The sequence below is a fragment of the Ochotona curzoniae genome, unplaced genomic scaffold (genome assembly GCF_017591425.1).
Source record: "Ochotona curzoniae isolate NIBS_2020 unplaced genomic scaffold, NIBS_Ocur_1.0 scaffold_4701, whole genome shotgun sequence".
NCBI lineage: Eukaryota > Metazoa > Chordata > Mammalia > Lagomorpha > Ochotonidae > Ochotona > Ochotona curzoniae.
The window spans coordinates 31,512,620-31,656,798 of NW_024467122.1; the positions used below are offsets into that span (position 1 = coordinate 31,512,620).

Genomic DNA, 144,179 nt, shown 5'->3' on the forward strand with positions numbered 1-144,179 from the left:
CATGTGGGTACAAGGGCCCCCAAACTTGGGACATCTTCTGTAGTTTTCCCAGCTACATTAGCAGGAAGCTGGACTGGAAGAGGATCAGCCAAGGATCAAACTGGCATACATATGGGATGCCAACACCATAAATGGAGGCTTAATCTACTGTATCATGGTGCTGGCCCAAGGTTTAGATGAAATGGTGACTGACCCCATGCAGGTGGACATGCTGTAGCATGAGGACTTATTGTAAAGCAGAAGCAGGATTGACCATTCAGCTACCTTGCTCTTGTGCTAACCCAGTCAGTGGTAGTCGCATCAGGCACTTGCCTTGGAGGATACCATGCATTGTCTGAATCTAGTGTCAAGTACTTAGAGTTGATGAAAGATAGTTACGTGAAAGCCACTTCCAACTAGCATTTCAGAAACTTGTGAAACCAAACCAGCACTTTGTAAAACTTTCCTCACCTCCCTGCCCTCGGAGAGACCAGACTGTGGGTTTAGGTTCTTAGCAGCTCCTGGGTGCCAGTCCTGAAATATCCCTGAGTAGCCTGAAATAATATGTATCCCACTGTAATTCTTCCAAAATTTATTATGTGAATTGAATGGCTTATAAGACGCTGGCAAAGGTTAAAGGTGGTGAGGTTGCTTCATGATATAGGGGCGGATGTGGATCAGAAGAAGAATAAGGGAAGGCTCCCAGGAAAGCTGGGTTTGGACTGACATAGAGCCCTTCCCTTCTCTGGGTGATAATAAGGGTGGAGTCCTAGAATGCCCAGGATTTACCCTGGACAAGCATATCAGTTTTCTTAGAGCCACCATCTACAAAACAAGTTAAGTAATAACTCTGCCCGTGTGTGTGTGTGTAGGTGTGTGAAGTGGTAAAACTACCTAGTCCCAGAAGTGGTTGGCGACATGAGCTCTCTGCGTAATTTCAGTGAGTGCAAGGGATTCCCTTTCAGAGAATGACTTACCCTAGTAGACACAGTGTTTAGGCAAGAAGGCTGCTGGATCAGGCAGAGCTATGAATAAAGCATAAATCAGCAGCTGCTTTTCCTAACTGCTCCCAGTTCCCCAAACGGGTCTCAGTTACAAGCATCTCTCAATGCAGAAATTCCATGGCCTGCCTTGTACCAAGAGGCATGCTTTGTCCAAGTTCTCACTTGGCCAAGAAGACCAGAGTTCTTAGTCATTGTGTTTTTCAGCAGCTCAGCTCCCCTGCCTAGCTTCTCCTAACTTGTAAACATGCCCGGATTGTCCTCTACACAAATTAGGGAGCTACAGAATCCCAGCCCTGAATTAGAGTGCTGTCCATTCTTTAAAAGCAACTCTAGGATTAGGATGCTTGAAAAAAAACTTTTTTTTTTTTTTTTTAGCCAGTAAGAACTTGTTCATGAATCAACAGGGACTGTGGTATAATGGTTAAAAGCACACACTGTGACTCCAGGCTTGGTTCCCAGCTCTTCTACTTTATAAGCTATAAGATTTTGAGTAAAATGTATTCTCTGTGTGCCTTAAATATATTATAAAAATTTATTATTTATTTATTTTTATTGGAAAGGCAGATTTTATGCAGAGAAGGAGAGACAGAAAGGAAGATCTTTTATCTGTTAGCTCACTCCCCAAATGGTTACAATGATTAGAGTTAAGGTAATCTGAAGTCAGCAGCCTGGAGCCTTACCCAGGTGTCCCATGCTGGATGCAACGTCCTGAGGCTTTGGGCTATCCTCCTCTGTTTTCCCAGGCCACAGGCAGAGAGCTGCTTGAGAAGTGGAGCAGCTGGGGTACAAATTGGCACCTGTTTGGGATGCCTGCTGTTGGAGGTGGAGGATTAGCCAACTGAGCCATTGTGCTACACAAGTTTGTTCAGTTTTTATTTGGGAAACTAATCATACCTATCTCCTAGGGTTGCTGTAATGAGTACATGAGTTAAGATATATGTAATGTACTTGAGGCGATAAGTGGCATGCATAAATGAATGTGTTTGCCATGATGAATGCCATTATGCCTTTGGGGGAGAACGGGCCCCTCAAGAAGAAAGTATCAGGACAGCCAGGACTAGCAAGCCTGGCAGCAGAGGCACAGGAAAAAAATATTCTTAGGAAGCTAGGAGCTCAAGTGCCAAATCCTTAATGAGATGCCTGGGTTGGCCCATTGACAGGAATCTGCCATCAGAGAGTCCCTTTAGCATTTGACAGCCTCCATTCTCGTCTCTGGGATTCCTAGATACAGTCTCTGTGCCAGCTGGCCCAAGATTTATTTCGGTGAGAATAACATGCTCCCAAGGGTTGAGTTAGAAGCAAGCCCTTTGTTCTGTGGCATGGACCTCTGTGTGCCACTGTATGGACATGTCCAGCTTTGCAAAGCAGCTGGCATGTGGAGGATTCAGGCTGTTATCAGATGGACACTCACCCACCAGAGTCCCTCCCAGCCTGGTGCTGCGTGCAGCCGTGCACGTAGGCCTGCATACCTCAGATCTCTGCCCAGGCAATTATATCCCAAGCTCCCTGCCCCATTCCAATGCAGCTGGGGCCAGCTGGAGCACAGTGCTTGGGGCAGAAGCCAGACAGTTTTCTTTCTTTCATCCTTTTTGATCCCAAAGGTATTTTCTTCTAAGCTTGGGCTCCAACTGCAGTGTCCAACAACAGGCAAACAAACCATGAAAAGTCAGAACTAGGTTGTGTCTGGTCATGACATTGGCCTTTGCCATTCAGAAAGGCAACCTCAAGGTGTGTGTGGTCTCTGCCTTTTAGGACCCAGGAGCTAGAAGCAGCATGTCTCCCCCCACCCCCACCCCCGGCAGCTGCCTGTCCTCTGAGTGTGTCGCAAATACCCATGCATTCGCTGTGCGTTGTCTGGGCTGATGCTCAGATCTATAAATACTGCTGTGGGATTCAGAGCCTGAGTGCGTCAAGTGCACGTCTGGGCATGCTCTCTTGGCCAGACTCCAGAGTTCACAGCCCACCCAGCTGGCTTCTTGCATCAGAAGTGATCCCACGTGGTTTCAATGGCAGACAGTTGGTGACGACTCACCTGGATTTGGGAAATCTCTCTGTGTGCATGCTCTTATCTTGGAAGAGAGAGTCATATAAACATATTCACAACAGGCATCCTTTCGTGGGCATTTTCCATATGCCATTTGGTGTTCTAGGTAGGGGTGCTTTTGGTAGAGATTTCCATTAGATTCCCTGCTATTTCCCAATAACACTTCAATGAAAGCAGGATGATCAATTTTGCTTTACGGGTGAGGACCATGAGACGTGCTGGCACGACCTGTGTGGAAAGTCACCCAGGAAATAAGTGGTGATGCCAATGTCTGAACGATGCGCTCTGGTTTAGCCAATGTCCTAAACTCCCATAGATGTTCTCATCACTGACATTTCTCTGCTTATTTGTCTCTACGTATTAGGCCAGGACTGAGAAAGCATCTCCATCCATCAATCTTTTCTGCCAACAAAGACCAGGAACTTCTAAAAGGTTGACATTTTGGGCTCATTTGCTATATCCTTTGTATTTGGGGAGAATGATGCAAATAAGCTGTTTCCTCATTGGTTTCTATTCCTTTGATGTAATAACTACTTAGTTGCTAGGTTATACTAGTGCTGGCAAAGAAGACCACAACCAAGCCACTGTTTTCAAAGAACTTTCTCTTCAAAAGAGAAATAACCTTTCTAAACTCCCAAGATGATCCCTACGGGCCTCTCAGATGGGCCCTTGTGTCTCAAGTATCCTTCTAGTTGTTTTGTTTGCTGAGTTCCCATTCACCTCTTGGCCTCTGCACCTTCCCTTGGTTAGTCGGAGATATTTCACATCTTTGCATGGTTAATACTTTCTCCTCTTCTTCCTTCTCCTTCAGGTGTCATTTTAAAAAAATTTATTCATTTTTATTGGAAAGGAAGATCTACAGAAGGAAGGAGAGATAGAAAGATCTCCCCAAATGACTGCAGTGACCGGAGCTGAGTTGATTCAAAGTCCGAGGCCAGGAGCTTCTCCTGAGTCTCCCATGTAGATTCGGGTCCCAAGGATTTAGGCCATCCTCCTCTGCTTTCCCTGGGAATCCACAAGCAGGGAACTGGATGGGAAGTGGAACATCTAGGGCATGAACCAACTGCCATATGGAATGCCTGCGTTTGGAGGCAGAGGGTTAGACAATTGAACCATCATCCCAGCTCCTCCAGCTCACGTCTTAATCTTTTCTTTAGAGGAGTCACTCTTACCCTCAGATTACGCCAGGCCCCTCTGCTTCTGCTGTAGCTTCTATTGACACACACCATCAGAAGCAGTAGGCAATGGCTCACATGCTTGGGTTCCTACCATCCACATAGGAGACCCAATCTGAGTTCCCAGCTCTTGGCTTTCACCTAGCTCAGCCCTGCTGTTTTTGAACATTTGGGGAGAGTACAGATCGGAGATCTCTATTTGTATCTCTGTCATTCAAATAAAAAATAATTAAAAGTTTAAAAAGAGATCATTTTAAGGGAGGATGTTTGGTATAAAAGTTAAGACATCACTTGGAACACCTGCATACCATACAGGAGTGCCTGGTTCAAGTGCTGACTTGTCTGATTCCAAACCATGTATTCCCATGGGAGACAGCAGATGATGGGTTCAGAGTCAGGTCCCTGCCACCCATTTGGGGGAACTAGCTTGAGCTCTTGGTTGCCCACTTGAGCTTGACCCAACCCTGGCTAATGCAGGGTTTGGGGATGTGAACAAGCTGATGGAAGATTCTCTTTCCCTTTTCTTCTCCATCTTCCTCTCCATCATTCTCTCCCTCCTCACCTCCATGTTTTCCTGTCTTTAAAAAAATAAAATAAGTTAAAATGTAAAGATTTGTCCCCTTCTCCCCACCTTCTGAGCTTTTATGATTACTCCAATAGGGCTGTGATCTACTACTTAAAAAAAAAATCTTCTGACTTAGGGAGTCTGCTTTCCTTATAATTATGCTCATCAACAATTCCCTGGGACTCTTCCTTAAAGATTATTTAAAGTAGAAGAGCCACCGTTTAAACAAGAGATTAGCACCAAGGGAAGGTTCTTTATTGAGTTACCATATTAGAGGGACTCTTAGGAAGAAAGGACTCAGTGGTGTGGGCTGACACAGTGAGCTCATTTGAGGGTTGGTTTCTCAACTTTTAGCCCAGAGATGTAATGTTCACTCCCAGGGTATGGCTTGGTCCCTGTTCTTTCTGTGGATGATGCCAATCCCTGAGGGAACTTGAATTCAGTGTAGGGGACCTCACCCCCTTTCCTCAATGCCAATGGAAGGAGGTGATCTGCCCTTGGCCTTCCCTTCTCTATATACTCATGTTACACAAGGGCACTTCAGAAAGTTCACAGGAAAGTAAGTTAAAGGTATGAATTTATTTTGGAAAAACTGTTTGCAAAATCCATGTATGTTTTTGTTGCATGGTATGCATTTTTGGTGTATTATGAAAAACTGTTTTGGACCAAAACAAATTCATACTTTTAATTCCATTTTCCATGGACTTTTTGAAATACTCTTATATTGTGGTTTCATTATATTTCTCCCTTCAATGCTGCTTTGGAAATTCATCTCACTCTGGTCCCATCTATTCAGCTGGCCTGTCTTTCTAAGATGGTACTATGATGTAGTCACTGTTTCCTGAGCAGCTACCTACTAGGAACAGATATTGTGCCTCAGTTTCTAACACACAGAATGAGGGGAATATATATTTCAACTGGAAATGAATATGTGAGATACATTGTATCTTGATTATAGTCATGTATGCTTGCATAAATGTATATATGAAAAGAAAATGGCTCTAGAGTCTATTGAAATATGAGTGTATTACAAAGCATCATGGGAATGAAGAAGAAAATATTTTCCAGGGAGAGCAGGCAGTGTTTGATTCAGGGCTGTGTTCATCATTGCAGAAAGAAGTGAGAGATTCCACAGTGAAGTGGCATGAGCAAGGGCAGAGTGTTTGCCATTCTCATGCTTTAAGTGAGTGATCTATAATGGCTAAAAGGTAGGGGAAGACACGAGAACAATTGAGAGGAGAAAGACAGCAGTGCAGGTTAAGTGGCATGGCATGGCAGGCCATGAGCAGCCTAAGAGCATAATAAGTCAGGGAGACCCACCTGATGCTTCATGAGCTAAGAGCAAAGTTGGAGTTACTTCAGAAGCAGAGTTTAAGTGAAGCACAGAAATGAAATGGGATGAGTAGTGTCACAATAGTGAGCAATTTAGGTGAGAGAGGGAGAAGCATTTTTGGGACAATGAAGATATAGATATAACAGTGGAAATGGATGTGAGAGTGGAGGAGAAAGCTTTGAAGGTGTCCCAAGATTTTAGTCCCTACATAAACAGGGAACAGAGTTCAAGAGGAGAGAGTGCTAGGCTAGAAGTGGGTATCTTTCCACAGGCTGGCAGGGTGTGTACTGGCAATGAGCAGCAGATCTGGGCCATGGAGGGAGACTTGGGAGTTGTCCTTTCATTGAAATGGAAAGTTTCCTCAATCACCTAAGAAAAGGCTTGGATTTGGGGATGCATAGTGACAACAGGTGGATGGCTGTTTTCTGGTGCCTGGATGACCAGTCATAAACTCCCCAACAGTCTTTGCATTCTTGAGATTCCAAGGAAGGAGTCCCTGAGTTCTGTGCACCCTTAGTACAGTTTTGCCTCTTCTCCCTCAGTTGTCCAGTTTCTAATTCTGCAAACAGCTAAAGGGAGTGAGGGCCAACTAACAGCTGTGTGTTGGGATGCGAACAAAGCATCCAGGATAAAGACACTGCCTGGTCCCAGCTGCCGCCAAAATGAGTGCATGCTCACATGCACGTGCATGGGTGTGACATGGCAGGAATAGGCAAAAAAATGTCTGCAAAATGTTTTAAAGCATGATAAATAAAACATTCTTTACAAATGATTTGCATTCTGTACAAGGGGTGTTTTCATTTTATATTCCATTCTAACTCCTGGTGTTTGGAAAATCAGAAATCTAGCCTACAGGATCCTGATGGCAAGTGACAGTGTGTAGACTAGCCTGACCCCACATTAATGTGGAGTGTGCACAGAAACTCTGTACTTGATTGGATGCTGTGTTTCAAGCAGGGACCCAGGACCCTAGAAATACATGAAATGATTACAAATTCAAGAAAAGACTATTGTCCCCAGCCCCAGTTAGAGATCAGCCTCTTCTTGGAAAGCAATTAAGGAGCTGGCCAAACATGAATCTCAAGCTAGGTAGTCTGTTTCTGAACATAATTGATATTATCATTCACATTAACCAAATGTTTGTTTCTTTGAGGAGGCCAATCCCCAGGGGCCAGGACAGAGGTGTGACAAACCTCCAGGGAAGGACCGGAAACTCCCCCGCTGGTAGATCCATTCCAAAATTAGCTGCCTCCAACTGCTGCCTCAGCATGCTGAGGAAGGGCAGGAAGTCATGGTACTGCATGGCACTTCACCTTCTTCCATCTGGAGTTGTCTCTTCTGGCCACTGTTGATGCTCATCCTTCTGCTGCCTTCCCCTTTTTGACATTAGGCCCAGTCTGGAAACTTTTGCTTGTTACTATTTGAGAGAAAGGGAGGAAAGCAGCCTGTATGAAGTGGGTAAAAAGAAACTAGAGCTACTGCTAAACATTCCATAATGTACCTGACAGCCCTCCGTAATAAAGAATTCATCTGGTCTCAAATGTCCATTGTACCCTGTAGGATAGCCAGCATGAATTAAAACTCTACCATCACAAATGTATGTTTGTTCCTAAACAACAGAGAGTAGACAAGACTTCTGATAGGTGGATGTTACTATCCCATCTCTCCAATAAGCATAAAGGTCTAGATTTTTAGCTGTTGCCTGTTTTTCTGATAAATATTCTCACCATATTTGACATCAAGCTACCAGGTGATGTGCTGAAGGTAGAATTTGGAATAGTCCATAGGATATTCTCTCATCAGCTCCACAAACCAGTGCCAACTATGCACCTGTGGCCCATTGGTTCCCAAATCACAGTAAAAACAAGGAGGATCAGCACACCCACTCTTGATCTACAGCTATCAGTGCTATGCTGAATCACAGTGGAAACAGAAGCCAAAGGAAAGCAGTATATTGACCCTCTCTTCATTTACGGTTTTGAAGTTGTATTTATCCTGAGTTTTTGCATTAATCCAAAACATTCCATTAAATGTTATTTATTTCCTTGTTTGCCTCCTTTTCCATCTCCTCATCCTTCTCTCCTCTTCCTTGTTTCCTTCCCTCCTTCTCTCTCTGCCATGGAACAGTTTAATGGGAGAACTAAGGTCTCCCATTCAGGCCAGTGCCCACAATTGAGTCAAAGCCAGAAAGTTCGGGAGTTCATGAGGGATTGTGCAGGTTTAGAAGGGTCTCTGAGAATAGTTGAAATCTGTGTCATTCTCCATTTCCAGAGGATGAGAGAGGGATGGTGATTAACACTCTAGAAAGCTCGCGGTTACTCCTTTATCCTTCCACTGAATGTGAACTCTGACTTAGGAAAATGGGAGATTTATCACTGACTGGCTAGGTGTGCAACTCCTGAAGCTCTGTGTGTAGGTTCCCAGGTGAATGGTGCCCGGAGTTTGTCACAGGTGACTCCACTTTTTGAGAATTCTCTAAGCTCTTCACAATGTACAGCAAACAACAATGCCAATCCAGGTTTCCCTCTGAGGCAAATCCTGAATGACAGCTGCTTTTCTCCTAAGGAATCTTCCCCAGACCTGGAAGGCAACTGTGAGAAGCACATTTGGGCTCTGGCACACACCCCTAGGGTCTACTGTTGAGGACAGATGGTCTGAAAAATGCTATTGCACAAGTGCCCTTCATTAGCTCTGCCTGTTAGGCTCCTTCCTGGCGTCCTGTGCTTACAGGGAGCATATATCATGACTCTGTAATGATGCACCTATTCGCCTGAGACCATTTGCCCTCCAGAGTATAACTCCAAGATGGCAGGCCCTTTGCTTGTTTTGTTCTTTGCTATATCACCAGCACAAAGCATGGTTCACTTGAGTAGCTCAGTAACTGTTAGCGGAGTGGATGAAAGTAATACAGTGAGACCTGACACATATTCAAATGGGAGGAGGGACATGCAAGGAACCTAAAGTCAAGGCTGAGCAAGGTCTCAAAAATCACATTCCCTGATCTTTTGAGGATGGAAATGGGCCTGATATGGGAACCATAGGGATCCCCTGGCTTCAGCTCCTAGTTTTGAGTATGAGAGTTGGGAGTGTGGGTAGGCCAGACTGGGCAAGGCTATAGCACCCATAGGCCATAGGTATGCAGGTGGGCTGGGTCTGGGGGTGGGCCAGGCTGGGCTAGGCCCCAGCATTTGCTTGTATTCACAAGAGCAGAATGGGTGTGGGACAGGCCAACCTAGACTGCACCAGCCTCTAGGCCAAATGGGAGCCAGATCTGGGGGCAGGACTAAGCTACAGCACCCATAAGTGTGCACAAGAGCCAGATGGAATGTGGGATGGTCTAGGCTAGGCCACAGCACATTGCTAGCACTTGGAAAAATCAGGGCTGTGGGCAGGCCTGATGGGGGTTGCTGGGAATCACCTCAAGTATGCTGCTATACCCACTGGCCTGTGACTGAGTTAGGCTAGACTGCAGCACCTGTCATTTTGCATGAATGATGGGTTGGGGGTGGAATAGACAAGGCAGTTGCATCTACTGGTATGTGCATTGGCTGGTGCAGGTGATGGACCGAACCTGACCCTGCACTGGCTGTTGCACACAACAGTCAAGTATGAGGTCACCCCAGGCAAGCTTTCTTGGGGAACTCCTGAGTTTGATTGCAGAATTCAAAACCCAGCCACAGGTAGCTAATCTAGGCCAGCAGAGGATGTTGAGTACCTCGTCATTGGATGGAAATCAGAGCAGGTTGGGCCACTCTCATGGTCAAGCTTTGCAGCATTTCCTAGGTCTGTGGATGTACTAAAACAGTCTTTGTCAGCTAATAGACTAAGGAAAGACTTTCTCAACCTGGATTTTACGAAGCTGACAATGTCTCAGAACTATCAGAACCCCTCAAGTAACACTCTCAGAACACTCTTACCCACATCAAAGTCTCTAAGGCATCATCAAATAAGTGTCCCCCATCCCCAGGCATTATTGTAGTTTGACAGCTAGGAGCAGTCCCCTTCCATTCCTACATAGGGGACATAGGGGAATAAAAATGGAAACATTTGGGACATTTCTCACCAGCTTGTCCCCGGTGGTTCTTACGGCTGAAGGACATTGTCTGCCTCAACCTCAGTAACCTCAGGGCTTGCTACAAACTAAACCCCGAGAACTGGTGCCATGAACAGGGACTTCAGGACTTTAGAACTTTAGGACTTCAAGACCTCAAGACTTTAGGGTGTCAAGACATCAAGTAAATTTGGGTGAGGCCCCAGCCTCACCTGGTTTGTGGGTTCAGATTCTACCTGGTGTAGGCCAGCCGCTGTCTGTGGGCTTGGACTTCCCCTGGAATCCTGTCCCCTCCCCCTTCTCTTTTTGTCCCTGTGTGGAAACTTTAAATGGGTCTCTGTGTTTATAAAAAAAAATGGATACATTTGTCCCACTCATTTTCCTCCGTAACTCAACCCTCCCCACCCTAATTGGAAGCCCATATGGGCATGCATTCCTCTTAACTATGTCAGCAATATGAAAAATGAAATTCAAAAAAAAATTAAAAATCTTGTTCCCCTCCCATAAAAAGTTTTAACATGATATCTCACGCAGGGTAAAAGTGCTGTTAAATCATGGCTTTCTGTGAAATACAAGTGAAACTTTTAATCTTACAGATCATAGCTGGAGAAGTCAAATCCATTTACATGAACTATTCTGCTCACTGTGCAAGGCAACAAAAGACATATGTCTTCTTGAGCTATGAAGCTCTGAATGAAGGGTGATAGGTGCTCATGACCTCAGGGGCATCAAATCATTACAATCTACCCTAGAACGGAGTACAGTTCATCTCTCGGGGACTATCTAGAAATGGCCTGGAAGTGCCTCTCAGACTGGGTTGAGCCATTGATCAGGATGTTAAGGTTAGGGCAGGGACTTCAGGAGAAAACTGCATGGGAATGGTAGCACCCATGTTTCCATAGTGTTGTTTAAACTCAACAGTACAGATAGGACAGAGGCCAAATGGAATTAGCACAAACAAAGCAAAAAGTAGCTTAAAACTTCACTCCAGAGAGCCTCTAGACTCGCTCCGAACATTTCCATGAGTTTGCTGTTGACCAATGCGCCATGCATATTTCATTGCTTTTGAAAGTATCTAATATTTTTTAAAAGAATGTTATTAGAAAAATACACATACAAAGAGAAATATCTCCCATCTGCCGTTATCTTTCTCAAATACCCATAACAGCCAAAGCTGCATGAGGCTAAAGCCAAGAATTCAGAGTTCAATCAAGATCTCCCATGTGAGTGGCAAGGGACTCACATATTTGAACCATTACTGGCTAATTCCCACAGTGCTCATTAACAGGAAGCTGGAATTGGAAGTGGAGCCAGGTTCTGATATAGGATATAAGAATCTCAAGCAAAATCCCACCTCTGAAAGAAGCCAACTTTTATAAACAAATTCATCCCTTGCAATACACTTTATGGAGAAAGTGTGGCGTGAGGAAAGAGTCGTTGGGCTAAGAAGGATGTGGATGGCTTAGAGAAGAGGGAGTATTGCAAAGAGGCTGGAGACTTCAGGACTGGAAACGGGTTCATTCTTGTTATGGTATGCAGGGAAGCTTCACAACGTCATGAACACTTAACTGACAGGGACCCCACTCCTGCTGTGAGCACATTATAGGACAGAAACAACTCTTCTGCCTCTCCCACATCAATATCACGGCTTGGTTTTTATAGCTACAATAATTGTTTGGGGGAATAAAGGTATGTAATTACGTTGCTACTCTGAGCTTTCAAGAAGAAAACTCTGAAGAAGAGGTGAGTAATCACTATTTGAAAGGTACTGTGAGGTCTTCTGGGGAAGGGTTGTTAGAAGTATGAGATATGATTGCTGCATGTGAACTTCATGTTTGTGCAGTACCAGATATGTGGGATTGCTGAGTGTGGGTTACACGTGAGAGTGGTACACACCCTCATCCATCTCCAACTGGAAGGTGCACACTGGTAGGGGTGGGCACAGGGTGAGAGGGTGAAAGAGAAGAGATGTTGGAGGAAGAGCTGCAGTATTTTCTGCTATTCCAGGAGAATGACAGCCTGGGAATCCAAGAGTCTGGGCTCAACTTGTACATTTGTGGGAATGCTAAGGGCCTAGCTTTGTTCCCCCAGAGCACTTTTCTCCCTCATGAGGTTTGATCTCTGACCCTCTAGTAATCTGAACTCTCTGGACTTTACGGTGGTCTATTTGTTCAAGCTTTACTCCAGGAGTTAATGGCTAATGTGCCATCACAGGGAATACTACCTTCCATTTATCAAGAGAATTGCAGAATTGTTTTTTGGTTATTTGCTGCTGCCGACATCTCCTAACCCTTACCATAGGGAGATTCTACCGTCTCACTTGCATGCTGGTCACAAGGATGCTTGACTTATCCGAGGATTGTTTGCTCAGCTACTTGCACAAACCTTCAGGAATTGAGAATGTATATCTTGGGCCGTCCCCCCCTAACCACAGCTTCCTGATAGTGTGTCTGGAGCTTCCTGATAGCGTGTCTGGGAAAAGCTGAGCAAAGCCATATGAAGAAATAGATAAGTCCCCAAGAGTGGGGGTAAACAAGGATAGAGCACTAGAAGATAGTATAAAAACAGCAGCATTTTCTTAATAAACCAGCATTGTCCTTACACAAATGACCCAGTGTGTGCTGTCTTCCTTCCAACCCTAGTCCCTCGGCTGGGCTCGGCTTGGTGTATATGGGATGCGGATATTGCTGGCATCTGGAGGTCCCACCGAGATGGAGCAATAGAGGACAAAGGGTCGTCCCGGGAGGCTGGCCAGCTGATTTTGAGGTAAGTGGGATGCATTGAACCTTTGAAGTTTTGAAAATGGGATCTACATTGTCTCAGGACAGGTTCATTTCAGAATTGAAAGAATTGTGCATCAACAAGGCACTACTGTAAAACTAAAAACAGAGACTTTGTAAAAGCGATTCAGTTAAGTAGTCCTTGGTTCATTGTTTCCGGTAGCCTTAATATTCCCGATTGGGATCAAGTTAAAAAGGATTTACAAGAAAGTTTAAAAAAGGACCCCAGTAATTTCCCCATATCCACCTTTTCCTTATGGCACCTAGTTCGAGAGACCTTGTTGACTACCAACGTTAAAGTGAAAGAACAGTTACGTGAGGCCCTTTGAAGAGGCACAAGAGAAAGAGGTCCAACGCTCCGCTGAGGCGTCTACTGCGCCTAGCATGCCTCTCCTGAAGAAAGCGATAGCGAAGAAGGAGATGAAGAAGTTTGGTTGACTAAAAAAATTGAGATTTTAGAAAAATAATTTTTTAAAAATTATCCAATTGTTTTTCCCAAAATAATTAGGCAACAACCTGTTCCAGGAGCTCGTGTAATATTTACTGATGGCTCAGCTAAAGGTAAGGCTGCTATAGTCTCCGGACATAAAGAATGAACCGTCTCCATTCCCCACAAATCAGCTCAAGTTGCCGCGGTAGCCGCTGTTCTTTCTGCCCTTCAAATTTATCATAATGAGCCTTTGAATTTATATACAGACAGCTGCTATGTAGTTCATGTCATTTTACCCTTAGAAACCGCAGCCTACATAGCTCCCACCTCCTCAGTTTATTTACTTCTTTTACAATGACAGCAACAGATTTGGCAGCACATTCACCCCCTATTTGTTGGGCATATAAGAGCACATTCCTCCTTGCCTGGCCCCCTGCGTGAGGGCAATGCATGGGCGGATGCACTGACTCAAGTGCTGCACGTATCCCTGACCACAAACCTTTATGTACAGGCAGTGCGCACCCATAAGAGGTTCCATCTCAATGCAGCCTCCTTAAGATTACATACTAAGATAACCAGAAATCAAGCCACCCAAATTGTCACCAGTTGTGAAGTTTGTGCCCAATATTCCATCCCTTGGAATCAATCCTAGAGAATTGTTACCTAACCATGCATGGCAAATAGATGTCACCCATATTTCCTCCTTTGGAAGGCTTCAGTTTGTTCATGTTTCCATTGATACCTGTTCTCATATGATACATGCTTCAGCCCATTCAGGGGAAAAGCTAAAAGATGTTAAAGCCCATTGCTTACAAGCCTTTGCATATATGGGAGTCCCCAAGCAAATTAAAACTAACAATGGGCCTATACCAGCCAAGGCTTCGAAAAATTTTGTCAAGATTATAATAGAACTCATAAAACAGGCATTCCTCATAACCCTCAAGGCCAAGCCATTGTTGAGCGTGCCAATCGCACCCTTAAAGTTTATTTAGAAAAAATAAAGAAAGGAGATGTGGCTGAACACTGCAGTGCTCGCCTCATTCTCTATTGGCATCCGCCATTTATGTGATAAAATTTTTAGCTGTCTCAAATGATAAAGCCCCCGCGGCACACCATGGTTACGCTCCACAAATGAGAATAGAGGACAGGTGAAATGGAAAGATGTAACCACTGGCATATGGCGAGGGCCAGACCCGATATTAACTTGGGGCTGAGGGTCTGTTTGTGTCTTCCGTCAAGATGAAGAAATGCTGAGATGGGTGCCCGGGAGACTCACATGACAGATATCCTTAACCCCAGTCCACCCTAATCTCCCCCCAGATGTCGAAAAAGAGGAAAGTGAACCCCATTAATAACAGGAATTCCCCTGTTACAGAAAGATTGTATTTGGTATTTCCATTAGGAAAATCAAGGACCCTTGGGTCCCAGGCCTTTATGTTTTACAGATCTTAGCCCTGCTGATGGAAGGAACTGCTTGCAGTGGGTGTCCAGCTCCCCAACGTCATTTTTACACACAGAAGATCATGAAGATCGCGGGACTGCTCACACTCCCCCTGGTGGTAATGTCTACCCCACATCTCCCCCATAACATGACCTGGTGATTATTAATGCTCCCACAAACAGTTTTGTCAATATCACCTCCAAATTAGCTCCTCTAGGCACCTGGTGGCCGGATCTTTATGTAGATCTGTGCGACCTTACAGACCATGTTAGCCCAGTGTGCAAGAGCCTTTTCCAGGTTATGGATGTTGCTATGCTGGCAAGAGGTTCGCTATGACAAAACTCCCCTTTTATGTCTGCCCAGGAGGAGCTAAAAATAGAAATAAATTTAGTCAATGTGGGGGAGCTGAACACTTCTATTGCAAAAATTGGGGGTGTGAAAATACTGGTTGGGGCTTGTCTTGGTTTCCTCCAATAAAAGAATCTCATTCAGGTCCAGCGAGCACCCACTGACTTTGGTCTAGGATGGTGTGGCTCCCCGGGCAGTTTGCAAACATGCGGGGCATGTGATCATTCTAATATTCCTAGCCAAACGGTTCCCAAGAGCACTCCTGGAGGCAGGTGTAATCTATTGAAGATCAGTTTCACACAACAGGGCAAAAAACATGATACCTGGCAGTTAGCAAGAACATGGGGGCTAAGATTGTACAGGTCAGGATAAGATGCGGGTGTCATTTTCTCCCTTCAGTTGCTTGTTTCACGTCTTTCGCTGCAAGTAGGTCCAAATAAAGTTTTGCTATCAGATTCCTTTGGGTCCAGGCCCCCTGCTCCTAAAATAGAATGTGGCCGAAATATTTCTTTAGAGTCCAGCTCAACTACCCCTGCTAATGTGACATTTATTTCCCCATCCACTCCCCAAAATTAACGGACAGAGATTTATACAGCTCAGACTCTCTTTGGGCCCTCATGCAGGCTACGTGGGGAGCCCTAAATATATCTGGGTTCAATTTTACTCATCCTTGTTGGCTATGTCTTAGTGCTCGGCCCTCCTTTTATGAGGGCCTTGCCGTTGTAGGTAACATGTCCAACTAGTCAATGCATAACCAATGCCGCTGGCAACAATTAGGCATGGCAAGACTCACTATCCCCTCGGTGGCTGGGCAAGGACTTTGTATTGGCACTGTCCCTGCTCGGTACCGGCCTCTATGCAATCAGACTATAACCAACACCTCAACCTATGAGTATTTGGTCCCCCCGAATGGCACCTGGTGGGCCTGGCAAATTGGGTTAACTGCTTGTGCCCATGGAAGAGTTTTATATAATAGCAGTGATTTTTGCGTTCTGATTATATTGCTCCCAAAAATTGTTTCTTGGGAAGAAATACACCCCTTAGGTTTTCCTGATCCATTGTTAAGAACCGGTAACTGCTGTCACTTTGGCTGCCCTAATGGGCTTAAGCCTCGCAGGAGCAGGTACGGGCATCTCCACCTTAGTTCAACAAAGTGAGACGTTACAAACCTTACAGACTGCTATTGATTTGGATATCCAAAGAATAGAACAGTCCATCAGTTATTTACAAGAATCCTTAACATCCTTATCGGAGGTCGTTCTCCAAAATAGGAGAGGCCTTGATCTTCTCTTCCTCCAGCAAGGCGGGCTCTGCGCTGCACTTGGAAAAGAGTGTTGCTTCTATACCGATAGCTCAGGAATAAAGATTCTATGGCTAAGGTTAGAGAAAGCCTAGCAAAAAGAAGTAGAGAACAGAATCAGAATCAAGGCTAGTTTGAGTCTTGGTTGAACTCCTCTCCATGGCTCACCACCTTGCCTTCTACCCTTACTGGCCCTCTAGTCATTCTATTATTTTTGCTTACCATTGATCCCTGTGGTTTTAATAAAATTGTTCAGCTTATTCAACAGCGATTCAGCGCCTTGACTATGTTGGTTGAAGTAGTTGAAGCTTTGGCTGCCGACCATCACCCACCCGATGCCTGGGTCCATGCTGCCCTTGAAGAGATCGCCAAAACAGGCTAACCCTTCTCTGAGATTGTTCAGCCCATTTTTTATTGCTGTTATTCTTATTTTTTATTTTTATTGTTAGCCCATTTTTTATTGTTGTTATCCGTATTTTGCTTGTTTTTATTATTTTTGCTTTGCTAGAGAGCCAAGTAGTAAATTGCCTGAGTGCTTTTCCGCCCCACAATTGACGTAGAGGTGAACCTAATCGACTCTCATTAAAATGCAGTTGCCAATCTAACCCTACACAGACTGCTGGTGGTGAGATGGCTGTAGTGTGTGAGTTTGAGTATATGTGCCCTTTTTGTGACCATGCTCCACCACATGCATGGGCAGCAGGCCCGGAAGCCTACTACCATTGGTTAAATATCTATAACCGTAGTGGTGGAAACTCCTGTCATCTAAATACAAGTGTTCGCCCCCTATAAGCATTTGACCAATGATGGGTAAGATCAGTGGCGAAGCCGACCAACCTAAGACAAAGATCCTATGAGCCCAGGATAGGATTCCTCATGATGGGTAAGGCGTGAGTCGACCACCAACAACCTAAGACAGGCAATTGTTTAAACCAAAAAGGGGGAGATGCTGCTGCCGACATATCCTAACCCTTACCATGGGGAAATTCCACCGTCTCACCTGCATGCTGGTCACAAGGATGCTTGACTTATCCGAGGACTGTGTTCTCAGCTACTTGCACAAACCTTCAGGAGTTGAGAGTGTATATCTTGGGCCGTCCCCCCTAACCACAGCTTCCTGATAGTGTGTCTGGGAAAAGCTGAGCAAAGCCATATGAAGAAATAGATAAGCCCCCAAGAGTGGGGGTAAACAAGGATAGAGCACTAGAAGATAGTATAAAAACAGCAGCATTTTCTTAATAAACCAGCATTGTCCTTACACGAATGACCCAGTGTGTGCTGTCTTCCTTCCAACCCTAGTTCCTCGGCTGGGCTCGGGGTATATGGCCACATGGGCGTTGCCGGCAGTTATTGATATTGTAGTGATAATATTCATCAGTGATACTAGTCTTTATTGTTCTTTGCACATATGTAACTCCTTTTCTTAGAAAACCCTGATCTCTCTTACAACAGAACCTTATTTTGAGAAAGATGTTTTCTCTAATATCGCGTGTCTAGAAGTGAAGCCACTCCTATGGCTTGCAGCTGTCTCCTAGTGCAGGGGCCAAGAGGCAGCTGTGTGTCCTAGCTGAACCTCAGACTCCATATCTAGCTCCCATTCCAGGTCCTGATAACTCCTACTCACATGACCTTAGGCAAGTTATTCAGACGTCAGAGTCAGAACTTCCTCCTCATCTGTGAGATAAAACAGGAAGCGCGTCTGCTCGTGTGTTACTGTGAGGATTGAGAAAGTAATTTTACATAACACTATAATCAGATGCAGTATTTTGGAAGCATCCAATGAATGTTTGAAACCACTTCTTTTGTTATTATCTCCTAAGGAATATTACTGTTGTATTTATGATTAAAAACTTCCCCCCTAAAAGCTCAGATTGATTGAAAGCAAATTGCTCAAGCACTTAAAATTATTTGTGGTGTTCTCCTATGTCTAATCTTAGTTTCATTCTTTTCCTTTTGACTCTTGTCAGTTTCTGGCTGAGGGTTTTGGTGATGCATTAAGCGCTTTTCTCATGAGTTTAAACTACTAAAGGTACAGACAACCACAGGGCTTAGTTCATGATTTTATAGGAGGCCAGAAGGCTGGCATTTTTCTGAAAAACAGAGAATAGAGCCAACAGCCTCCAAGAACTTTGAGTCTGAACTTGGGGAATCAGCTGGTTGAGCAGTCGGGTGGCTCATCTTTGGAGACAGGTACAGCTAGTGAGTCGCAGAGTAGACACAGGTGTTGGGTTAAGTTACACATCCAAGCTGTGAATGTATGAATCTGGTGTATTTATAAAACTGCTTCTAAAGAACTGCACTGGGATGAGAATAGAGATCTTCCATCCTCTGGTTCACTCCTCAAGTGACCACAATGGCTGGAGCTGGATCAGGCTAAATCCAGGAGCCAGGAGCTTCCACCACATCTCTCATGTGAGTGTCAGGAACCCAAGCACTTCTGGCTTCCACTGCTTTTCTCAGGCTAGTAGCAAAGGGCCGGATCAGAAGTGAAACAACTGGGAATTGAACCAGTGAACATATGGTGCCTGTTTGCCTCTCTAGTTTTATAAGAAATAAATTCTGGAAAATACAACAAGCCCTGTTTGTTGAATTCATGGCAGTGCAAAAGTTGGTGGACTTGATTGTTTTTACTTCCGTACAGCACAGAGAAAATCTGGGCTCCATACACTGGTGTGATAACGACTGTTGTAGCCGTAAAATTGATGATTCCCAATCTAAAAAATTAAGTGTTCAAGAATATATGTTCTTAAAATTAAGAATTTAAGTTTGCTGGGCCCAGCGCAATAGTATAGTGGTTAAAGCCATCACCTTGCATTGCATGCGCTTGGATCCCACAAGTGCGCTGGGTCTAATCCTGATGGCCCTGCTTCCTAACCAGCTCCCTGCTTGTAGCCTAGGAAACCAGTTGAGGATGGCCCAAAGCCTTGCGACCCTGTACCCATGTGGGAGACCTGGAAGAAGTTCCTGGCTCCTGGTTCCAGACCAGCACAGCACCAGCCATTGTGCTCACTTGGGGAGTGAATCATTAGACAGAGGATCTTCCTCTCTGTCTCTCCTCCTCTCTGTATATCTGACTTTCCAATAAAAATAAATAAATCTTTTTTTAAAAATTAAGTTTGCTACAATGAATACTAAAGTTAGAAGCTACTGTCTGTAAACAAAGGTTTATATGCAATTTTAGGTGCTATTTTATCCATGTCTAATCTAAAAGATTTCTTTAAAACATAAATCCTAAGAATATTAGATATAAATTTCCTTTGAAAGGCTTCAAGACAAAAGATGTAAAGTTTTCTTAAAATTCTTGTTTGGTGCAGAATGCCTCTCTCTCCTTGCTTTGCTACATGTTTGTATGATGAGGTGGTGGATCTTGGTGGTACATCTTCCGGAGTCATGTAACTGGATTTGTTTCCTTAAGCATGTGAGCTTTCAACAACTAGATTATTCGTTCACAGGCACCTTATAAGATCCTTTCCTTCCATTCCCCATTACACGTTGAAACAAACAGAAGGCAACAGCAAAGACCTCATGATGTATCCTATTATGTATTGGATCATAGGGCCATGCACTAGCCATAAGTGTGTTTCCTGGGAGTAAGCCTGGCACTTGCCCCAGATAACATACCAGTCTCTGGACTATAAACTCCTTGACCAGTGAGCCAAATTCAAGGGGCGATAGCAGAGCAAGATGCCTTGTCAAGCCAAGGATGTAGGGGATGAAGGACTGACTTTCTGGCTTGGGTCCTGGGGTGATAGTAGTGTGTCCTCCAAAACTGTGGCTTTCCTGGGGTCTCTCTCTTTGTGTCTTGGCATGTGTATTGGAGGAAAGAGTTGTGTGTTTTATTATTTCTATATGCTTTTTATGTGTTAGATATAATGCCACAAAAATGCATAAGCTCCCATTCAGCCTTGCAGACAGACTCATGATAGAGGAGAGCACATTCAATATGACAGATACTCTGAAAGATCCATGAAGACCAAGGAGGCAGGAATGAAGGGTCTATGGGATTTGGAAGACACTGATTTTACCATTAATAGAATTACTTCCCCTGTTTAATAACAACTAGCCTGCTAGAGGGAGAAGTAGAAGCCCTTAACTTGTTTTGGGGTTAATTTGGGAGACATTGACTGGTCCTATTAGCTAAAGACTAGTTTGTTGTTTTCAGCAATTTAGTGATTTGGCCTTAATCATTTCGGTTATTGAAAGACAATGTTCCTCTCGAAAGGGACACCCTGGAACCTACCCTCAAGTTTTCCAGATGTAGATATTCTAGAAATTATCTTTGACTTACACCTAATTTCCTAATTAAAAAAAAAAAAACATTTTTTAACCTAATCTTGTGGCAGACTGTCAGAAAACAGGCAACATATTTAAATTTTTGTAAAGATGAACATGTAAGCTCACTCCTTGCATCTGCAGCTCCTCTAAGAGTTGACATTAGAAACTGACTAATAATCATACAGAATTTGTTGGAGTATTTTCAAGTTGATTTCTTGAGACCGAATCATGGATGTCAATCATGTTGCGTAGCATGCATCAGTTCCTTGGCTATATAAATAGTTCCCTATTTTGATGTTAATGATAGATATTCCTTCTCCTTGGTATATACTCCTTTTCTTTAGATTTACTACTCCAGGTACTTGTCATTCCAATTCAAACTAATGATGATTTTTGGCTCTCTGTATCTGCAACAGCCAGACCCTGTCAGCCCTTTGATCTGCTGTCATGGAATTGAGACAGGACCCAGGTAGGTGGTTTTCTAGCCCCTGAGCAGATGAAGCATGGGTCCAGCACAGCAGTGTTTTGGCTTGAGAGTTTTCCTCCCTACAATCCATAATATACTCCCTTGTGGTATTTTAATATTTATCTGTCACTCCTAGTCGACTTCAAACTCCTTAAGAACAAGGGATGTGTCTCATGTACCTTCATGTTACATAAAGGAGTTACTTTAGGAAATATTTGCTTATAGGTTCTTCATAAATTAGATACTCCTATGCACTTTCCTCTGTGCTATCAGTGACAAAGAGCAGGTGCCATGAATGGAATTCTCAGAATCTGACTTAGAATATTTTTTTTCAGATGACAAAGATTCTGCTTATAAAAATACTATATGTGAATCTTTATTACCCTCATTCCTACCCTGTGTGATCCAAGCACCCTAATGTTGAAATAGGGCATGCTGCTGCAGGATCTGACAGTATTGATCCCACACTATTACAGGAAAGATGAAATCTGAGCCATGAAGAAAGAGATCTTGAGCCCACATGAAAGGCTAGTCAGCACAGAGTGGTATCTAACATTTCAGTAACATGCAGCTCCCATTTCCTGAGCATCTACTGTGTGCCAGGCATGCATGCATAGGATCTCATTTAATCTGCACAGGGATCCTGAGGCTTTGAGGGCTCATGAGGCTTCCCTAGGGTCACACAAGTAAACATGCCTGAAACTAAATCTATGAGCAAACCTCCCTCAAATCTGGCAATCTCCCAGAGCTCCCTGTCTCAGTGAGCAGAGGATTTAGTATCCAGTTCCTCGGCAGAGAAATCTTTCCTCTGTATCCAGCTTTGCTCAGTCTTGTCAGTGTAATGTCCTCCAATCTCTACACTGCTTCCATGACTTCCGCCTTTGTCCCAGTAACCATCTGCCCTCCTCAGTGTGCTCCTGTGTCTGTCAGTTCTCCATTTCCATGGCAAATGCCCGAGAGGATCTTCTTAGGAATGAAGATTTATTCTGCCTCACAGTTTTGGAGGTTCACAGTCTAAGATTGGGTGGCTTCATTAGTCTGGTATCTGATGAGGATGGAGGGTGATGGGATGCCTGCAGAAGGAGGATCACATGGAAAACCCAGAAGCAGAAAGAAATGCAAGGCCTGACTTAGCCTTTATAGCTAACCCTCTCACAAGTGGAAACTTCTGAGATACACCTTCCGTGACCTAAGGACTTTTCACTGGGCCCACCTCCTAGATATCCTAATTGTACCAGGTCTCTACCCTTAATCCATGAACATTGATATTAATCAATTAATCATTAACACCAGACTCTGTTGACCTTCAGTCCCTGGAAAATAGCAAAGGGCACACCCAAACTATTATCTAACCATAATATCACTTCAATAGTCCACTTTGCTCTTCTCAAACCTGTTCCCTATACTACCGCTTGCATAGTCTTCTCAATAGTCACATATAATCTTGAGATTTTCTTGTTTCTCTAGCAATTTTTCCATTTACTCTGGAAATAAAGACCAAACTCCCAATCTGGTCTGGCCTCTAGCTGAGCACTGTAGTCTCTTATTCTCTGGGCTTCAGTTATATCATCCATTTCCCCAACTGAAAAACTTCTTTTCTTTCCTCTTGTACTCTAGATTGATGCCACTTCAGCAGCAGGAACTTATCTTATTAGCATCTTCTTCAAGCTGCTTCTTTGTACTTGGATGATGCTGTGCCATCTTTCATGGTTCTAAGTTGCATGTTTAATTGTATAATTTACATCTGATTATTCTATTAGTCTGTAAGGTTACTGAAGGCAGTGAATAGTTTCGTTTGCTGGACCATAGCCTAAAACCTGATAAGTAGATGACCACTTGTTAAGTATTTATTGAATAAATTAGAGCCCCCAAAGCTAGTAAGAAGCATTTAGCATTTCAAAATCTATTTTTAAATCCCTCCCCGAAGATTGCTTTGTGATCAGGGTACAGACAGGCCTCCAAATGGTCACTGTTATCAAGTGGCTTCATCCATAAAGATGGAGGGAGATAAAGGCTGGGAATTTGGTCCATGCTTTCCCTTGGGTCTGGTATATTTTAAAAAATATGTACTTTCTCTCAGTTAACTGTTCATTCCCTGTATAAGAATATACCTGAGACAAGCTACTCAACCCATAAGGCTAAAGGTTCAAAGTCTAAGATTGGTCAGGGTCAAATCTTTGGCCTCTGGGAAGGGTAGCGGATGGAAACACATCACTGGGTGCACATGTAGGAGCAAATGGTCACATATGGATCAGGAAGCAGAGAGTGATGGGTGTGTTAGGCTTGCTCGTTTTGTCAACAACCCTTACATGAGAGCTGAAGGGTTTGAATTAGAGCCACTTTCCCAGAGCCCATCTTTCATTACCTAGGGACCTTCCACCAGGCTCTACCTCCTGAAGATTGTCCTAACTCCCAGCACTGCCACTCCAGGGACCAAGTTCCCAACACATGAAACTTTGGGAGGGCACAGTTCGCAGCACAGCTGGCAACTGAGTTTGTGGGCAGTCCTTGTACACTCGCTCTGCCCCAGCATCTTTTCAGTTACCTTACACAGATTCATAACATTCATCTCTCAGCAAGTCTTAGCTGTTTCTTCTTAAAAATATCTATATATCTATATATATATATAAAACATAGACAAGTTAGCTAGCTTTTCTAAAGCCACCTAGAAATTAAGGAATAAATATGGAATATAAAAAGTGTAAGAAAGAAATGGTCATCTTGAGATATGATTGTCATTTTTATTTAGCTCTTGTTTAAATTCCTGTGGAACTGTGGTCTTTTTTTTTTTTTACTTACTGAATATGTAGTTAGTGCTATATGAAGCCTGTGATTACAGGGTGGACTGAAATTATGATTTTTAAAAATTAAAGAAAACAAATGGAAAAGGATTGAAGGAGAGAAAAGGGAGAGCAAGAAAGTAGAATTAGAATTATACCTATGAAATACATGTGAAATTAAATGATGGAAGCTGGGTTTAAGTCCAAGTTCACTTGGCTGCAAACCTGTAATCATAATCCCTTTAGCTTTCTGTCAGTGTAACTTGTTTAATTATTTTTTTTTTTTGTCCTTTGAGGATTTTGACCTCTTTTTCTCTTACATCTGCATTTATCTCTTTTTAAAGTTATTACTTCTCTTCTCTCACCACTACCCTTTTCCTCTCCTCTCCCCCTCCTTTCTTTCATCTCCTAATTCCATTAATGATGAGAAGAGCGACATTATTTACCTGAAACTTATATTTCAGGAAGCTTTCTATCAGCAAACAAGAGTAACTTGGTAACTTTGTAAAACAAAATGCAGATGAGAATGATAAATCTCTAAGGCTTGCATGCCCCTGGTTATGAAGTGGTTTTAAAATCACCTCCAGTTTTGAACTTTGAATTTGCACTGGTGAAGACAGTCAAAGCAATAGAAAGAAAGAGAAAAACTTCAAAACCGCCCGTATTTTTTCTCTCCCTGTAAGAAAGCTACTGTAAATTGTGGCACTGCTTTTCAAATAAGATTAGATTCTGCCGCTGCCTGCTGCTTCCCCACACATTTCATCTCCTTTCTAGAAGTCGCAGAAACCTCTCTTGGGACCCTGGGTAATGTGAAGAAAGAATAGAGTGTTCAGGCACACAAGTTGTACAGAGAACTGAGGCACACTGATTTGCATTTCTGGGTCAGCATGACTTCCCTTTCATTTAACCCCAGTACTGACCCTTGTTTTCCAACACATTGGCTCTGTCAGCCAGCTGTGAGCATGCACTGGGCTCATCTTGGGGGCAGACACTGGGGTAGGCGTGGCCTCCCAGCTTCCCAAAGACTGCAAACCTCCCCGGACACTGCTGGGCCAGTTTCCCAGCATCATTAAGATCATTTCCACGAGGAACTAGTCATCATTTGAAGTGTCTCTGAGTGCAGATTTGATTCAGATTTAATTGGGTAGCTTTGAGGGTCACTGGAGAACAAAATGAATGTTAAAAATCACGTATTCATTTGTACCCATGGAAGCCAGAGAAAAGCAAGGGAGAGCAATACATACGTATTCTCTTCTTTCCCTTTGGGTAAAAGTCAGGCTGGGAATTCCATAAGGAGTATGTCAGAGAGAGGTACATTCTTCTAAGATGTTTAGAATCAAGTCCTTTCTGCTGTCTCAGTCACGGCATCATTTCCCTCAAGAAAGAGAAAAGACTCCAGAAAAATTTTGTAAACTGGAATGTAAGAGGGTTGGTCACCAGTTGTTCAACTGCAGGGAGCTCCACTTGGCAGTAGTCTATAAAAGTAGTGGTGGATCGCAAAGTACAAAGTGTTGGACCAATGCCAGACAGAAGCCTGGTGCTAAAATGAAGAAGATAAAGTGTTGATTCAATGCCTGCTTGAAAGAGGTATACCTCAATTAGTAAAAATATTTTTATTGATTTTTTATAATTACAAAACTAGTAACATATTTATATAGTACCTGAATAATATCTCAGTAAAACTTTTTATTTTTAAAAAGAAAAAAATTGCTTTTATTGGAAGGCTAATTTACAGAAAAAGAGAGGCAAAGAGATAAAGATCTTCCATCCACTTGATTCACTCTCCAAGTGGTTTCAATGGCAAGAGCTGAGTTGATATGAAGCCAGGAGCCAGGAGCTTCTTCCAAGTCTTCTATGTGGGTACAGGGTCCCAAGGCTTTGGACCATCCTCCTCTGTTTTTCCCAGGCTATAAGCATGGAGCTGGAAGGGAAATAGCGCAGCCAGGACATGAACCGTATGCTGGCGCTTGTAGGAGGATTAGCCTGTTGAGCCATCACACTGGCCCCAACAAAACTTTTTTTAATGGTAATGTCTCTCTGATCTGGGACAACTAATATGGAGAGCACAGAAATGTAATCTCTGTTGGTGAGACTAGCATATTGAGAATTAGCAGCTTTACACAGCAAGAGTCTGAATTCACAAGTAATAGTAGGATTTTCGTTTTAATTTACTTTTATATTATGTAATCTTTTTTTCTCCTTTTTCTACATGCTATGCCATGATAACTGTAAATACCAGAAAGTTCAGCTTATTACTGCGAGTTTAAGGAGTGAATAGACTATTGTAATAATTTTGGGAAAAGAGTGAAGGAAGAAGATAGGGACGGAGGAGTGGGAGTTTGGAATGCCTGTACAAAAACAAGTAAAGTGAGCACTATAGAAAAGATATATAAATAATGAGAATAAAAACAATAATCACTAATCATCCCAATTTCCACAAATAGCTATAATAGCATGGAATGTTTTCTATTATTTTCAAGTGTGTGAATGCAAACCTGAAGTAATGTAATAAATACTGCTGAAATCACCTTTTGCTTCATGAATCCTAAATATCAGCTAATCTTCTTCCTTTTCATGAAAGTTTTCGAAAGTATTTAGACCGTTGTCCATTGTTGAACATCAGATTGTCTCTAAGCTTTTATACTGCATAAGTTCTCTAATGAGTTCCTTGTAGTTTTATCTTTGTGCACATTTTGTTGATTTCCTAGATAAACTAGATATTTTATTTCAAAAGCAAAGATTATATTCTCCTTTGATATTTTAAAATTTTGTAAATAGCATAGGAAATGAGTGTTAGGAATCATGTGTTCAGTTGTGTCCATGGCTGTGTGCTGTGTGTCCTGTGTGGTTGCTCATCATTTAGGGTATCAGGATAGCCAATGGAGAACCGTGATTGATATGTTCTCTCTCTCTCCCCCCTCTTTCACTTTTGGGTGGGGGTCATGCTGAAAATTCTGTGAAGACTTGCTTATGTATTTTCCTGAAGGAATCTATATACAACTTGAATCAATTTATACTAGTTGAGTATATCATTGGTCTTATTTTTATACACATACTCCAGGATTAGTTACTGTAATTTAAACATTTCCCCCAATTTGACAAGTGAAAAAATGGTATCTTATAACTTGTTAGAATTTGCATAGCATCAAGTCTTAATGAAGTAAAGCTTTCTTCTAAATGATTATTGGCCATTTTCAAGTTACTTCTACCCTTTAGACTTTTCTTATGGGTAGTTTATTTTTTTTTTTTTGTTAGTTTCCAGGGTCTTTTATCTAAGAAGGCTATTAATCCTTTGTTATCTTTTTGTTGTGATTTTAAAAAAAGAATCTCTGCTGAAGTGAAAGTGATGCATGCAGATTTTTTCCTTAGAAAGAGAGCAATTGAGCTGCAACCAATTACAGAAACAAAGCTTACCCTTGACTGGGAACGCTGGGTAGGTCAGGTGCACCTTGTTGTTTTCTGAGACATGCTTCCAATCAAAAAGGCAGATAGCATCATCTTTAGAAATAATTGTGACTTTAATTTGAGATAAATAATTACTTTAAGCTAAATACAGCAAAATTAGCTTTTGAGCCTTAGTCAATCTTGTATTTATAAAGCTTGCATTGTCAAGGAACTTTTATTTGAAACATTTTTAAAGGTCAATTTATGTTTTTGTTTCTTTTTAAATTTAACTGCTCCATGAGTGAGGTAGTATCCCATATTTTAGTTATGATCCAATTTGGAAGAAACTAAATCAGAAGTTTGAATTCTAAGGCAAAGGAGCTCTGAGGGTTGGTTGATCTGCTAAATCAGATATTTAAAAAGAATTTGATTTTTTTTTTTAAAAGATGTATTAATTTATTTTAAAGGCTGAGTTACAGCGAGAAGGGAGCAACAGAGAGAATCTTCCATTCTCTGGATCCCTTGGCAGATCACCACAACAGCTGGTGATGGGCCAAGCCAGAGCCGAGTGCGTGCCTGTAATTCTATCCAGGTTGGCCATGTGCAGTATTTTGGCAGCGGCCCAAGTACTTGACCTTTCTATTACTGTTTTCCAGGTACATTAGCAAGGTGTTGAATTAGAAGTGGGTCATCTGGCACACAAACCAGCATTTATAAGGGATTCCAGTGTTGTGGGTGATGACTTGAGCGACTATTCTCCAACCATGGACATGCTTCGTGATCTTAAATGAACATCTTTGTCTCCCCCAAAGGGAGTAACAGCCCCTGTGTTCATGTGAGGGTAGGAGTGGTGTTTGAATTGCCAATGAGATCTTTTAAGCATGTGGTGTTTTCCAAAGAGAAATGAATAATCATTTCACAGTGTAGCTCTTTACTGCTACTTAAAAATGTAATTTTACTTAGGTGTGGGTGAATGCATGACTGTGGGTTCACGCATTTTGTTGCCTATTTGAAGTCACTCATCATTGGAAACTTTTTTTTTTTCAGTTTTCCTTCCATAATTCATGCATATGTATTTTTAAAATCCTAAAATGATTGCTATTTTAATCTTTTAAAGAGGTGAGATTAGAATGTTTTTAAAAATGTATTTGTGTTCGTTTTGTTTCATTTGAATGACAAAGAGATAGATGCAGAGAAATCTTTCACTTCCTGGTTCCTTCTTCAAGTGCCTGAGACAGCCAAAACTGGAATCCAGGTATTTCCTCTAGATTTCCCACATGGATGGGAGGGACTGGAGTACTTGAGAGACCATCTCTTGCCTTTTATGATGTGCGTTAGCAGAGAGTGAGACTGGGAGAAGAGGCTATAGGACCTGAACCAGCATTCCAATAGGGATTGGGGGGGGGGGGCGGTTCTTAACCAGTGACGTAACTGTCACATGACCACCTCAAGATTGCTGTTTTTAAAGGTTTATTTATTTATTTGAAAGTCAGAGTTATGAAGAGAAAGAGAGAAATAGGAAAAGATAAAGAGAAAGACAAAGAGAGAGAAAGAGAAGAAGTCTTCCATTGGCTGGTTTGCTCCCCAAATGATTGCCAACAACCAGAGCTTTCCAGGATGAAGCCAAGAGCCTGGAGTTTCTTTCAGGTCTCTCATGCAAGTACAGGGGTCCAAGCACTTTGTCCATCTTCTTCTGTTTTCCCAGGTATATTAGCAGGGACCTTGATTGAAAGTGGAGAATCTGGGAAGTCAGTTGGTGGCCATATAGGATGCCGAAGTTGCAGAGGGTTGCTCAACTCTGTGTAACAGTGCTTGCCTGGATTATTTTAAAAAAATGTTGACATTTTCGGGCCTGGCGCGGTGGCGCAGTGGTTAAGGTCCTCGCCTTGCATGCCTGGGATCCCATATGAGCGCTGGTTCTATCCCGGCAGCCCCGCTTCCCTTCCAGCTCCCTGCCGGTGGCCCGGGAAAGCAGTCAAGGATGGCCCAAAGCTTTGGGACCCTGCACCCGCATGGGAGACCCGGAAGAAGCTCCTGGCTTCGGATCGGCATAGTATTGGCCGTTGCGCTCACTTGGGGAGTGAATCATCAGATGGAAGATCTTCCTCTTGTCTCTCCTCTCTATATATCCGCCTTTCCAATAAAAATAATAATAATAATAAAAATGTTGACATTTTCAAGTGATAGATAATTATTTCTTATTTATTTATTTATCTACTTATTTAAAAGGCAGAGAAATAGAGCTCTCATCTGTGGGTGTACTCATCCAAGTATCTGCAGCATCTTGATGGGACAAAGCTGGAAACTACCAACTCAATCATATCTGCCTTGTTTAACCCAGCAGTGTGAGCTCTGCTTGCTGCCTCCCAGGGTAGCAGCAAACTGGAATTGAGAGTAAGTCCAGGACTGGAACCCACATATTCCAATATAAGATGAATGTATCTTTTTTTTTTCTGAGAAATATTTTATTTCTTTGAAAAGCAGAGTGATAGCTAGAGAGGGAGAGATGGAAAGATGTTTTCATCTTCTAATTTATTCCCCAAATGGTTGCAGGATTCAGGACTGAAGCAGAGTGGAGCCAGGCGTCAGGAACCCCATTCTGGTCTCCCACATCGATGCAGGAACCTGAGCACTTGGGACAGCTTCTGCTGCTTTGGGACATCTTCCACTGCTTTCCCAGGTACAATGGCAGGGAGCTGGATGGGAAGCATAGAAGCTGGACTTAAACTGGTGCTCAGATGGGATTCCAGTATCCTAGGCAACAGCTTCACGTGCTGTGCCACAGCAGTGGCCCCAATGGGGTATGTGCATCTTAACTTTTGGCCAAGGCCTACCTGAAGATGGCTGTTTTAAAATGATTGGCAGTAATTCTTTCACCAGTGAAAATAATGATGTCTTAACCCAAAGCATAAATAAAAGGCTCTGTCAAGTTCCCCTGCTGGAGAACAGAATTCTGCTCTTCAAGTACAACAGCCCTGTGGCTTGTCTCCAGATTGGCGAGTTGCAGTGAGGATAATGCTTTAAGTGATGAAGTTGGCATTTCCCATCTGTTGTACCTCAAATACAGGCTTCCTTCTCTCTACCAATCACAAATATAAAATCTCTGCCAATAGTTTGACCATCTGGATTTCCCATCATACCCTGTTTTCCCACCTGGAGATTCAGAGCAGGTCTTTGATTGATGTTTTTCAAAACTGCCTCATAAAATCAAAGGACAGATGAACAATATTTTTCTAAAATTGTAAATGGTAGAACCAACAGGCATAATTTCTGTTATTGCATTTAGAATTGTTAATAATCTTGGCCTCTGGGGTGTTGATTTTTATTTTTGTCTTTAAAACAGGCCACACATTCTCACTAGCTGCTTTTGCTAAACAAAGTCAGACCTGAGATTAAAGCAGCGAGCCAGGGAAGTCCCAAGTAGTTGTTCAATGTTAAACACAATGAGTTTTACATTTTAATTAAAATGAATAAAACTTTAATTAATATTAAGTTGGTTTGCCTTCTCTTAGGGAGCCAAGTACCACCTAGGTTATGTCATCTGGCAGGCTCTGCTGCTGGAAGCATCACTTCAGTGTATTTAAGGGAAAAAGCATTATTCAGAATTATTAGCTGCTTGGCTGTTTCCGTAGACCTATCAGCTTTCAGTCTGGTTGGTTCCAAATTTCCTTTTATTCTTAGCAAGCTGGAAATTTGTCTACTTTTGTTCTTACCTAATTTCTAACTGGAATGACAGAAAAAGTATTAAGCTATGGTTTCTTTCTAGATCCTATCAGTTTCCTTAAACACAGTAATCTCTTCTGCAAGCCACTGGTGTGCTGCTGAGGGTTACTGGGCCTCACAGACCAGCTGCTGTCTGTGCCCTGCAGAGCTGTTTGCTTCTGGGGAGCAGGCAACTACTTCCCCAAAGGGTCACACTCTTGGAGACTCTTGAACGTGAACAACAGTGCAGAAACAGGAGCTCTCGCTGCTTTCCTGGCATCAAACAAAAGGACCTGGCCACGTGAATATCACGTTTTTACTTCCTTTGTGGTTCAGATGAGAGAGCAGGTGCAATTGCACAGCAAAATGAAGCTGACCCCTACTAGGATGGTATTGTCTGCCAGCTCTGCCCCAGCTAGGCCAGGCCTTTTCAGCTAATAATTAATAATATTTGAAAGGTCCAGGGTGCAGAGAGACAATTCAACACAAGGTTGGGACTATCCACTCTGCGTCATGTAGCATTACTAATCAATGTGATTAAAGCAACTTTTATCTGGCTCAGAATGTGGTGTTTGAAACACATTTCTGCCTCAGTTGGTAGGCTTACTTCCTCCTTTCTTTGTAAAGCTTCACAACAAGTAGCTTGATGTGAAACTGGAACTCAGTGTGGGGCAAGAGGATGGGTGGAGGGATGGTCACATTATGAAGTTATTGCAAATGTACTGACTGGTGATTTCACACGTACACATTCCACATTACAGGAAGCTCTCACGGTTAAGCAAACCATGTCCTGTTGGCCCCTCACCACCAAATTTTCCATTGCTGATCTCTAAAATCCTAGCTTCCAAAATGCTTGCTTATTTTAGCACGTCCATTGCCTTTGTGGAGTAAAACAGGAGGAATATGATCACTTGAATTTCAAGAATAGGAATACAATCTACATGAATGAAGAAAATCTGGAGGACAAGGAGATTTTTTTAGCCTCTTGCACATTATATGTTCATCCTTCTTTCAACAGTGCTTCGTTTACACTGACTTTTTAAATACTAAAACAATATTGCCCATGGATCATAAAAATTTTTACCAGCTCTATTTGTTCACAGTAGTCATTCCTTCTCATTTCTTTTCCTTCTTCACATATGTATCTTTTTAAAAAACTTATTTATTCATTATAAAAACTAATAAAAAATCAAATACTATAAAGACATTTAAATTAAAGTCATCCACACCCTGCCAAGCCCTGTTTTATTTTCCTAAGCATTCTCTATTAACCTTTTGGTGGGAGTTCTCCTGGTCTCATTTACTTTTACATGCTTGCACAACCAGAGTCTGTGTAGGTTTCTATAAATCCTGGGCAAGTGAAGTAACACAGGCAAAGACGGAACTGACTTGCTCCAGGCATAGATCCAAAAAAAAAAAAAAGCACTGAGTGAAGGGGGAGGGAGGCAGGAAAGGGAGGATGAAATGAGACCCAAGAGAGATGAGAAGAAAGATACAACTCCTTTCTCCTCTCCTAAAGGTCAGCTCCTTGGGGATATGGTTTCAATCTTAATCATTTTTATAAATTTTTCAAATTAGAAGACTTCCGAGGAGGTAGATGATATTGAGTGAATGCGTAAGAATAACGAGCAGAAACTCTGAAGCTCAGGTTTGGTAAAGTTCCTAGAATAATTTTATTAGTTTCTTTCTTTCTTTCTTTCTTTCTTTCTTTCTTTCTTTCTTTCTTTCTTTCTTTCTTTCTTTCTTTCTTTCTTTCTTTCTTTCTTTCTTTCTTTCTTTCTTTCTTTTCTTTTCTTTTCTTCCTTCCTTCCTTCCTTCCTTCCTTCCTTCCTTCCTTCCTTTCTTTCTTTCTATCTTTCTTTCTTTTTTTAATAATCTAAAGGCTTTCTTTGCCTGTATTTGTGATCTGTAACTTAGTTTTATAATCTGCATGCAATCAGCACATGGCATTTTAAGTACCATTTAAAGTGCCATGGATAGTTTTTGCTAAATTAATATTAGGTATTAAAAACCCTCTAGAAGGAAACCAATCTCGGAAAGGAAGTTGTGAACCATATCTTCTAGTTGCTTGATGGAAGATTTTACTAGAAATGTCAATGAGACTAAAAATAGCTCACAGGCCCTCTGCCTCGCCTTGGGAAAAGGAATCTGTTGGCTAATGACTCCCCCAAAACAGTCAAAGCCTTTCTCTTGGGCAGTTTGAATGACGAGACCCAAAAATAAACAAAAGCAAACTGATGATCAGAAGTAGCCCCAGATTGTCACAAAAACCAAGGGAAGTGGAAAGAAGGCAGTAAGCAGAAACTATGAGGCAATAGATGACTTCAGTCATTAGAGGCTTTGAGTGAAAGCATAGAAAGCCATCAGCTAATAGGAGATTAACAAGACGAAGCAAGAAGAGAAAGAAAGAGAACAGGAGTTGCTTCAGGAATGGCAGGCTGGCGGGGAAATTGCTACTGGCCTCTGAGCTATGTTCTGATTTTCCGTGAAGTCTAGCTTGAAGCCTTGTTGCTTGACTTCCTGACCCCTGCTAAGTTGTATTGTTCTAGATAAATGAGTAGGTCTCCGTATTATGCAACTTGAGCAGCCTATCTGGAGTTCACCTTTACATTCCATTCCTTTGCAGTTTGTAGAGAGACACACAGACACTCTCAAGAGAGTATTACATGAGAGTAAATGGTTTGTTGATGTCATCACATTTCAACCTTTTTTCCTGCATTGGAATTCTTGAAGTTTGATTTGATCTGTACAACCATTGTTGACTTAGATTAAGAAGATTTATAGCTAAGCCAATGGACAAATTTACAATTTGCAGTAGAATTTTCTGGAGGCAGGTATCTTTTATATGTATTATTGCATGTGTTCTTATCAGAGCTCTCTATAGTCTACCCTTTTCTCTGAGCATTACTTCTTTCCTCCCTTGTGATGACAAAAGTACATTTATGAACCTTGTTTACCTTTCTCTTCCTTCTCTCCATGGAAGTGCTACTCCTCTCCTCTTCTCACATAGATTTCTGTAACTAGACTTACCACTAGGAGACCTTTACACATTTCTGAATCTCCATGGGACCCTAACACTGGAAAGATGTCACCAGTGTCTCTTAATTCATTGAGTTCAGTTGCAAATATTCCTCCCCTGAAGTTTTCTTTGTATTCTTACCCCTTCTCAGAAACCGAACCTCAGTGGGCCAGGCCCACAGCTCAGAATCTTTTTTTCCTTCTCTACCTAGTCTCCACTGTCTATGATAGCAAAGTCCTAGCAATTATACTTTTGATACCAATTTTATTCATCCCTCTTTGTGTTCATTACTTATTTCTGCAATAATCAGGATAACCAATTTTAGCAACTATCAACGAATATTTTAAAAGACTTTTACTCTGTTTCCCAAGGTTAAGAATTAGGGCATGGCAAGCTACTGTTTGAGGCTACAGATGTCCCAAAGCTTGATTAGGATTGGAGAATCCCATGTTAACATTGCTTGTTAAATTTTGTTCAATGTGATTGTTAGTAAGTGTTGGTTTCTTGCCGGCTATAGGCTGGAGGCTTCAATTCCTCACCATTTGTGTCTTTCCATAGGGCTGATCATAGTATAATGCCTTGTTTATCCCATAGGGAAACAGATAAAGAATGTCTTATGCTCAGGCAGATGCTTCAGTTTCATTATTCCTGATCTTATAAGTCACACACCATCTTTTTTTTTTTTTCCATATTCTGTGTGTATTTCTTAGACACAAACCACTAAGTCCAGCCCATACTGAAGAGGAAGGGAATTAAGGGAAAAGAGTCATTAAAGACATTTTTTATAAAGATTTATTTATTTCTATTGGAAAGTCATATACAGAGAGGAGGAGAGACAGAGAACAAGATATTCTATCCACTGATTCACTCCCCAAGTGACTGCAAACGCTGGAGCTGCGCCAATCCGAAGTCAGATGCCAGATACCTCCTCTAGCTCTCCCACCCAAATGCAGAATCCTAAGGCCTTGCGCTGTCCTCCACTGCTTTCCCAGACCACATGCAGGGAGCTGGGTGGGACATGGGGCTGCTGGAGTTAGAACCAGCACCCATATGGGATCCATATGTTCAAGGCATGGACTTTAGCCACTAGGCCATCATGCTGGGTTCCTGAAGACATTTTTCAATGCTGCTATAACTCTTTCTGCTTCTATGGTCCTAGCTCAGAGCTCCTACTACAACAACACTTGGTTTCAAGATAAAGATGGGAGCCCAGTCATTGTGGCACAGTGAATATAGACTATCTGTAACACCAATATCCCATATGGGAACTGGTTTGTGTTCCAGCTGTTCCACCCATGATCCAGTTCTCTGATAATATGCCTAGGAAAAGTAGCTTAGAAATATGTCCTGAGTTCTTGGGCTCCTGCACTCATTTGGAAACCCAAATGGTGTTCCAGGCTCCTGACTTCTGCCTGACCCATATCCAACTACTGTGGCCATTTGAGGAGTGAACCAGTAGGTAGATCTCTACTAGCACCCATGTAACTCTGCCTTTCAAATAAATAAATAAATAAATAAATAAATAAATAAATAAATAAATAAATATTTTAGAAAGATAAAGATTATTTATGTGGCCAATGTCTGTTCCTGCATTACTACCTGATTGTCATATCTGTCAGTCTGTTTTTGTTTGTTTCCAAGATTTTCTTTTTGTTTGTTTTTGTGTCATGTTCAGACTTCAGGCTTTGATAGGTCCAGGCAATTGGTATCTGATGTCATTCTAGTTCCCCTCATAGAGGCTGTCTTTTGGTCAAGTGCTGATTCCAGGCACAATCAGTGTGGCTAAGATGACGAGTAACTTAACCCTGCATAAAGTCCCTCTATCTTGAGCCAGTCTACCTGTGGCTCTGCCTCCACTGGTCTATTTTCAAAAGGCCTAGAGAACCCTTTCCCCTCCTGCCTCTAAGCTTTTACACATCCTGTTTCTCCACTTGGCAATCTCTTTCCATTCCCACTCAGCTCATGCCAGCCCATCTCTACCCATCAGAGAGCTGTTGCCTCTTCTGTCTGACTTTCTCACCCTTCCAGTTCCATTAGGTTCTTTACGAGTTCTCAGAACACCCTGTACTGTGAGACATTTTGGGGGATGAGTAATTTGGATATCATCATTATGTTCTTGGCTGCTTTTCTCATCTGCACCTTTGTACTTGATTCATTTCCAGATTTAGAAAACAGGAAGAAAGAAGAAAAAGAATGTAAGGATATCCAGTTGTGTTTGCAATTCAGATATGCAACCAAAATTTTTTTGGTACAAGTGCTATCAATATTGCATATGGCACACTGCTAACTAAAAATTTCTGGTGGATCTTCAGAAATCCAAATGTAACCTCCAACCTGTATTTTTCCTGGATATCCATCACTGTGGCTTTCAAACTGGGACCATTAGGTCCCTCTCACTGCAGTCACAGGATGTGATCTAACTTTTGGCATTTCATGGGAATTTCATGCTGGATTAACATCCTGCTCCATGCAAGTCTCATCCAGTGTGAGTGTGTTGTTCACCATTCTTGCAATGCAGAATCAGCTGGTATCAAGACCCCCAAGAGGTACAGATCAAGGTCCTTTCCTAAACAGTACCCTACTAGGAAATTTGAGAACAAAATGGATACAATTACTTTTGAAAACAACTAATACAAATACTAGTTTTCAAGAGTTGGAACCAAACCGACTTTTGAAAGGCTGCCCTTTGGGTAGAGACTCCTTAGTAATAAACTATTACTCAACACAATGTGTATGTTAAAATATTACAGGTACATAAATAGGTGCTCTCCTGTGTATTCATTTATTGAATCACAAGTAAACTCACACTGGTTTCAGCTTTAAATTTTTAGTAGTTCAACTTAGATAAACTAATATTCCACTGACCAATATTTAGGAAACATAAAAAAGAAACTTAAAAGGCAAGCACACATGTTAATCTCACTTTCTTTGCCTTTGGGGAGATTTATTCCAGGCTCCCTGTAAATGCCCTCACCCATTACTCCCTCCCATGCTCAGTTAGTTTAACTCATAGATATTATGACATTTTACTCTTAAAATATTCTGAGAAAATGAGAAAATTTTACTCTAAAATATTCTGACTCAATCACAATACTATTTCATAACTACAAAAGTGACAATAGTTCGTTTGTATTATCTGTACTTCATTTGGATTTTGTTGGCTCAGTGTCTCAAAAATGTTTATGTAAAGTTGGTGCGTTCAAATCAAAATTCAAGCCAGGCCCATGCACTGCATGCGGTGTTCATGCCCCTGACAGCCATGCATCATCCACAGCTCTGGACCAGCATCCTTTATCCTAATCTCAAGGATGCAGCTCTGACAGGATGTAGGTAACACAGAAGTTGAGAGCCTGAGAGTATTACAGGCTCAGAATTTTGACTGTTTTTAGAATACCCTAACACAACTTAACTATGTGAAATTTTAAAAGGTAAACTCACAAAATGATGCATATTTATGGTATATTAGGTGATGTTTTAATACACATTACCTAGTATGTAATGTCAACTCAGGGTAAACATGCCCAACTCTTCAAACACTTAACATTCGTTACACTGAATTTTTTCTTTATAGCAAGTCATTTAGTATGTCTGTTTTAGAATGCTAGAGCTTCATTTTATTTAACTGAATATTCATTAATTCACCTCTTCCTACTCTCATCACCACTCTGGTCTCTTAATAACCATCATTTTACTCTCGATTTTTGTATGAATGTTTTAGAACGAACACTTGAATCAATTCATTAGGTCACTTGTTGTTCTGTTCCTAGCTTGTTTTGCTCAACATGGCATCAATTCAATTCAACTCAATTCACCTCGTTGTATGGACAGAACTTCATCCTACTCTATCGCTGAGCAGTATCCATTGTATATGCATTGCCATGTATTTTTTTGTTTACCAGTGGTAGACACCCTTTTTCCAATATTGGGTACTGTGAATAGTGTTATTATAAGCATGGGAGTATAGATATTTCTTCCACAGACTTTTTTCACTTCCTTTGGATGTGTACCCAGTCATGGGATTACTGGAACATATGGTGGTTCTGTTTTTAGGGTTTTTTTTTTTTTTGGAGGAACCTATGTACTGTTTTCCACATGGCTATACTGACTGAATATTTCCATCAACAGTTTGAAAGCATTTTCTTTTCTGCATATCCTTACCAACACTTGTTACTGTTTTTCCTTTTGATAGTAGCTAATTTAACTGAAGCAAGGTATTGTCTTACGCAGGTTTTGATGTGTGTTTCCTTGATGATTGGTGATGTTGAACTTTTTTTTTTTAATTTCTAGTGGCCATTTGAAAAATGTTCATTTTAATTGATTGCCTGTTTTAACATTGGATTATTTGATTTTTTTGGGGGGGGTGTCAAGTTGTTTAAGTTCTTTTTTTGTTGTGTTTACCAATCCCTTGTCAAAATTGAAAATACTTTTTCCTATTGTTTGGGTTGCCTCGTTACTCTGTTGACTATTTCCTTTCCTTTTAGCTATGTGAAATCCTATTTGGCTTTTTTTGCTTTGTTTCCTGTGCTTTTAGTGTCTTATATGAATAGCTCATGCCCTTTCCAATGTGTTGAAACATAGTCATTGTATTTTCTAGCTGTTTCAAAGTTTCAGGTCTTTTCAGTTTAATCCATTCTGAGTTGTTTTTTGCATATAATGGAAGCTATGAGTCTAGTTTCAGTCTTCCACAAATAATATCCAGTTTCCCCTTCATCATTTATTGCAAATACTGTGCTTTTCAGTATGCATATTCATAGCAGCTTTGTCAAAAATCAGTTGGCTAGGGAGTGGGTAGAGTGGATAAACCACCACTATATATGGGTGCTGATTTGAGTCCCTGTTGCTCCAGTTCCTATCCAGCTCCCTTCTAATGGTTTGGAAAAAAATCAGTGGAAGATGGCCTGAGTACTTGGATACTGCCACCCACTTGGGAGACCTGGAAGAAGCCCCTGACTACTGGCTTTGGCCTGACCCAGACCAGGCTATTGCAGTGGTCTGGGGAGTGAATTAGCAAATGGAAGCGCTCTCTCTTGCTCTCTCCCTCTTTCTCTCTCTCTCTCCCTCTCCCTATTTCCCTCTGTCCCCTCTCATTCCCTTTTTTCTCCCTCTCTGTAACACTAGCATTCAAATAAACAAACAGATTTTAAGTTTTAAAAAATCAGTTGTCAGTGTGGGTTTATCTCTAGGTTATCTGTTCTATTCCACTGTCCAATCTGTTTGTTTTAGTGCCAATATTATATTATTTTAATTATGATAATGTTTTAGTTTATCTTGAAGGCAGGTAGTGTAGTGCCTTCTGCTTTGTCATTTTTCCTTAATGTGGCATTGACTATTTAATTTTCCAAGGTTATATTTGAACTTTAGGATTATTTTCTCTAGTTCTTTGAAGGATGACATTGGTATTTCTATAGGAATTGCATCAAATCTGTAGATAGCTTTGGGTAGTATGTGCATTTTAATATTGTTAAGTCTTCCAACCCATGAACACGGGCTGGCTTTCCATTTTGTGTTCTGTTAAATTTTGTTTCATAGTTTTCATTGCAGAGAACTTTAACTTCTTCAGTTAAATTTATACCTGGATATTTTACTTTATGTAACAATTTGAAATGAGATTGCCTTCTTGATTTCTTATTCAGATAATTTGATATTGATGTGTAATGATACTTATTTTTGTCTTCTAATTTCGTATCATGTAACTTGGCTAAATTTATTAATTCTAATAGTTTTTGTGGAATATTTGGGGCTTTAAAATGTAAAAAATATATCATCTGCAACCCATGACAGTTTGATTTCCTTCTTTCCAATCTGGATGCTGCTTTGGTATACATGTGATTTGGATCCTGAACTTAAGCAAAATGTTAAACACTAAATCCTTAAGTCAACGGTATGAAGAGAATAGAAACTCAATATATTATTTTGTCTAGAAGATCTAAAAGGTTTCTTTCTTGATCTACCGTTGTTCAGGAGTAAGTTGTTTTTCTTTTTTTTTTTAAGATTTACATATTTTTATCGGAAAGGCAGATATACAGAGAGAAGGAGAAACAGAAAGATCTTCTATCCATTGATTTCCTCCCTAAGTGGCCATATTGACTGGCACTAAGCTGATCTAAAGCCAGGAGCCAAGAAACCTCCTCTGGGTCTCCCACATGGGTACATGGTTCCAAGGCTTTGGGTCACCTCTTCTGCTTTCCCAGGTCACAGGCAGGGAGCTACGTGGGAAGTAGAGCAGCTAGCTGGGACATGAACCGGTGCCCATATCCCAGTGCATGCAAGGTGAGGACTTAATCCACTAGGCTTTCGTGCTTGGCCAGGTTGTTTAATTTTTATATTTTTGCATGATTTCTGAAAATTTTCTTGTAACTTATGTTAACTTTATTGCATTGTTGTCAGATATTTATCAATATTTGTTTAGCTTTGTTTTGTGACCCACTCTATGATCTACCTTGGATAAAATTCCATGTACATTTGGAAAGAATTTGTATTTTAGGACTGTTAGGAGGGATATCTCATAGATATCTGTTAGGTAGAGCTAGTCTATGGTTACTTGGTAATTGCTATTTCCTTGTTGATGAGCAGGATGGTCTATCAGAAGGGTGTTAAATGTTTCACTAATATTCTAGTGGGATCTGTCACTCCACGTAGGTCTATTACTTGCTTTATATGTTTGATTGGTCTTATCCTGAGTGCATGTATGTTTGTAATTGTTATAATCCCTCACTGAATTGACTCCTATGTCATTATACAATGACCTTTCTTGTCTCCTCTAAGTACTTTTACTGTAAAGTCTGTTTTGGCTGATGTGAATATAGCTACTTGAGCTTTCTTTTTAATTTGCATGAAGTATCTTATTCTATTCCCTTTTTTTTCAGTCTATGTATGTCCTTAGAGATGAGTTTCCTATAAACAGCATATAGCTATGTCTTATTCGTTTTTATATACCCATTCCATCTTTTAGCTGGAGATTTAATGAATTTATCTTTAAGGTAATTATTGATAAGTAAGGGTTTACTACTTTAATTTTGGTGCTTTGGTTTGTTTATTTTCTTAAGATTTGTTTACTTCTTTAAAAGGCAGAGCTGCAGAAAGAGAGAGATTGATCTTCCATCTGCTGGTTCACTGCTCACATGCCTTAACAGCCAGGGCTGTGCCAGGCTGAAGCCAGGAGCCTGGAACTTCATTCAGAATGCCTTGGTAGGTGGCAAGGACCCAAGAAGCTGGGCTATTGTCTTTTGCATCACCAGGCACATTAGCAGGGATCTGAAATACAACAACCAGGACTTGAACACACACACACACACACACACATACATGCATGTGCACACGCACACACACAGAGATATACAAATTCATTAACCTAATGAATTCCTACTTATTCTTTAAGAATCAGCAGTTTTTTAAGAGAAGCTTTCCTTAGCATTCTACCTTTCTCCCTCCCATGAGCAGACTAAACCAGAAACCCACATTAAGTTCTCACATTGTACAAGTAGCTTCCTTGTAGAGCACTTACTCAAATGCAAGTAAACATTTATTTGCAGAATTATGATTTTTAAAAATACATGTATTTTTATTAGGCAGATTTACAGAGAGTCAGAGAAGACAGAGAGAAAGAGCTTTCACTTGCTGCTTCACTCCTAAATGGCTGCAGTGGCAAGAGTTGGGCTGGTCTGAAGCTGGGAGCCAGGAGCTTCTTCCTGGTCTCCCACATGGGTTCTAGGGTCCAAGGACTTGGGCCATCCTCTGGGGCTTTTCCAGGCATAGTGGCAGGGAGGTGGATTATTTCAGAGGATCTTTGAACAGCAGATTGACTGCCCAGTTCTAGAGCCTCGTAAGCACATCAACGGGCCAGACTGAAGATTGGTCAGAGATGGACTACTTTTGGATGAGAGAAGGTAAAAGGAATGACATGGCATTGCAGTAGCCCAGGGTGTCTCTGTGTTCTTTGCACTCACTCTCGAGACACACAGAGGTAACTCAAAGTCAGTTATCCATGTTGACAAATCGCAAGGACTCTTGAAAGTCCTCAAGACTTCTCGGGGCTGAAATGCTTTCTTTTTTGGTGCAACTGACATTGATGTTAAAGAAAGAGAAAACTCAGATTCTGTACCTTTCCCTGGAACCTGTAAATTCCACATAATAGCAAGTCTGTTATAATGGAATGGTAATCTTCCACAGAATTTCACTAAATTATCACCTGTGCAGTTCTCAGCAGTTCCCTCCACTTGTGCTGAACAAATGTGTCGGAGTTGCTTAAGTACAGTACTGTGCTCGAGATGGCAGTGCCCAGGGACATTATTTACATGCACCCGTGCCATTTAGACCCTAACCACAAATTACTGTAGAGAAGTTAATAGAATTTAGGCAAGCTTCCAGAAAAGCCTGATGTACAAAATTGCCTCATGTATTTGTGGATGATAATAGAAATAAACATTGGAGAAGACAGGAAGCATGGCTGGTATAAAAGAGAGAAGTTCTTTGAATTTTACCAGAAATCCCTATCAGTTGGATGGCTGGGCATAGATGCTAGTTTCTATGGCTTTCTCTAACAGCAGAAAATTCATATTCGGGTTAGTTTTAGTTGTTTCCTATTGTCTCCTTGGCATTCACTTGCTAAAAGAATTTATTTTTAAAAGAGACAGAATTGGTTCTAAGATTTGCCGTTACTGTGAATAAGATCTCTACCTCCTGAAAGAGTGATAGCCAGTAATGTTATTCAAAGAAGCCCTCCACTCCTCAAATTTTACAAATGTGCCATGATAGTGTTAAATGAAGAGGCACATCTGCCTTATGCATGTTATGTACAAAGTGATTGTATTTAGTGGTACATTACGTGTGTGATTATATTTTTTATCTGCTTTTTGAATTGCTGGGAACCTAAAGTATTTCTTTTTTATGATTTGCTTATTTATTTGAAAAGTAGAGCTGCAAAAAAAAGACAGAAAGATAAAGATCTGCCATTTGTGGGCTCACTCCCCAATTGGTCACAATGGCTATTGCTAAACCATGTGGATGCCAGGAGCCTGGAATTCCAACCCAGGTCTGCAGTATGGGTGGCAGGGACATAAGAACTTGTATCTTCCTGTGCAGCTATCCCAGGTGCATTAGCCAGAAGCTGGATCAGAATTGGAGCAGGTGGTCTCAGGCTGTTGCTCATGTGGAATGCCAACATTGCAGGGGATGGATTAATTTGCTGGACCACACAGGGGCCACCTGCAGTATTTCTAAGTCCATCATTCTCTGAAAGAAAATATGGCAGATACACTCTTGGATTTGAAATTCATCACAAGTGATTTTATTATAGTCATGACAATCTACAACAGGAAGGTGAATGAATGAGATGGCCATTCTCTCGCTTGCTGTATTTCTGTGCCTGTTTCCCTCAAGTCTTGTTAAAACTCCAGGTGAAAGCATCCAACATACCCAGTTCCCCAGTCTTACTGATTTGCTTTTAGTCCACTTAAGGACCTAACTGAGCTCATAGGCTTTTAGTAAATTATCACATGTCAGCCTAGGAAACTGAAAATTTAAAACTCAGTGTTTAGTCTTATCCCACAACTTCAGCAGCATTTTCTGGAAGACCCTCAGCACCGCTTGCTCCCTTAGCACCCAAACATCAGGCTCCGTGGGCTGGGCCGGTCAGTGTCCTGCTCTGTATCCTAACCCATCGCTTGTGTGCCTCCTGTGCAAATGTGAGCCATGGCTGTAGTGGTTGCCACAACTAATCAGGCTTGGGAAACTTGGCAGGTATTACCTCACCTACCACTAACTTGCAACCGCCTGAAGTGTGGGATGTTATGAAATGGCTCAGGAGAAGACCCTCTGGAGCAAGCAAGAGCCTATGGCCTGATTGGGAGAAAAGTCACTTCAGAAAGAGGAGTCATTACACCTGCACAGCAAGGAGCAGCTCTGGAAGTGCAGCCCCCCAGAGTCCCTGCAAGATCCCGCAAGATGCCCTGAGCTGATCAAGACCTTGGTTTTCAGCTTCACCTGTAAAAGCACACACAAGGGCCTCTGTTGCTTGCTGTGTTCAACCTAGAAAGGCAGATGCTGCGCAGGGTGCACGCAGAAGAGCACTTTGGCCAACTTTGTTATTTTCAAAGGGCTTTTCATAGCAGAGACAAGAGCAGAAATAGCCATGCCATGTCAGCTCTAAATCACTCAGCGCTAGATTTGACTCTGATGGGATTTAGTCTTTTGGGCCTAGAGACAGCAAGTTATCTGACAAAGGCTTGACTTTTGGCCCAAACATCTTGGTTTCTCTGACCTTGTCTTGGATCTGGCACTCCTGCATTTATCTGAAAGTTTTAAAACTTTTAATATTTTCAGCTTCTGCTTTCTCGAAGGATAGAAAGATCCCACATTGCCTGCAGCATTCGCTCCTCTCTGCTTCCTCCTTCCTCCCCTCTTCTTCAGATCCCTCCCATTCGTTCCTTCCTTTTTTTGTGTGCTCTTTTGTTCCCTGCTCCTTTTCTTTCTACCCTCCCTTCCTTCTCTTTCTTGCTCCCATCTCTCCTGCACCCCTCTTCTCTTACTTTTCTATCTACCTGCCTACCTATTATTTATCTTAAAACTATTACCTATCCTAAAACTATTTCTTTCAAACTTCAGCAACAATTTCCTGTGTTTTTTTTTTCTTTTTCTTATGTAACCTTGGAATTAGTAAACAGATCCCTCTTTCCTTCGTGGTTCTATAGATTTGACCTGTATTCCTTCTTATCTTTGTCTTGGTACATTTTTTGTATAAATTTCAAGCAATGGCACTCTCAAGTCCCATTTACTCCAAATTATTTTTCCTATCAACTTAGTATTGCTCTTTTTTTGCATCCTGGTTTGTTTTCTGATCATTCTCAATCTAAAATTTTATCATATCATTGTGTTTGTTTATTCCCCTCTAACTGATTGCGATAAGCTTTGTAGCACAAATGTGTTATTTTGCAGTTCTAGGGATTGGATGTCCAAAAGAACTGAAACTTTTTTGAATTTCTAGGAATCTGTTCTCATGTTTTCATCCAATTTACAGAGGTTGCCTTCTTTCCTTGGCTCATGTCCTCTTTCCTCTGTTGTAACATTCAACGGCATAACATCTTTCTGGTTCAGCTTCTGTTGTCAAATCCTTCTTTCATTTTTCAGGAGCATTATGGGTACATTAGGCCTGCCAGGTAACCCAGGATTGGCTCTCTACATTAAAAACAATGATGCAGCTGCTTCAAGGACATTTGCAACTGTAATTTCCCTTTGCCATGTAATTTAATATGCTCACAGCTCCTAGAATTATGTTTTTGGGGTGGTGGGCATCATTCTGCATGTTGTGTGCTATGAGTTTCCCATATTGATATATGAGAACTGAGTAGGACCTTAAAGTCAGCAGCTCCCACTTGCTTTGGTTACTTTAATTATGCTTATCCCATGTTGGTGGTTTTTCCTGAGGTTCTGACCAAACAGGATTCTTGGGTGCTAGTGCCCAGCATCTTTCATGTGAGTTGGCTGGTAATTACCAGGAAGAATGATTGACAATGTCATTTAGAATGGTAAGCAGTTGACCTCTTCACAACTCTGCTTTGCTTTTAGTGAATAAAAGGATCAAGTTAGAAAGTTGTTGATGGGGACTGGCATTGTGGTATAATGGGTAAAGCTACTTCCTGTGACCCTGGCATCCCATATGGGGTTCTGAGTTTGAATCCCAACTGTGTCACTTTCAATCCAGCTACCTGCTAATGGCCTGGGAAAAGCAGTTAAGATGCCCCAAGTCCTTGGGTCCACACACCCATATGAGAGACCTAGATGAAGCTCATGACTTTGGCTTTGTCTATTCCCAGCTGTGGTGTCCATCTGGGGAATGAATCAGATGAAAGATCTCATTCCTTCTTTCTCTTTGTAACTCTCTGACTTTTGAATCAACAAATAAATACTTGAAAAAATGCATAAATTTACTGATGTATATAGTGAGAAGAGACCAGAAAATAGAAGACAAATATGGAAGTATCTTAGTATTTCCTCCACTAGCTCTTGGAGACAGATGATTTCCTTCACGTGACAGTGGAAACCAGATCATAGACCGAGCCAGATGTTGACAGTCCTTCCTTCCTGGAAAATCCCAGAACCTCCTAGGGTAGAAAATAACCACAGTAGTTCTAGTAATTCCAAAGAGAATCCTGCCATTGGCTTGCAATGGACTAACAATGTCATATTTTATCTAAAAGACCAAAGGGTTTCTTCCATTGAAGAACCCAAAGCTAAAAGAAAGCTTTTTGTTCTTGCCAATCTGCTCCTTCTTCATGTTTTGACCTGATTCTAAAGATATGTTTAACTGCACACATCAAAACTTATACATTCATTTATGTTATAGCTACTAGTCAGACACTGTATTGGCCCCAAATATTAAACATATATATGCACAGACACACACTGATGTACACACACACACACACACGCCAAGTATGACCCCCAAGTGACTAAATCTAACTTTTTCAATCTTCAGAACAAGCCTAAAAAGAAGGTACTATTATTGTACCTGTTTTACAGATGGGAAGGCTGAGGCTCAGAGCAGTTAAATTAGCCAAGTGGTACTGTCAGAATTCTGTGCTAAGCTCTCAGGCTTGGCTAATGTGCTTAATCACTTCATTGTGCATCCTCCCCTTATAGCCAGTCCCTGCCTACAAAATTATAGACACATTGAAAGACACAGAATAAGCAAGAAACAACAAACATTAAAAAAATGAATTGCTTTTTGTTTTGTATATCACTATATATCCCCAGTGCTTGAAACAGTGTCTGGTCCATAAGGGACTGAACAAATATCTGTGGAATGTTGTTGAAAGACATTGTGATAAATACCGTGACGTAAATGAATTGGATGAGATGACAGGCTCTCAGGGAAACTGCTTAGTTAACATGGGAGAGTGAAGGCGTGTCTCTCCGAAGGTAACGTTTAGGCAAAGCCTAAGGGATGAAAGTAAGGTAAACATCAAAAAGACCATTTCAACAGAGAAACCAGCGGGCCAGAGGTGAGCAGCAGATGGAGGCATGTGTAGCTGGGTAGCTGTGGCATGAGGTGAGGCAGGGGTGGGCAGAGACTGGGCCTTTGGCATGAGAATTCCCTTGGGCAGGACTGTGTAAGGGCCATGAAAGATCATGAAATGAGGGAACATGGGCCTTGTCTTCTGGGAGTTTTCTTTTTTCCTTTTTTTAATTTAATTATTATCATTTTATGTTGCTTAGGCCCTGGGATTTCCTTTATTCCTTCCCCATCGCCCCCCCCCCCGCCGCCTCATTGAGTTCCCCTATATCATTACTATAGTATAGTTCTTCATACTCAGTCATATATCCATCATTGTGGCCATGGACAATAGCAAAGAGTCCAGCATCTTATTGTCAAGATATACTTAACAGTTTCATTGGGAGTCCATCTTTGTCTGGAAGTAGAGATGCATACTGCATTGTATCCTCACATCTGGATATGTTAGTCTCCATTTCACAGTTACTATACATCCCCTCAAATGAAAAGCCACACAAAAAAAATCAACAACTGGAAGGAAAAAAAAAAGAAATTAACAACACCATGGAGTTAAAGAACATGCTACTGAATGACTAATGTGTCGCTGAAGAAATAAAAAATAAAATCAAGAGCCTTCTTGAAGAAAATAATGCTTCTATATATCTAGAAGTCAATGAAGAATTTAAACAGAAGAAAGTGCTTTGAAGAGATGAAACTAACAAAAAAAAAAATCAAAATCTGAGATACAGTTTCCGCTGATCTTTGTTGGTAAGATATGTCTCCTGTTGGCAATAATTAGATGGGTTTTGTGTTTTTAATCCAATGTACTATGACATTTGATTGATGAGTTTAGGTTGTTTACATTCAGGGTTAATATGAATGGGTGGTAATTTGGTCCTGTCGTTTTAGCAATGGGTTGTTCAATGATTTAGTCTTCTGATGTTATTTTACTGGGATGTTCAACATTTGCCTTTGTATTGCCCACTGGTTTACAGGTCGATTTTACTGATTGTATTCAGTACCTGGTTCTTTGCATTCGCTGTGCCACTCCTTCCAGTGAGTTTCAGTCCTGGGCTCTTGTACTATGCTTCCACCATGGTTTCCATAGTTATAGTTCCTGACTTACTTTTTATCCACTGTGATCCTGTGTGGTGGCCACACCATTGCCTGCAAAGCCTTTCTTCCATTCCCAGTTTGAATAGTACCCAGGATTAGGAAGATACTAGCTTTCCTAACCACTGGGTTATCAGCAATGCTAGTCTTGCTGGAACCTATTGGCTGTTAGGTCTGAAGGCTACCAAAACCTATTTGGGTGGAACCCGTAGGATGCCAAGTCAGTATTATATTCCCTGTGAGAGCAGTGCAATGAGTTGAGCTGGAAGTGAGTTCTCCTCTGGCTCAGTGCCTGTGTAGTTTGCCATTGTTCCTTCAGTTCCACAGCCTTTTCCTCAACACATAAAAAGGTGCCTGGTGCAGCTTTGGCAGAGATCTGGGCCTGCTGGTCATTAGATCTGGAGGCCACCTGGAACCTGTAGGATGTTAAGTTGGTGTTGTTTTCTTTGTAGGATCAGCGAACTGCATTGAGCCAAATGTGGGTTCTCTCCCAGCTTAGCACATATAGAATTCACTGTTGTTCCTCCAGCCCCCTCCCATAGCATTTTCCTCAGAACACAAAATGGTACCCAAAATGGCACTGGTGGGTGTCTGGGCCTGCTGGTTGTTTTGCTTATCTTCTTTAAAAATGGCTCTTTTTATTGCAATTTGCAGTTTGTAGTTTCAATTATGTTTATTTTTGCTATGATTTTTGTTATTTCCTGCTTCTTGTACTAAGTTCTTGAGATATATTATTAAATCATTTACTTGACATATTTCTCTATCTTGTAAGCACCTGTTGTTATAAATCTCCCATTCAATACTGTTTTTGCTACATCTCATGGGTTTTGATATTTTCATTTCTCCAAAAAATTTTTTCCTTATTTCTTCAGTGACACAGGACATTAAGTAGCATCATTTTCTTCAAGAAGATTTTTAATTTGCTTTTTCATTTCTTCAATGATACATTGGTCATTCAGTGGCATACTATTTAACTTGTTGCTGTTGTACATTTTCTATTTTTCTCCCTCTTGTTGATTTTGTTTTATGGCTTTTCATTTAACAGATATATAGTAGCTGTGTAATAGAGATTATCACATCCAGACGTGAAAATATACTGCAGTATGTATCTCTACTTCCAAATTAAAGATGGACTCCCAATGAAACTGTTAAATATATCTTAACAATAGGATGCTGGGACTCTCTGCCATTGTCCATACGTAAAATATCAGAATACACTTAAATAGCAGAATGATGGACTTAGAACTATTTATGAAGGACTATACTACTGCAAGTTTATAGGGGAAACCAGTAGACAGGAGGAGATTTGGGGAGGATGGAGGAAAATCCCAGAGCCTCTAATCTGTAACATAAAATAGTAAAACAAATGAATTTTAAAAATAAGATTTGCTTTATTAATTTAATTTCTGATTTTTTGTTTCTTAAGACAGAGGAGCAGGGAAAGAATGAGAGACAGAGAGATGATTCATTCACTAGTTGATTCACCAAATGTCTTCATCAGCCATGGGAGAACCAGGCTAGAGCCAAAAGCCTGGAACTCAGTTGGGTCTCCAGTATGGAGTATGGGTGTCAGTGACCCAAACACCTGAACCTTCAACTTCTGCCTCAATGTTGAATAGGATCTAGAACCTAGGCCCTAATCCAGGCCTTCTGAGGTCCAAGCAGCATTTCAGTCACTGTGCCAAATGTCTTCCCCTGAATGTATGATTTGTAATGGTGGGATGGCATTCAATCAGGTGATGTATCATATAATGAATGTACACTTCTTTCCATTTTCTGTTTTCAAATGAACTTGGCCTGTTACCTTCCTGAGACCTTTAGCTTCTGGCTTGCCATCCTGTGAGATGCACCCTCTCTGCAAGCCTCCCTTTGCATTTGAGGTTCCTGAGACTAGACATCTGACCAGATACAGAATGATGAATTTACAATCCAGGAGACATATTGCTTTTATTGAACAATGCACTTCTATTTGTTCAGACCAAAATGACAAATTTTTCTTGTTATAACCCTTTCTGGGGCTTGTAGGTAGCACAGAACTGTCACTCTTCAAGTGGTTTAACCTATACTCTTTTGTTTCTATGCTTTGACTGTTCCTATGTGGTTTCTCCATTGGAGTTCTTGGGTTTCTGCATTTTCTCTCCACCATGGATGATTTGTCATTGTGTTGTAGTCAGTCACTTCCCTGGATCTGGCAGGTCACCTGTGGCACCAACACTTCACATCAAGTTAGCAGTACTCTGGATGGAGTCTGAGTGATTCAATGCAAAAAGCTTTTCATACCTAAAAAAATCTGTACTTCCCAATGGATAAAAGTAAAGAGGTGAAGTGAGGTATGAGATTCCATAAATCATTTGTCTTCCTCCTGCTTCATAATGCAGGAACTTATATTGGAGATAAAATAATTGACTTGGCCAACTTCCACATTCCTGCTTCTGAATGAGTAAATTCCTCCTTTCTCAGCTAGGCAGATAGGTCTAGCTACACAGCCTCCAAAGTAAAAGTGATAGCATCGATGATTCTGCCTGCAAAGGGGGTCAACCTTGTTCCCATGAGACCTGCACTGTGAGTGAAAAGCAACATGCTCTGTAAACCTTGGACCTCAAATAACCCCAAAGATCTGTCTGTCCTCATTCTTTCCCCTAATGTCCAAACACCCACAAAATGAAACACGTGACAAGAGATTTTTGAAAATCTGGGTTTGTAGAAAGAAGAATCACAATGCAGCAATGCTTCAAAAAGCTTATGGGAATAGTTTTATGAAAAACTATATGGATTTTAATGTTCTTTAAACTTTTTTTAGTTCTCTTACATTTACTTTTTGAAGTGTCATCATAAATTAAAGATTGTTTCCATGTAAAGCTATTTCTGCAGGTATCAGGAATCACATACATATACAAAATTGGGATATATGCAAATATGTTAACAGCAATTGCATTTTACTGATGATTAGGTAAATAAGTTTAAATTTTTGCTTTCTTCATCTATTTTTCAAATGCTACTATTATGAATATATATTATATTATAGCATGAAAAGTACATTAATCTGTAGGTTGTACCTCTAATGCTTGTATGGAATTGAAAGATGCAGTTTTATTTTTTCAATCTTGTGTCAAATTAATAGGATGAAAACTGTGGGAAACAGGGATATATTCAATTTTCATTCCAGTCCTTAAGGCTTTATGAAGTAACATCAAATGCAGTCAACGAAACTGTTAGGAAACCATGTCACAGTTGCAAATCATATTCTTAAGGACTCTTAACGATTGTGTCAGAGTCTACTTTCAGTTTAAAAGACAGAGCAATTTTTCCTGTAATGATACAATTAGGGTTGATACCAGGCTGGTTGCTCTTGTCTGATGCCAGTAGTTGCATATGTTACGAAATACTTATGTTCCTATCATTCTCAGATGTCCAAATATTTCCCCATAAGGAGCCCAGTTCATCCTCTGGTGATTTCTCAAAACTTGCACTTTCTAACAGAAGGAGTCATGCTTGGGATGGCAATGGACTTCCAGTGCCATGTTCCTATCCATCTGGCCTTATCTGTTCTGACTTTATCCCTTTGTACCATCTTAAGTATTAACTTCTGGATACATGATATCTTGTAGAGTTCAAAGGAAGGGACTAGACCTGGACCCTTGGTAGTGCTCAGACCTCTCTCTTGCATCTGTGCTTTGTTCTCCCTGCTATGGCCTCTGCAGATGGATGACCCTCGGCCACACTCTGCCTTTTCACATGACACATTTAGCCAATTGGAGCAAGACTGATTTCCCTCCTTCTCTGTCCAGTTTTACAGCTCTAAGGTAGGAACTGAATTGCCTGCCTTCTGTCACATGCCCACTCTCACCCCAACCATTTATGGCCTTATGGTGGGGAGAGAACCACATTGCCCAACGTTGGCTTTTCCCATTAAAACCACATAGATGAAGGGATGGTAATTCCAGATGAAAATTTTCCAGAAATTAAGGAGTGGTGCACAAATGTTCTTGGTTTATCCATAGTTGTCTTTTGACTCTCCTTTAACTAGAACTTCCTTAGCCAACAGTCTTAGCTTTCTTTTATGGAACTTCTGAATGACCAAATCTCCACACTTATCATTTTATGCATAATTTTCATGTATAGCTGACTTGAAAGTGTGAACTCCCATTTTCTATGCACTTTGAGTAAACTTGCCTGTAAGTTTCTATGAATACAGCAAATCAGAGGTAGTAATTAGGACAGAACAGTAACAAAATTAGCAAGTTCACAGAGCCTGGATGGATGTGTGTGTTTGTACATAGGTACATGCATGTCTGTGTGTTCTGTCACATGCTCAATCCTGTATCACCCATTATGGCCCTATAAGAAGGGATTATATAGCTTGACCTCGATTTTTCCATTACAATCGTATGGGTAGAATGGCTAGGGAACTCCATATATACACTCAGACATATAATTTCAGGAATCACAAATGCAAAAGACAATGCAGGTATATGGCACATAGGTTAAGTTGTCATGTGGGATGCCCAATCAAGCCCTTATCAGAATGGGTTTGAATCCCAGCTCCTGATTCCGGGTTCCTGCTACCGAACAAACTGGGAGGCAGCAGAGTGGTACTAATAATCAGGGTCCTATCACTACATGGGATACCTAATGGAGCCTCAGCTTCTGGTTGGGCCATGGTTGGCTGTTGAGGGCATTTGGGGGATAAGCCAGTGGATGGGAGATCTCTCTCTGTTTGTCTTTTTCTCTGTCACTCTACATTTCAGATTAAAAAATTTAAAATATAAATGTGAAAGGCAAACATCATAACCAGGAATATGTTTTCATAAAAATAATTAGAAATTTAAAGAACCTAAAAAGTCATTACTATAAGCTAGTATATAATTATTGATATTCATTTTATTTATTTATTATTATTTTTTATTGCCAAAGCATATTTACAAAGAGAAGGCGAGACAGAGAAAAAGATCCTCCATCTGCTGGTTAACTCCCTAAATGGCCACAATGGCTGGAGCTGAGTCACTCTGAAGCCAGGAGCTAGGAGCTTCTTCCAGGTCTCTCACAAGGTCCCAAGGTGTTTGGTCATCTTCTATTGCTTTCCCAGGCCATAAACAGTGAATTGAATCAGAAGTGGAATGGCTAGGACTCAAACTGGTACCCATAAGGGGTGCCAGTGCCACAGGTTAAAGATTAGCCAATTGAGCTACTACGCTGGCCACTGATATTCATTTTAATGACTAGAACTCTCTACTTTAAAAGGCTGAGTTATGTTCTATATACACCCTGTGTAAGAAGATATAGAACATTTTAATGCACTAAGGGCAATAATCCTAAATATGGAAACAGAATACTTGATATCTGAAGGTATGGATTATCACTTGTTGGAAGACATTAAATGTAGCTGGATTTTGGCCAAGTCTTGTCAATTCCTCCTCTGACTACAATTATAACTGTAATTACACTCAGTTAGCCAGATGAGAAAAACTGCAATGGAAAATTCATGGAGATTTTTGAGGTAGTCAAAATGTTATTAGGTAGAAGCTACATAAAAATCTATCTCAGTTCTTTAAGAACCATGGAAAATGGTAATAAATTTCTTCTGATGATGAAAACTTAAGGCCAATAGGTTATTCTGCTTTGGTTCTTTGTAAGTTCTTTTTCAAAGAAAGATTGATTTATTTGTAAGAGAAAGATTTTCTACCCAAATGCCAGCGATAGCCACAGCTGGGCCAGGTCAAAGCCAGGAGCCAGGAGCTCCTTCCTAGTGTCCCTCACGGAGAGCAGGGGCCCATGGATTAGGCCATCTTCTATCGCCTTCCCTGGCTCATGTGCGGGAGGCTGACTTGGCAGCAGGATATCAAAGACTCAGCCGAGCACTCTGCTCTAGGACACGGTCATTCTATGGACTGACTTGCCTGGCTGCAGCACACGCTGGCCTCTGGAAATTCATTTCATGAGTTCTCAGGTCACATGTGTGTGTTGGCCACTTGTCTATGGAATCAGTAGTTTTTATCCTAGTTTGTGTATCTTTTCAGTAGTTGCGGAGGTGACTATTTCATAAATTATAGTAGCTTCAATCATATTTTTTTTCTGCTGCTTCTGTTTATAAAATAACATAATGATGCCTCACAAACTCAGAGTAAATACTCATAATTCCATTTCCTTACATAACTGTCATAATTTCCCACATGAATGTATAATTCTAGGAAGTTTTGGCAGCAGTTACATTCAATAGTGAATTTTCCTTTTTTCCATACTAGTATTTACTACTTTTGTTAATCACAGTTGTTAGATTTAAAATGTGCTCAAAACTCTCCCGAGTAGAAATCTACTAAAATAGCAGATGGGCTGGTGCTGCGGCATAGCAAGCTAAGCCTCTACCTGTGGTACCAGCATCCTATATGGATAATAGTTGCTCCAATTTTCTTTATAAAGATTTATTTTCTTTTTATTGCAAAGTCAGATATACAGAGAGAAGGAGAGACAGAGAGGAAGATCTTCCATCCGATGATTCACTTCCCCCAAGTGACCGCAATGGTTGGTGCTGTGCTGATCTGAAGCCAGGAGACAGGAAACTCCTCTGGGTCTCCCACAGGGCTGCAGGGTCCTGAGACTTTGGGCCAACCTTGATTGCCTTCCCAGGCCACAAGCAGGCAGCTGGATGGGAAGCAGGGATGCCAGGATTAGAACTGGCGCCCACATGGGATCCCAGTGTGTGCAAGGTGAAGACTTTAGCCACTGGGCCACCATGCTGGGCCCTCCAATTTTTTTTGGAACATTTATTTATTTTTATTGAAAAGGCAGATTTACACAGAGAAGGAAAGATAGAAAGGAAAAGCTTCCATCTGCTGGTTCACTCCCTAGGAGGCAATAATGGGTGAAGCCAGAAGCTAGGAGCTGGGACCTTCTTCCAGGTCTCCCACACGGGTGCAGGGTCCCAAGGCTTTGGGTCATCCTCAACTGCTTTTTCAGGCCACAAGCAGGGAGCTGCAGAAACATGGAATTCATTAGTTTGACATAATTTCTTATCATTTAAATACTTTATCTCATAATTACTGAAAGGTCCTTTGGACTTTGTGCATTTATGGAAAGAAAATGCAACCAAAATCTGTTTGTTCGTGTGCTAACTTAGATCTTTCAGAAGCGAACCCTTCAGTGTTGCTTTATGATTTTGCATTTGTTTTCATTCTTGTTTTTGCATCACAGAGTTGTCCCTTGTTCCATCAAGAATACAGACAGGTATGTGAATTGTGGCACAGTAGGCTAAAAGCTGCCATTTAAGAGGCTGGCATCCCATATTGGAGTGCCTGGCATGAAGTCCCTTCTCAACTTCCAATCCAGCTTCCTAGCAATGTACACCCAGTGGAGCAGGCAGTAGGTGATGGCTCAAGTATTTGGATTTTGCCACCCCAATGGAAGGCCTGATTGGAATTCCTGGCTCTTGTTTTCAGCCTGGCCCAGCCCTAGATATCGCAGGTTTCTGGGAACTGAACCAGGGCATGGAAGATCTCTCTCCCTTTTTCTCCCTCCCTCCCTCTCTGTTCAGTGTTACTTAAAAGATTTTTGTACTAATTCTCTAAGGTGTTTTCATACCTGTTTGGAAAGTTTTGGTGTTCGGTTTTTTTCATCCTTTCCAAAATATGTGGATAGAAATTTTTTAGATGCAACTGGAATTCGCAATGCTTTTTTTTCAAACGTTCCCCACGGGGACATATTTGTCCAGCCTAGCCACTTGGACATATGCAGGTAGTGTGTCTGTGCTTGTCAACTGCAATTGTAGGATTTTGTCAATTGCATAACACTTCCTGATTTCAGAGTAAAAGATATTGACAAAGTGTGATATTTACATGGCATGTGCCAATGACTCCCAAATTTATAATGCTATCCAGTTGTCGGCAAAACTATCCTCTAGATATCTATTTGAATCTCAAACTCACATGTGCCTATGGCAGTTCCTATTGCTGCTGTTTGTATGCTCACAGACACTCTCCCAGACAAAAGGCGAGGCAGCTTAGTAACACGCAGAGTGATGGGATGTGAGGAAGATAACCCATTGCTGCTTCTGAAGATGGAACAAACCAACATCTGGGAAATGCCAGGAGCCTCTAAAAGCTGGAAAAGCCAAGCAAACGGATTCTACCTTATGGCTCCAGAATGAGCCCAAACTGGCTGAGACTGATTTTAACCCAGTGGAACTTGTGTTAGACTCCTGAACCTCCCAGGAGTTGAATGGAAATACCTTTGCATGATTTTAAGTCACTCAACTTAACATTTCCTTCTGATACTCGTTGTCATTTCAAATTTCACACATCATTAATCTCCCCAGGCCCTTGTTTAGGTCCTCCCACTATCAACTCCTTGGTCATCTAGCCAGACGCTAAGATTGGTTAAATTTTGTCTTGCAATAATCTTTGCCTCTGTCCCCACAGCCACCACCATCACCATAGTGCCCCACTTCATCTCAATGCTCCTTGTTTGATTTTATTCTGTATGTTGCTGCCAAAAGGTAGTGTAAAACCAATGTTTTTATGTTGCCTCCTAGATCAAATTCCTTCAGTGTTTTCGTATTTTCTATTATCTAAAGCTCTCTGTGTGGCTTTAAAGGCCCTCTCTAATTGGACTCTTTTCCTCCCAAGCTCACATATTCCCATGATTTTCTGTCTCCTGCCCTCCACAGGCCACTGGCCAGCTTGATTGTGGCTCTGTGGGTTTTGCTCGGTGTCTCCACAGTGATTCTGCCTTCTTCATATCGTCTTTCCCAAGGTGGTTTGCCTCTAACATCTGGTTCAACTGCTCCCTTTTAATGTTCCCTCTCAAGTTCCAGAGCACCATTAGGGTCTAGTGAGAAGGCACTTCTCATTATACATATTGTCTCATACATATGAGTCTACTCTTTCAACCAAATTGCAACCAACTTGACCTCAAAGCCTGTGTTGTCTGTACTTAACAGAAGTACAATAGTTAATTCTGGAGTGGGTAATTGGTGTAGCCATTTAAGTTGCCTCTTAGTTTGTCTACGTCCAATTTTGGTGTGCTGATTTGAATCCCATCTACTCCTCTTGATCCAGCATTCCCACTCTGTGCACCTAAGAGGCAGCATGTTGATGACGGCTTGAGTTCTTTGAACCCCTGCCATTCATGCAGCAGACGCAGACTGAGTTCTGTTTTCCTGGCTTCAGCCTGGCCCAGCCCCTGCCATTGCAGGCCTTTTGGGAATAACCCAAAGTTAAAAACAAAAACAAAATTAATAACATCTTCCTCATTGACCCTCTGAGTTCTCTCCAGATCAGAGACTTACCTCTGGTTTTGAAATAGTTGGTTGGCTCAGTGCCTTTTACTAGCTTCCAACCATAAAGGTATTGAGGTGTGCTAAAGTGGTTGAAGGATAAAACTGGTGAAACTCCAGCAGGATCATTGTCAGTTTTCTGAGACAGACAGTGAAAATGAGTACTACAAAGTCAATGCGATCGCTGTAGCAGTCAGCTCAACAGAGCATCTGCTTTGGTGTGTGTGAATCTGTAAAGCTGGAAAAGATAAAAGTGGAGCAGACCTGACCCACCCACACTCTCTGCCCTGGGAACTGAGTGACTTCAGAAAGACTATTGCACAGAACACAGTCGAATGAGCAAGTCATGATAATTATCACAGAAACAAGGCAGGTGAGAATCAGGTGGAAGTAAAATAGTTTGATTCAGTGAGTAGCTAATTGACTAAGTCATTGATCTAAAGACAGTAGCCACAACCTTTTTACCAACAGTCATAGCACCACCCATGCCAATATAAAAGCAGGGCAATTCTGCAGCTGAAGCTTCTGGTTAGATGTGAAAATAGAGGAATTAGTCAAGGCTGGGTTTGAAGCTGGGAGAGACCAATGCTAGAACCATGAAGCTGTAGGAAGATCTCTTAAATGTGTAGAATTTGAAATGACAGCGATTATAAGGAGGTAACACCTGTAAGAATTCCTTCTTGTGAAACTTTTCCAGATACTTCTTCCAACTGATTCTCAGCTTCTGTTTTGAAACTCATTAGGCAACCTGGTCAGATAAGAGATGTTCTGATCTTTGCAGCAAGATGTTTCTTCTCCTTACAGTGACACTCAGGCACTGCCCCACCTATCGCTAACACAGCACAAGAGTGCAATGTGTTCAGGTTGTTCGCTGTGTGTGCCCTCCATGTGGAGCAAGGAATTCCCCAGATGACTTTTAGATTCCAGGGCAATTACTAGTACATTTTCCAGAGTCAGAGGAAGAATGAATTGGCCAAGCTTAGGGATGGAATTGCTTCTGCTCCAAAGTATGCGCTGTATTAACTACTAAAGTAGTTAATTACCTGTCAGGCCAATCTGTGGTGTCACACTCTCTGAAGAGAAAATTGCAGCCATCTAGACCCAAGAGGCTGGAGAAGCAAGGTCAGGACCATGATCTCTGTTGTCATTTCAGGCTGTGTCTAATGGAAGTGGTTTCAAAGAAGAAAAAAATCATGAAAAGCACTGGTTTGGTTTTAGCCAAAATACTATATTAAATAACAGCTTGTTATTCTTTAAATACATTTATTGAAATGAGAGGCTGTTTGATTATTATGAAGAAATAAACTTAGTTGAAGCTATTTGCCAATGTTTCATAGCTAAACAAAACAAAACAAAACAAAATTCCTGTTGACTTACCTTCAAATCTGATGCTACATTGATAATGGATTAAATTTTCATGGCAGAAGGTGCCAGAGTCCCCACAATATTTTACCTCAGGAATAGCGAATGGGAGAGGATTTTTTAAAAAAAGATTTATTTTTATTGGAAAGTCAGATACACAGAGAGGAAGAGAGACAGAGAGGAAGATATGTCCACTGATTTAGTCCTCAAGTGGTCACAATGCACCAGTCTGAAGCCAGGAGCCTCTAGGTCTTCCATGCAGGTGCAGGATCCCAAGACTTAGGACCATCCTCGACTGCTTTCCCAGGCCACAAGCAGGGAGCTGCATGGGAAGTGGGGTGGTCAGGATATGTACCAGAACCCATATGGGATCCCAGAGCGTGCAAGGTGAGGACTTTAGCTGCTAGGCTACCGTATCGGGAGAGGATCTTAATAAAGACACTGGGAGGTGTTGTAGTGAAATCAGTTAAGCCACTTCTTGTGATAATTGCATCCCATAGCAAGGTCCCTGAGTTCAAGCCCCACCTCTCTGCTGATCCAGCTTTGTTCTGATGCTCACTGGGTGAAGCAGCACGTGATAGCTCAAATACTTGAATCTCAGCCACTCATGTGGGAGACCCGGATTCAATTCCTGGCTCCTGGCTTTAACTTGACCTAGCCCATGTCGTTAACATTTGAAGGAGTGAACTAGAGGGTAGAAATTTTCTCTTTCTTTTACTGTTTGCCATCCTAAATAAATAAATAAATAAATAAACATTAATGCAAACTCAGCATCCCTAATCCAAAAATGTAAAATCCAAATTGCTCCAAAATAAAAAAAAACCAACATTTTGAGCATCAACATGATAGCGTAAGTGGGACATTCCCCACCCCCACCATAAAACTTTATTTCATTCATAAAAGTACTAAAATTATTGCAGAAAGTTACCTTCAGGCTAAGTGATTAACATGTATATGAGACTTCAATGAATTTTGTATTTAGTCCTGGGTCCCATTCTGTAAGACAGTTCATCCTGTATATGTGTTAGTGATCCAATTTTTAAAAATCCAAAATCTGAGCCCGGCAGTGTGTCCTAGTGTCTAAAGTCCTCACTTTGAATGTACCAGAATCCCATACAGGCACTGGTTCTAATCCCAGCAGCTCCACTTCCCATCCAGCTCCCTGCTTGTGACCTGGGAAAGCAGTCGAGGATGGCCCAAAGCTTTGGGACCCTGCACCCATGTGGGAGACCTGAGAAGTTCATGGCTCCTGGCTTTGGCTTGGTGCAGCACTGACTGTTGCGGTCATTTGGGGAGTGAATCATCAGATGGAAGATCTTCTTCTCTGTCTCTCCTCCTCTCTGTATATCTGACATAGTAATAAAAATAAATAATTTTTTAAAAATCCAAAATTTGAAATAGTCTGGTCCCATGCATTTCAGATAACCAATATTTGACCTGAAAAGATGGAAAGTATTAGTTTTTGTAGATACAAACTGTTGTAGAGATGATTAAATTATCCACGATGTTTTTTTTTAAGGATATATGTATGTATTTACTTTAAAGGCACAGTTACAGAGGGAAAAGGAGAGACAGAGAGAAGGGTGTTCCCAATGGTCCCCTCTCCAGAGGGAATAGCTAGTGAGGTGTTTTATCTGTTGCTCCCATGTGGGTGCAGGGTCCTAAGTGCTGCTTTCCTAGGTATGTTCACGGAGAGCTGGGTTGGAAGTGGAGCAGCTGGAATTTGACTGGCACCCACCTGGACTTTAAGATTGTTACCATTGTTTACATGATGCTACAGTAACTATACCAGCACGTATTTTTTTTTTTTTAAAAGGAGCTTTGGGGCCAGCTCAACTTAAAAGGCTAATCCTCTGTCTTGTAGCACCAGCATTCCATACGGACTCCAGTTCTAGTCCTGGCTGCTCCACTTCTCATCCAGTTCCCTGCTTGTGGCCTGGAAACGTAACAGAGTATGGTTCAAGTCCTCGTGTCCCTCCATTCCTGTGGGAGACCCAGAGAAGTCTGTAGCTTTGGATTGGCTCAGCTCCAGCCATGGCAGCCATCTGGGGAGTGAACAAGCAGATGGAAGATCTCTGTCTCTCCTTCTCTCTCTAAAGTTCTTTTTCAAATTAAAAAAAAAAAAATTGAGGGGGGGTAGGGTAGGGAAAGCTTTAAAATTTCTTTTTCTTGAAAGCTTAAAAAAACCTTGCTTTAATATTAGCTTCGTCCTTTACATTTTAATTTATTTATTGTTTTCGTTTTCTTTGAAATGCAGAGACAGAGAGAATAAGAGACAGAGAGATCTCCCATTTGCTGGTTTATTTTTCAAATGTCCACGACAGCAAGGACTAGCCTAGGCTAAAGCTAGGAGCCAAAATCCCAGTCTAGGTCTCCCACGTGGGTGGTAGGACCCAAGGAACTTGAACTGTCATCTAGTGTCTCCAGGGTGCACATTAGCAGGAAGCTGAACATGAAGCCAAAGAGCTGGACTCCAACCGGGTGCTCCAGTGCAACATGTGGAAGGCCCAAGCAGTGACTTAACTAGTGTTTCAAATGCTTGCCTCTCCTCAAGACTGGCAACTAATCATTCCTTCAGACACATTTCCACTTAGAAGACTTTTTCCTCATTCTTTAAGATACAGCTATGCAGTTATTCCAGAAAATGGTGGTTATCAAAGCAATACCATGTTGTTGCAACATTAAGTAATGACTGCACTTAAAAATTTAAATAAAGGCTTTATTTGCATATAGTTCAGTATAATACACTACGTGAGAAAAATATTTCCCATAATAATTATCATTGGTAAACTCCATAAAGATAATTTTAACAATTTGAAACTCATTATATCACTACAGGAAACAGGGAATATCTAAGTTTCCTATAGAGAAATCCAATTTATGTCAAGTTATGTATCTATAAAAACAGCTGGACTATGATCCAAATGACTTTAATGAAACTGATACAATATTTAACAGTAAAACTTTCTACAATCAAATTCATGTGCACTCCAAAAGTGTATGTTGGAAAGAATTCTCAGGTGTGCCCATGTATGTTCTCATTATTTCTAAAGGTAGAGCCAAGAGTTTCGATGCGGAAGGGACAGGAGCAGATTCCCGAATGCAACTCACTGGCCTGCCCAACATCCAACCACTGCAGGGCTGGACTCCGACCAGGGGGATTCGGACAGGTGGACACCCAGACAGAAGTAACAGGGAACTCATTCCTTTTTTTTTTTTTTTCACTTCTCAAGTAAACAAAATTGCCTTGGCCACCTTGCAGGACAAGCTCCAGGCAGCCTTACTGTGGTGGTGGCTGCAGTGCCACAATCCTTCCTGTCTCACTAAGGTTCTTCTCTCATCTTTGCACACCTCTCCTCCATTTCTTTCGGAAAGAACATGAGGAGCTTGTTAGCGTGGGTCTCAGCCTTGCCCTTGGGGTATCACCATACCCAAAGGATCCCCAGGAATATGTGGCTTTCCAAACTCTGTTCCCTTCTTTAATGGAATTCTTCTGTCAACAGGTTTGTTTTGCTTACTCAGTCATTTTTAGGTTGATTGATCTGAGTTTGCAATGTGGCCTAGCAGGTATATCTAACTATTAGAAGTATTTTTATGGACATAAACATTGGAAATAGGCTCCTACTAACTTAAGCTCAAAGTAGAAATTTCTTTCCAGGAATGCAGAGGTGTCTCGACAGTGGGTATTGGGAAGATTCTGACACCCAAACTCCGAAAACTGGATACCTGTTCTGGCTGTCAGTCTTCTCTCCTTCACCTTGTGTGTCAGCTTGTTGATTGTTTTCTCTGCCCTCTGGCCTCCTACCTCCTCTGCCATGGTTAGAGGCTCATCGGCAGTTCAGCCTTACCCTCAACACAGCCAGCTCTGTGGAGAAGGTTAAACCAATAGAGCTTTCACCTTCCTTTTCAACCTACATTCATAGAGAAAAGGTCTCTGATGGTCCCATTCTGGATCAGATGGCTGCCTCTAATCCAGCTGACTTTGGGAGGCAGGAATGCAAATTGGCTGCTGGGGCCTCCTTAGTATAGTGAGGAGTGACAGTTAGGGTTCACTGCAACTAGGGAATGCCTCAAAAGAGTATTGAAGCTGGAGAAAGAGGTGATTCCTAGGAATAATGTTCAAAGTTATAGATTATAGGTATTGATTATAAGCATGGTAGTAGATGAAATTGCACAGTCAATTTGTAAGTGTGTGCAGTAAGCAAGGAAGGGCAAGGGCAGAAGCCTGAAGAATATGTCAGAAAGACTGAGCAAAGCCAGTTATCTAAAGCTGAACCTGACCGGTGAAAAGAATTCCAAGAATGCGTGTAGCACTGTCAAAGGCATGTGCTTTTCTTCTCTGGACTTTATCAAGTTCACTTCTTGTTTCCCCTGCTCCTTTCCCACCTGATGTGGGCACCATTTAGTTCTCACTTTGACTGATGAGGACCCAACAAGTACTTCCTGTTTTATATTCCTGCAGACAAAGATGAAGCATTATTTGGATGGGATCTTGAAGTCCACATACCAGTAGAGGCTCATTTAAAGAAGGATACAGGATCGGCATTGTAATGCAATAGATGAATTTGCTTCTCATGCCCTTATATCAGAGCACTGCTTTTTTCCTCATACTTCTGCTTTCAGCTCAGCTTGCTGCAAATGCATCCCAGAAGGCAGCAAGTGGTAACCCTGTGCTTGGGCCTGTGCCATGCACATAGGAGACCCAGGCTCCTGGCTTTGGCTCAGCCAAATGCCAACTATATGGGCATTTGGTGAGGAACCAGCTGATGGGAGGAAATCTTTCCCCCTCTGTTTCTGTCAGTCTCTCTCTCCTTATCACTCACTTCAAATAGATGAAGATAAATATCCAAGAGAATACAAAGTTATAAATACGAATATACATCCTGTATTACATAAGTTAATAAGTAAATATTTATTTAGAAGGAGTAAATAAATGACAATAATGACCATTTCTGAACATTGACAAATATCACCATAATAAAATCTGGAAAAATTAAATATATTTTTTAAGAAAATGAACTTCTAAATACTTCTAAAATACTTCCCTAAATTTTTGGTATCATGGATGTTAATTGCCTCTTTGGCAGTGAGTTTATAGCATTGTTTTCTGAAGAGTAAACAAAGATAATGCAGTCTTTACTATAGCAGAGTGCTATGGTGTGGATTTGTCCATGAGTTTCAAGTGTTGGAATTAATTCCTCATTTTGAGGTGTTTAAATGGGTATGAACTTAACTCGAACACAGTATCTAGAGCTGGGTGGGACCTTTGGGAAGTATTATGGTTAAACAATATCATTAGGTTTGTATGAATCTAGTACTATACTTAAAATACCCAAGAGGAGCTTTCTTGAGAAAGAAAGGTTTGTTTCAGGTTAACACTGGAGGTTATACAGTTCAACAGCCCACAGTCTGGGGTCTGATGGAAGATGGTCATGGTAGATGTGGAGAAATAATTGGTGGTAATCTGCAAGAGAGAGATACAGACAGGGAGAGAACTTGAACTCAAGTATTCAAACTTTTCACAAGAACTACCTTCCAAAGGCATACCCCGAATGACCAAAGACTGCTCACTGGCCCCACCTTTTAATCACCACAATCAGATCACGTTTGTACCTCTAATGCATAAACATTTTGCTTGAGTCTTAGAGGACAAGTTCTAATATGCCTATAACATTCCACCCTGACTCTCCAAACTCTTGCTCTACCAATAATACGTCCATCCCCAAAGCCCCAACATCTTAACACAATTGTTTGTTCATTAAGTCCATAGTTCATAGGCTCATCTAAAACTCAAGGCAATTTCTCTTGGCTGTGAACCTATAAAATTGGAAAGAAGTGAGATATTTCTAAAACAAAATGGTAAGAGAGGAAAAGGGATATACATCACTATTGCAAACAGGAGAGTCAAGGATATAGGAAAAATTAATTTGCCAAAGTAAGGTCGAATTCCTGCAGGGCAAACATTCTGTCCCACAGTTCCACATACTGCAGCCTCATGCTGTGTTGGGGCTGACTGTCCCCTGGAACTCTGCTCCCCTTATTTCAATTCCTGCAGGTGGGAGTCTCATCATTGCCCCAGTAGAAGCTCCTCATAGTGACTCTACTGCCAAAATCCACCTCTGTCTAGGCTCCCTCTTTGTCCACAACATCCTTTGAAGTCCAGCCTCTGTACATCCATGGTCCTATTAGTTTGGGTTCATGTAGCTGCTCTCCAAGGCTGCACACTGATGTCTGTGGTTTTTGCAAACTGGTCTGCCCTACTGCTTGTGGTTTTTCTTAGAAGGTGTCACATTTTCCTAGCACCTCTTGTGTTTTAGGATTTCCTCTACAGGTCTACCCACACAGCTCCACTATGCATTGCTCTATGCAGGGGTTCTGAGCCCACAGCACTATTCTGTCTGGCCTTACAGTCTTTGCTTTGAAATTTCAATGGAAGCCCCCATGACCGTCTAACTCTTGCACCCTAGACATCTCCACAGCCAGCAGCACGTGAACGATGCCAGGTTCTGCCGCTAATTGGAGCCAGGCCTTCCATTCCTTCATGAAGGGATCCATTCTGGAAAATCCTGGAAAATGAATTTTTAACTTGTATGCTTCTGATGAGGCCCAAAGATCTTTGAGACGCCTTCAGTATCTCTCTTACATGTGAACACGTAACTGCCTTTTGCCTAGCCTTTGTCTTCAGGAAGCAGTTTCTCAATGGCATTTCCCTGTCCTAAGCACACTACCTTCTTTTCATACCTTCTATGGCCAACTTGCAGATTTTCCAGATCTTTCTGCTCTGGTAACTGTTGCTGTGATTCTCATGGTAACCTGTTGTAAGAGCAACTGTTAAGAGCCAGGCTGTGGCTTGAACACTAGATTGCCTTGAGTCTCCTGGTCAAGCATGCTAGTCCACCATTCCTAACTTCAGCTTTATACAAATCCTCAGGACTGTCACCTAACACAGTCATGTTCGTTGCCACCAAGTTGCAAGGGTGACCTTGAATCCAGTTTTAGAGAAGGTTCTCATTTCCACCTGAAACCACATTAGCAAGGTTTTTATTGTCCGCATCTCCACCAGCCTCCTGGTGTGTGAGCCTTCATCAGAGCTGCCTGAAATGCTCAGTATTTATAATGCTCGAGGCTTTCTCTAGTCTGCTCCAATAGATGTTTCCCAATCTTTTGTAGCAAATCAGTTCCAGAATCTCCTCACTGCTTCAGCAATAGTTACTAGTAATTACCCTGCTTCTGGGATCTACTTTCTGTATTAACCTGCTTTAACATTATTTTAAATGAAGCATGTGAGAGTATGGGAAAGCTGAGGTTTATTTCAGCTTCCAGTTGAAGGTTATAGTACTGGGTAGCCACATAGTCTGGTGTTTGATGAAGGCTGACCATGGTAGTTGTGGAAGCATGTTCTGGGAACCAGACAAAGCAAGAACCCAAGCTGAACTTGAACTGCAATGACCAAATATATTATGAGGCCCACCTTCCAAGGACACACTCCCAATGACCCAAAGACCTCCCCCTGACCCAACCTCCTAACCACTACAGTTAGATCAAATCTCCACACTTAGTCTATAAACATTTTTGCAAGAGTTTTCGAGAGACAAGTCCCATCATAGTCATAACAGTGGTGGAGTTCCTGTGTTCAAATCTCAGTGGTTTATGAGACACGTACCACATGTATATTCCCTGTCTCTGGTCATGTAATGCCAAATACCCCTCCATACTCCCCCAGCAAGGAGATGAGGCCCCTAGACCTTGTACCACCAGAACCAGGGTCCAAAAACACTTTTCTTTATAAAGTATCTTGCATCAGTTATTTCCTTATAGCAGTGAAACTCTACTACATATAGACATTTAAGCTTTCAGAGAAAATTTTCTCCTTACATCACTATTACCAATAAAGCTGTGCAGATGCTTACAATTGTTGTCAAATCTGGAAAAGTTATCAGATTTCTATCCAATATAGCTGGAAAAATCAGAGGCATTTTCCATAGGCTGGTTTCTAGTTCATCTATTTCAGACCTGTTTCTCCTCTATTCAGCACATTTGCACTGTGGTCATTCTTACTGCAGTACATCCTGGGACTGCTCACTTTGGTGTCGGGACAGCTAACATGCAGATGGGCAGTGAGGGGTGCTCAGGAACTCAGCACAGAGCTGAGCTGAACAGATCAGAACAGAACAGAGTTGAACAGATCAGAAGTAGAGGCAAGAGAAGGCAGAAGGTCAAGGAAAGTCCTGTTCATTTTTCTATGAAACAAAATAAATGGTGGAAGCAAAAAAGTCAGAAGTAGGGTTGCCCTATGTAGCAAGTGAAACTACAGACACATTTAATTTGCATGAAACATAAACTGTCTCATTCTTTGTATGAAATTTAATTCTCACTGGAGTCCTGTATTTTTCCTCACAATCCTAGGCAGGCCTTGAATTCAAAAGTGAAGTTCTAACGTCATATTGATAAAATGGGAGAGCTAATCAAATGATTAGTAAAGGGAGAGTCCAATTCAGATTAGAAACCAATTTGAGAAGATGAATTTGCTTACCTTGATTAGATATTATACAATGTGAACAGGAAGCATGACATCACATGGTAGCCCATGAAAGTGTAATCTGTATACATTTGATAAATATTTTTTAATTAACTTTTTTAAAGAGAGACTGGCGTTGTGGTGCCACAGGCTAAGCACCTCTTGTAACTGCAGCAAACCCTATCAAAGTGCTGATTCAAGTTCCACTTGCTCTGTTTCCAATCCAGCTTTTTTGTTCATGTACCTGGGACTGATTGCACGATAGCTCCAATACTAGGGCTTCTACCACCCGTATGGAAAACCAGCATGGAGCTCCTGGCCCCTGACTTTGGCCCGGACCAGACTTGACTGTTGTGGCAATTTGAGCAGTGAGTCAGGGGAAGTGAAATCTCCTTCTCCGTGTGTCCCTACCTCTTTCTGTCATTCTGTCCTTCAAATAAATAAATAAATAAATAAGTCTCTCTTTGAGAAGATTAGAAATCAGAAAACTCACAGGAGGTGTGTTTTTCTAGCAGAGCTTAGTCGCTCAGGTGCATCTGCAATCGCACAGTCTGTGATTAAAGAAACAAGACTGAGATCACATGATCAGCTAGGCTTCTCTGTTTATTCTTCCATTTATGCTTTCAAGAAAACCAAGGCAGAAATTTTGAAAAGAAAGATGTACTGATTGTGGTCAGGAATCCAAATCACAGGATATGTTAGCATAAGAATTTTTTGTTGTTGTTGTATGCTTTTCAAATATTCCATAATATATTCACCCAAAGTAATAAATCCCGTGCTACTCAAGCAAATTATAAACAAATGATAGAAGCTGGAAGTTTTCCTCTCAAAAGAGGCTAAAGAACAGATCATTTGAAAGGAACAGATTTTATTGGTACGTCAATAGTTTTCACAACATAGATACTCCTCATTTTCAGCATACCCTTATCAAGAAAATGATGAAAAGAGTTGTTTTTTTTTTTAAAGAAAAGATAATTTGACAGATGGAGTGTTTTTATGTGATCAGTAGAAGTGATAAAATTGAATAAATTACCAAGATTTTATCTCCATTTTTGTAATTCTCGCTCAAGATTTAGAGATGGCAGATTGAATCAGTTGGGAAATAAATTTGCAAGTTTATAAAATGTCTAAAATAGGAATTAAAGACAAAGTTCTAACTTTTTTAAAGAGTGGTTTGCCTTAAGGAAACCTGCCAAAGTTCATTGCTTGAACGCACACCACAAAAGTTATGCAAATATAGATTCTGTGAGTTTACTGTCATTGTCTTCAGTGTCCAAGAATGAATAAAATTGTGAACCAAAAAAAAAACTGGAGCAACTAAAAGAAAAAATGAATTTCTATGTAGTTTCAAGTTAGAAATGATGTATTTACTATCAAGCTGGAGTAGATTTTAAATAGAACCATAATCTTTTGGTTTACAACAACGTCAACTGTTTTGATGCTAGAATCATGTGATCAAATCACTGGAGAGAGCCATCACACCTGTCTCTTAGAGAGGAGGACCCCCGATCAGTTGACATTAGGATCTCCTAAGGAAAGAGTGTGGTAAGGCTTAGATGTGAATTTTATCCAAAGTTTAGTTTTTTGTAAGATTTCTAAAAACTTGTTCAATAGGCAGAGTGACAGAGTAGAAGAGCAGAGAGAGTGTGGTCTTCTGTCTTCTGGTTCACACCTCAAATGGCCACAAATGCTAAGCCCAGAATCCCATGTGGGTCTCTCATGTGGATAACAGGGGCCCAAGTAGTTGGGTATTTTTTGTTGTTGCCTTCCCAGGTACATTAGCATGGAGCTGGACTGGAAGCAGAACAGCCAGGATTCAAAGCAGGGTTTCAGTAGTAAGCCACAATGATAGGACCACAAGGCCAACCTGAAATCTCATGTATTAAATGTCAGCCCATAGTGTGATGGTGGGACCTCTAAGTGGCAGAGTCCGGTAGGACAGCCTTAGGTCCCTGGGTATGATACCCTTGGAACCGATTAAGATATTGCAACTGAAAACTTCGTTAGTCCTCATGAATGTGAGTTGGCAAATGTCTAAGCCTGGCCCCATGCAGTCTCTTCTTTGGCCATGGGCTCTCTTCTTCCCACTGTGTTCCCACTGTCTACTGAGAGCTCCTCATCAATGTAGGGATGGTGCCTATATCATGGCCTTGAATTCCAGACCTGTGAGCTGAACTAATTTCTTTATAAAGTTGGGCTGCTTCTAAGGATTTTGTTGCAATAACTTAAAATGGACTAACACAGAGCATAAGCATATCACTTTAAGAAAAACCCTAGTATATACCTTCTCTCCGCAGTCCTCACATTGTTCCAAATGCAGCTGCTCTGGCCTTCACCATAAAATGAATGGGAAAAGGTAGTGGAACATTAAGTTGCTAAGAACAATGGAAGGTGGTATCTGGGAGGTCCTATTGAATCCTGTCTCCCATTTGATAGTTTTAGATGCTAACAGAGTGGGCAAAGGACCTATTCCAAGTCTCTTTTTCATCAACTGAGTGTTAAACAAGGGCTCAGTTGGTTGTCGTTGAATGAGAAAAAGGTTGACCTGCAAAGCTTTAGGAAATAGAAAGTTCTTCAGGGGCCTAGTATAACTCATCTAGCGCTCCTGGTTTTTGGCATACTCTCTATCCAGGATTTACATGGGGGATACTCTCTATACCCACCAGATTTTTTTCCCCAACTTTTGTTTGAGCTTGTCCTATAATGTCAGCTTTATGGATGTACTTTATTTATGTACCTTTTGATAAGAAGAGCATATGGTTAAGCAAAGAGGAAAATAGTTTAGCTTTTATACGGAAGAGATTTGCTGAGTTTTAAAGAGCAGAAAATAAGGACCTGGCACAATGCCCTACTGGTTAAATCCTTGCCTTGCAAGCACCAAGATCCCATATGGGCACCACTTTGTGTCCTAGCTGCTCCACTTCTCATCCAGCTCCCTGTTTGTGGCCTGGGAAATGGTCAAGGATGGCCCAAGGCCTTGGGATCTTGTTCCAGCTTGGAGTCACCAGAAGGCTCATGGCTTCAGATTGCCTCAAGTCTGGTCAGTGTGAAGACTTGGTGAGTGAATCAGTGAATGGTTCTCTATATTATGTATTATAAACAATTAGCAAGTAAGAAAATTTACAAAATCTATATGCTTAAATGTCAGGATGTACTACAATGTGTTTGAAGCAGAATTATTTCCATCAACAACTGAATCCATGGTGGATTTGTTTTTAAAAGCATTTTATAGTTTGTTGTCCTATAGGCATCTTCCCTTTTGTCGTAGAGTAAGATCCCTTTTCTTCAGATTAGATCATCATTTGTGTGTAAAAGAAAAATGTGTCAAGAGAAGTCAACTCTGGGGAAATAGGAAATCCAAAGGAAATCAGAATATGTAAAGTATACGTGTTGAGGTCTTACTTTGAGAAATCACTGGGATATTGTTTGGATAAAGCATGGCCTTAGAACAAAAGCCTTGATATCAACTTGGCTGACAGGGGAGTAATCAAATAACTAATTAATAAATTATTTAATAAATCTGTTAAATCTACAGCTTTCCTTTCCTTCTAACCAAAGCAGGGCATTTTTGCTGGCCCAGTTTTTTTTTTTTTTTAATTGGAAAGGTAGATACACAGAGAGGAGAGACAGAGAGGAAGATCTTTCGTCTGATGATTCACTCCCCAAGTGACTGCAACAGCTGGAACTGAGCCAATCTGAAGCCAGGTGTGAGGAGCCTACTCCAGGACTCCTATAGGACTGCTGGGTCCCAAGTCTTTGGGCTGTCCTAGACTGCTTTCCCAGGCCACAAGCAGGGAGCTGGATGGGAAGCAGGGCCGTTGGGATTAGAACCAGCGACCATATGGGATCGTGATGTCTGTAAGGTGAGGACTTTAACCACTATGCTATTGTGCCAGGCCCCTGCTGGCCCAGTTTGTGTGGCTAAAAACATGTCCTCTGTTTGTCTGGACAGCTGCTGGGCTCTCATAGGGCTAACAGCCAATGTTTTGTGATGGAGTATTCCATCTTTCTTTTTTTTTTTCTTTCCTGATTGGGTGAAAGGAGTGAGTCTGTGGACTCAGAGCAGGTACATAGCTCAGCTTCGTCACTCACTGGCTGTGTGTATTTGGAAGCAGCAATTGGCTTTAAAAAAATGTTTATTCATTTTAATGTACTTGAAAGTCAGAGTGGTTGAGGAAGAGATGTTCCTTCTGTTGGTTTGCTCCCCAAATGTCTTCAACAATCAGTATTGGGGTAAGCGAAACCTAGGGGTCAGGAACCTGGTTTGGGTCTCCCATGTGACTGTGCTTCCCAGAAGCATTCCAAGGAGCTTGATTGGAAGTGGAGGTGGGACTGGATCCCAGACACTATGAGATGCAGGTATCCCAGGAATTGGCTTAACCCGCTATATCTTAACACCTCTTCCAACCTCTGTGCTTTCCTGAGTCTCAATCTGTACAACTGTAAAACTGGAGTTCTTTAACTTGCAGAGCAGCTATGAATTTAAAGTGTACAAAGTTTTGTTTTCTGGCCTGAGAAAGTATTCAATCTATGTAAACTCCTTTCTAGCTCGTGTCCCCCTACCACCCTACGGGGCCGCTTCATTTGTAGTCCCAAACTTTGAGGGCAGCCTCTTCTGTCTTCTAGTCCTGTTTTGTTTTTGTTTTTCACCATTTCGGTGTCGAAAATCCCTCCTCTAACTACTTCTTTCTAACTCAGTATCATATAACCTGCCTGTGGCTTTTAAAGTGTTCCTTGGGTTTGGATAAGAGTTGCTGCGATTACTACTGCTATATGGCTAACTGATAAATAAGCCGTTAATGATACGAGACCATTTCTGGAGTAGGTAAATTGAACTTGTCATGATTATTCCACATTAGGATAATGCTAGGAATGCGTAAGTCAGAAAGCTTGTTAAGAGGGTTCAGGGTAGTGGTAATTCTTACCATGCCATACCTTACTAGTTTTAATAGTACAGCTGCAATGACTAGTGAGCCACTGATTGGGGCTTTTACATGTTCTTTGAATAGTCAAGGGTGGAAGCCATATAACAGTATTTTTGCTACCAATGTCATTATGGATGCTAATCATAGGAGTGTATCGGACCAAGAATTGATAATAGATTGGGTTCAAAAGATTACAATAGGAAGTTTTGGGATTCAGTGACATTTTGGATATAGATTAAAGCAACCGAAAGCATGATGAGCCTGCTAGGTTACCAGCAGGAAGTGTTGACCTGTGTTTAGTGGTTCTTTTGGATCCCTTCCTGGCTCCCTACCTAATTATTAATCAGTGGTGTGACTGAGTTTGGCTCCGAATAGGATATATAATGTAAGTATATATAATATAAGGATTCTATAGCTGAAAGTGTTTTCTTTTTTAAAATATTTTTTTATTGGAAAGGTAGATTTACAGAGAGAAGGAGAGACAGAGAGAAAGATCTTCCATCTGCTGGTTCACTTTCCAAAAGACCACAATGGCTGGTGCTGAGCTGATCTAAAGCCAGGAACCAGAAGCCTTTTCTGGGTCTTCCACATGGATGCAGGTTCCAAATCCTTAGGTTGCTTTCCTTTAGGCCATCCTACGCTGCTTGTGAGGAGGAAGTTGGATGAGAAGTAGAGCAGCCTGGACACCAACCAATACCCACAGGGATGCTGGTGCTTGCTAGGGGAGGATTAGCCAATTGAGCCATCGCACTAGATCCTGAACATGGTTGTTTTATTTCCATGCCCTTCTGCATCCTTTCCGCTGCACTTTGCATTGGTGATCTTATCTTGAACTGGGGCTTTAACTCAGCTATAGGAGGAAGGTTCCCGAACCAATTTCCTATCTTGATTCAATTGGCCAGTCTTCACCCTCTCTGTTTCTAAATCTCACCTGTTAAGTGGAGACTGAAATATCAGCAAGTAGCTGTTTTGCAAAACAGTCTTTGAATGCATATTAGTAATGCCTGTTTACCAAGCGCTTAGTGGATCTTTGTCTTGATACCAGCATATAACAGGGATGGAAAGACATGGTTTCTGTCCTGAGGGTTTCCTGGGTCAAAAAGGCTTTTACTGTCAGGTATGTGCAAGCCATGTATATGAAACAGGTGTCATTGAAAATAGAAATTTCTGCATAAATAGCATAGCATTGGTCTTTAATGCTATCCGTAAAGAATAAACCATTGATAGTACAATAACATGAATGAGGATAATGAAAGAAAGGCAGAAAGTACAGTTAAGAATAGAAAAGGAAGGGCCCAGTGCGGTGGGTTTGCCTTGTATGTGCCAGGATCCCACATGGGCGCCAGTTCTAATCCCAGCAGCTCCACCTCCCATCCAGCAACCTGCTTGTAGTCTGGAAAGGCAGTCAAGAACGGCCCAAAGCCTTGGGACCCTGCACCTGTGTGGGAGACCTGGAGGAAGTTTCTGGCTCCTAGTTTCAGATTGGAACAGCACCAGCTATTGTAGTCACTTGGGGAGTGAATCATTGGACAGAAGATCTTCCTCTCTGTCTCTCTTCCTCTCTGTATATCTGACTTTGCAATAAAAATAAAATAAGTCTTTAAAAAATAATAGAAAAGGAAGAAATAAAGCATAAAGAAAAAAACTGGAGTTGTGAAACCACAGAAAACTCTTGGAATCTTGAAGAGAGATAAATGTCAACCAATTGAACAAACATATTTGAGTTACCTCTGTGAATTCCAAGGACTTGCAACTCACTAAGGAAGATTGTGGAAATTCATTGTAGCCTAGATTAGGATAATTATTAGTACATCCATTTGGGGGCAGGCATGGTGGTGCAGCATGTTAAGCCGCTGCTTGGGATCCCACATCCCATGATGGAGTGCCTGGGATCAGCTTCCCCTTCCTGCTCTGTGCTCATCCTGCTAGGCAGCAGGTGACTGTCTAAGGACTTGGGTTCTTGTCACCTACATTGGCCACCTGATGGAGTTCTTGGCTCCTGACTCCTGGCTTCAGCCTGGACCAATCTTGGCTTGTTGGGCACTTAGGAAGTAAACCAGGGCATGGAAAGTCTTTCTCTCCCTGTCTTTCACTCTCACAGGAAGGCCATTTCCTTCTTGTGTGCTGTGTTCACGGGGCTTCTTTCAGTTCTTCCAACACACCAAGTGTGCTCCTGCCTCAGAGCCTCCTAGTAGTCAACTCTTTGTGTGAAATGTAGGTTTCTGTTTAAATACCATTATTTTAAAGGAACCTTTACCAATAACCATAGCCAAGACAGGTCACATTTGGCAAAATACATTTGTAACATTTAAAAATAAGGTCTATACAGGCCAATGTACAGTGGTGTAACATGACATGCTGCTAATCATCTACCTGCAAGGCCAGCATCCCACATGGGCATCGGTTTGATTCCCAGCTCCTCCATTTCTGATCCAGTTGATTGCTAATGGCCTGGGAAAGCAGTGGAAGATGGCTCAAGGCCTCGGGTCCGTGCACCTACATGGGAGACCCAGAAAGAAGAAGTTCCTGGCTCCCAGTTTCAGACCAGCCCAGGCCATTATGGCCATGTGGGGAGTGAACCAGTGGATGAGAGAAGTCGCTCTCTCTCCATCTCTGCAACTCTGGTTTTCTGGTGAATTAGAACAAATAATTTTTTTAAGATTTATTAATTTTTCTTGGAAAGTCAGATTTACAGAGAGGACAGACAGAGAGAAGGATCTTCCATTCGCTGGTTCACTCCCCAAGTAGCTGCCACGGTTGGAGCTTAGCCAATCCAAAGCCAGGAGCTAGGAGATTCTTCCCAATCTCCAACGCAGATACAGAGTTCCAAAACTTTGGGCCATCCTCTACTGCTTTACCAGGCCACAAAAAGGGAACTGGATGGGAAGTGGAGCAGCCTAGACACGAACTGGCACCCATATGGTATCCTGGTACATGCAAGGCAAGTACCTCAGCTGCTATGCTACCGTACTGGGCCCAGAGCAAATCTTAAAATAAAAAAATCTATATGATATGAATGTAATAAAGGACTAGCAAAAAGTTAATAAACGATTGAGAAGATGTTTACAACATGTGTTATAGTCAAGGGGCTTAGTTCTCAAAATTATAAAATATTTCTACAAATCAGAAAAAGATGAGCAAAGGATGTGAACAGATCACACACACACACTCAACCATGAGGAAATGACACTCACCTATCATAATAAAGATGCAATTTTTCACTACCAAATTGACAAAGATAAAACAATATTGTTAATGATACCATATCCCCAAGAGCATGGGAAGTAGTTTCTCTTATATCCGGCTTCTGGGAATATAAGTTGGGATGACTTCTCCAGAAGGTAATGTATAAAATTTATGAAATCTACAAATATACAAACTCCTAAAGTCATGAACATTTCTTCTAGGAATTTTCCCTAAAGAGATATTCATGAGTGTGGGAAATGATATTCAAGGGAAGTTTGAGTTCATGGGATTAGAATTAAAAAGTAGATTTATTTTGGTGAAAATTGAAAATCACGCACACTCGTGCAATGTATGTCACAGCAAGAGGCTGGGACAACACCATCTGGTTGTCTCCATGGGGGGTGAGTAAATAAATTAGAGTGCCTTCATGCACTCAAGTAGTGTGTAATTATTGAGAAGAATGAGCTAGATCTGTATGTGGCACAGGAGTGCTGGGTACATTTTATATTGGCTGCAGACGTTTTATGTTTATATTCTTACAGAGTGGTCCTAAAATTGTGCTAGACCTCCTGGTTCCAACATTCCAGGCAGGCAGACCCACTCCTGGTAGTAAGAGAGGTTCCACTGTGCAGTGAGGGAGGAGGCTGTGGGCTGGGGCTTGGGGAGACAAGTGGGGATGGAAGAAAATTGAGGATTTGCAAGCGTTCCACAGGGAATGTGATATTCACCACACTTTGGAATCCACTAATGTTCTGTTCAAGGCTGGAGCCACCAGCCTCGCTTAGCTTCCCATCCTCTTGTCATTAAGGCTCCAAAACCACTTCTACTCTCAAATGAGGACCGGGGACGGTCCAGTGTTTTACTTTTTCTTAAAAATGTATTGATTTATTTTCATTGGAAAGTCAGATATACAGAGGAGAGACAGAGAGGAAGATCTTCCATCTGATGATTCACTCCCCAAGCAGCCATGATGGTCAGAGCAGAGTGGCTTCGAAACCAGGAGACAGGAGCCTCTTCCAGGTCTCCCATGTGAGTGCAGGGCCCCAAGGCCTTGGGCTCTCATTGACTGCTTTCCCAGGCCACACGCAGGGAGCTGGTTGGGAAGTGGAGCTGCTGGTATTAAAACTGGCACCCATATGGGATCCCAGTGTGTGAAAGATGAGGACTTTAGCCACTAGGCTACTGTGCCAACCCCCTTTTTTAAATATTTATTTTGTCCAGTAACTATCATGCATTACATCTCACTTCTCTGCCTATAGTCAGCCCAGTTCTTCCCACCCTTGATGTGACCTTAAGCAGCTCAATCTGCCCAACCCCTCTAGGCATTGTTTGCTTTCCCTGGTTTTACTGACCCCTCCCTATGACCCAACTCCTCATCCTTTCATGTTCATCATGAAGATTCCAATTCACTGAAGGTGTTTGCAGGACATTCACTGAACTCCCCAGCTTGGAAGCAAGCAGCACTCTGAGCAGTCTTTATGTTTTGAAATCTACATAGATATTCACTTTCCCTGTTTCCTTTTTGTACTTGACAAATAGAGCTTCGCCTGAGGAGTTCTGGAGGTGCGTGTTTTGAGGAGGATGAAGAAAGACCTAGCTGCATAAATGAAGATGTGAAGTTAAGTGTTCATTTTTAATGTGTTATTTATTTTTAGAAATGTATTTGAGAGGGCCTGGTAGCCTAGCAGCTAAAATCCTCTCCTTAATACGCCAGGATCAGATATGGGCGCCAGTTCTAATCCTGGCAGCTCCACTTCCCATCCAGCTCCCTGCTTGTGGCCTGGGAAAGCAGTTCAGGACAGGTCAAAGCCTTGGGACCCTGTGCCCACGTGGTAGACCTGGGAGGTTCCTGGCTCCTGGCTTCAAATTGGCACAACTCTGGCTGTTGCAGGCACTTTGGGGGTGAACCAGTGGATGGATCTTTCTCTCTGTCTTTCTTCCTCTCTGAATATCTGACTTTCCATTAAAAATAAATAAAATTTAAAAATATATATATCTGACACAGACAAGAAAGACAATAAGTTCCTATCCACCCGTCTACCACTGATTGCCCACCTCCCCATCCTCCCAAAAGTTGATAGCAAGCCAAGAGATGGAACTCAGTTCAGAACTCTCACATGGATGGTAGGGCCCAAACACTGTGGCCTCCCAAGAAGCTGGAGTCTCAGTAGGATGGCACTTGAACCCACGCACTTCAATATGGTTCATGGGTGAACTAGCAAGTGGCTGAACAGCTATTGCACCGAAGACATGTCCCTTTGAGAGAGAGAGAGAGAGAGAGGGAGAGAGAGTTTGTGTGTGTGTGTGTGTGTGTGTGTGTGTGTGTGTGTGTGTGTGTGTGTGTGTTTTAAATCATTACAAGAACAGAAACAAAAGCAGGAGAGAACACTTGAAAATGGAGGGGCAGGCTTAAGAGTAACACCATTGTATTCAGTAAGACATTTCATTTACTAGCCTAATTTTCTCCTTCCTCCTTCTCCTTTCCTAAATAAAAAGCCATCTAAAGCCATTGTTTGGAACTAAGTTCCTGCACTAGACCCCAACAGATCAAACTAAATGTCAACTTGGAGACACCCAAGTTTTCATATTTCCAAGCTGAAGGGGAGCTGTTTATCTGACTTTCTGAGGTAACAGGCAAATTTCCCGAACAGGCCAGTTTCAGTTCGCGTGACAATGAAGTACTCACTGCCTAAATCCTCCTGCAGAAGGTGGACCCGAAGGGAACTAGTTAGCTGTTCCCCTGTTTCTCTGTTTCCTTGTTCCTGCCTTACAAGGGAAGGAACTTTCAAATGACCAGTGTCTCAGTTCCTGTTTCTACCTTCTTCTGCTATTTTCTTTCTTTTTTCCTCCTTCCTTTATTCCTTCCTTCCTCCTCCGTTTTCTCTTTCTATCTTTTTTTTAATTTTCTTTCTTTCTTTCTAGGTTTGTTTATTTTCATTGGAAAGGCAATTCCGATTGGCAGAAGTAAGGAGATACGGAGAGAAAGATCTTCCATCTGCTGGTTCACTCCCCAAATGGCCTCAATGGCCAGAGATGAGCTGGTCAGAAGCCAGGAGCCAGCAACTTCTTCTGGGTCTTCCATGTGGTTGCAGGGTCTCCAAGTCTCTGGACCGTCCTCCACTGCTGTCCCAGGCCACAGGCAGGGAGCTGGATGGGAAGTGAAATACCTGGGTCACACACTGGCAATTATGCGGGATCCTGATGCATGCAAGGTGAGAATTTATTCACTGAGTCATCGCACCGAATCCTTCAATTATTTTATGACTGTAAAATCTGTTCATCGGAGCTCTGGAATTGAAGACAAAACTAGTTAAGACCTAACTGATTAAAGGTTCAAAAAGTAAGATTATAAATTCTTGTGGTTTTATTCTTTTATATTTTTTTCCTTTTAATAAATATAAAAATAGCTGAAGGGGAGCAGGTATTGTTGTGAAGTGTTAGCTTGCACTTGGGACACTCACATCTCGCATAGGAGATCCTCGGCTGGAGTCCCACCTCTACCCCCATTTCTTTTTAAGATTTATTTTGGGCCCGGCGTGGTGGCGTAGTGGCTATGGCCCTTGCCTTGAATGTACCAGGATCCTATATGGGCACCGATTCTGGTTCCTGCAGCCCCACTTTCCATCCAGCTCCCTGCTTGTTGCCTGGGAGGACAGTTGAGGATAGCCCAAAGACTTGAGTTCCTGCAGGTTCCTGTGGAGACCCAGAGGGACTCCTGGCTCCTTGCTTCTGCTTGGCGCAGCTCAGGCCGTTGAGGTCACTTGAAAAGTGAGTTATTTGACAGAGGATCTCCCTCTCTGTCTCTACTCCTCTCTGTGTATCTGACTTTGCAATAAAAATAAAATAAATCTTTAAAAAGATTTATTTATTTATTTAGCTTTTTTAAGGATTAATTTTATATTCTTGAAAGGCAGAGTTACTGCCGTAGTGGGGAGAGAGTGAGAGAGATTCCATTTGCTAGTTCACTTCCCAAATGGCCTGCCTCACTAGCTGGAACTGGGCCAGAGCCAAACCACGAGTCACGAGCTCCTTCTGGGTCTCCTATGTGGGTCTAAGGGCCTAAGTAACTGAACAGTCTTCCACTGTTTCCCAGGCATATTTGCAGGGAGCTGAATCAGAAGTGGAGCAACCAGGACTCAAACTGATACCCATATGGGATTCTGGTACTACAAGCTACAGTGTAACCTGCTCCGCCAGAGTGTCAGCCCATGTATCACTTTTTTAAAAAGATTTATTTATTTTATGTTATTTATTTTTATTGGAAAGCCAAATATACAGAGATAAGGAAAGACAGAGAGGAGGATCTTCCATCTGCTGGTTTATACTCCAAGTGGCCTCAACGGTCAGAACTAAGCCAATCCAAAGCCAGGAGCCTGGAACCTCCTCTGGGTCTCCCACATGGGTGCAGGGTCCCAAGGCTTTGGGCCATCCTTGGCTGCTTTCCCAGGCCACAGGCGGGGAGCTGGATGGGAAGCGGGGCTGCCAGGATTAGAATTGGTGCCCATATGGGATCCCGGGCGTACAAGGCGAGGACCTTAACCACTGCGCCACCACGCCGGGCCCTAAATGTGTTTTAAGAATGAGATTGAATTCAAAGTAAAATTCCCTGACTATCTTCCTCAAACATGCCCTGGAAACCAGCTTAGGAAACTGAATCTATTTTAACTAAAAGAGTAAAATCAGTTTAGGCAAAAGCAAACTTTATCAACAGAAGCATTTTGACCAAATCTGATTTGAGGGAAAGCTTTGCTTCTCTGCCGTGGGAAGGATGCGTGGTTCTTTATTTTTTATCAGTTTGACTTGTTTCCCAAAAATGTTTATTTATTTTTCTTTTGACTTTGTTAGATTTAAATTTGTAGATTTGTTTCTAAAGAAAAACATTCTAGACATCAGCGATACAGAATTTATTGAAATGACATTTCATGTGTGAATAGGAAAAAGGCTAATTATGCAGAGCATTCATTGGATGCCTGATTTGTGCCAGACACTGAACTACTGTTGTTTGTACATCTTTGCCCTAGTATTATTGGCTAAGATAGATACAAAACAGACCCCTTGCCATAAACAAACCAACCAGCATATCAAGTTTTGATAGGAATCAAAAGGAAATAAGGAACTGCAGTAAAAAAAAAAAATACCTGTGTCTTAGGAGAGCTGATCTGGTTTCTGTGTGTACAATAGATTGCCGTGAGCAAGTACAGAAACAGGGAGGTCAGGCGGCAGGAGGCCGGGGTGGACATTCATCTGGGGAGGGGATGATGGGAGCTGGACTGGTTGGCGGTGGTGATGGTGGAGAAAGCAAGGACAGTCTATAGTTAGAATTGGACAATAGCACTTCGTAGAATTTGCCAGTGAGTTCAAGATGGACATGGAGGTCTTATGTGGCTATTTGTCACTGTCTAGTTGGTAAAATTGAAATCGCTATTAGATGTATTTAGTTTTTCGTTGCTGCAACTGAGTACTTGAGACAAGCTACTGACAAAGGTTTGGTGCACAGTTCAGGCAGCCCCATAGTTTGGTGTTGGATTGTGGTGGTGGTGGGTAGAGTGCCTGCAGACCACCGCACAGTGACCTAGGAATTACACAGGGTGCAGGTTCATCTGTGTCTATGTGACCTTTTGTTATAAAGCCACCATCTCAAGGTTGCATCCCAGCAACTAATCCAGTCGAATCACTTCCCAGAAGGCCAGCTTCCAATTCTGGGATTGCCTTCTGTCTCCAGCCTCACTTCATTAGCCATTAGCCTGAGTCTGTTACCCACTAACATGAGACTTGGGGGACTAAACCTGTAACACGTGGGCCTTTGGGAGACCAAACAAAAACAAATGCTAGCACAAGGCATACTAAGCAGAGGGACTTCAGTGTGAAGAATCAATCACAAAAACCCTTGGAAAGATTTGAGAAAGAGTTAAAAGGTTGGGGAGGAACAAAATGGGGAAGGTATGGCAACCTGGAGATAAGGATCTGCACCAAGTCATTGGCGCTTCTGGTGGCAAAGTTACCAGAGCCAAGCAGTGCCTGGCATCTGACAATGGGGGAAGTACCTGATGCTGTGCAGCTGGCCGCTGCCCAAACCACTGCTACCAGCCACTGCACAGCACTCCAGCCTCCATGGCTACCAGTCACTGCAGCAGGCACTGCCAGAAACTTTAAACAAGTATGTGGTTCTGCCTGGTTATTTCCTACCTTAGGGAGGAAAGAATTATCCCCAGTCTCACTTTAGGGCTGGAAATGCACAGCCTGGAGATGCAACATCTTGACTGCAACCTGCCGTGGGAGCATCACCTTGCCTATCTGTTCTCTAGAGCTGGTCCCCGGCAGTGTGCAGTGGACATGTAGCAGGCACAGCCCGGAGACCAGAGGAGAGCAGAGGTTATGTATTTTTTTTTAAAGACGCTTCAGAGCAAATACCTGTTTTTCAGGACTTGTTTGCTAGAATGTTTTTGACTGCTAGCTGCTGTAAACAGACTTCAGTTCACCTTGGACATGAGGAAACATATTATCTCATGTCGCTGGAAGTCCAGAGGTAGGTATGGTTCCAGGAACAGGGAGATAAGCAGCCCCTTGATGTCACTAAGGTCCCGAGTTCTTCCAACACCCTGTCGTGCCTTCCTCTGTGTTGCCTTCATCCTGAGACCAGCGCCCTTCCTGGGGGGTGAGATGCCTGCCCGAGGCCCCAGGGCTGTTTGTTTTCCTTTCTGAGTCCAGCATGGAAGACAGACACGAGAGGACTACTCCCTCCAGTATGAATTCTTCAGTTCATTCAGACCCCAGGTTCCCACTACTGCCGCCCATGAAAATCGCCAGATGTTTGACTGATGTATTACCATTGTTGTATAATTTATTGTGCCTTTTAAAGAGCCCATACCTAGGTCTTACCCCTAAAAGTGCTCATTTGTTAATCTGGGGTAGGGATCCTGCACTAACCTATTGCCAGAGTTTCCAAGGGGTTCTCATGTACAACAAGGGGACTGAGCCCCTGGATCTGGCTGGTGTAGCCCCCTGCCCATGCTTCACTAACAATCCCCTGGGTAGGGCAGAGAACTGACTGGCTTAGAAAAGTGACCCTCAGAGTGTCATTCCAGATCAGCAGACGTGGTGGGGAGCTGGGAGAAAGGCACGTTGCCCAGGGCCACACCAGGCCTGCTGGATCAGAAACACAGGCCAGGGATTTTCCAGTCTATGTTTTCACAAGCTGACTGGATGACTCTGTTGGATGTTCTGGTTTTGAGACCTAGCATCCTGGAGCCATGAGACTCTTGCTGTGGGGCAAGGGCAGGGGTAAGCTGATGCACCAGTTCCAGAGCTGATATGACAGTGTCGCCCAGGCCCCTGGGAACCTACTGCTCCCATCTCCCACCGCCAGGCCAGTAAAAGGGCCAGGCAGGGCCAGACACCAGAGCCCCACAGGCTGAAAGTGCTTCTCAATGGTGCCAACCACACAGAGCTGCTGGGATGAGCTGATAGGAAGGGAAAAAGGCCTATGCTGAAGGTGTCCATTCCTGCCTTCATTGGCTACTCTGGACTGGTTTCTGATGGGGCTATAGAGTTGGGAAGACTGACCAGGAATGAACTTATTTCAATCTGGGAACAAGTTTCAACAGAATGCTTTACATTAGTAAAGGTAAAGGAAGTCTGAATAAAATTAGGACTTTATTTGATAACAATACATCAATATTGGTCCATATATTATGATAAATACTTCACACTAATATCAGGTGTTAACCATAGGGAAAACCAGGTATGAGTAATATGGGAACATATAAATAGATCTCCACAACTTTCCTATAAATCCAAAACTATCCTAAATTGAAAATTTCAGTCTTCAAAAAGCACACAATGTTAGATAAAATTCTATTGACTAGAAATCCCTTCAGAAAAGCTTTATTTAAATTAAACAGAAGTGTTTTTTTTTTAATGCTTCATATTAAAATTTGACACTGCTCTATTTTCATGATTGCTGGAAATGCTTTTTAGACATTTTCAGCTTCAGTGAGACTTGGATTGGAAGATATTAATGAGTGTTTCTGATAGATCACACTTCCCTGTATCTGAGCATGGCCAGAATTATCAAAGAGCGCCCAAGAGGAGCTGACGCTTGTCTTTATCCTGAGAAACAATGAGGAGCTGGTAGAAATAGAAACTCACTTTCTTTGCCAATCTTACATGAGCTGGGAAGGAGTTAGACTCCACAAGGAAAGAAACATGATCAGATGTGAGCTAAGGTCATGTATTCCGTCTTTTCTGGTTTCACCAACTCCATGGAAGTGAACTCCCCTGCTGTGTCCTGAGGGGCGAACCATTCACCCCAGCAGACTGGTTCTTTACCACCAGCTCTCAGGTTACATCACTGAATTTATGCTTGATCCCTGGAAGCCCCTGGGCCTTAGCTGAGGCAAAGCACATCCGAATTTTTTGCTTGTAAAATGACTCTTAATGAGGTTAACTAATCAGTTGATGGTTTTGTTTATGCCCATTCAATAATGGGTGTATTGATAAGCTAATTATTAAATTTTTTTCATCACAGATGAATGTGTTCTAATTAAAAAAAAACAACTAAAAAGGAGTAATTGAAGATGATACCATTTCTACGCTAAACAAATGGCACGGAATGATTTTTCCCCATGATCTTCCTATACTGAAGTCTCTTAAATTTGGTCTCCCAGTGTGACCTAGGCCAAGATCCTTAGCTTCTCTATATCTCGATTTTGTCTTTTTTCCAATGAATAATAATAATGCTAACAATACCTATTTTTGCACAGTAGCAAATGTTATGAATGTTTGGCTAGCCAGTAAATAAGATTGACCTTGCACATGTTAATGTCACTAAATAATGACAACAGATCTCTTGTTGATGTGCTAAAACACAAAAAAGAATATTCAGGTACAATAGGTGGGAGGGAACCTCTGGATGGCAGAATTTGTGACAGGACAGAAGAAATGTGGAGTGTTCTCTTCAGAAATAGAATTAAAGCTGATAGTGCCCCTTCCATATTTCTAGAGTAAAATAGTACAGCTGTTATGGAAGATAGTTTGGCAGCTCTTCAGAAAGTTAAGCATAGGGGCAGGCATTATGGCACAGCAAGTTAAGCTGCAACCTGTGACCTGGCATCCCATGTGAGAGTCAGTTCAAGCCCTGGATACCCTATTTATACCCTATATCTCCGTGCTAAAGTTCCTGGGAAAGCAGAAGCAGGCCTAAGTGTTTGGGCCCCTGCCACTCATACCTGGATGAAGTTCCTGGCTCCTGGTATGGGTCTGGTCCAGTCCCAGCCATTGCATCATTTAGGGGAGTGAACCAACAGTTGGAACAACAGTTGGAAGATCTCGCCTTCCCTCTGTAACTGGAAGGAGAGGCCTTTCAAATTAGTTATCTTTAAAGAAAACAAGCTAAATTTGGCCTAAAATTTTTACTCACAGGTATGGGCCAGGAAGAGTTGAAAACAGGTAGTCAAGTGTGTACATATGCATGTCCCAATACCCAAAATGGAGACCTGGAAGAAGCTGCTGGCTCCGGGCATTGGTCTGGCTTAGCCAATGGATGACAGATCTGTATCTGTCCACCCCACCTCTCTCTTCTACACGTTAAAATAAAACAAATCTTTAGAAAAAGGAAAACACTATGCTAAGTGGAAGAGTGCAATCAGCAAAGATCACAGAACTCTAGCTGTAGAAAATACGTAGAATAGACCAACGCATGGAGACAGAAAGCTGCTCAGCAGCTCTCAGGGTCTGGGAGATGAGGAAATAGGGGTAAATGCTTACTGGGTGGAGTATTTTCTTTCAAGGTGGCCAAAATATTTTGGGATTAGAGGTGGTGGCCATACAATTTTGTGAATGTGCTAAATACTGCTGAAATGTTTCCTATGAAATGGTTAATTTGATGTTTTGTAAACTTCACCTTATCTAAAAATATGCATAAACAGGAAAGTGAAAATGCTGTCATTTTACAGAAGAGAAGGCAGAGGCTTCTTCCTGCACCTCCCTGAAACTTCTGCCTTGAGAAAGTTACTAGTGTCCAACCCGCTGCATCTTCGTTCCCCATCTGCAGGATGATGATGTTGGACCTGGAGGCAACTAAGATCCCTTTCACTCCAAATTCTAAGGCAAAGAAACTCAACATCTTTCCTTCCTCTCCTCTACAGATTTAAGCATGACTGCATCTGGACAGCAGACACACCCTGGAAGACAAAGTGGATGTAAGTTCATGGCAGGGACATTAATTTTTTTTAACTTCCATGCTGTTTTACTGTTCATTCTTTTTTTCACATTTTACATTTTATTAATATTATTATTATCATTTTATGATACAGTTCCATAGGCTCCTGGTATTTCCTTTATTCCCTCCTCATATTTCTCCCCCCCCCTCCACCCCACTAGTTCCTCTATATCATTACTAAAGTATAGTTCTTCATTCATAGCCATATGTCCATCATTGCAGGCATGGACAATGGCAGAGAGTCCAGCATCCTATTGTCAAGATATAGTAAACAGTTTCATTGTAACTCCATCTTTGTCTGGAAGTAGAGATGCATACTACATTGTAGCCTCACATTTGGGCATGTTAGTCCTCATTTCACAGCTACTGTAGATCCCCTCAAATGAAAAGTCATAATACAAAATTAACAATAGGAATAAAAATAGAAATTTACAATGCCATGAAGTTAAATAACATGTTACTAGATATGACAGTCTCCATTACACAGCTACTATACATCTCCTTAAATGAAAAGCCACAAAACAAAAATCAACATCAGGAAGAAAAAAGAAATTAACAAGACCATGAAGTTAAATAACATGCTACTAAATCACTAACGTGTAGCTGAAGAAATGAAAATCAAGAACAGCCCATTCCTAAAATGACAGGACCAAAGTACCACCCATACATATTAACCCTGAATGTAAATGGCTTAAGTTCAATCAAAATCATAGATTAGTAGCTGGATTTTAAAAAAAAAACATATATTTGTTGCCTGCTGGAGACACATTTCACCAGCAAAAATCAGTGGAGACTATATTGCATGGGTTTTGATGTTTTCTGTTACTTTCATCTCTTCAAAACACTTTCTTCTGATTAAATTTTTCAGTGATTCATAGATCATACTGTAGCATCATTTTCTGCAAGAAGGTTCTTACTGTTCATTTTCATAATGACAAAACTGAATGAACAAGTAACAAAAGCAAACACATGTTGACAAGGAGCTTGTGTTTATTCCCCGGGAGCTCACACTCAAAGCCCATGCCTGACTCCAGCCTTCTGCACCTGCGTGTGTAATCACAAACTATGATTTTGCCAGTCATGCTCTCTTTGGTTCCTCTGCCAAAGGTAGTGTTTGCAGCTTGAGCTGACTGGACAGTCCTTGATTGATTAACGAGTGTCCTTGCTAGGCAGGGATGGCACCAAGAGATCAAATTGCTCTTTAAACTGCCCATGCCTTGCAATGAAAATAATCTAGAGCAATTGAAGGCCACCAGTCACCAGAATTTGCCCCGACTATTGCTTTACGTGGAGCTAGACTTATTATTTCTCTCTAAAAGTACTGAAGCATTTTTTACCATTTTTTTTGAAAGGCAGGGAGGCAGTGAGAAGTCTTCCATCTGCTGTGTCACTACCCCAATGCCTGCAATAGCCAGGGTTGATCTAAGTCAATGCTAGGAGTTGGAAACTTAATCTACTTTTTCCACATGGGTGGCAGAACCCCCAAATATGTGAGCCATCACCTGCTGCTTTCCAGGGTATGTGTGTGTGTTAGCAGGAAGCTGGATTGTCAGTGCAATTGCTGGGCCATGAAGCAGGCACTCTGGTAAAGGACTGTTAGTGTCCCAAGTAGTAGCTTAACTACTGCACCAAAAGCTCACTAGTCCTGGAGTTTAAAGTCCTGGGTCACCCAGTATGTTCATTCCAGAAAGTGAGTATATAATTTTCTTCTTTCTTTCCTTCCTTCCTTCCTTCCTTCCTTCCTTCCTTCCTTCCTTCCTTCCTTCCTTCCTTCCTTCCTTCTTTCCTTTCTTTCCTTTCTTTCCTTTCTCTCTTTCTTTCCTCCTGTTTTACTAGTTACTACAGATTTATGTTGCTGTCTGTGTAAATTCCCTTATTGTCATTCCTAGCAGTCAATCCTACCTACTAAGAAAGTGACCAAGGGTTATCTGTCACTGCTTCCCCTGTCAGTTCTCGTCCCTTTGAGGCATTCTCACGAGGCCTTCTGAGGTCTACATTGACTCCAAAATGACAAAGATCATTAGCCACTGCTTATCAGGGCTCACAATCAGGCCAATCCTGTTTGGACATCAACTGGCCATCCAATCATCCGGAGTTGGCTAGAGGAGATTCCAGGAGGGGACCAGAGTGGTTCTTGATTACTTGGGGTGGGAGAGGGTCCAGCAGAAATAGGAGGAAAGGGCCTTGTTTCTGTCTGGTGATTCATCGTCATTTCACTTCTTGATACAAGTGAGCAGGGCTCCAGTTTTTACTTTAAGTCTCCGTGTCCAGGGCGCAAATATTTACCACGACTGGATAGGGAGAGAAAGCCAAGAGACAGACGCCCTTGAGAATTCCCCTTTGCCTTCTCCGGCTGCTGAGGTTTTGTTCTGGGCCACGCTAGTCTGGCTGGCAATCTCTTTCAGTGAATTATCTTGGGGAACCTCTCCAGGTCCCTGTTTCTACTAGACATCTTGTCCCAGAATCCAGCTGTGATTCAGGATCAGATATTGGGTTCCCAGGAAGTGTTTGTGAGGTACCTATCCCGGACTACATGTTGGGATTCCTGTCCTGGAATTCACCTGAAGGTTCCTTGAGCACTGGCTCTTGCAAGGTTTGAGTAGTGGCGCCTCCTGCTGAAAGTGTGAACCTATGACTTACCAGCTTCCGGGGATGAAGCAGTTTCACAGTCTTAAACCCTGGGCCAAGAGACATCTCCTCCCGGGTACCCCTATGCCCCCTTGGTCCCCATTTGATTCTTTTTCTCTTCTCAGAGGCAGAAGGCACTGTGCTATGGAGGAGTGAAAGTGAAAAAAGTTGTGGAGAATTGCATACAACATCAGCAATACCTGAAAATCCAGTTCCTTCTCTTGTTCAACAAAGAAGCCAAGTCCATATTAAGGTGAAACTGAAAATATGGACATGGTTTTCCATACAATTTATGTGCCCTCTCCAATCCCATTCTGATTTCTGGTGTTCAGTGGGGTGCAAAGTCAAAACTCTTTAATGCAATTGACTTATCTGTGAATTACTAAAATGTCTTGTAGGTGGTATCTGTTCCTTTCTCCTTTCGGGGTACAACTGTTCATGGAAAAAGCAAGAGACCTAGTTGATTCGGAGTTGGGGAGTAGAGAGGTGGAGAACATGTCTGTAGTCCACAGGTGTACCACTGATTGTGAAGGTAGAAATCTAGAGCATCATATTTTATTTTTCAAAAAGGTTTATTATTTTTTTTTATTACAAAGTCGGATATGCAGAGGAGGAAGATCTTCCATCCGATGATTCACTCCCTAAGTGACCGCAGCAGCCGGTGCTGCGCCATCCAAAACCGGGAACCAGGACCCTCTTCCTGGTCTCCCACACGGGTGCAGGGTCCCAAGGTTTTGGGCCGTCCTCGACTGCTTTCCCAGGCCACAGGCAGGGAGTTGGATGGGAAGTAGAGCTGCCGGGATTAGAACCGGCGTCCATATGGGATTCTGGTGCGTTCAAGGCGAGGACTTCAGCCGCTAAGCTACACCGCCGGTCCCAAGCATCATATTTTACTTCCTGCAAAGTAAGAAGATGGAATTATCCGGCAATGGAAAATGCAGTATTTGCAGTGTTCAATCAGCTATAACCCAGAGTTTTTTCCTTAGTCACCCCCCCCTTCATGTGAGCACACAGTAGGAGTTAAATGAGTCTGTCACTGTACTTGGTGTTAAATCGGCATTCCTCCCCTTCAGCGGCCTGACCCCATGAAGGAAAGCAAGACCATTCTTCAGGTAATACCTTCGTTACCATGTTTATTTTCAAAACCCTGTGATGGGACCAACCCAGAACGCGGCAGGCAAGAAAGCTTGTTATGCAATTCTTGAACAGTTAAGATTCAGGTTTTCCATTTGCCTGGAGATTGTATGCAAAACAATATGCAAATGATGGGCCGGCTTTAAAAGGCCCATCTCTACTTCGGTTTTTCCCTAGTCTCAAACGGTGAGACCGGCGCGCAGCTCGCTGGGAGCCCTCCCGGCCGGGGCAGCGGCCAGGGCAGCTTCGGCTGGGTGATGGGCAGGAGGCGGAGCGGGCGGTCCCGGAGGCGGTCTCAGGGCGGGGCCCATGACGTGCTGAGTCCGCCGGCCCCAGGGCCGGACCACAGCCTCTCCCTGCCCCAGGCCGCCACTGCGGTGGCTCCGCACCTACAGAGGGGTCCTCCGACTCCTCACCGGGCTGGTCCTGCGCTGGGTTGCGGAGCACTGCAAGACTCGCACTGTTCCCTGAGTGGCGATCCCCCCGGGCTCGAATTGCAGACAACTTTCCCCTGTCCCTGGTGCTGCGGTAGTTCGGAGGCTCGGGGACCTTGGCCGCTTCAGATTTCTGAACCCCGGGCTCCGCTCCCCGCGCCTTGGCTTGGCGCTCCCCAGAGTTGCTGTCCCGGTGCGTGCACGTTGGGGATCCGTGCTCTGCGTCTTGCAGGTGAGATGCCCTTGGAACACATCATGAACCGGGATCTGGAGAAAATCGCCATAGAGTACATCGTGCCCTGCCTGCACGAGGTGGGCTTCTGCTACCTGGACAACTTCCTGGGCGAAGTGGTGGGCGACTGCGTGCTGAAGCGCGTCAAGCAACTGCACCAGGACGGAGTCCTAAGGGATGGCCAGCTGGCGGGGCCGCGCGCAGGAGTCTCTAAGCGGCACCTGCGCGGGGACCAGATCACGTGGATTGGAGGCAACGAGGAGGGCTGCGAAGCCATCAACTTCCTCCTGTCACTCATCGACAGGCTGGTTCTGTACTGCGGGAGCCGGCTGGGCAAATACCTTGTCAAGGAGAGGTCCAAGGTAGGGAGGCTCGAGCACTGCAGGTTGGGGGGCGGGAGTGGCAGATGCAGTAGGCCCTTTCCGGTTTGCAGCTCACCACCTTCACAGGGGTCTGAGAGAGTTTGAGGCTTTAAACAAGAAATCGGCCAGGTTTTTCTTGGACCCTATACACTCCCCCTTGTCCCCTGTACAGCTGCTCTGTCAGAAGGTCCACATTAAGAGACTCGGATGACCCCTGTTGACGTTGAAATATCCAGACGGGATGGCTAACCAACATCCAGACGGGAAGGGATGTGAGGAACATGGTATTCATTCGGAGGGACATGTGCAATTGCCCTTCGTGATGGTCAGATGGGATTCTTACAAAAGCACGTCAGTTTGGGGGGCCATTGGGCTATTGCAGCGGGGTGTTAGGTGTGGGGAGGAAGACGGACAAAGTAAAGGGTAAAACTCTGTGCTGCTCCGGGCTGCCCTCGATTTCTTGGAGAAGAGCACGGTTAGACCATCAGCTTGACAGGAAATTCTGGGTGCTGAACCCTACATATCCCCCTTCCTTTTCCCAATTATGAGCTGATGGCAAAATTCTCTTAGCACAAGCAGGTGAGTGCCCTTGGGAGCGGGGGCAAGTGGCTGGCTCTGGAAAGAAACCATGTTTTTGTTCGCAGAGCTGGAAGGTGACTCCCTGGCTGGTAATGTATCTTGGAAACAGACACAGGTACACTGACAGAAATGTATGAACACTCATCCGGATGTTGCTGCGTGTGTGTGTGTGTGTGTGTGTGTGTGTTCCTTTGGGAGAGTCTTGCTCCTCTTTCTTGCCTTCAAATGCTAATCCAGCCCATTTTTCCTGGTCAGTTTTGAGTGACTTGTGCTTGTATGGTGGTCTGAAGACACTCAAAATTGTGGGAAATGTTTCCTGAAACCCAAGAGAGGCGAAGCAGGCTTGCACCAGAGGGAAGCTGAACATTCGCCTGGGTACCATGCTTAAGACAATAAATGTAGCATTTCTCAATTTAAGATCCTGTGGCAGGCCAAACTGGTGTTGTCTCAGTTGTCACACAAAATGATAGAGCACTCTGAATAACAGAGCAGTGGAGAAAAACTGGAAGCTGAGGGTTGAGGTGAGTAAGTGGAGTCGGAAGCCAAAGATGGCTGTCCACTTTCAACCCAGGAGGAATTGTCTAGAAATCTGAAAGTATTGCAACTGGCGGATACACATACAATGAATCTTAGAAGAAAATGTTGCTTTCTAAATTTTGCTTTGATTTGGGGGGGGGGAAGTTACCATAAGCTGAACTCTGTAGAGGAATGATATTAAAGTCTTTCTTTATTCTTCCAACATCACTTTGGTGTATTAAAAAGTCTTTTTTTTTTTTTATGAGATTTGCTTTTGTAGTAAGAGGTCTTACTTGTTTCCTAGAAAGGGGGAGGAGGCTTACCTTCAGTGATGTTAGGCCCTGGGAGCTTCGCCCTGGAGAGCAGTTGGCTTCCTAACAGTGTTTTAAAAGGTTCCTTCTTATCTCAGGTATTAGGAATTTTCCCTCCAGAATTTTAGGAACAAAATTTGCTCTGGGGGAAGCCAGAATTAATTGGCTAACAAGAGGTCACTGGCACATTTGAAAGTTAAATATTTTTGTTTAGCTTCAGACTAGAATGAACTCACATTGAACGGAACACACTATGTTAACTCAGGGAAAGGAATAACAATTCCTAGATGTGATTATCCAGTTATGGGTTATCTTCTGGGTGGGAAAGCACTCAACTCTGCCTGCAGGTGACTGAGTTGAAAAGAGAACATTGGTCAAGTCTACAGGAAGTACATCTCCCAGATTTCTAGATTCACTTTGGCTGTTTTAGCACAAAGCTCTTTATTCCTGCCTTCAGGAAAACACCTGCAAGTTCAGATATTTCTTGGCCAATTAGAACCAAATGCAAACCAGACTTGAGCAAGCAATTAGTACAGTGAAATTGTTTTATTTGCTTGTCTGAAGAAGTCCTCTTCTTGATGCATTGTGGCTGGCCGTCTCTTGTTTGTAGTTTATTCTAATAGCATTGTGGAGGCACGTTCCATTTCAAATGATTTATGTAAGTTTCACCTTAATTTAACCTTTTTACTTCTTATTTTTTCTTCTCTTAAACAAGTCCTGCATGTTGTATTGCTTCCAACAGTACATCAAGCTGGTTTTACATTTTTATAAAAATTGTGTTTTAAAGGTGGGATATGTTTGAATATTTTATTTTCAAGCTTGCATAAATGTAAAAATAGAAAAGGTAGTATAATGAGCTCTCATCACTCAGTTTCAACAATTTTAGACTTTTTAAAAAATAATTTTGAATTTCTTGAGATTGTGTGTATAAAAATGTTCATCCTAACTCCTTTTTTGTTTTCTGCTGGATTTTTAGAGGTTGTTGAGTGAGGCGATGAGCCCCTTTAGTGGAGGGAAGCAATAGGGAAGGCTTTGAGAAAAACAGAAACATGTACTGAACCTAAAAAAAAAGAAGTTGTGGAAGAGGACAGAAATAAATATTAGAAAGTGCTTCTGCCTGCCAGAGAAATAGTTACTGGTCAGAGTTTATCTGCTTGTTTATCTTTGTTGGTAAGAAGGGCTGGGGTGCTGAAGCCCTATTGGAGAAGTGGTTTCCTATATCCTACAGCAGCATGGCGCCCCCTAACCTCAAATATGGTCATTGCTTTCTGGCTTGCAAAGGATTTCTTCTATTTCCTTGTGGAGGTTTTAGGCTGTATCCAAGATGAATATTGGTTATCATCTTCTCGTGTTGTATTCGCTGCCTAGATCTTGTAAATGGCTATTTTCCAGAAGATGTGTAGTGTAGAGAACTGAAAGTTCTTCTCTTTGAAGCATCTCACTATGGATTCCGTGTGTAGGATCTCTAATAATAAACACCTTTGAGCATCTTGCTGGGTCTGGCAATGTGCTCAGCACTTTCCAAAGATATCTCAATCTTCAGAACAACGATCTGAAACAAAATGAATGCTTCCATCTTTTCCCCTAAGTCAGTGGTAAGCAGCGGTTTACCATTGGATTGTAGGGGCTTAGGTTTGAAGTTACTCATCTTCTGACCTTAAGCAAGTTGCTTAAGTTGACACTAAGTGTAAAATTGAGGGAAAGCAATATCTTAAAGTATTTTTGGGGGAAAAGGAACGTTAAGATAATGTACATTAAAAAGACCTCCAATAAAACAATTAATATACCTTGACAACAGGATACTAGATTCTCCACCATTGTCTGTGCCTGTAATGTCATGACACATGTAAAGAGCAAAGCACTGGAGTTGTGACTGCAGCTGAAGGACTGTTTTATTGTAAAATACAGGGGGAGGTGAGGAGGAGAGAGGGAGGCGGAAAGGGGAGAAACTCTGCCTGCAAAACTATATAATGGACTATATGAATAATAAAAGATAATACACATAAAATTATTATCAGAATTCTAAGGGTTCATCTGAATTCTGAAGTTTCAAGTGGGAAATATGAGAGTCTAATCCGGGTTGTCCGGCCATGGAATCTGTTCTTCATTATGCCTCTTGATTTTCTCATCCTTCCATGTATAAAACAAGTTTTTTTTTAATGAAGATTTCTTTATCTATGGGTAAAGGAGAGGGAGAGGAGGGTAGGGGGAATCTTCCACCTACTGGCTTACTCCTCAAAGGGCTGCAACAGCCAGGGCTAGGCCAGGATAAAACCAGGAGCCAAAATCTCCATCTGGGTCTCCTATGTGGGTGGCAGGAAACCAAGTGCTTGGGTCATAAACATTAACAAGTTGCTGGATTGGAAGCAGAGAAGCCACAATTCAACTGATATGGGGTGTGGGTGTGGCACATGAGGCCTAACCAGCTGTACCACAAGGCTGGCCCCCCTCCAAGTGTTTTTGGAGCATTCACTCACTGTCTAGGGCAAACTGTGCCATAGTTTTGGATAAAGTGGTGAACAAACTTACATGTAATTTTGGATTATAGAATAATTTAGTATATACCTAACTAATTCTGAAACCTTGAAAAAAAAAAACCTCAAATGTTGAAGTGAGTCAGTTGAAAACATTCTTTTTAAGATTTATTTTTACTATTTTTTATTGGAAAGGCGGATATACAGAGAGGAGAGACAGAGAGGAAGATCTTCCGTCCGATGATTCACTCCCCAAGTGAGCGCAACGGCCTATGCTATGCGGATCAGAAGCCAGGAACCTCTTCCGGGTCTCCCACGCGGGTGCAGGGTTCCAAAGCTTTGGGCTGTCCTCGACTGCTCTCCTGGGCCACAGGCAGGGAACTGGAAGGGAAGTGGGGCTGCCGGGATAGAACCGGCGCCCATATGGGATCCCAGGCATGCAAGTCGAGGACCTTAACCACTTGCGCCATCGCGCCGGGCCCAAGTTGAAAACATTTGAGGCAGGAGTGGAGTATACTGCCAGGGTTTTTCCTAAGAGTTTTAGGAAAGGTACTCTTGAGCAAGGTTGGTTGTTAGAGTTCCTGATGGGAGCAGCTCTGGGACGGTTGATGGTGAACAGCTAGGTTAGTCCTCCGCTAGAGATGACACCCCCAGGAGTGGTGTCTAGGCTCAAGAGGTGATGAATCGAAGCAGACATGTTGCCCAGTAGTGGGCTTATTCCCCTGTGGTTGGGCAGTACCAGCTTCGGCCCACCCTTCTTGTGTGGTGTCAGGAATAGCCCTTCGTTACCATAGGAGCTTCTCCTGGTTGTGACCTACTTGAGCCAGGAGCAGGGCAATGCACTGCAAAGACCTGGCTCTGTGGACAAGTGCGGGCAGTGCAGCCAGGCTGCTGAGAAGCCTGCAGCCCCAAATCAGGTCCAGAAAGCCCTGAACATGCATGATGACCAGTGAGCTGCTTTTGTTCCTGAAATTTTATAGCCTCCCTTTTGCTTCTTTGTACTCTTTCCTTCTCTCCCTCTGTGCTCCTCATGACTCTTGTTTTTGTTTCATATGCGGCTCAAGAAGGTGGCTCCATCACGGCTACCCTTGGCCTTGAGGTCACTTGGGCAACATTTTATGATCCCTTTCTTTAGTGTTTGAGAGTCTGGTTGTCTCACCCTGGCTCAGGGACCTATCAAACCCTTGGTTGGGGACAGCGGAGGATGTGTCACAAATAAGGTTTCCAGGGTCTGTAGGAGATATGTGAGGACTGGGCATCATACTTGCTGTCTGCCTGTGCTTAAGGTATTTTAGGGAGATGGGGTCACCGAGTTTACAGCACTGAAATATTCTTCTGTAAGAACATAAGAAAGTCCTATGAAGGCTTTGTGAGATGACTTAACTTTTGAAGAGAGGAAATTAAGGAAATAGTCATCAGAACACTGCCCCAGTGACAATGAAGCAAGACCCTCTGTGTGAGTAGACATGGCTTTCTTTATTTGTTGAATGACATTTAGGAGAAAGAAGGGAAAGTGTGTATTTTTTATTTTGTCTCCATTTTAGTCTACCAGCCTCACCACCACCACAACCTGATCTGCCTTCAGTGAAGTGAGAAATTGGGAGGGAAAGATATCAATTTACTTTATCCATTGATGTCATTGAACGCCTTGCATTGTGGTGGACCTCTATAAGGATGGGGGAGGGAGCTGGAAGGTGGGCCTAATGAAGAACCGCTCCAAGAGGTGAGCTGAGAGCTGAGTGTTACAGAGTGGCCTCCCCAAGCTTTGATTTCTTGTCTTCTGGTGAAAAAGCCCATTGTTACTTTCATTCGTTATTACTTCTCTTTGGGATTTCTTCATTTTCGCTATTGATTTAAAATGAAGTAGCCTAAATATGTGACCACAGCCATAGCAGGCTTCTGTAAGGAGGGTTTCTAGAGGGAGAGATGTAACAGAAATCAGAGCAATCTAGTTCCTCATCATTGAGCAGTTAAATTGTTTTTCCTACTTGGAGAGATGCTATCGGGAGCGGGTCATTGACAGTGGACCTTTGACAGCTGCCCTAGTAGAGAAGGTCCTGTCCTGGCTGGCTTGTACCAGGAGTCAGCTTGAGTGGGCCCAGTTTAGCTGGACTAGCACTTTATGTGAGAAGTTTAAATATCATTCTGACTGAGAAGTGATAGAAATACCTTTAATGAGGTCTGCCTTCAGCTTTTGGGTGTGGTAAATTATTTCCTTTTGGATGTCATTCAGCTCAAGCCAAATTGTTAAAGTCCTCATTGCTGACTGTGACTCTTGGAAAATGCCTCGTTTCATAAATAACAACCGCCTCGCATTGTGTAAGCCCCTTCTGTGAATGCAGCAGGTTGATAAAGGAATCGGGGTGGAGTGGGAGAAGTGGGAGGGGGCGATTCAGCCCCACCCATAAGCAGAGCTCATCTCTTCCAAGCACGTCGGGCTAAAACTCAGAGACTTGCTCACCAATGGGCCTTGATGAGTCAGTCTGGCAGGGCCCCTGCTCTAGACTCTACTTTGTGGCCCTGAGAACAATGAGATGCCATCTTGCTCCATGTCCATTGAAGACCAAGCAGGAGTTTGAAGGTTGTTTGTAGCAACAGACCTGCGCAGTCCTTTGTAGCAGCACTTTGTCGCTGTTAACTCACGTTGCTCTAAAAAGTGCATGTCACTCTTCTCTAGTGCTTGTCCGGAGCACATGTTCTGACAGTAATGATAGTTCAGATGTATTCTGCCGGGCATCTGCTGGGGTGCCCAGCGGGTAACCTAATCCAGAGGCATCGGAATTGTAAATACAACAGACAAATCATTTCAGGATGCCAGACTGAAGCACGGAGCATTGGCAGAGTGCCAGGAGCCGTTGATTTGGCTCAGATTCAGAGCTCTGTGTCTGTTTGCCAAGCAAGATTAGTGAGCTTGGTTAATTATACCTAGAATTTGTACCCCCTTTTCTCTCAATTATTTCTGTCTTAAACCAGCGCGACACTGACTGTAACTTTGCATCTTCTTTCAATGCTGATCTGTGGGTGAGTTTCTGCTCTTGATCTTGATGAGTTGGGAGTGACTGTGCTTACACATTTTTTTACCCTGGCCCCAGCCCAACCTCAGCTTTACAGAACCATGGATTGGCTATTGTATAATGGGGGCTTTCAGGTCTTACATTGGATTCTTTCTGTACCTGCTTCCATGTTTAGCACAGTGTCAATACCTCCTGATTAAGTCAACCTGGTTTTTATTCTTTAAAAGATACAGTGATCGGTGTTTCTAAATTTCCAGAGTAAATGTGCCTGCCACACACACACACACACACACACACACACACACACACACACACACACCGTCTTAGGTTATAGTGTTTGTTTTCTCCTTCTTTTTCCTTCTTTTTTCTTTTTCTTTCCCCCTCCTCCCCCCCTCCCATCTGCTGCCTAACTCCCAAATGCCTGTACTTCCCTGCCAAAACCTGGAGCTGGCAACAATCCAGGTGTCCCATGTGGGTGGCAGAGCCTCCCATGCACTTCACCACCTGCTCCCCATCAGGGTCTGCATGGGCAGGAAGCTGAAGTCCACAGCTGGCACCGTGGACTCCAGGTACAGCTTTCACATCTGGAGGAGCTTGCTCTGTATTTTTCAGGCACAAAATTCTGCCTGAGCCTGTTTCTTAGTCTTCTGGTTTCTGCTTATCTATGTAGTCCAAACTGAGTTGATGTACTACTTGGGAAGCTCAACCCCCACACATGGGAATCATGTCTTTCATATTCATAGTATTTCATAGGTTAATTTAAATGACTGGAATGGGTTTCAAAAATTCTTTCAATACAAATATTAAAGATTCAGGCAAGAGCATCCAGTATTATTGATACAAATGTGACTATTATACTTCACTATTATTTTGAAAATAATAATTTTCATTATTTTTGCTTTTTTTCAAAATTCACTACAGAACCTCAAGTTTTGTCTTTTTATTAATTATTATTAATTTTTTTGTTTCCCTTTCTCAGTAGAAATCCTTAAATTAGAAAGTTGGCCTCTTGTTTGTTTGTTTGTTTGTTTTTAAGAGACTTTACCGGAGGTCACCTACCTTTGCCTTTTGTTCTGTCTATAATCCAGTAGATATTGCAGAGCACAGAGCAAGGAGATGGGCAGCTATTGCTTAATTCCAAGGTTTTTGAGGGGCAGAGGGTGTCAGTTCTTAGAGATTTAAGTTGACACTGAGGGGTGCATGGTTAGCTTATGTCTGGGTTCTTGGCTGGTCAATAACGCTTATGACCCTCTTGTGTTCTTATGCAAATTTCGATGATGGCAAAATAATCTCCAGTCAGCCACATGATTGTTATTTCTTGCTCTGTGCCTGTGGTTCCTGGAAAAGGAAAAATAAAACCTACAGGACAAGACCAAACATCAAAGTGCTGTCAATTAGAAGATAACTGACCCTGTGGTCAACACCCTGTAGTGCCTGCTGCACCACAGCTCCATTCAACCAAACTGTGTTGGAGACAGGTTGATTTGCCATGGAAAAAGCAGAACAAGGGCACTTTATGGTAAGGATGGGAGGCTGGAAGAATGTGGGGGCCTAGGACCTGATGGTGGGCTAGCACCTACGACCAGAGCATTGTGTAGGGACTTTGTTTCATTTATGGATTAATTTGATATTTATTTTCATATTAATTTGAAAAGTTTGGTCTGTGCCTACTAGTAGGCACTAGGATGAATGTTTTATACCTTAAATACATCTCGTGCTCTTGGGCAAGTCAGTTCTCCAAGAATGCTTCATCTATAGTATTCATATAGGTACAACAATATATATCTTCTCCCAGAATTAGCAAGACTTAAATGCAAAGAAAGACTACATTTTCACCTGAAATGTACTTTTCATCCAGTGCTGTAAGTGCCTTGTTTTTAACTCCTGGAGAGAGAAGTCTCCAGTAACAGTGGACTTGACAGTAACCCTTGGAGGCAGAACCCAACCCAGCCCAGCAATGCTGGGAAGTTACAACAGGAATGTTGCTGTTCACTTCAGGAATGACACCACAAAGACTGTGCCACACACTAGGAGTTCCTCTCGTTTCCTGCACTACCTGGTCCCTTTCAGTTCTCTGAATTAACTAGACCAGTGGATTAATTCCACATTACTTTTTTTTATTCTTAGGAGTGGCAAAATCTCTTGATTTTCCCAAAAAAGAAGCTGTGGTTTTCAGTGGTCCATTAGCAATACCACCAGCTGAGAACATATTGTTAACACAAATTCTTTGGCTTTTCTCTTGGGAAGTTCACAATGTCTCCGGCTGATTTTTATTTGTGCTCAAGTTTGAGAACCAATGTATAAAACTAAGGCATTAAGAGGCAGCTATGGACCAACACTGTGTGGCCAAGTGTTCAGTACCTACCTTTAATAGCATCATTCCATATGAGCACCTCTTTAATGCTTGACTGCTTCACCTCTGATCCAGCTCCTCTGCATTCCACATGCATCAGCAGGAAATGGGACTGGAAGTAGACCAACTGGCACTCGAACTTGGGTCCCCATGGGATGGCAGACGTTCATACCCCTACCCCTATGGTGGCTTAACCTGCACCACAACTCAAGCCCCCTTAACAGGTGTCTAATAATCTAGGTATGCAAAAGAGAGTGAATTAAAGTACCCAGGAAAAATGGTAAAAGTCAATGATTTTTTATGCACACAGACTGCCTTGGGGGCCAATGATTCTGTCATTAATGGGCATTTACTAGTGTCAACTGTGAGTACCACACAGGAGCCCAACGTGGTCTTGGCCCTTGAGGATAAGAAGAATGTCAGAGTCAGAGAAGGCTGAAAGGTGGGGCTTCTTTTTTGGGGGGTGGGGAGTCAGAATATGTGACAAACAAATGGCGAGTGGCTCAATTGGAATCAAAGCTTAGAGGTGAACCCATGGCTGCCGCCTGCCTTTTGGCTGGCATGGAGGGCTTTGATTTCCCAGTCCAGTGTGTGAGCCTGTGCTTGTTAAGGCAGGAGCACCATCAGACCAGCCTTTTTTGTATTAGCCTGGAGTGGAAGGAAGGCAATTTCACTGATGGTCCCAGTGGATACAATAGCACCTGTTTTCAGATCCAGCCCCCACCCAGATACCCGACTCCCATCCTCACCTAGAAGAGCCTTCTACTTCTCTCTCCCTGTAACAGCAGCTCTTCTGAATCTCACCCCTTCTCTGAACCACAGTGAGTCTGTATCTAGTGAATTCCAACATGACTGTGGAAAGTGCTGCATCCCGTGGCCGTTTGCTGTAACAGTGAAGTTATCTCTGGACAAGTGTTGGGCATAAGTAAGGAAAATTTATCGCATCCTTCAGATTCCTTTGCCTGGTGCTACTCCTTTTCTTCCCCTGGGGAAACAAACTTTTGTATTTCCTTTTTAAATTTTGTCTTAACTGGCCATCTACCTTCTAACTCTGAAACAAGTGTTGATCAGAGTTATAATACAGGCCTTGCAGAGGAAGGGGAGTGTACCCTGAGGAGGTAAGAGCAGCCCAGATCATGGGCTGTTGACCAATTTCAGTCCAAGCCAACTTTATAGTGAGATTTAACCTGGCCTGCAAGGGAATAACCCATGTAAGGACAATGGCCTGTGCAACTGAGCTTGCTTGTAGGAATCAAAGTTGATTTCCTTTGCCCACTGGCTTTCTTTTCTTCTTCTTCTTTTAAGATTTATTTATTTTTATTGGAAAGGCAGATTTGCAGAGAGGAGAGACATAGAGAAAGATCTTCCATCCACTGGTTCACTTACTTCCCAAAGTAGCCACCGCAACAGCTGGGAACTGAGCCTATCTTAGGCCGGGAACCAGGAGCTGTTCTGGGTCTCCCGTGCAGGTGCAGGATTCCAAAGCTTTGTGCCATAACATACTGCTTTCCTAGGCCATAAACAGGGAGCAGCCGGAACATGAACCGGTACCTACCAGGGTTCCTGGCACATACAAGGCGAGGATTTAGACACAAGGCCACCACCCACTGGCTTTTGTGAAAATTCTCCCCTTGGTGCTTTTTGTTCATGAACTCAACTCCTACTCTTCAAGTAGACTTACTGAGCTCCAAGAGGCATGTTACCCAGCCTCCTGGTGCCTTGGTTTTCGTGTCTATAAAAGGGAAATGTTTCCATCTTGTGGAGTTATTAAGAGTGAATGAGTTAAGATTTGTAAAGTATGCAGAATGGTATCAGGCACAGCAAACACCATAAAAATGTTTGTTCAGTCAATTCATGTGGTCACTGGATTTCTTGAATTTCACGTCTGGGCTTGCTGTGTGACAATTCTTTCACTCAGCGGGTGTATTTGTCAGCATGTGGAAATGGAAATAGGGGGTTTTCCTGTCTTAACAGTATTACCTCAAGGTGGTTTTTCATGACATGTTTTGATTGGTAACTTTTTTTTTTTTAGTATATTACCATTCACTAAGTCTTGTCTCACCAGTGTCGTTAAGTTGTCATGGATTCTTTCCCAGTTTTTCAGATAAATTGCAGTTGAAAATTGAAAGAGAATCATACTTAATTCTCTGGCAATCCCACAGTCACAACAGTTCTTCTTTTTCTTTTCTTTCTTTTTTTTTTTTTTTTTAACTCTTCTGCCCAGCCCAGAATCTTTATAAAATTCCAGGTTCAGGTATATTCTTCTGATAAAACAGTTGTCTCCCTTCAGAGGTGGTTAAACAGCCTGAGTCCCACCCCCATGCTGCTTTAGGAATTACTCATGACTTTGTTTTGCCATGGCAACACGATAACTTGCAGGTCCATAGGATGACTTGCAGGGTTAATGGCTTCTGCAGAAGAGAGCAAGCAGCATGACTCAGGGGACATGGCCGCCACTCACCTTCCCAGCATCCAGGAAATTGCTGAAGACACGGTGTATAAAGTGCCAATGGGCTATGTGGGTCGTCAGGAGTTGGCTACCTTGACTCTGGTGGAGAGGGCATTAGAAAGGATATGGTTAAAAGCCTGTCTTATTTCGCGTTCTTACCCCGAGTTTGGCTGCCTTGCTCTGACTTTCTAATTCAGGGGAAGCTTTCTCCCCGGTGACTGAGGGAGTGGTGGGGGAAGGAGGGAGGACTCTCCAAGTGTTTGCTCCCTCCCCGGGCCGCCTGGCTATGTACTCGGGTGTGGGCTGCCTGCCACCCTCACGAAGCGCACGTAGCCCTGTCACTCAGTCATCACCCAGCTGGCTTGGAGCCAGGCCTTCACGGGAAGGGCAGCCTTCCCAAACCCCAACGGCCTGTCTTGCTAGGGCCGCTGCACGGGGGCCCTGTGTACTGTGCCTAATTGCAGGGCTCTGGCTGAATCCCCTCCAAGGAGAGGAATTACCCACAACTGAGATTGGAATGACAATAGTCTTTCACATTCCTGGCCTTTTGTGGCTTCCTGGGGGAGTTGAGGGAGGGTGAGGGGAGAGATTCACTCAGAAGTTCATGTCTGAAGTGCAGGGTTTCTGAAAGACAGTATCAAATGCAGGGAGCCCTCAAAGCTTGCAAACCCACTGTCACTTTATGCAGCTTCCTTGTGTGTGAGTGTGTGTGTGTACACGCCTATTTCTGGGGATTGAGGTGCTCATCTCAAAGATCCCAGGGAACCTGCTAGCACTGTGATCACTGACCCGGGACAATTAAACCAAAGGTCCCATAGTCTAGGTTGTTGCTGATGCTTGCTTGGATGGTCCTGAAGCTAGGGCCCAGTTTACCCGAGGACAGGCTTTCAAGTAAGACAGGGGAATTCTTTGCCCTTTGAGGCTTGTGTGCCCTTGTCTGACTCAGCATGTGGGCAGACTCACCTTCCCAAAGCAGCCGAGAGTTGCCATCAGGCTCAAACTTTGTTTTTTCAGAGCCGGGAGGCTTGCTCAAACTTTGTTTTTTCAGAGCCGGGAGGCTTCTGAGCTACCCCAGGGTTCTCTGGCATCTCAGCTTTCCACATTGGGAAGTGAGGGTCTGTAGCAACAGTGGTGCTGTAGGCTTGTAGGCTGGAGAGTAGAGGTATTTTTAGTGTGGATTCATGGTGAATGAGGGAGACAGACATCATTTTCATTGTGGAAATAGAACAGTAGAAAGCATTGTCGCGAGGGAAGGCCACTTGCCTGCTTGGCATTCTGGATCTCCCCACTTGTGTGGGCAGAGGCTGACACAGCAAAGAGAATTGTGGGAACTGGGCACTAGTGTTGCTGCCCACCAACTGCACCTCTACTGTTTCATTACGTCAGTCTCTAATGAGAGGCTCTGGAAGATTTGGTCTTCATCAACAACTTAGATAACCAGCAAGATGCCAAGATAAGGGATGATGGTTTAAGCAACTTCCTCTCTTTTCTGCTTGCCTTAACTGTGACTTATTTCTTTATCACTGTCAACTTGAAGTTAGAATGAACGTGTAACAATCTTGGCAGGACTTTTTGGGCTTGTGAGTTAGTGCAGTTTCATCATCACGTTTATGTGCACTTGCATATCCTCAATGGAACCACCTGGCAGGGAGTGTGAAGTTGGGTGTCAGTGACATTTTGGGGAAGTTTTGTGGCGTTGCCATTGTCTTGTAAAGAGGCCTCCTGGACATGGTGCTGCAGGTGTTAAGTGAACAGTGGAGCCCACAGAGTAACCTTGAAAATCCCGTGAACTTGAGTGAAGAAGCTGGTGGAAGGCTAAAGCTTACATTATAAAAGCCAAACAGAACATAGTGGAATTGACATTTTGGTTTAACTTGTCATTAGTTTTTTTTTTTTTTTTTTAAATAATCAACCTTGTAAAAACCATGCCCAGTACAGATTTTCCTCTCATTTTGGCTTTCCCTGAGGCTATCTGGCTATTGCAGTTTGAATACTTAAAAGACTTTTTAAATTTTTGTTTTTTCTTTCAAAAATAGGATTTCCATTTTAGAACTGCTTCTAGTACATACAGTGCTTTTGTGCTAATTATTATGCCCCATCCCCCTTCACCTCCAGATGAATTACACAATAGGGTCCTTCCATCAGTCATGAGTGTAGGACAAAGAAGTGTCTAACTTTGGGCCGCCCTGCTCACTGTCCACGCTCAGCATATGCTGAACACAGATTATTCAGAAACATGACTCTGATGTGTAGCCTTCAACTTCTTTACCCACAGCTGACTAAAAACATTTGCAAGTTGGTCACTTATGCTCTTGTCCCTGGAAAGAAACGGGCCTCATTTCTATCCAGAAAAGTTAGCTATTGCATGCTCCCTTGTGATATGTTCCTTGGCAAAGGGAGATAGATGGTTTTGTGTATGTGGGCAGGCATTGGATGTCACAGTTAGGGCATTCCTTGGACGGCCTGTATCCCATAGTAAGAATATCAGTTCTGCTTCTGAGCTCAGCTTCCTGCTAATGAACACCCTGGGAGGCAGTGGGTGACTCCTCGGGGCTTTGAGTTCCTGCCATGCACCTGGGAGACCGGAAGGGAGTTCTTGGCTCCAGTGTCAGCCTGGTCCAGGCCTGGCTGTTCTGGGTATTTGGAGAGTAAACATCAGTTTGCTTTTCTGCCTTTCAAATAAAAAAAATAAGTAAGTTTAAAAAGCCTTTTTAAAATGTTGTACTATCATTTGTTTAAAACCATTTAATCAGCAAATCTGACTCCAAAGTCATGAGCAATATAAAATCCATTTCTTTAGGAATACAAAGTGTGATGGTTAATACAGAAGTGAGAAGTTTAACCAGAGCATATGGATGCGAGATGATCATGGTTTCTGAATGTGTGATGGAGGGGTTGTCCCTGTAATCAGGGTGTGACTGATTGCATTCTTCAGTATTCTATTTAGGTTTTGCAATGAAAACTGTGCACTTTTTGTTTTCTGTGGGCATTTTTTTTTTCTTTTTAATTAGTTCACCAGTAACTCTAATGGAACCACTGTTTTTCTTTTCTACTAGTGGCTTTGGGGAGTATATTTTGGTATTGTGACAAATCTGCCTGTACTTGTGTGTTTTTAAAGAATGCATACATACTTCCTGTCCAAACATGGCTATTTGGTGTCTAGAACTTTTGTGCATTTTCTAGAATCAGCCAGGGAACACCTGGCTCACCCCCTACTCATTTCCTCCTGCACAGAGCTATGGAGAGGCTCCTGGAGATGGTAGGAGACGGGAGTTGGGGCAGTAACCCATGGGGTCAATGGCGAGAGTGGTGATGCAGAAGGCAACATGTGGATTTATTTTACTGTCAAGAATATAACCATACGACTACACTATGCTACATTAATGTAGATGACACCACCATGTTATTGTCTTCTGTACGATCGGCTATTAAGCCAATCAGGAAGTTTGAGCAAACAAAAAGCCTGCAATAAATGACATCCTCCTGGTATGTGTCAGTGTTATTGCTTGGCATCATTGTTTCATGAGCATTAAAAACACTCTGGCCCCATTCGTACAACAGTAAAACCTTGAAGCGTTTTCCTCCGTGATAGACTAAATCCTTCCCCAGGCTTGATGAGGTTCAGATAGCAGCTCAGTTAAGCCAATCCATTTCCGCAGTTTGTTACTGCCCTGTGCACAGGTTGGCACATAAATGAATGGCTTATTTTCAGTGTGAGGCTTGCCCCTCAGGGCATCCTGGAGCTTGGTGGTTTTAGACCCTGTTGAAGATCAGCAAATATTTGGGAATGTACCTATGGCAGGACCCATGTCTTATCGTGTTCCAGAAAGCTCACTGATTAAAATTTACGGAATATAATTTCAACAAGCTTACTGCAGCTTGTAATGATTTCCTTCCATTGTTTCAAGTTGCATGCATATAGCTTCTGGAACCAGGAAAAAGCGTGGATATTCACCCTGGCCAGAAAAGCTCTCTCTCTTCCTCTCCGGTAAGCAATCAGATAGTTTGCTTACATTTTGGGGTTTTTGTCCTAATGGCAAATCCCTTGGAATTGTGCTAGCTCTTCTCTATGTGTGTTGTGTAGATGCAACAAGTACCAGAGACTGTACTTTTGTGATATTGTATCTACCTTTAGAATTATTTTTTTAATATCTTAATCCAAGCTGAATCTTAAGGCAGATGAACTACTTCCTCAGGTCTCTAGAACTCTAGCTTTTTTTGTGTTGATGCTTGGATTAATTCTTTGATCTTCAATCTTCTAAGGTGGAGCAACCCATGTCCTGTCTACAGAGGAAAGAAATGGGGCCTTAGGTCACACAGATGTGGAATGGGGTAGACAACAGGCATCCAGACCCCTGGCCTTTTCCTGGAACAGAGCAGCTTAAGGACCAAAGCATAGTGTGGGCTTGAATGAGCACTTTTTCTTTTTACACCCAAATGTAGGGAGGCTGAGATGATAGGGAATCCAGCCAGTCATTGTTTGTGGCTTAAGTGACTTTCATTATTGGCTCAGTGGTGGTTCTTATAATCCTAATAGCTGCTTTCCAGAGATGGTGGGTAATTCCCTACTCGGTGACTTCATTTAATCTCTTCCTTTCCAGCTAGGCCCAGCATTTCTGTCTGCTGCCAATTCCATTTTCCCCAAGTCATCCTTTGCTTGATGGTACCATCGTTTGTTTAATCTTTACTGTAGCTGTCTTAGTATTCCACCTTCTGAAACTCTGTAGCTGTCTTAGTATTCCACCTTCTGAAACACATTCAAGCTAACAGTCTAGCTCCAGCTCCAATGATGCCGTGGCATTGGCCTTTTCAGCATTCTAAGGCAGGAAATGGGGATTGCTAAGGCATGAAGCTGTCAAGTGTGAGAGATAAGGGTGATTGAAACTTTAAGATCTTAGTGAAGCCTAGTCATCATTCAGCCTTCTATCCTATGGAGCATGTGTTGTGTGTGAAACCTAGTGCTGCATTTTTGTGCTGCTCTGTGGAATGATTTAGCATCCACGTGGACATGGGTTCATTGAACTATTAGTGTGTTTCAGAGTCTATCCAGCAAAGAACGTTATGAATTGGACCCCTGTATGCATGTTATAAGACAGGTCTTTAAAATGAAAGAAGTAACAATCAATGTAAATGGAGTATAAACTTTTTAGAGAATTAGTCTTTTACTAATTCATTGCTGTATCCATTTGCTTTTGAATGGAATGAATGAATACTTTCTCTCTGTTAGACACTGGCCTACCTACTAAAACAACATCAGCACACAAAAAGAAATCCTTGCCCTCATCTGACACTGCTGGCTTACTATTTTCTCTACATACATCACATTCCTATAAAAATGTGTTTTTTTTTTTAAGATTTGTTTATTTTTATTACTAAGTCGGATATACAGAGAGGAAGAGAGACAGAGAGGAAGATCTGTCCGATGATTCACTCCCCAGATGACTACAACACCCGGTGCTGAACCGATCCAAAGCCGGGAACCAGGAATTTCTTCCAGGTCTCCCACATGGGTGTAGGGTCCCAAGGCTTTGGGCCGTCCTTGACTGCTTTCCCAGGCCACGAGCAGGGAGCTGGATGGAAAGTGGAACTACCAGGATTAGAACTGGTGGCCATATGGGATCCCGGCACATTCAAGGCAAGGATTTTAGCCACTAGGCCACTTTGCCGGTCCCTAAAAATGTTTTTAAAATATGCAGAGTGCCATAAAGAAAAGAAGTGGGTTTCTGTACTTTACCCTTCCCATTCTACCCTGTTATAAATTTTTCCTGGAAAAAATTAGAGGTTTGTTAACTTGTCACAGTAATTTTAAGTTTTATTTATTTATTTTTATTTTAAAGGTAAACTTACAGAAAGAGAGATGGGGGTGGGGGGTGGCTTCCATTCACTGGTTTACTCTCCCACTGGCTGCAATGGATTTGAGTCATCCTCCATTGCTTTCCCAGGCAAAAGCAGGGAGTTAGGTCCTAAGCGAAGCAACTGGGACACAAGCCAGAGCCCATTTGCAATGCTGGCACTGCTGGTAGGTGATTAACTTGCTGCACCACTATGGCGACCACAGTAATTTTCAGGAAAGCTTTCTGCTTTATTTCTCTGCCAGTTGGATACAGGTAACATTTGTACCAAAGAGGAGGGCCTCCTGGTACCACCTACTTTCATATCTAACAGGTAGGAAGAAGAAAAACATGAAGAAGCACACATGAAGATATATGTGTGGTTTTTTCCCTGCAGGGGATTTCACTATGTTGTCCCCGCTAACATATTTGCTTTCCGTTGACTGTTCTTTCTTCAGTCCTAAACATTTTCTTGAGCAAGCTTGATCTTTTTTTGTGACTGGGTCTTGTACGACTTGAGTGATGCTGTGATTCAGAGGCACGTGCTCAACAGACATGACCCCTAAGCTCCGCCTCTAGTGATTCTCATTTTGTGGACCTGGAATGGGAGTCATCAATGGTTTTCTCAAAGCAAGGTGTTGAGGAAAGACAGAACGCCCTGTCTCGATGGAGGGCTCTGAAGTGTCCTAAAGCTGAGCCATAAGACATGACTTGGATGTTGTTCTTACATGCCAAAGAGGCTGACTAGACATGCTGTGCCTGTACTGGAGAAGTCAGCAGTCTCCCAAGGAGACTGTTTTATTGTCTGTTCACCAGTGGGAAGAGAAGTCTGCCTCGGTGTTATTAACCAGCTTTCTTGGGATTTCCTTGTAGGCAATGGTAGCCTGCTACCCGGGAAATGGAACGGGTTACGTTCGCCATGTGGACAACCCCAACGGTGACGGCCGCTGTATCACCTGCATCTACTATCTGAACAAGAACTGGGATGCCAAGGTATTGAGGACTAACGGGAGCATGCATGGAATTAGGAAAGCACAGGAAGAGTTGAGATCCTTCAGAGGAAAGTTCTGCATGTATAATAGCTCTCTCTCTGCTACTGATGAATCGTGTCTTTGGTTCATTTTTTCCTTTCCCTCCTCCCCCATGAGATCAGTACTAAATTTGATGAGCTGAAGATCAGGTATATAAAACTAATTTGGAGGAGGTTAGGTATGATCATTATTAAGATATGGAATGGGTGCTCGACAAAGGGAAGGTAATTTAATCTTTAGGATTGGAGATACATTTTTTTAGTGTAATTCTGAGCTGATGGGACTCTCAGTACAGAATAGGATGTACGTGTTTCCCTCCAACAGCAACACTGAGAGAACAGCACAAAAATAGAACTTATAGGATTCGTCCCCAAGAGAAATTTCCCTCACACGCCTCTTTCTCAGGGTGATACATCTTGCTGATGGCTGCTTGCCATGGCTCACTATAGTGCATGTGTGCCAAAGGCTTTGTGGCTTATTTTTGTATTTTAGAACACACACACACACACATAGAGAGAGGGAGAAAGAGAGAGAGATAGAGACAGACAGACAGTCTGGGCCCCTGCTTGCAAACGATTGTCTGGACTTCATACACGTTCTGAAAGTTAAGCATGATTTAAGAGTCCGGGAAGTTGGGGACTTCTGAAGCTTTTCTGGCTTTTGAACTTTCTGCGTCTCCATTTCCTGTTCATTAGAGCAAATGCTGGCTGTCATAAAAGCAGGGTATTTTATCTAGGGTCAGAAAAACAAAACCTGGGAAACCAGTGAGTTAGCGCCAAGGCTTGTCTCCTTTTCTCCCTTTTGAGTAACGTGACTGAAATGCAGCCATCTGGTCCCCTGTAAGGTTTTCTGAGGTGCCCTCATAGGCAGGAGGAGGGATTGTAGGTCAGTAAAGCAAAGCACAAAGTATGAAATCATTGAGCAAGTCATTGACTTCCTGTTAGCCATAGGCATTGTGCTGTGGGGAAGATGTTGATACCTTGGGCCTGAATGCTGCTCTAAACTTGGCTATTCTTGCAAGACAGATTGAGTACACATGCAATAAGTTAGTCATTTGGAGCCAGAGCTATGGTATCGTAAGCTAAGCCTCTGCCTGTGATGGCACCAGCATCCCATTTGGGTGCTGGTTTATGTCCCCACTGCTCTACTACTAATCCAGCTCCCTGCTTACAGCCTGAGAAAGCAGTAGAAGATGTCCCAAGTCCTTTTGACCTTACGGTCACATGGGAGACCTGGAAGAAGCTCCTGACTCCTGGCTTCTGATCAGCTCAGCTCCGGCCATTGTGGCCATTTGGGGAGTAAACCAGTGGATAGAAGATCTTTCTCTTGCTCTAACTCTGTTTTCTGTAAAGCTGCCTCTCCAGATACATACATACATACTTATCTAAATCTTTTTAAAAACATGAAATAAAATGTGGTACCCAGTGTGAGGTTGAAGTAAAACTTGGAGAATGGCATTATTTCCAGGTAGAGCAGAAATCTTATTCTTGGTCAGCTGTATGTGAGGCTACGAAATAATCTACCTTCTCTGTGGTCCCCAGATACACGGTGGAATCCTGAGAATATTTCCAGAAGGCAAATCGTTTGTAGCAGATGTGGAGCCCATTTTTGATAGACTGTTGTTCTTCTGGTCAGATCGCAGGAACCCGCATGAAGTGCAGCCTTCCTACGCCACCAGGTAGTAGATTGGGCAATGATTGCTCTGCAGGCGCTCATGACGAGCCCCTCACCACCATTTCCAGGGAGCTCTCTGAACCTGGGGACACAGGGAAGACTGAGTGACCTAAAGCAAACCCATCTGCAGTCCTTAAAAACTAAAGGGGGAGATCGTGGCTTCTTTAGTACTAGTCTATGTCAAAACTTCATGCAATCACATTACAATCACAAAGGGTCCTCTCCTCCAAAATTAGAGATAACACATGAGCCTACTTCAAACATTTCATAGAAAATGGAATTTAAATGTAAGTCTATTTTGGTGCAAAAAAAATATCTGTTCATAAAAGGATCGTCAAGAAGCACTTAAAATATGAATTAGGAGAAAATCAATGTGAATTTCAAAAAAATTTCACATCAGAATAAACTTATATTTAAATTACATTTTTCCACCAACTCTTTGAAATGCCTTGTACTAAATGCCAAATCGTCTTGGACTCTAGAGGTGCAAGCATGAAATCTACCTGGAACTTGTTTTATGGAGTTGGGTAATCAGGAGCTGTCATCTGTGGCCGAAGTCTGGGCTTATTCCCCAGTCACACAATGGCTGACTCCACAGGGAGACAGGAGCAAAGCTAGAGTAGATGGAAAGTCTTTGGGAAGAGTTCCAGTAGATAATCAGCCAAGGAGACTTCCTGAAAGCCAAGCATCCATTGTTCCAGTTGATCCCAGGGATGGGACAAAGCCAATTAGTGGGCATGCAGTGGAAACCCTGAGGGCATTCTTATTCATTTCTTCACCATAGTAGCCAAAACTAGAGGAAAGAAGCCAAGAAATTTGCAGGTCCTGTGATTTAAAATAAGCTGTTTACCAAAATGTTACCTTCTGCCCAGTGTTTTCCCCCCAACGTCGATCACCCAGGCTTTGGCAGAATGATGTTCTTCTAGTCCTTTATGTATAGATCTCATTGACCTGTCGCAGTCCTTGTTTAATTCCCCATCGCCCAAGAGAAAAAGGAAGACCCAATCACAGGGTCAGTGAACTCATCATACCCGGATCATGCCTGGTGCATACCTGGAATTCCTTCTGTGTTCCATTGCATTTGAATGGGGTCAAAACCAGAGAAGTTAATTTTAAATTAAAATTGGAGTGAACTTCTGTTGGTTTGACAGACGAGTGTGAGAGCAGTATGGTAAGCCTAAACTCCTTATCCCTATTTATCTTTCAGATACGCTATGACTGTTTGGTACTTTGATGCCGAAGAAAGGGCAGAAGCCAAAAAGAAATTTAAGAATTTAACTAGTATGTGCTCACTTTTTTTGTTGTTGTTGTTACAACTTCTGATTAAGTCAATCAATGACTTTGAATTCTGTATAATCTCTAGTACACACGTTTGTATTGCAGTAGTGGTTTAGTGTCGTGTATAATGATATCCTGATGGGTTAATCTTGAAGCCTTGGCCTTTCCTCTTTTAAGAAAAATGGAAAGATCAGCTTCTGAGACTGCCCACTGGTGGTGTGATGGGAAAATTAACTTTGCATCATTGATGTTAACCAAAGGAGCAGTTAATCTTGCCTGTGATTCTGGAACATTTTTAAAGGAAATGGAAATCAGCTATGGCAGTTTATCTGTTATGTTGGCCTGGGACCAAGCCTCCTCTGTATGAAAGCAGGGCTCATGCCATATGCACTGAGTGTGTATCCCCTCCAACCAGGATTATAAACCAGCATCTCCCCAAATATGTCGCATTACGACGTTAATCTTGCAAAGTTGGCTTATGCAAAGGTAAATTACTGCTTCTCAAAATGTGGGAAATGCTACACGTTCTAGCTCTGTTTGGAACAATCACAGGGCTCCCTGGCCTGTGATTAAGTTTCTGAGAAACTGCACAGGAAAAAAAAAAACTACAAAAACAAAAAAACAACAACAGGTAATGTTGCTTCGCCCATGACCCATTTGGGCAATGTAGTTATCAAATGCCCAGGGAAGCAAACACCATTCGTGGAGCTCCATCAGAACGTTTGGCTTGATGTTCTGAGATGCATGTTCTGACTGCAGGTTCTTTTGGTTTGATTTGCTACTGTCTTTTCTTCCCTAACCCAGGAAAGAGCGAGTCTGCCCTCACCGAAGACTGAGTGTGCTCTGAAATCTGCTGGCCTCTTTCATTTTCGTAACCCTTCTCGCCTGCTCTTTAAGTTGAAATCCAAAGATGGCCTCTTCAATGACAACAAGCTTACCGTGACTGTTTGCCTCCTTCATATCCCTGTCTTGCGTGTGGTACTTCGTGTTTTCTTGCCAAGACTGCGGTGACTGACAGAGGCGATCTCTGCCAGATGGACCCCCTTGCTAACTCCAGGAAGACCTACAGACGTCCTTGCTGGCCGGCGCTGTAGTGGATAGGTTCGGTGAAACTGGCTGCTGAAACACAAGCCTGGGAGCACCAGGATGAATCTTCCTCGCACTTTATGGACGCTTCCTGCCTTGAAAGGAGGAGGTTTGCAAAGAAACAAACAAACCATGGTGACAGATATCACAGAGAGGCATTATTCAAATCTCAACAACAGGAAACAAATTTATGTCATCTGAACAATTTCCAGATGTTCTCAACCCAGGGGGCTGATGGGCTTTCAAGAGTATCAGCACAACCTAATGGCGTGATTACCTCTGGAAATGGCTGCTATTATTGTGGTCAGTTAATAACTGTCCCAAGGCGTGGACACATGTAGATACATATATTCTTTTTTTAGCTCTTAAAATCTGAACTTTCTGCCTCTGTCTCATTTTCCAGAAAATAATGACATTCTGATCAATGGTGATAGCACCCTTTATTCTCTTTTTTCACTTTTTACCCGGGGAACCTCATTCTCTCAAAGCTAACACTAGATATGAATTCTTCTATTGTGTGGTTGGAATAGAAATTTGAATTTAAATCAAAAGACCAGAGAAATCTATCTTGGTAGTTTGGTACCAACCTCTGAGAAGAGCATAGGTAAGTCTACTGATGTCCGTACAGTAGATGGGCATGTCTTGAACAATTGGAGAGGGAAGCTAGAGTTGGAAATACAGACTTCCCAGGATTTTTTCCCCTAGTTCTCATTTTTATTGAGCTCACTATTATTTGACAGAATCAAAAAGTGTCGGGTGCTGTATTATAAGTAGGAAATCAGAGTAAAAAAGAAAAAGACTCAAGCAGTTATTGGAATTCTTCCATGTTGCCTTTCCCTTCTGCCTCATCAGCCCCACTGCAGGTGACAGTGTGGCGTGAATCATGAAACTTGTTAGAGCCGTGGAAGCATCTCCTACTGCAGTCAGCAGAGACCCTGTTGCCTCAAGAACTCTGTGTTGAGCACCCATTGTATGAAACCTAGCCTTCCTACTTTGCATTTCTACTTGTGTTTTTTTTTTAATTCTTGCTTGAAAACCCTAAGAATATTGAGGAGCCAGCAATATTTTCATTTGTCATGTACAGATATATATACTTTCCAAGAAAGAAGTTTATTTTTTTTTCTTTCCTGGTTTGGGAAAATTTCCAGATAAAACTTATCATCATTCATTCTCACAGCTGCTCCATTTTGTTTCACTGTAGTGCTTACCACCTTCTAACTTGTTATGTAATTTACTTATTTATTTTGTTTATTGTCTTTTATCCTTCCTCTTGAGTGTGAGCACAATGAAGACAGGGATTTTGTATGTTTTTAATCAATGCAATATGTATTCCTAGCACCTAACATAGTGCCTGACACACAGCAAGGGCTCAGTAAATACTTTTGAATAAACACTGTCTCCTATGTTGTAATTCTAATGGTTTGATTCCTTTTCTTCATCTTTGACAGATGTGCCTACTAAAACCTTACCACATTTAAGCTAAGAGTTTTAGACAGCTTGGCCAGACTGTCATTTTTATGTTTCCATACGTAAGATACACCAACCATTGGCCACTGTGAATGTGAAAATTGATAAGTGATCATTCTGCCCTTTGCCTCTTGGGACTGTGATAGCTGAAAGGTGGCCACTGATAGCCTTTGGCACAGTTTTGAAAAGCAGAAACCAAGAAAGAAAGGAGGATGTGTATTAGGAATGTTATATGACTATGTTTTCATCATAATTAATATCATGAGATTGGTAGTGCCACTATTCTGAAGGACTGTGATGTAGTTCCAAGAGCGTGTCTTGTGTCATTCAGGTGAGTCAATATTTTGGCTTGCCAATAGATCTGACCTTTTACACCTTGCTATGCCTTTCAGACAAATGTTCATAAACTAATAAAGTAGATACCAAGTCCATTTTCATGCATGCTCATGAGTGAATCTGAGTTAAGCTGGAAAACAGAATGTCAATATTCCATGTCTGGTTTTTGCTTTTTACTTTATACCTCATTTAGGGGAGGATTTAGCCCTGCGGAAGAAACATTATTTGGCAAATAATCTGATCAATTTCATTTATATTCCTGGCAATGAAATGTTAAGAACCTACCTCACCATTACATCATCTATATAGTGCAGAGTCCTTGATAAGAAATTAAATTTTGAGCCAAAGATCCAATTTCATGGAAATCAAGTCTTACCTAAGTGCATTAAATAGATCTCTAATAGAGTAGTTAATACCAATTAAGTGCTGGGCCAACTGAATCATGATTTATCCATTCAGACATGACTTTGGTTTTCTTTAAATAACTCATTGTTTTTAGAGGCTGGGTCATCCTGATTTCTTTGGGCCATTCAGTCTTGAAATGCCCTGTATTGTTTTAGAGATTGGTGATGGAAAATGGAATTCCAGATGAGCAGTTGTTTAAGGTAAGAGTTTAGATATAGCACATGCTTTGATACTTGATCCACAACAAGAACCAGCACCAGGGAAAGGCTTCCTAAACCTTTAATGAAAAATATCAACTTTGCTTCAGTCCTGAATCTTCTGAATGGCTGAGAAAGAAGTGAGCAAGGTGATTAGAGACTGTGATCAAGACAGTGGAAACAAGCAGTTCTTTTAAACATGAAGATATCTGCAGTTGAACTCTGTTGGATAATGTCTATCTCTTCTGGTTAATATTAAAGACCCAGTCTATTTTTAGCCCTAGTCCACTGCCAAGCAGATAGGATTTTTAACATGCTGCCTTCCCACTGCGCTGATTAGTTATATCCTTCGAGAGGCCGGATTTATCATGGCTTATCATTGCGTGGTCAGGGTCAGGGTTAAAGTGCCGTGATGTACAGGGGCTAAGAACAATGGGTAAGATGACTCTAAATACTCAGAGGATACCTATATGCTGAGGCCTGTGCTACGTGCTCTCAAGTGTTTATTCTGCGTAACCACTGTGGACAGCCCTTCCTCTTCCACAGCTGAGGAAATGTGTTCAGAACAGTTCGGTGGCTTGTCCAAGGCTACACAGTGACGGAGTGGCACACCAGGATTTGACTCAAGACCTCCAGCTCCTCGCTATTTGTTGTCTTTGATACCTCCTTCCTGCTGAGGTGGCTCCGAACAAAAGAGCAGGAGGGAGCGGAGAAGGAGAGCTTGCAATGTTTGCTGCTTGATATTTTTATGTAATGTTATGGTTATTAACAAAGGCGTCATGCCTTGCGTTCTCTAGGAGTGTCAGTTATTCAATAAAAACCACAGAAGCAGAAAATACCGGCTTTCTGAATGAATTCTTTCTTGACTTTGCAATGGGATCTCCCCTGCACGTCTCACAGGATTGTGTCGGAGTGTGGGGCTCCTTCTGGGTGTGAGCTGGATGGGGTGCGCCCTCACTCTTGTATCCAAAACCGCTGGATGTGAACGCACACTGTGATTCTTGGTGTAAGGTGGAGACTTTGTGTCAGGCTGCAGCACACTGGGCCATTCAGGCAGTCTGCAAGCTGTCATCTTCAAGTCCCCAGGTCAAGGAGGGACCTGACTTCCCAGCTTGGGCTGGAGGGAGAGCCGAAAAGTTAGCGGGGAGTTCTGTTACTGACGGTTTTGTCACCGCTGTGTAACAAGGGCCTGGGCCATCTTTACTAATGTTTTTAAGTGACTTATTGAAGACTGAATCTTAATTTTGTTAAGTTACACAGTTCTTTGAATTACGTTTCTTTCTTGGATCTTGTTTGTTTGATCTTGGATAAATGTAGCATTGAAGAAAGTCAGCTCTGGTGCAAGGATCCACTGCTGCAACTAAGATTTAAGATACATTTATGGTCCTGGTGTGGTAGCCTAGCAGCTAAAGTTCTCGCCTTGCAAACCCTGGGATCCATATGGGCGCTTGTTCTAGTCGCAGTGGCCCCGGTTCTTATCCAGCTCCCTGCTTGTGCCTTGGAAAGTAGTTGAGGATGGCCCAAAGCCTTGGGACCCTGCACTCACATGGGGGACCTGGAGAAGGCTCCTGGCTCCTGCCTTTGGATTGGCTCAGCTCTCTGGCCATTGTGACCACTTGGGGAGTGAATCATTGGACAGAAGATCTTTCTCTGTCTCTCCTCACAGCATATCTAACTTTCCAGTAAAGGTCAAATCAATTTTTTAAAAGATGTGTTTATAAAGGCTATAGTGATTTTTCTTTAAATGTTGGAGAAACAGCTCAGATGAGTGAGCAGTGAGTGAGTAATCATTGCGTCACTAGAAACAAATGTAGTAGGTGGTCTTTTGTGCTTACTTCTTGAGAGAAAAAGCTCTTGTCCCTGCAACTGATGCATGGTTTCTGGAGATGTAAAAGGTGATTTGAGATTAAGGAATATAAGGAACATTAAAGGACTTTTGGGGGAATTTGGGTGTCGGAGAGCAGGGTCTGCGTGTGCTGTGTGTTTGAAGGGAGCTAAGTTCACAGGTCTCTGAGAAGCTGCAATGGGATGAGAAAGAGCTATTCTGGCAAGTTCTTCCTTTCAGAGGCTGGGCAGGGATAAGGAACAGTGGCAAGCAGCTGGGGAAAGCCTTCAATATTCAGACTGTCTGGGGTTTGAGAGTGTTTATGGGGACCGTGTTACCTGCCATAAAATTCTGCAAAGTGGGATATCCTCAGCACCTTTTTCTAATGGACTCTTTCTTTTTTAAGCTAACACAAGCACGTGGTTGGGGGTGTGAAATGCGCTCATCCTGGAAAGTATTGAAGTTTAAACAGAAATCAGTTTCTTCCAGAAACAGGTTCTTGGCCAGTTGCTGATGTAGTCCCTGTGGGTTTTGGGGCTTGACTCATGCTCTGGGCTGTGTCGGAGCGGAGCTGAACAATCCTGAAAGCCAACACCTCCTCAGTGGTTCTCCCCAGCACGTTGGGCACGTTCGCTCAGTCATTTCCTCCCATTTTTGTGCTTATTCATCCTGTGGCTTGCATTCTTCACCCAACTGTGTTGTTGTTGTTTTTTCCACACTCCTGCAAGGAGAGATAACATTCTCAGGTCTTAATTCTCATCTGATAAGTTTTATTTTTAACCAGTCCGGACCTCCTTCCCTCTGCTTCTTTTTTCATGAGCCCATGCACGCACGCGCACGCATACACACACACACACACACACACACACACACTTCTTCCCAGAGAGGTGTGTGCAAGGAATGCCTAGTCACAGTGTCCGGTGCCAGCGTCTTTCTCTGAGGGCAGCTCGTCAGAATCCTAGATTCTGCCTTAATTTCCCAGGGCTGGGACATTTCCTCTTGTGCGCGTGTTCCTGTTTTCAACCAGCCCTGGTGTTTCCCTTCTGCGTGTCTACATGGTCCCTTGTGTTGGTAAATTGTATTATCTTGATAAAAAGAAGCACTGCTTTGCGGGGGGAGGTGTGGAAAGGAGACTACTGTGAGTTGCAGTGATTACAAGGTACTGGTCACCCATCAAGGATGGCCTGGAGCCACTTACAGAGTAGACATCAAAGGACTCGGTCCACGCTGATGCTCGGCTTGGGAGAGGATCCAACACTGTCCACCCAAATGGAGGGCAAGGGATCGAGGTTTTGTTTTATTGTCATCTGACCTCCGACCATGGCTTTCCCAGAAAAGTCTGTTGGGAATCAACTGTTATCTCAGCCACTCAAGTCCGCACACATTCCTTTTTTTCTTTGGAGCCTTTGCCTTCCCCGACTTCCCCTCTTCAAGTATGACTAAATACGGTTACGGCTGAAACTTTTCCAAACTCACACAAGAGTCAAGAGGAAGTGTGTAACCTGGAGAGGGGAATGGGGTTTGCAGGGGCTGACTGCATTCTCCAGAGAGGGGTGTGCATGGGAATGTGGCTGGAGACGTGAATTTCATGGCTTCTGACTGCGTTTTGTTCTCAGTGGACCAGTTGTCTCTCAAGTGTCACTTAGCTCTATCATACATCATGTCTTTAGTTACTTAACATCTCCTACAGCCATGATAGGCATGGGGAAACATTTTTTTTTTAATGGTGATATAGCTTCAGAGAATGAAGACTGTTACCAAATGACTTTAGAACACTATGAACATTTCTGCTATCTATTATGATAGAGCAACAAGATGCTAGAAGGAAATATGTCACACACACACACACACACACACACACAGTACACCTACTGAAATAATTGGAGAAAAATAAAAGGAGTTTCCATCAAGGTGCAGAGGAGATAGGGCAACCACGAGAATGCAGGGAACCTGACTTAACAGCAGGTGGTATCACTTAGTGGTGTCAAGAACTGCAGGAAGGAGGCAGTAACCAGCAAAAGAGGCTGGGTGGGATGACTGCCTGCCAGGAGCTGGGACGTTTGCGGGAGGAAGCCATGGGACTCTGCCAGAATGGAACCAGAGGAAACAGGTGACAGGTAAGCCTGTGATTGTTGCTACCACTAGTATGGAACAGAATGGAACAAAACATCGTTGCTTCTAAGATTTGATTTGGCTTTTGCCTTAACATCTTTTTCCTATTAACTGCAATTGGAGTCTTAAATTTGTAAATGCAGAGCAGGCTTGCCGTTCTGAGCACCGAGAGTGGGAACAGCCAAACTTGTTTGTGTGGGTACTAGTAAAAAGTATTAAATCTTCGAAAGCAGTCATAACTTACTAGCTGTGTGGCTTCTGCCAAGCTCCTGTCATCGCTGCCTCAGCTTCCTTGGTTGTACAGTTAGCACACACTTCCTTGGCTTTTGATGAGGCATAGGCGACTGTTTGTGAAGTTTCTACAACAGTGCCTGACACACACAAGCACCGCATACGATATGCACTACGATAACATAAAAAATTGCCTAAATGCATGGTAAAAAAAAAAGTAAATGCTTTATCCCTCAAGATTGAAATGGTTGGAAACAGCCTGTTTGCACATGCACTAGTGGATTAGATTGACCTTTTGACACCTCCACTCTCACAGCGGTGCACTCTTGGGAACAGATTTTAGTGCCAATCAGCGCGGACGAGCTTAGGTGGAGGGTAGGGGAGGTGAGACACCTGCTGAGTACTGGCAGCTGAAGGCACTCAAGGTAGGCTCTGCTGCTCTCCTTCACTTGCCTCATGGGTGAAATGGAATGAGTGGTTGAGTAATACCTCACCCTGCCGGAGCTCGTAGAACTATACAAATTCGATCATGTCTCTCAAACCCACATAGGAGCCTGGTCTTGGTGATGACCTATGCAAATGGAAGTAATATTATTAGGAGGTTTCATCTTCAAAGCTAGTAATTACATCATGGCCATTTCTTTCCCTATTAGATTATGGCTAGCTGCCTCCAGAGAGAGAGGGTGGGGGCGGGGAGAGACAGGACATTTACTCTAACCCTTTGGCAATGTTTTTTTCAAACCCCAACCATGTGTCTCCTTCGAGCCCCATTAGGGCCATGGAGGTGGAGGAGAACACCCTTGCTGTTGCTGATATTTAAAGTTCTGCAAGGTGTTAGTCCCTTCCCAGCTGTGACTCCTTCTCTAAATGAGCAGCTGAGCCTGGGTGTGGAGGGTGGCTATTTAGAGGTTAGCCAATTCCTCCCTCTCTGGCCCACGGTTGCCACAAGCCAGATGAACCGCAGGATAGGAAGTGTAGCAACGGAGCTGCCAAGGTCTTACTTAGTCTGTGCTGTATATATTTTCAAGCTTGGAAAAGGCCCAACTCTGAGATAAGGTAAGGCCACATGGTTTTGACATGCTTGGGGTTATGGCGCTGCTTTCTGGACGGTAAACATCTCGAGCGGGCAGGGCAATCTGAAGTAGCTAAGCACAGCTCTCGGTGCTGTGTGTCTGTGAAGGGCTCTCTTGGGTGCTGCCAGAGGCGGCACCGGAGGCTTACTGTTTGGCATTGGTTAATTAGTCACCAGTATTTCAGAACGGTGTGGTGGTTAGTAGGAAGCAACAGGCTGTATTGCAAACAATAGGGACTTTGGAGTCCAACTTGGTTTGAAAGTCCAGTTCAGCTGTTTCTCATTGTGCAAACCATGTAAGTTATCTAATCTTTAGAACTCAATTTCCTCTTCTTTAACCTTGTCTCTGCCCCCAGTACTGATTACACCATCATCCACCTCCAAAGTGTTTCTTGGCCCCTTGAATGTGGACACTGCTAAGTTAGAGGGTTTGTGCCCCAAGGAGAAATGATTGCACCCAGTGGCAATGATATCTGTACTGGATTTGGGTGTGGGGAGAGCCACCTGGCCATTCCTGGTGTCAGGAGTCTGAAGTTGTAAGGAAGTAGGCCTGAATGACAGCAATGAAAGTCCTTGTCAGCTCTAGTGATGGATGAATGAAGGGGGAGTTATGGTCAGAGCTGCACAAGAAGGATTCAGAGAAACACAGATGATGATTCTTGGGGCTTCTCTGGTCATCCATCCTTGACTGCCAGACACCATAGTACGGGTTCATGGAAAGTTCTAGCAACACTCCCAAGCAGCTCTCCACAGGGCTCAGTCCATTTGGGAAGGTGGGTTCAGGTTACTGTTGGAGGTTAACAACCCTGGACAGCCGTTGCAAGTGGGTTGAAGTTAACCAGTTACTGATTTACTGCCTCTCCCTTCCAACCCAGGTTTCTTGCCTTTGATAATGGGACAGGACTGTAAAATCTCCCCTATTTCTTGCTCGGCTCCTCTTCCTCTAGCGTAGTAGTCATTAAACTGCCTGTCAACTGATGCAGTCACAGCAGTTTCCGGCCTGTGCCTGGACTGAGGCCAACTTGGTAAGAGGAATAGTCACAGAAGACAGTCCACTACTGGAGCTCATGTACATGTGTGCACACACGCACGCACGCACACAAACACACACACACAGAAATGTTTCTGCTAAGACTTGCCTGGGCTTTGAGCCAGTGCTCCTCTGCTGTTGGCTGGTGGGTGTTGGGGAACTAAGGTGTACGTTATCACAATTAATGAAACTATCACCTGCAAGCAATTTCTTGGAATCCCAATAATAGCTTGACTCAACTATTACGACAGGTGCAGTGACATAGAGCAGGGAATTTGCTGGAGTATTTAGAGAGAAATCAACAAACCAGGGGCTGAAAATCAAGTCCATGAATTAATCCTGTAAGAATATTTCTGTGGTGACTGAAAATCAGATACTACATTTAAGAAAAGCTGGTGGTGTGGTGGCATAATCGTTAATCTGTTGCTTGCAACATCAGTATCCCATATGGAGACGGTTTTGTGTCCTGGCTGCTCCACTTCCAATCCATTTTCCTGCTACTAGACTGGAAAAATGAGAAGATGGTCCAAGTTTTTGCAGATGCCCTTGTACACACTTGGGACACAAGGATGAAGCTCCTGGGTCCTAGGTCTGGCCTGGCCCAATACAGGGTGGTACAGCCAAATGCAAAGTGAACCAGATCTAGCACTCCCACTTTGTTACTCTGAGTTTCAAATAAAAAACGAATGAATTCTTTTTTAAGAAATGAAAATAAGATACAACATTTAAAATTTTTAAAGATTAGTTCATTTTTATTTGAAAGGCAGATTTACAGAAAGAAGAGACAGATCTCCTAGGTTGCTACCCAAATGGCTGCAGTGGTTGGAGCTGAGCTGATCTGAAGCCAGGATCCAGGAGCTTCTTTCAGTTCTCCCACATAGGTGCAGAGTCCTAAGGACTTGGGTTATCCTCTGCTACTTTCCCAAAAAGCAGGGAGCTGGATGGGAAGTGGACTAGCTAGGGAAACAAGCTGGTGTCCATATAGGATGCTGGTGCTTGGAGGTGGAGAATTAGCTAGTTGAGCTATTGCATGGGTTCTCCAAATTTTTTTAAAATTTTCTTCTTCTTCCTCTTCTTCCTCCTCTTCCTCCTCTTTTTTCTTCCTCTTTCTCTTCACAGAATCAGTTCACTCCACCAGTTGCTCATGACAGCCAAAGCGAGGAGCTTGGAGCTCCATGTGCATTTCTTGTAGGCAGCAAACACCCAAGTATTTAAGTTCTCACCAGCTTCCTGCCAGGGTCCACAACATTAGGAAGCTAGAACTGGAGAAATGGAGCCAGGATTTATACCCAGGCACTTTGATATGGGATATGCATGTCCCGAGTGGCTTCTTGTCAGCCACACCAAATGCCTATCCAATAAGATATTTTAACTGCATTATTTGTTGAATTGTAATAAATTGACAGTGTTAAGTTTTTTCTATTAAAATTTAGGGCATTAGGGAAGAATGGGATTTTGCAACTTGGGCTACGTGGCTGGATTCTTGAGACCCTCATTTTCCCTAGCTCTTGGAGACCTGTGTGTCCCACGTCCATGCCACCTTCACTTGAAAAGCCCCTGATAACCTTCTGTGGAGCAGATGGCCTTGAGAGCAGATGCTTGCCCTGCTGAAGGCCCACCGTGGCCATCCTTTGTTCCCACAAGCTGTCTATTGAAGCTCACCTCTCAGCTCATTCCAGGGGCGGGGGGAGACCAAGATCTCTACACACCAAATCAAATACGAGCCTTGCTTGCCCACTGGGGAAAACCTAAAGAACATGTACCGCAGTAGATATCAGGAGTGTCAGATCTTGTGGGACAGAAAGCCTCTCCCCATGTGGTCTGCGCTTTCCCCCCACCCCGACGGGCTTTCAATTTCAGGGGATAATGCATGCACATCTCTGACTTTTGTGGATTGTAATTTTCAAAAACGGAAAAATCTCTAACTTTGTTTTAGTACCATACAAAATAGAATTCAAGTTGTTATTAATATTGTGATATTTTATTCTTGGGGCATCTTGTAAATAGCCTGAACTCTATTTCCCTTCAAAGAACTCATTTGTCTTTGTGGCCACTGTGTTGTCTTATAGACATGACATAGGTTACCGTGTTTCTTGACTTTTGTTGTGTTCATTTCCTGTCTGTGATCCATTTGTTGTCCGCTTTTATTCTCATTCCTGTTTTATTTAACTGTAATAGTTCAGAAATAACCCCCTACCTTTTGCTAGTAGTTCACCTTAGAATCTTTTGTTGCGTATTTAAATCTTTTCTATCCACTAGAACGATTATACAGCTGCTTCTGGCATGAAAGCAAGAACTACAAATTCTTGCATGTTGACACTTCTTTCTTTCTGTATTTCATTCATCTCTTGCATTAAGAAAAATCCCACTAGTTCTGGGGGAACTTTTTTGTATAATTAGGAAAAGTTGGACATTCTACTGCTCTGTGTTGATTGCCTTTTGCTGTAATGGTTGGCTTTTGTTGTTGTTGGCTTGGTTTCTATGTCTCCTGAAATTCTTCTTTCTGAATAGCAAGAGAACACCTTATAACAGTATTTCAGAAAGTTTCCATGGATGCTAAGCTTGGGTTTGTGCCCATCTGGATTTCCTCTTCTGTATGAAGGCCACGTTGCTGGCTTGTTCTATTCTTAACTGAGGTAGGTTAAAGTCTCTAGCTAAATGTAAACTTTTCTGTTGTTCCTTGTGATGGTGTCAATTTTGCGTTATATATTGAAGCCATCTTACTAAGCATGCATACAATTTTTGAGTTGAAGTCTCTGTAAACTATTGCAAAGATTCCCTCTTTTTTTTTATAACACTTTTTAAAAAAAGATTTATTTATTTTTATTGCAAAATCAGATATACAGAGAAAAGGAGAGACAGAAAGATCTTCTGTCTGTTGGTTCATTCATTCATCAAGTGGATCAAAAGCAGTAGCTGAGCTGATCTGAAACCAGGAGCAAGAAGCCTCTTCTAGATCACCCACATGGGTGCAGGATCCCAAGTCTTTGTGCTTTCCTCTACTTGCTTTCCCAGGCCATAGGCAAGGAGCTGGATGGGAAGAGGGGTTGCAGGTATCAGAACTGGCATTCAAGGTAATAATGTTAGCCACTAGGCTACCACACCAGGCCCTGATACTGTTTTCTTTAAAACCTCTTGTTTAAAAGACATTTTGGGCCTGATGTGATAGCCTAATGACTAAAGTCCTCACCTTGTGTGTGCCAGAATCTCATATGGGCACTGGTCCATGTCCTGGTGGCCCCGCTTTTCTTCCAGCCCCCGCCTGTGGCCTGGGAAAGTAGTCAAGGACAGCCCAAAGCCTTGGGACCCTGCACTCGTGTGGGAGACCTGGAAGAAGCTCCTGGCTTTTGGCTTCAGATTAACTCATCTCCAGCTGTTGGCAGCCACTTTGGGAATGAATCATTGGATGGAAGATCTTCCTCTCTGTTTCTCCTTTATTCTGTATATCTGACTTTCCAATAAAAATAAATCTTAAGTGATTTCAACTTTTTTGGTCATTTTCAATATTTCACTGTCTTTAGGCTTAAATATAGCTCACAGAAATTAGTTTTGACTTTTGTGTTGTTTTGTTGCTGCTTTACCCTTTTTGTTTTCAGTGGATAATTATTTTAGGCAAAATTTTCCTTCCTGTTTTTGAAAAGTTTCAGATCTACAGGAAACTTGCCAAAATAATAATCACCAACTGAATTTACCAATTACAGCATTTTATCACATTCTCTCTCTGTGTGTGTATACAAATGCACGTGTACTAATGGGCAAATTCATAAAAACATGCATGCGCATGGATTTTTATGAACTCTACAAAATGGACTTCATCTCTTAGGAACACGATGTTGTCTCACTCTCCTATAACGATGCAATTTGAGAAGTTAGTTTTGACATAGGAGTATTATCTGATACACAGGTTGCCCTAGCGGTTAAATCCTTGAGGAAGTTTTCTTCCTCCTCAGAATCCAATCAAAGGGCATGGGAACTGCAATTCAGTTTTCATTTGTTCTTAGGCTCCCTTGATGGAAAGACCTGTTTCTGCAGCCTCTCTTCTCTCCCTTTTTGCTTCTGCCTATTCTGGTGATGTCCCCCTGTTAGGACCTGAGGGACTCTGCCTGCTTTGTGATTGGGTGTCAGTGGATGCTTTTGGTGGTACCAGCGAGTGAGCCAGGGCAGTGTTCTTACCAGGGGTGAATGCTGTAATGTCTCGTTGGTAGAGATACAAAATGTGATCAATTCCTGAAGATGGGTGTCATCCGATTGCTCCACATTCAGCTTCCCACCAATCTCTTAACATCAGCATCCACTGGTGATTTTTACTGGCTCTGAAATGACATGAGGAACCTTCAAACAGGTCATGGAACATGAGTAAAGTGAAAAACTGAGCATGAGTCTTAGACTTTTTCACCCAGGTAAACTTACTTTTCAATTTTCTTTGTTCTACCAACTTTTTTGAAGTAACATCATATGCTAGTTCTATAATTTATTTTACAGTTACTAAAATTTACTTTAAGGAGGATCTTCTTCTTTTTTTTTTTCTGCCTTATCCCCTTTGGGTGATACCTTTAGTGTCAGCATGGACTCAAATTTTATTTCTTCTGTGTTTTAATATGTAAATAGGCCTTGTTTCGAAGTTTCGGCTTCGGCTCTTCTCGACTCTCTGGCACAAATTCTTCATTACACTTTTCTGTGCCTGTCCTGTCATCCGCCCATTTCCCTGATGTGGGGAACAACATACAGAAACTCCAAGGAGTGGACATTGCATGCTTCTTGGTATTGATTTACTTGTTTCTAGGTCCTTTTTGTGGCAATGACTCAAACTAATTGAATCTTGAGTTTATGCTCATGAGGCCCTGATTCCATCCTACCATCACGTGGCTGTTTCTCTCCTGCCCACCGTTCCACTTCCTCCCATGATGAAAATCCAGGTGGCTGGCAGTGTGTGTGTTCAGTTCTGCAGCAAAATATCCTGTAATTTACTAAATACAGACTCACTAAGTCAAGTTTAAAATTCCTTTGCAGTTCTTTCTGTACTCAACTGTCTTTCACTGCGTGTGTATTATGAGAGTACAATGTTCAGATGTAATTTAGATTAATTCTTTTTCCTTCTGTGTAATTACATAGCACTGTGATATGGAGCCTAGTTCTTTTGTTTCTGTTTGGATTTGATTTTCCTTTTTCTTTTTCTTACTTTATTTCCTGAATATATAGAACATTCATGTGGTTGAAAAGTTGAAACCTTATATGAAAATGTTTACCCAAAATTCATATTATTTTCTATTACTTTTAACCCATACATACCAACCTTGTCTACTCCTGTAGGAAGCTAATTTTATATTATGTGTTCTTTGTATCTTATTTTCCAAAAATAAACTGTGTATTCCTATTTCTCCTAAAATCTCATAAGGCTTTTTTGTTCCTTTTAATTTAAAAAAAAAAGTCTAAAAATGACATTGGACCAATGCAGAGATTTTTCATGCTTCTATACATGTTTCAATTAGATTTAAAGTTAATGTCTGGATTGAAATCTAATATCCTGTTTTTTGTTTTGTAATTTAACTTCTTGCACTCTTTCAGTTTCTGATGCTTTAAATTTATTTTTAGAAACATTTTTGAAATGCAGTATGCATATCAAGACAAGAACATAAATACAAATAAATGGAGATTTAAAAAAAAAATTTGTCACTATATCACACTGATAACCAGCACCCAAAGTAAAATCAAAACATTACCTGGACCCCAAAATCCCCACCAGCTCTCCCTCTGCATTTCTTCACATGAAGTAAGAGTATATTGTCATGTCATGGTATGATTCACTGAAGTGTTGTTGATAATTACAAGCCAAGTGGCATTATGTAGATCTTACACTCTGAGTATGTTAAGTACCACAAATCAGAGAAAATGTGATATTTATCTTTTTGACTTATTTCAGTTAGCATAATGATATCCAGTTGTATCCATTTTGCTTCAAACATCTGGATTTTATTCTTTTTTATGGCTAAGTAATATTCCATTACGTATTTTTTTATTGAGTTGTCAGTTGGTAGACATCCAGGTTGAATCCATGTCTTGGCTGTTGTAAATGGAGCTGCTGTAATAAGGGAGTGCAGGGAACTCTCAGTTCACTGGCTTTCCTTTGGATATACACATGGGGGTGTGATGGCTGGGTGACATGGTAGATGCAGTTTTGGTTTCTGACGAATCTCTGTACTGTCTTCCATAATGGTTGGACCAGTTTTTATTCCTACCAACTGTGTCTTAGGGTTACTTTTCTCTACATCCTTGCTAAGGATGTTAAAATGTTATTTTAAAATTTTTAGATGATAGCCATTCCAATCAGGGTTTTTTTCCCTTCATTTTTATTTGCATTTGCATTTCCTTGACAGCTGGCGATCCTGAGCATTTTTTTTTATGTATTATGTGGCCATTTGTGTTTATTCTTTAAAAAAAAATGCATGTTTGGAGACAGTACTGTGGCATAGCAGGTAAAGCTGCCACCTGTGGTACCGTATCCTTTTTGAGCACTAGTTCAAATTGTGGCAGCTCCACTTTCAGTTCAGCTGCCTGCTAATGAACCTGGGAAAGTAGCCCTTGTACCCATTTGGGAGACCTGTTAGAAGTTTCTGGGTCCTGACTCTGGGCATGCTCGGTTTCTACTGTTGAAGCCATTTGTAAGATAAACCAGTGGATCAAAGATCTTCTCTCCCCTCTCCCTGCCCCAACCTCTGCTACTCTATCTGTAACTCTTTTAAATAAATAATTAAAAAAAAAAAATGCCTGTTGAGGGGCCAGCATTGAGTTGCAGTGGATTGAGCCGCTACCTACAATACCAGCACTCATATGAATGCTGGTTTGAATTCCAGCTGTTGCACTTCCCTTCCAGTTCCTTGTAATGCAGCCGAGAAGGCTGCAGAAGATGGTCCAAGTTCTTGGGCCCTTGCTACCCATATGAGAGGCCCAAATTGAGTCTCAAGCTTCTGGCTTTAACTTGGCCTACCCCTGGATGTTGTGGGCATTTGGGAAGTAAGCCAGAAGATGGAAGATCTGTCTCTGTCACTTTAATCCTATATTTCATTAAATTACATTTTTAAAATGCCTGCTCATATTTACCAACTTTTAAAACTGGATTACTTGTTTTGTTGGTTTTTTTAGCTCTATTTGGGATATTAATCCTTTATGGGATGTGTAATTTGCAAAGATTTTCTTCTGTTCATTGCCTTTTTCTGCAGAAGGCTTAGTTTGCTATAATCCCATTGGGTCTAGTTTTGTTAAATTTTAAAAATATTTAAAAAATTATTTTAACAATTTCTATAAAATGAGTAGATTTCACATTTTCCCCAATTACAGATTTAGAAGCATAGAATTTCTCTCCCTCCCTCCCCTTTTTTCCTATCTCCTCTTGTTACATTTCTCAAGTTATTACAATAGTATAATAATTCATTTCAAAGTAATGTGCTTCACTTTCTTAACATTTTCATATATGTACTATTTTCTTTATTCATCTGTTTAATGAGCATCTGGATTGGCTCTATATCCTAGCTATTGTGAATTGCACTGCTATAAGCCAGGGATTGCAGGTAATTCTCCTGTATGCAGATTTCATTTCGTCTGGATATATTCCTAGGAGTGGGTCATACGGTAGCTGTCTTGTCCCATGATGTTTCCATACCTTACCAGCAGTAGTGGATTAAGTTACCCTTTCCCCACATTCTTGCTTGCATTTATTGTTTTTAATTTCAATATATTGGGCATTCTCATTTGGGTTGGGTGAGCCTCACTGTGGTTTTTTAATTTGGATTTTTTCCCCCTGATATCTAGAGAATATGAGTATTTTTTCATGTGTCCATTAGTCATTTGAATTTCATTATTGGAAAAATACCTGTTCGTGTCCTTTGCCCATTGTTTAGCTGTGTTTGTACCTGTCGAGTTTCTGGATTCTTTAAAAATCCTTCCCATTATTCTTCTGCCTGTAGTGGAGCTGACCAATATTTTGCCTTATTGAGTCAGTTGCCTCTTCACTTTATTGACACTGTTTTTTGCAGTATAGAAGTTTCCTATCTTGATGCAGTCTCATGGGTTTATTTTGGCTTTGATTGCCTGTGCTTATGGTGCCTTTTTAAAGAAGTCTTTGCCTATACCCGCGTCTCTAGAAATTGGATTGTGTCAAGTCACAGGTTTAGATCTTGACCCATTTAGACTTGACTTTGGAATAAGGTGAAATGTAAGGCTTGTCACTCTTGCAAGCATATATCCAAATTTTCCAGCACCATTTCTTGAAGAGCTGCTCTTTCTCCATAGATTGCTTTTGTTCACCTGTCAAATGCGTTGGTTGTAATTATGTTTTTTATTGCCTGTGCATCTGAGCTCTTACCCAAGAAATCTTTGCCAAGGCTAATAATATCTTGCAGCATTTTTCCTATGTTTTCCTGTAGTAGTTGGATGGCTTTAGAACTTAGATTTATATCCTTGATCCAGTGTGAGTTTATTTTCATAGAAAGTGCAAAATAGGGATCTGGTTTAAAATTTCTGTGTGTGGAAATCCAATTTGCTTAACACTGCTGAAAATGGTCCTTTTTCTTAGGAATGTTTTAGATTTCTATCAAATAGTTTATTGCAGTCTCACGGGTTAGTTTCTGGGTTTCCATCTTGTTTCATTAATTGATATTTCTATTTTTGAGCCAGTACTGGACTGTTTTGATTATGACAACTCTATAGTACACTTGGAAATCTATTTTTCAAATATTGCAATATTTTTAGATTTGTTTTATTAAGATTGCTTTGGCTATTTTGAGGTTTTTGTGTTTTCATATAAATTTTAGGATGATTTCTTCCTAGGCCTGTGAAGAGTTTTTTGGTATTTGGAATGGTATCACATTGAATCTTTTAACATCTTTGGATAGTGTGAGTGTATTGTATATGTATAATGTATTTATTTTTCTTCCAATTTGTGAACATAGAGGATTTTTTAAATTTTTTATAAGACTTCTGATTTTCAGCCTCTTGATGTTTTAAAATGCTGTTTTTTTAAATGTTAAACATTCTTCTAAGATTTATTTTATCTTTATTTGAAAGAATTACAGAGAGAAAGAATTTTTTTTTATCCACTGGTGCATTCCCTCTGATAGCCTCAAAGGGCAGAGATGAGCTGATTTGGAGCCAGGAGCATCCTTCTGGTCTCTCACGTGGATGCAGGGACCCACGGTCTTGGAGCCATCCTCTGCTCTTCTCTCAGGCCATAAGCAGGCAGCTGGATCAGAAGTGGAGCAGTCAGAACTCGAACTAATGGGATACTGGCACCAAAGGTGAAGGCTTAGTGTACTATGCCAGGGCACTGGCCCCAAATCTTGCTTTGTTTTTTATTTGAAAGGCAAGTGTTTACAGAGAGGACAGATAAATCTTTCATATACTGGCTCTTTCCCCAGATGGTCTCAATGGCTGGAGCTGAGCTGATCTTAAGCCAGGAGCTTCTTCCGGGTCTCCCACATGGGTGCAAGGGCCCCAGGACTTGAGCCTTCTTCCACTGCTTTCCTAGCCCATAAACAGGGAGCATGAACAGAAGTGGGGTAGCTGGGATATGAACTGGCATCCATATTGGATGCTGGCATTGTACCCCTTGAAAGACATCTGTCAAAATTTCTTTTATTTGCATGAGAAATCCTGTTTCTCTTTTCCTGAAAAAATGTCTGTTTCACTTAGGTTCTAGAAATATTTTCACTGCGAATGGTTTCAAGGTGGAGGCTTCTTTCCATGTAGTAAAAGAAAAAAACCATTCCACTGTTTTCTGTCTTGTTGCTGTCACTCTGACACCCCGGGTGTTTCTCTGAATTCACGTGGTCTGTTTCTGTGTGTTGGTTTTCAGCTCTTTCACGGTGCCCTAGCTTAGGTTTGCTTGTTCTGGCTGGGATTCCTTGAGCTCCTGGATTTGGGTATGGGACTTTCTCAGTCATTGTCTTTCCAGGTGCAGTCCTTGTTCTATTCTCTCCTTCTCTAGGGACTGTAGCTGATCCTAACGTCTGTACTTGGTGCCTCCAAATGGCTTCTCCTGCATTTTCTGCTGGTCTTTCTAGGCACCTTTCTGAGTAACTTCTTTTGATTTTATCCCAGTTCATGGATGTACCTGTACTGTTATAAATTATACTGAGATTCTAACTTCAGTTATCACATTTTTAAATTCTGGAAGGTCTATTTTGGCTTGTTTTCATTCTCACCTGTTAAATAGCTTCGTAATGGTTTCTTGTTTCCTGCAGATGTTTTCAACTCTTTTATATTTCTGGAAACACAAACTGTAATCAGTGTTCTATTACAGTCAGTCCAAATCTGGTGTGATAATGTGTTTCTCCTTTATGGTGGATTGTTTTTATGGGCATCCTTGATTGCTGACTGCTGCCTTGGAAATGTCGCCAGGAACTAGTGGAGAACTGTATTTCAGTTTGAGCCTGCTATATGCCTAGGGGTAATTTGAGTGCAACATGAAGCTAATCCTAGTCCAAGCATGGAGTTCAGAAATCACTTAGGAGATAAAATCTCAAAGCAGGCCTGCCACAAAATCTGCTAGTTCACGTGTAGGCTGATGCAGGCGTGGGCCAGGCTGGGCTAGATGGCTATTTTTGTTGATGAGAGGTAGATGGGGGCAGAAGGGGGCAGAGCTAAGCCGGGCTGCACACCTGCAGGGGATGGGCCATCTCAGACTGGGCCACAGCACCTGCTGGCATGCACAAGACCCAAGGCAGGGGTTAGGCCTAGTAGGGGAGCCTTCAGGACACTCCTGCTGGGCCACTGCTTCCACAGGTGAGCATGAGAATTGGGACTGGAGGCAGGCCATGCTGATTAGGCTATAATAACTGCTAGCAGGGACTTGAATCAGAAATGGGTGTGAATGAGCTTTGGCTAGGCTGGGCTGCAGCACCAGCTGGCAAGTTCTAGGACTGAATGAGATTCTTGTCAGGCTGGACTTCAGTATCCCATGGCAAGTGCAAGAGCTGGGAGCTGGGAGCATATCTGGCAGGGAAACTGAGTTGTAGCTTTTATTGGTGAGTGCAAGAACCAGGTTTGGGGGCGGGCCAGGTGGCACCTGTCAGTATATGTGAGGGTTCGGCTGGGACATGGTCCAAGTTCTTGGGCCAATGCCTGTAGCTTTCCTGAGAGCATGAGCATTGGAAGTAGAGTGGAAGCAGTGCTCTAATGTGGGATGCCAGCACTGCAGGTGGCAACCTAGTGTGCTGCTGCACAAGACCTGTCCCAAGTCTAGGCTGTGGCATATCCTCTCTTACAGATGGAAGCGTTAAAGGGATTTTGGGTCCCCAGGTATTTGATTCCAGGTTCTTCAGGGAAGGTTTTCACTACATTTGGACATGATGCTCTGTGTTTATGTGCTCACCATGATGAAGGAAGCTTAGGTGCATCATGGGAAAGTGGGTGTGATGATTCTATAGGTAAGAAGAGAAGACTTAGGGATGCAGGGATAAGAAAGAGACAGCCCTTGTAATATTGGAACTCTTTGCTACTTAGTTCACTGACTCCCTGTTTAGTCCACATCAAAAAATTCACATGCAAATTTAAATCAAGTATGAATAAATTGCCACCAGCCTAAAGTGGCTTTTTTTCTGCTTGCTTCTGAGATTCCTTTTGTTCTGGCAATTTCTAACTATATTGTTGGCTCCTCTCACTCTTAAACCTCAAATCTCTGGTTACAGTATTAAAAAATTTATTTTTGCTTTATTTTCAAAAGTGCTTGTCGTACTTGGGTTTTATTTCTGCCCACTCCTTGACATTGGATGGTTTGTTTCAGTATCTGTCCTGCTAATAGCAGTTTCTCACAGTAGCATGCACATCTAGATAAGAGAAGGAAGCTTTTCTGTACCAGCTATCACACTAAATATATTTAGTCATCTAAACAACAGAAGGGCATATTCAAGTCAGGGGTCACTAATAGGCAATCCCTATCTTATATCAGAAGAAAATGAAGTTAAGTAACTTTGCCAGGGTCATAGCAGCAGCAGGTATCTGAGCCATCCGCCTCTAGCCACGGTCTGACACCATGGTCCGGGCTGTTATTAACCACTGCATCCCAGCAGCCTCCATTTAGAGAGATACAGCAAGTTACTGTCATTCAAATCATTAGAGACACAATTGCTTAGAACTCAATTGTGACTCATACGCAGAAATAATAATTTTGACCCAGTATGCACAGATGCTGTAACTTACATGAAGCTGCTGGTCAAAGCTGTGATTTCAGCAATCCAGTGCTCTGTGTGGACACAGATCTGTACTTTTCATCTCAACACGATTAACGGATATTGGTAAATGCTGGGCTATGGAGGGCATCACCACTTTCTTCTAAATTTTTATTTTCTATCTGAAAAGTAGAGTGACAGATGGTAGGTACAGGGATCTTTAGCTACTAATTCACTCCTCAAATGTCCACAACAGCCAGGGCAGGGCCGGGCTGAAATCAGGAGCCTAGAATGCTCTCCAGGTATACCCACGCAGGTAGCAGGAACCCAACTACTTGGCCCATCTTCTGCCACTCCCCAGTATCGGTAGAGAGAACTGAATTGGTAATGAAGGAGCTGGGACAGCTATGAGCACTCAGGGGATGTGGGCACCCTGAGCTGTAGCTTACTCTGCTATATCCCAGTCTCCACTGCCATTTTTTTCCTTTATTCTCCTCTAGAGATGCTTAGTGCAGAAGGAGGCAATAGTCATTTGCTGTGTCTGCCATCATGCTGAATTCTTGGGTTAACAAATCAATTTTAAAAAAATATAAAAAGCTATTGCAAATATGAAGTTTCTTCTTGGTGGCTTTGGTCATTTCTATGGGTTATATATAAATTTTACTGTAATAGTGAAAAATGTGGATTCTGAGTTGAAATTCTGAATCTGCCACCTATTGTCTATATGACCTTGTCAAATTATTTGACCCTTGTGTGTCCATTTTTTCATCAGTAAAATGGAGATGGACAGTAACAAACTCAGTTTAATTATGCAGATCATATGCAAATTGGCTAAAATAGTATGTGATACACAGATAGCCAAAAATACTTATCCTTAAAAATTAATATTTTACTTCTGAAGTCCCTAACTTCTAGTTTTTAAATTAATCAAATACTTAGCATTTTTAAAAGCAATTTATTTATCTTTTTGATATTTACTTTTATTTAAAAGGCATATTTATAGACAAAAGGAGCTTCCATCTGCTGGTTAACTCCCCACATGGCTGCAATGGCCTTAGCTGAGTTGATCCAAAGCCAGGAGTTGAGAGCTGCTGCTGGGTCTCACAGAAGGGTGCAGGGACCTAAGAATTTAAGTCCCAGATCATAATCAGGGAGCTGGAACAGAAGTGGAACAGCTGCGACTCGACTTGACACCCATACGAGATGTTCTCGCTGCAGGCAGATTAGCTTGCTATGCCATCATGCTGTCCTCTTAGCAAATTTTATACCAGAAAGATTTGTTGTTGTTTTTTGAGAAGTAGAATTATTTGTGTACATAGGAAAACTACTTTTAAATATAAAATTCTTCAATAGATTTCTGGTAAATAATTGATGCTAATGCTTTCTCTAATACCCTACACTTTTTAGTCTAGTAGCCGTAGAGATCACATAACCTCTATTGTACTTCTAGACACCTATATTTTGATCTAGGAGGTTTTGAAAATTCTGCTTTCTAGTTGGTGCATTCTTCTGATCTTTATTGAGGGGCCTGTGTTCTATTCAATTTCTTTCCAACCACCGCTTTTTTTCGTAACACTTAAAGTGGTAAGGTTTACTTGGAAAGTGTGGAATACAGACACGTGTGGGCCACGTTCAGGAAGAATTTCTATGTTTGAAGTCCATCTGTGGGGAGAGAAGAGTGAGATTTCTTTTCTTGGGTTACTGATTACTCAGAATCTTTACCTGTCAATTTTTAGGTTAAGATTTAGAGGCTGTATAGAGGAGCCAGAGGAGCCCATGACAAGTGAACAGTTTATGCTCCTGAGATGAGCAATGAATATATACTTTTTTAAGATGCATTTTTTGTTTGAAGAGTTATAGAGAGGAGAGACAGGAATCTTGGATCTGATTGTTCACTCCCCAAACGGCCTTTCAGTGTAGTGGGGTTGATTCCAAAACTTGAGTGTTGTAAACATTGCTGCAATAAGTAGAATTCCAGTGTCCCTTAAATGGATCAATGGTAATTGCATTATAATAGGGTGTATTGTTAAATTTTTGTGGATTCCCTTGTAATGTTTTCTGTAATACTCAACAGTAAATAAGGATATATTTTTTTCTCCACATCTTCACCAACACCTTTTTCTTCCCTTTTTCTTTTCCTCTTTCTTTCTCTTTTTCTCTTTCTTTCTTTCTGTTTCTCTTTCTTTCTCTAATTCCAACAGATAGGATATGTCTTTTTTAACTTTTACTTCCTTGATGAGAAATAACACTTAGCATTTTCTCATCTACCAGTTGGCCATTGGTGTGTCTTCTTGATGAAAGTGTATTGAGATCTCTTGCCCCATTTCTACTTGGGTTATTTATTATCTTTCTATCTGGCTTATTTGAGCTATTGAATGTATTAGGGTAGTAACATCTTACCTGATGTGTGCTTTGAAAATATTTTCTGCCAGTCCATAGAATGTGTCTTTACTCTGTTTATCATTTCCTGTGTAGTTTTTTAGTTTGAGGAAATCGCATTCGTTGTTTCTCGTTGGCCTGTGCTGTTGAGGTCACATCCAAAAGATTGTTTCTAGTGTTGCACTAGTGAGAATTGCATCATTACAACAAACACCTGAGAGGAGCTTCTAAGGGAAAATATAGATATATTTGCTGTTTTTCAAAGATTTATTCTACCTTAAAATCACAGTTGTAGAGAGAGGTTGAGACAGAGAAGTCTTCCATTAGCTGATCCCCTCCCCAGATGGCTGCAACTGTCAGAAGTTGACCCAGTCTGGAGCTGGGAGTCAGGAGTTTCTTCCAGGTCTCCAATGGGGCAGGGTACAGGGGTCCAAGCCCTTAGACTATCATCTAATGCATTCCCAGGTCAGTAGCAGGGAGCTGGCTGGAAGTAGAGCAGCTAGGATTTGAACTGGTACCATATAGGATGTCAGCACCATAGGCTGAAACTTAGCCTCCTGTACTGCCATGTGGACCCAGGAAGGGGTTTTTTATTTTTCCACTCATAGTTATGGAAAGTCACAATGCAAGATTAGGTCGCCCCATTGGTATTTTGGTTACTAATGCGGGTATATTAGAAGACAGGCAGAGGAAGTTTGCCTGGTGAGCCAGGGAGCAGAAATAGGAAGCCATACAACCTCCTTGTCAAAGTATGTCTCTTGATAAAAATCATCGTGACTGGACCTTGGGGATCCATTCTAGAATCTCAGTCCTATCCAATTACGTTCAACAGACCGTATTTCAGGTACCATAATTGTACCGTCTCTACCCTTAATCCATCCATCATTAACATTAATCCCTGAAACTCCTTGGTCAGGATGCTGTCCCTGCAGGTGAGCAGAATTAAGACTGGGAGCAGCCCAGACCAGCCAGGTTACAGTACTTGCCAGTATACATGTGGGTCAGGTCTAGAGGTGGGTCAGACTGGAACAGTTTACAACACCGACTGGCAAATGTGAGAACCAGGACAGGGTGCAGGACAGGCCAGGTTGGGTCACAACACAAGCCAGTACACATTTGGGCTGGGACAGGGGGCTGGCTGGACTGGGTTAGGCTGTAGAACCCGCCAGCATGAACTAAAACTGGGGGTATGCTGGGTTATAGCACATGCTGGCAAATACCAAGGTGAGGCAAGTCATGCCAGACTCACAGCATCCACCAGCACACATAAGACTCTGGGTGGGGGTTAAGCCCAGTAAGGAGGCAGCAAGGATTCCCTTGCTGGACCACTGCACCTGCTGGTGAATACGAGAGCTGAGAATGGAGACAGACCAGGCTAGGCAGGGCTACAATACCCCTTGGCTTGCAGGTGAGCTGGCTTAGAGGTAGAGCCAGGCCAGGCTAAGCAACCATATCCACTGGTGCTTGCATGAGCCACAGTACAGGAGGGTCAGGCTGTGCCACAGCATTAGCTGGCAAGTGCAGGGAATGGGGGCAAGTTCTGGCAAGCTAGAACCACCTGGAGAAAGCAAGATCTGGGGCTAGAAGTGGGCCTAGTAGGAAAATTGTGGCCACACCTCTGATGGGCTACATCTCTCACTGGTGACCATGAGAACCAGGCCTGGGGGTGGGCCTGGCTGGACAGATGGTAACACATGCCAGTATAAGTGTGTGCTGGATAATGGGATCAGTTGGGCTGAGCTAGGCTGCAGCATTCATTGGTGTGTACAAAAGTTGAATGGGATGCGGACAGGCCAGACAAATCTGCTGCATATACTGGCTTGCATCAGGACAGGGGCTGGTGGGAATTACCAGGGATTGCTCTGACTTGGGCTGCAGGTCCAGCTGTTGTGCATGATAGCCAAGTGTGTGCTGATCAGGGTTAGCATTCGTTGGTTTGCTTAAAAGGTGGAGCTGGAGACAACCCAGCAACTGCAACCACCAGTTATAGACTGATGTGGGTGATGGACTGAGCTGGACTCCATACCTGCTAACACACAGAAGAATCGGGTCTGGGATCACATCAGAAGAAGTTTCTTTGGGAATCCTCCTATAACTGAACCCTTGGATTCAGAACTTCAACCATGGGTAGAATCACAAGATCTGTGGTCTGACTGTGGAGTGTATGTGTCAGAACTGGGCATCCTCAGTGGCTGACAGAGCAGTGGATGGCTTGCCCAAATGCACATGAGGCATATGGCAATCCATTGGGGCCTGCAAGAGGACAGCTAGTACCATAGAAGAAGATGAAGGGCAGAACTACATTGACAGCAAAGATCTGGGTGAATGGAAACTCTTAAGGAGGACTATGTCAGCCAATGGACTTTGGAAGAATTTCCTCATCCTTGGAATAACAAAATCAACAACATCTCAGAAATATCAAAACCGCTTAAGCAGTACTCTCAGAGCATATTCCACACTGGGCACCCTGGGATGACGTGGTGTGGCTGTTCCCTATCCCCAGGTACTGATGTGTTTTGGATGCTCGGTGCAGCTTCTCCCCTACTCTTCTCCTTTCCCCCAGATACAGGAAGAAAAAGAAACTTGGAAAAGAAAAGTCTCATCCACTTTCCCCTAATCCTTGGTGCTTCCCAAACTAATCAATGGTCCACATGGGCATGTATCCTTCTTAACGACATAAGAGTAATCAAAAGTAGAATTTAAAAAGAGACAGTGAATGACAATGTGAGATTTTCCATCCACTGCTTCATTCCTCAAATTCCCCAGCTCAGGCTAGATCAGGCTGAAGCCAGGAGCCAGAAAATCCATCTGGGTTTCCCACATGGGTAGCAGGAACCCAAGTGTTTGGATCCTCATCAATTCCCTCTCAGATTGCCTCGGAGGAAGCTGGATTGGAAGTAAAGCGTCCAACTCTCAAACTAGCACTCTGAGATGGCCTGCTGCCCTCTAGAATGGTGGCTTAACCCATTGTATCATGTTGCTGGCCACCCAAGTAGAAATAAAAGTAAATGATGTTTTGTATGTATAGCCAAACAAGAAAACAATTCCTGAACTCTCAATGTCAGATTTCAGGGTTACAATGTCTGTGAATTGGGGAGCCAAATCCTGCTTGAATTGCAACAAAAATTTGTGTAAGAAAGTTTTTTTTAGTAGTTTTATAGTCTCAAGTCTTTTATTTTTAAGATTTTATGTATTTAAAAGGCAGAGTTAGAAGGAGGGGAAGCGTGAGGGTGAGAATGAAGGAGATCTTCCATCTACTGATTCATTCCCCCAAATGGCCTCAATAGCTAGATCTGGACTGGGTCAAAACCAGGAGCCAGGAGCTTTATCTGGATTTCCCACATGGGTCCAAGGGCCCAAGCACTTGTGCCATATTCTGCTGCTTTCTCAGGTGCATTAGCAGGAAGCTGGATTGGAAGTGGAGGGGCTGGGACTCAAGCCTCCGTGGGATGGCATCATGTGTGGTGACAACCTGCTTATGTCACAAGACTAGTCCCTATAGTCCTTCTATTTAAGTGTTTCATCAGTTTGAGGTTGACTTTTGTATATTTCTCAGTTGAGAATCTGAATATCTCATTCTGCATGTGGATAGTTTTCTGGCACCATTTACTGAAAAAGTCCTTTCCCCACTGGAAGTCCTTGGTCCCCTTATTGAGGATGGATTGACTGAGCATATGGATTCATAGCTTTTTCCTCTCTTCTGTTGCATTGGCCTGAACTAGTCTGTTCTTATGTCAGAATTATAATTTCACAGTAATTTGGAGAGCAGGTTACATGATGTTTCCTGATACATTCTTTTTGCTCAAGATTTCTTTAGCTATTCAGAGCTGCTAGTGGATCTGTTTATTTTAGGATTTTAAAAAGTGCTTCTGTAAAAAAGCATTGAAATGTCGTAGGGATTGCACTGAATCTGTAGGTTGCCTTGGGTGGCATGGGTATTTAACAGCAATAATTCTTGGCATGCATGAGCATAGAGTATTTTTCTTTTTTCAAATTTTAATTTTCATTATTATTTAACAGATTAGATACAAGTTTAAGGACATGATATTGCCTTCCCCCATCTTTTCCATCTTCTCTCCCACTTTTCTCCACTCTGTATTTTTGTATTTAACTTTTGAGATAATATGCTCTAGATTTATACTACAGCAAAAAGCTTAATACTTCACTGAATAAGATGTTCAACAAGCAAAAAGACCTTAGTTTAGTGGGAAAACAGACGATCGCTAGAAGCAAAGACTATTTTCAAAAATGATCTATTTGTACTTACTTAAAAGCCAGAAAGAAGATATCTTTGATTTGCTGGTTTCTGCCCCCACATGACCTCAACTGCCAGCCCTGGACCAGATGTAAGCCAGGAGCCAGGAATTCTGTTACATGCCTGGCATTGGCGCAGGTGCATGGGCCATCTTCTACTGCTTCTCATGTTCACAGCAGGAAGTTAGATCATTTCCATGTGGGATGCCGGCTTTGCAAGCAGAAGCTTAACTGACTGTGCCACACCAGCAGCTTCAACATCAGTGCTATGTATATACTGTGTGCCTTCATGAAGGACTAATTGATGCTGGGAGAATGTGGGTCTCAGTGCTGTTCAGACTTGGTGCTGATCAGTCAGTCTGCTTGGTATGGCTGTGGTAGGATTTGGGTCATCAATCAAGGTACAGTGTAAGAGTTGAGGATAGCAGCGAGCACGTGTGGGGAGCATCAGACTGACGGTATTGAGGCACCGTCCTGTGGTGTGTAGGAAGCAGGCATCCCCAGAGAGGCTGAGGCAGAAGTGTCAGCACACTGATTCCTGCAACATGTGTGACTATGGCCAGTCTAATGGCTGTGGCAGGACTTCCTGTGATTGTCCTTATACCCTAAAGACCTGCACTGTGGCTTTCTGAGGGTTGCTTGAGACTTCAAAAGTGCACCTTTTCCTACTCCTAGCACTATTCATTGGCCAGGCGATAGGGTCCACGTGGTAGGGTCGCTTTATATGACAATCCAATCTAGGAGTTCCACTGAACTCTTGCTTACTCTGAGATTCATTCATAACTGCAAACCTTCAAAGTCATCTGATGAAAGAGGCAGAGTGGCCTTCCCACATGTGAACTGTACTGTTCTCCAAATCTAATAGAGCCTACATTTCCCCCGTTACCCGTAAGAGATGCAAGATATAGTAAATGGTTATTTAATTTCGAGGTACAATTTTGGCATGCCCGAGGGCCTTGGATTCCCAAAACTTTGGAGATAGTAGGATTCTGAATCAAGGTCAAGTTCACTTCCCACCCTATGGAGACCGTATATTTTAACAAGACACTGAGAGCTCTTGCTACTTTTAGCTCATCAGACATGAGGAATATGGTGTCACCCATGTCGCAGGCTGTTGTGATGGTGTGTAGCAGGTCCAGAGGCTGTCAGTTACTACAGAACTGTGACCCACCAGACAATTTGGCATACGGGGCAAGTTCATGATTGCTGATTGTTTTGTGTATATGTTGGTAGATTTTCTGTGTCAAGAAAGAACTTTCCCTTCTTTATGGCAGCAGAGGTTCTGGGTTTTTACTTAGTATGTTCTAATCATTTCCTCTCATTATTTTAAGGTTCAAATGTTTCAAGGCTTATCCTTTTTTCTTCAAAATATTTATTTATTTTAATTGAAATGCAGAATCACCAAGAGAAGGAACAACAGAAAGGTCAATCTTGCACCCACTGGTTCACTCTCCAAATGGCTACAACAGCTGGAGCTGAGCCCATCTGAAGCCAGGAGCTTCTTCCACGTGTCCGCCAGCCCCCAACACACGCATATGCATATATATTATATATATCCTGGACTGAAAACTTTTAACTAATGGTGCTGAGTCAAGTCTCCCCATTTCCTTGCAGGGCCACAAATATTTTAGTAGAATTGCTAGGGTTGAGTATTCATCCTGATGGCCTTCTGTTAGTTTTAGAATTAGTTCCTGACCCAAGTTCTCAGTTATATCGGCCCCATGGCTGTAAGAAAGGAGACTCTTTTTAGACTCCGCATTCAGGTAAGGAGGTCCTCTGGCTTTTAAACTTTTGTGATCAACAACCCTGGGTCTATCATCTCCCCTCCCCATTTAAAGCATCAGCAACAGCTTCTAATTGCATGGTGCATACAGTTACACTCATTCCCCATGCTTACGTCACATTTCAGTCACTGCACAAGGCAGTGGATGTGGTCAATTTAATATGAATGGGAATTTTGTTTTGCCAATAGACTACATTATTCTTGTGTAAGTCTAAACAGTAATTGAGCAGATGGAATTCCATGTACACATCCCATCCCTACCCCAGCCCAGGAACAGTTCCCCTTATTAACCTTTTATAGCAGTGTGGTTGTTGCAGTTAATGAATGAAAACTAATGAACCATTATTGACTGTAGTTGATACCTTACATTAAGGTTGACTTGTGGTACATTTTTCTATAGATTTTGACAAATATTCAAGACTTTTTATGATTGCGTGGCTGATATATTTCTTAAAGTTAGATAATGTTAAGCATATTCACACTGCTGTGAAATAAATCTGGGACATTTGTTTATCTTTCAAATTTGAAACTCTTTATCCAGTTTACAACAACTCTTCACTGCCCCCAGTAATCACTACTCTACTTTTGTCTCTATGATTTGAGTATCAAAATCTCAGAAGTGGATCACAAAGCATGCGGCTTTGTGCGATTGTATGATTTCATCTTGTATAATGTCCTCATGGCAGAGAGGAAGGAGGAGAAAGAGTGAGAAAGATCTTCGATCTGCCGATTTCCTTTCTGAATGGCTGTGACAGTCAAGATTCAGGCCAGGCTGAAGCCGAGAGCCTGGAACTCCACCAAGGTCTCCCACGTGGGTTTCCATCCATGAGTTCACTCTCCAAATGGCCACAGCAGCTGGAGCTGAGCCAGTCTGAAACTAGAAGCTTCCTTTAGGTCTTCCACATGGGTGCAGGAGGCCAAGGACTTGCGTCACTAGTTCTTGAATATGGGTTACAAGCATTGCAGGTAGGGTTTAACCTGCTGCACTACAAGGCTGACCCTTGGAACTGTTTCCTTAATTTCTTTGCTGGTTGTTTATTGTTATATAGAGCGCAGTAAGTTTTGCATTCCAATCTTGTGGTAGTATGCAGTTTTGCAAAATTTGATTCTGGTAGATTTTTGTGAGGAATCTTTGTCTATGCATAAGATCTGTGAATGTAGGTATTTGATTTGATTTTTTGTTCTAACTGGTTAATGATTTCAAATATTGTGTTGACTAGAAATGACAAGATTGTGCATCCTCTTTTTCTTCACCTGGAGAGAGAACCTTTCCTTTTTAAAAAAGATTTATTTATTTTTATTGGAAAGTTAGATCTACAGAGAGAAGGAGAGACAGAGAGAGGAAGATCTCCTGTTCGCTGATTCACTCCCCAAGTGTTTGCAATGGGCTGGAAGTGGAACTGCCGGGGCATGAACTGGCATCTATATGTGATCCCAGAGTGTGCAAGCCTCACCCTTAGAATTTTTTTTAAAAAAGACTAATTTATTTTTATTGGAAAAACAGATATACAGAGAGGAAGAGGAGAGACAGAAGGAAGATCTTCTGTCCGATGGTTCACTACCCAGGCGGCTGCAATGGCCGGAGCTGAGCCAATCCAAAGCCAGGAGCCTGGAGCTTCTCCCAAGTCTTCCACATGAGTGCAGACCTTGGGCTGTCTTCCACTGCTTTCCCAGGCCACAATGAGGGAGCTGCATGGGAAGCGGGGCTGCTGGGATTAGAACCGGCACCCATATGGGATCCTGACATGTTCAAAGTGAGGACTTTAGCTCACTTTAGCTAAGCTATTGTGCCGGACCCACCCTTTCCATATTTCACCACTGAATATGAAATTCACTGCTGTCTTTTTTGTAAGTGCTATTATCAACCTAATTTCATTCTTTTTATT

The 144,179-nt window shown here is 42.4% G+C and overlaps 1 protein-coding gene across 16 annotated transcripts; it reads left to right on the forward strand.

The window, feature by feature from the left end:
* Positions 1-12,748: 12,748 nt before the first annotated feature.
* On the forward strand, positions 12,749-114,452 carry EGLN3 (egl-9 family hypoxia inducible factor 3). 16 transcript variants are annotated; one of them, XM_040970124.1, is made up of 14 exons: positions 12,749-12,917; positions 13,440-13,492; positions 14,790-14,920; positions 28,012-28,196; positions 28,537-28,610; positions 29,585-29,749; positions 29,909-30,035; positions 76,976-77,055; positions 85,582-85,635; positions 90,084-90,445; positions 108,846-108,965; positions 110,545-110,681; positions 111,885-111,958; positions 112,760-114,452. In XM_040970124.1, exons 9-14 carry the CDS (start codon positions 85,590-85,592, stop codon positions 112,789-112,791), a joined length of 771 nt encoding a protein of 256 aa, XP_040826058.1. In that variant the 5' UTR covers positions 12,749-12,917; positions 13,440-13,492; positions 14,790-14,920; positions 28,012-28,196; positions 28,537-28,610; positions 29,585-29,749; positions 29,909-30,035; positions 76,976-77,055; positions 85,582-85,589; the 3' UTR covers positions 112,792-114,452. The 16 variants fall into 16 exon arrangements, with proteins under 16 accessions (XP_040826058.1, XP_040826059.1, XP_040826063.1 ...); XM_040970125.1 differs by lacking the exon at positions 13,440-13,492 and adding an exon at positions 21,142-21,194; XM_040970129.1 differs by lacking the exon at positions 13,440-13,492 and having other exon boundaries at positions 76,976-77,054.
* The last annotated feature ends 29,727 nt before the right edge of the window (positions 114,453-144,179 follow it).

Coding starts and splice junctions, on each gene's coding strand:
- EGLN3 (XM_040970121.1), top strand. Junction 85,636..90,083: donor CCCTGGAAGACAAAGTGGAT/GTAAGTTCATGG, acceptor TGCGTCTTGCAG/GTGAGATGCCCTTGGAACAC. Junction 108,966..110,544: donor ACAAGAACTGGGATGCCAAG/GTATTGAGGACT, acceptor TGTGGTCCCCAG/ATACACGGTGGAATCCTGAG.